Genomic DNA, 121,896 nt, shown 5'->3' with positions numbered 1-121,896 from the left:
AAAAAAAGAGATCCAGACCCATAGTTCAAAATATATGTGTTGATTAGTTTTGTTCTTTAATTCCTGGAAGAGAGAGACCAAAAGATTTGTGCTTGTGGGCATGTCCAGCATACATAGTGGTACATCCCTTTTATCACACAGCTAAGATGGCAGTTATGAGAAACCTGGTTGATTTTGGAGAGTTTTAGTGGATACCACACCATCCATGTATCACCATGTGTGAGGAAACTAATTTTGGGACTGACTGGTCGTGGAATTAGTTCTAGGCCATCTCCTCTATTTCTTTACCACAATCAGTTTCCCATAATTTCCTGAGGCTTTCTATAGTACCCATGTCTAAATATAACAATATTCCATCAATATTAGAGACCAAACTTGTATTACTGAATCAATATCTGTCAGCTAGGTACTCTAAGACAAGCAAAGGAGATAGGGCTTACTTTTTCTTTTTAGCTTGTGCAAAGGATCCAGCTCACGTTAATAATGCAGTTTTTAAACAGATTGGAATATTTAATTCTCTCTGTATTTATTTTGTGAGTATCGTACGCAATCCGGTTTAATCTGAGGTTAGAATGTTAAGTGGCATCTGATGCATTTCTTATGCAGCAGAAGCTTCCGGGAAGAGCCACAGGTCAGGGAAAGCGCTCGTGCTTTGCATTCACAAGGCGCAATACTCTGCTCTCAGCGATGCTGTCAAAAAGGGTCGTAAGAGAGGGAACAGATGAGATGCTCATAGAGCCCGGATAACCTGGACAGTGAGAACCAGTGGTTAATTACAAGGTCGCTTCACGCGTTCGTATTTAATGAGAAAAAGAGGGCAGCCTTTAAAGTGGCAAGGGCAATACTTAGCCAGATGCAACGGAAGATGGGCTCCTGCGCTTCTTCAAATTAACCTATAACAAAATTCAGCAGGTGTTCAGCTTCTTTTACCTCTGGAGCCATTTGCCGCGTGCTTTAAACCAGCTTGCTACGTGCGCGCATGGGTATGATTTCACAGTGCCAAGTGGAGCGAGAGAGAAGGCGAATAACATGGTCAGGAGGGAAATGCATAAGGAAGCGCGACTGCGAGAATGAAAGCAGGAAATGGGTTTAAGAAGGAACAGGTTTGCATTTCTTTGAGGAGCGGGGCTCGCCCTCCCAGCCCTTTCTTTTACTTTTCTCTTTCTCCCCTCCGCCCCAGTCAATTGCCGCGGGAGACGAAAACCGCGGGGAACCAGATCCATTGGAATCCGTGATCCAGAAGAAAGATGCTTAAAGTTTCAGAGGGAAGCCAGAGGAGGAGGAGGGCGAAAGAGACGCCGAGAGAAGTCAGCTGACCGCTTTGGCTTCACGTGACGTCGCAGTGAACATGGCTGCGCCCAGGCACAGGCCGCTTTGGTTCGCTCTCGCTTGCTGGGCTGTGTGGCTCCGCGCCGCCGTGTGCTTGGAGGGAGGCCAAGGCACTTGTGGCTGCAGCAGCGCCAGCCGGGCGAGCGGCGAAGAAGCAGCCGCGAGAAAGTACTCCATGGAGGCGAATGTCGCCCATCAGCCAAGAGGCGGGCCGGAAAGCCCGCAATCGAAAGAGGAGGGCAGGCAGGTAGGTGGGTGGGTCAAGCGAAAGCGGTCGAAGGATAGCTGTGGGGAGAAGAAGGGGGCGGTACAGATGGTGGCACCGCAGAGACCAGATTAGGAGCACGGCGAAGTTTGGTGAACTTGTTCCAGTGGACTCTGCGGATGGCATTTGATCCGAACCAATGGCTTCAAGCTATAAGAAAGGAGAGTACCACGGAACAACTTTCTGACTGTTCAGAAGAGGTGGTGGGCTTCCTTGGTGACTGGATGGCCATCTGTCATGTATGATCTAACTGAGATTCCTACATTGCAGGAGGTTGGGCTACATGACCCAATCAGAGTCCTTTCCAACTCTACAATATGATCCTAATAGGACCTCAGGCAAGGTTACCCAGGAGGTATCCTTAAAAGTGCTGTGTGAACAAGTGTGGCTGTGTGCTTAAGTCTAAGGCATCTTATAGCCTTCCTCTGTGTGTACCCTTGAGTACCCCCCGGAAAAAACCCACTGGCCTTTCTCAGCCTGGTGTCATCCAGATAATTAGGGCTACAATTTGCATCATCTCTTCCTGCCTGCCAGGCTGACTGAGGAGCTCTAGGGAAGTGGCTGGGCAAAGGCAAAATCACTCAGACCTGTGCCTAGAAAGCACGACGAGTGGAAAACCTCTTGGACCTATGCTCTCTAGGCATGGGGCAAACAGAAATGTGGATAAGCCCTTATTGTGGAGGTAGCCATAGGTTTTCCTCTTCAGCTAACGTATCACATGAGAGCTGGGTTGATCAAAATACCATTTCACCAACTGCCTTTCTTTAGTTTGTTGTGAAGAGGCCACATTTTCTCATTAATAAAGTTAAGTATCTTTTTCTCCTGTGACAACACCCACACCCACAACATCTTGTGGACTTTTTGTTATTTCTATCAATAATATCACCATTCTATACCTCAGAAAGCAGAAATGGAATGATTTGTACAAGTTCTTTTTCGCAGCTCATGAGGATCCTAGGAGCTTGATCGCTTCACAGATTTGATCTGGTCTGGAATTTAGATTCTCCTGTTCATTGTTGGGTATAGCCATGCCTGCCCAACTGCACTGGCTGTCAGTTAATTTCTGAGCCCAATTCAAAATGCTGTTTTTGACCTATAAAGCCTTAAATGGCTCAGGACTGCAATACCTCAAGGACTGCCACTCTCCAGATGAACCAACCAGAACCGGTGATCATCATCTGAGGCCCTTCTTTACACAAGAGGTCCAAAGGGTGGAAATATAAAAATGGGCCTTTTCTTTGGTGGCTCCCCACTTGTGCAATTCTCTCCCTCAGGGAGGCTTGTCTGGCACCTTCATTACATATCTTTAGGCACTAGGTGAAAACATTTCTCTTTAATCAGGCCTTATAATACTTACAATAATAGTAATAATGCCTAACAACTCATTGATTTGAAACAGGAGCACCATTAATGTGATGGCATTCAAAGATCTCAGGCAAATCACTTTCTCAGCCCTCAATGGGTATTATTTATTTTATTTATTAATTAAATTTATATACACTCTTCATCACATGATCTTGGGGTGTTTCACAGAATAAAATACAACATAAAAACACAAGTAAATAATTAAAGCAAAAACAATAAAATAATACTCCCCTTCCCACAGACACCTTTAAAAGGCTGTAGAATATTAATCAGTCCAAGGCCTGGTTGAAGAGGAACGTTTTCACCTGGAGCCTAAAATATATATAATGAAGGCGCCAGCAAACCTCCCTGGGGAGAGCATTCCACAAACAGGGAGCCATTGCAGAAAAGCCCTGTTCTTGCGTTGCCATCCTCCAGACCTCATGTGGAGGAGGCACAGGAAGAAGGGCCTCAGATGATGAATGCAGAGTCCAGGACTCTGAAACTGAGGATTGCAAATGGGATTCCTTCATTCAGGCAGAACATGCATGCAGTCCAGTGTTGGAATGCTCAGATCCTTAAAAATATGTTAGCCCACACATAAGATATGAAACTGTCTTCAGATCTGCACACAGCTACCCTAGAGTTTGATGCTGTTGCTGTCTTGACCACTGAATTTCGAACTGTCTAGTAGAATAAAGGTCTGGTTGCATGGTACTAAGTGCAGCTTGATAAAGAGTCTATCCCAATGAAAAGATATATGATTGTGTTGTTAATTTTAATGGGAAGACGTGGCATGACTGGGCGTGGGATGACCACCGTCAGTGCTAAATAGAACTCACTTCTGAGAATGCTTGTACAGTTCTGCCAGTCTTTTTTGGGTTGGTTGTAAGGTAATTAGATTTCCAGCTTTCTTTTAGGATTCTGGAAGGAGCATGGTAAATCTAAGGTTATTGGCATGATTGTATTTTGTGTGGGTATGATTTTAAGCAAGTTTCTAGAAGACCATATGATTGCAAAAGAAGTGAAATTGAATCCCAGGACTCGTTCACACAACATTGGCAAAGAAAGAGTCCTGACATTGATGTCTCCTCATGATGTCTGAACGTGGCATCTGGATAGGTGTGTTGCCCTAGCTTTTCCCAAGTCTCCATGGTTGAAGTCATTGAAGTGCTTCCTAAGACCATTAAATCAAGATAGGAAGCATACCTTTAAGTCAGTGGGTGTCCTATTCTTGGGGCTTCTGGCAATTTGAAGATACCTTCTTACTTCTTACTATATTATATAATCAGTCTTCTAGCCTGCAGCTGCTTTTTTGCATATAGTAGGTGTCTTTGGGAGGGCGTGTGCCAACTGCAGTATTGACAGTGGGTAGTTATCTAGGAGCTGGTGGGCAGTTTCTGCTAGAGGCAGGATGTATTACATAGCACACATGTACAATACAGTCATAAATTGCAGGGTTCACTCTGCATCTTATTTGCAGAGCCTTCAAATACTTAAAAGGCTTCCAGGCAGAAGAGGTATAAGTGCTTGCCTTATTACCTTACAATTGCTCATCTTTGCATTACTGAGGAGAATACAATGCGCAGCAGTTCTGAATTTACTTAAGGAAGAGCAATTCAAGTGAAGAAACTTAAGTAGGGCTTTGGAATCTATTTCCTTAAAGGGTTTCAAGAACAGTTTGGTAGTGCTTCTTGAAGATGCTCCCCATCCCAATAATTGCTAATTGGCAGACCATGCAATGGTTTTTCTGCCTGTGGTGGCAATTGTAATGCACTATGCGAGATGCTATATGATTTTTAATAGTATTTTCTTGCTTCTTTTATTTCTTATTGTAAAGGTATTTTATTTTATTTATTATTGTAAAGGTAAAGGACCCCTGGACAGTAAAGTCCAGTTGAATTTGACTATGGGGTGTGGCACTCATCTCCGCTTTCAGGCTGAGGTAGCCAGTGTTTGTCCGCAGACAGCTTTTCTGGGTCATGGTGCACAGAACACCGGAACACCATATTGAGTGCCACAGTGCACAGAAACACTGTTTACTTTCCTGCCGCAGCAGTACCTATTAATCTACTTGCATTGGTTTGCTTTCGAATGCTAGGTTAGCAGGAGCTGGGACAAGGCAATGGGAGCTCACCCTGTCGCATGGATTCGAACTGCTCACCTTATGATTGGCAAGCCCAAGAGGCCCGGTGGTTTAGACCACAGCGCCACCCGCGTCCCGGTATATTTATATACCTTTATATTTTATTGTATTACAGTTTGAATTCCGTGAACATTTAATATGGTTTATGTGCCATCTCCCATCTTTAACTAGAAATCCACAGACAAGCTGTGGACCAGCTGAATGAAGTTTGTGGACCATTGGTGGACCACAGCTTAGGGGCCCCGGTATAGGGCAAAGGCCTTCTTCCTACTACCTATCAGGTCATTTCCAATGTCATGCTTCTGTAAAATCAATAGAACTAATTTGAAGCAACTGCAAAGTTACTAGCTTGAAAGACCTTATAAACCACACTGTGGTCTGGTTTAAGTGGTTTGCAAATTATCTTCAGGAAAGATGGCATGGAATTGTGCAGTCAGTGTTTCTAGTGGTTAATTTTAGTGGTAAGCAAAATAAAACCCGGGCACTCCATGAACCTTCTAGATTTTGTTATCTTCTGTATCCGAGATTTTAGGACAGCTCATACTCATGTGCTGTCCTAATATCTCGGATACAGATAGTGGGGTGTGTTTCTGAATGTACTGAAAACTTTTTTCAAATTGAAGTACAGAGTTGACACAGTGAAAAGACACTTGATCAGCAAACCAGCAATCTCAGGTTGTCAGCAAAAGCCCAGCTGCTGCCTTTGCTCTGCTGAAGGAGCAAGCGCCTGTTCTGGCAGGGCTCTGGCGCAGCATGGAGGACTGTTTTGGGTGATGCGATACAGAATGTTGCGTATGCCTGCCAATGCCTTTTGCTGAATAGGAATTGGATCTGCAAAGCTACTGGTGGATGGATCTTGTGTGCTGTTGGAGTTATTAGAATCGGGGGGTTGACGCCATGCAAGAGGATGAATTGTGTAATTGGGCAGTATATTTGATGCTTTGCTCAGCTCTGCCAATTCTGTCCTGATTAATTTGAGCGGCTTTGTGGCAAGCACTTTACAAGCATGCCCCTTCATGTCATTACTCTTTGCTGAATGCCCCTGGCTGTTTCTTTTGTTGCACAGCAGCATTTTGATAAATGCTTCCCAGAACTGCACACAACCTCTCATACTGAACTTGCAGTCTCAGTTGTTGGTTGTTCCATAATTCTAAGTTACAGCAATAAGTGCTAGTGGTCCAGGACTGCAGGAGCAGCCAGTCTTCATCTCTCAACGTTTTATCATTCATTGTCTGGAAATGACTAGAGCAGAACTGATGGCCGGGAATCTCTCTCTGGTCTTCCTTTTCCCAATAGAGTATGGTGAGTACAGCTATCTTTGCTGCTGTTCCTGGGACCTAGAAGTTTTCATATTCTGAGTAGGTGACGCCAGAAACTTCTATAAATGGCGAAGCTAAGGAGCTGGGGCCACTCATACCCACCCCATATACAGTGGTACCTCGGGTTAAGTACTTAATTCATTCTAGAGGTCCGTTCTTAAGCTGAAACTGTTCTTAACCTGAAGCACTACTTTAACTAATGGGGCCTCCTGCTGCCGCCGCGCCGCCGGAGCACAATTTCTGTTCTCATCCTGAAGCAAAGTTCTTAACCTGAAGCACTATTTCTGGGTTAGCGGAGTCTGTAACCTGAAGCGTATGTAACCTGAGGTACCACTGTAGCTGCAGCAAGTGCAGGAGGCTTTGCCACCACATATTTGCTTAGGGGAGGAATGGGGAACCTGTAGCCCTCCGGAGGATGTTGGACTGCAACTCCCATGAAGCCCAGTTGACATGGCCAATAGCTAGGGATGATGGGAGTTGTAGTCACTGGTTTAGGGAAATATGTAGCTGATTCCTTATTAAAGACGCAACAAAGTACACAAGTATACTTCATAATAATACTCAAGGGTGTTTTTATGTTACATAATACTGGATAGAAACAACATTTTAAGTCAGTGTGGTGCTGTGATCTGAGTGTTTTGTTTATTCATATATTGCATTTCTATCCTGCTTTTCCTCTAAGGAGCTTGAGGCAGCGTACATGGTTTTGTCCATCCTCTTCTCCTCAAGTTTTATCCTTGTGAAAAACCCTGTGAAGATAGTACTTGTTCCAGGGTCACTTTGTGAGATACATTGCGTTGGCTCCCCATGTTGTGTCTTGGTTGTGGGAGACGCAGGTTCAAATCTCCTCGTGGCCTTTTACTGTGTGACTTAGACAAGTCACTGTCTATTGGATTACCCTATTTTTAAAGGAGTACACTATGAGGTGAATGGAGGGTGAATTGCAAAGCACTGTTGTGTCTTTGAGCTACCATTATTTATCTCGCTAACCTTTCCTCGTGACTTTAGAACAACTTTGGCTTGAGCAAAAGCAATTTTCCATTTGCAAAGAGCTTTGCAAACTCAGCACATTCTGGCATTGTGCCAGGAGGATATTAATTAATTGGATGTCTCAACTCCTAAAACTCATTTTTACTGAGAAAAATATGATTTGTGAACATAATCCTCCCCTACATCCCCCCCATTTGTACATTAGATATTTGCATGTTGGCTGATACATTGAGCACAAATATCGTTTGTTTGCTAGGAAAAAAAATAAAAGTCAGATGCTATAAAATAAAAAGCGATCTTTCCCTTCATTCCAGGTCTTTCAGACATTGGCAGCAAACCTTAGAATGCCAAGGACAACCTAAAAGGAAAATAATTTCACCATTAAGAAGTTTAAAGACTCCAAGTTCTTCTGTGAAGGACTAATATATGAAACTGCATGCTTGCATCCTTTGCTTCTGTGCTGATAACACTTCCAGTTTTTTATCCTGTGTGTTGGAATGTGTCTGAAATTTTGAACTAGAGCTTATTCTAGTAACTTATCTTTGTGGTATGGTTGCTGTTCCCTCATATTTGGCTTCCATGATTGCCCTCCTCAGGCACCCTCCTCACATTTATTTATTTATTTATTTATTTATTTATTTATTCATTCATTCATTCATTCATTCATTCATTCATTCACTTACTCACTCACTCACTCACTCACTTACTCACAGGGCAGTTTACAGCATAAATCACTTGTTAAACCAACAGTCAGTTTGGAGACAAGCGTGCAAAGCTCTGACCGTTCCACGTGTTGGAGGTTGAATTTCTGAAGCGAGAAAACATGTGCACTCAAGGAACGTCCCTGCAAAATTTAGAAACTTGGTCTTCCAACTTATTTATTTAATCAATTTGTATACTGCCTTCCAAGAGAGAAAAAAAAAACCATTCCCAAACTATACCTGCTCCAGCTGTTGTGTTTTACATGCAGGTAGAATATCTTAAGTGTGCTAAGTCATTAGTAACACCTGTAGGTCTATATCATGTGTCATCCAAATTTTTGTTGATGTTTAGTTTGTGGTTTATTCTGTCAAAATGAAAGGTGGTATATAAATTATTATGATAAATAAATAAATATTGTTGGCACTGCCCCTGCACCCGAAGCTTTGATAAAAGAAACTTCTCTTTCTGCGCCTTCTAAAAATTGGACTCTTGTATGGTTTTCCTCTTGTATGGTTTTCCGGGACGCGGGTGGCGCTGTGGGTTAAACCACGGAGCCTAGGACTTGCCAATCAGAAGGTTGGTAGTTCGAATCCCCGCGACGGGGTGAGCTCCCATTGCTCGGTCCCTCCTCCTGCCAACCTAGCAGTTCGAAAGCACGTCAAAGTGCAAGTAGATAAATAGGTACCGCTCCAGCAGGAAGGTAAACGGCGTTTCCGTGCGTTGCTCTAGTTCGCCAGAAGCGTCTTAGTCATGCTGGCCACATGACCCGGAAGCTGTACGCCGGCTCCCTTGGCCAATAAAGCGAGATGAGCACCGCAACCCCAGAGTCGGCATGACTGGACCTAATGGTCAGGGGTCCCTTTACCTTTACCTATGGTTTTCCAGCCTCGGAATGATTGGTGGCTGCATTGGAAATGGCTGACTGACATGCCAATAAATTGGCATCCTGCAGTCATTCATTCCCAAGTATCCGTCCCCTTTACATTGCTCATAAAATTCATTTATTTATAAAAAAAGTATTTCTATACCACTGTGTCATTAAAATATATCACAGCAGTTTACAACAGTACAAAACCATACAGTGAAAAACATGAAAAGTTAAAAACAAGTTAAAATGGAAAAAAAAACTAAAAGCAAATCAGTAAGCCATTGTGGGGGATTACTTATAATCACCTGCATAGGCCTGCTGGAATAGAAAAATTTTCAGCAGGCATTCAACAGTTGACACTTGTTGTTATGACATAAGGCTGGGAAGGGGAGGGGAAGGATGATCAGTGAAATGTCCAGAATGCATCTCTAATGAATTGTTAATATATTCACGTTAACACTAAGTCAGGGTCAATTCTTGTGATGTTGTTAGATCATAGTTCTCATTATACCTGACCATTGGCTTTGCTGGGAACGATGATGATGATGATAATTTATACCCTGCCCATCTGGCTGGGTTTCCCCAGGCACTCTGGGCGGTTCCCAACAGAATATTAATAATAATAAAGCGATAAAACACCAAACATTAAAAACTTCCCTAAACAGGGCTGCCTTCAGATGTCTTCTAAAAGTCAGATAGTTGTTTATTTTCTTGACATTTGATGAGAGGGCGTTCCACAGACGGGTGCCACTACCTAGAAGGCTCTCTCTGCCTGGTTCCCTGTAACCTTACTTCTCGCAGTGAGAGAGCCGCCAGAAGGTCCTCGATGCTGGACCTCAGTGTCTGGGCTAAATGATGGGGGTGGACACGCTCCTTCAGGTATACTGGAGTCAAACAACTAGAGTCAAACAACAGTGAGATGATGGATTGGCTACCCCTGCTCTGGGCCGTAAAGTGTGTTATTGCACCACCCTGTTCAGAAGCTGTGAACAGCGTTTCTGCTCTGCACGAGCAAGTAAACAAACCATAAACAGTTTATCTCAGTGTAACGTCTGAATCCAGGGTCCGTGGTCTATTCCATCCTTAACAAGCCTCAACCATGTATTCAACAGCAAGCCATGATTTCAGGCCGCCCAGCGATCATATTTCATTGGAGCAAAACAAAACCTGGTCTGAGGTTCATCTGTCGTACTATGCTTCATGGCTTGTTGCCTTACTCATGTGATGGGAGAAGCAAAATGGGTATGTGTGCTACACAAGCAGCTGATCTTACCTGCCCCCCTCACCTGACATCACTATGATGCCAGATGTGTGACAGGTGGGTGTCATTTGGGGACCTGGCAAACCAAGGGGGAGAGGCCTAAAGGGCCATATCTGGCCTGCAAGTAGACCCCCCACCCCACTATATAACATAAACAAGTTTGAATTCTGCTGGAGACTGAAAACCAACACTGATGTTAAATAGCAATACAAATTGGACTCCCTTGGGATGTTGTCGACTCGCCTTTCTTGGAGGTTTTTAAGCAGAGGTTGGTTGGCCATTTGTCATGGATTCTTTAGTAGAGATTCTTGCCTTGCAAGGGGTTGGACTAGGTGACTCTCGGGGTCCCTTCCAGCTCTACAGTCGTGTGATTCTTTGAAATGAAGAGCATGCACCTTAGGAGCTATATTTCCTTTACAGCTAAGGCTGAAAATAATCCACGCAGGTACATAATTAAAGGTATGCTGAAATTTAGCTTCAAGGACAATACTGAGAGGCTGTTGTTTTTGTTTTTGTTTTAAACTGTGCATTGACGGGTGAGAATCTGCCTCCATACGTCAGTGTGGGATGATTCAGTCGCGGAAGCATAAAAGAAGGGTTTTTGTTCTTCTGCCTTTAATTTTTGAAATGCTCCTGTTCTTGTGTGTGCTCCAGAGATAACCGAGGGGTGAGCTATTAATCTGTGATTTCTGAGCCAACTTGGAACAGCTACCTTAGCAGTAGTGAGTCAGCAAGAAATGGGAAGATAGGCAGAGCTGCAGTTCATACCTTCGTCAGAGTCTTGCATTTTATTTAGATCAAAAGAAACTCGCACACACAAATAATTGCGCCCCGCCAAGCAATAAACCAAGGAAGACAGAACACAGAACTCCTCAGCTGATGGGTTCTGTTGATGATGATCACAAGGCATTTAGGCAACTGCTGTGCTTGAGAGATGCAGGAGGTATTGCTAATATTAAATCCAGCCCAAGCTTAGGAAATAAACAGAATTCTGTTGAAAGCATGCGTGTCTCTTTTTCTTTAGGGAACTTCCCAGTTCTGGGTGCGCTGCTAACTTTCGTGCCCATTTTGTATTTGGCTTGATTATAAAGAAATCTAATGGAGCTAAATCTCTGTGCTGGGAAATGTTCTACCTGTTGGATTTTTGCCTGCTAGGTGGTTGTGTCCAGGCACAGGAGGGATATAGAAAGAAATAGAAAATAAAAAGATGATCCAGTCTTAGAGCACAACAGTTTGGAGGTTTATTTGAATATAGACTGCAGTTTTTGTTCACTGACAGCCTTCTTGCTTGAGACTTACAATAAACCAAATATATTAGTGCTGTTTTGAAAGGTCCAGTCTACCATCTTGATTCAAGATGGCATCCAAATGTTATTCAGAAATAGACTTTCTGCCTCCCTGCAGTCAGGATAGTCTGTATTATTTTGTCTTCATTTGTTCTTCAAACTTCATCTCAGTCTTCTTTGAAGCACACCTTTATATATACCCCCATTGTCATTTACCTCTTTTGCATTCAGTGTCTACTGATTCCCCACCCCGCTCTGTTTTGCCTGTGTAATACAGTAAAGCTTCAGATATCCCCACTATCAACAACCTGAAGCTCCCCCAGCCCCTTTAAGTAACTTAAATCCATTGATTTCAATGGGTCTACTGTGAGAAGCACTAACATTGACGATTACCCAGTATGACCTCAGTGTAAAGTTGTTGGTCAATGGCACGCCGGCGACCATACAAGTACAGCAGTTGCTTCTTTCCACATCCAGCATGGAAGGAAAATGAGGAGCTTTGCTGGTATGTACTTTCCTGAAACAGCCGCCTTCATTTTGCAGATGGCCTCTATTCCAGCCGGAGTTTTCACGATGGGAACTGATGAGCCTGCTATACAACAAGATGGAGAGTCACCTGCCAGACGAGTCCACATTGACCATTTCTTCATGGATCGCTATGAAGTCAGCAATGCAGAATTTGAGAAGTTTGTGAATGCCACTGGCTACCTCACAGAGGTAGGGAACAGAAATGTTTGGGGGGCTTTTTCACAGCAACTTTGCAGGAAAACAGTAACTTACAAAGCGATCGTATGTGATGGATTAAGATAAAATAAAATAAATAATATAATACTGGCGACTTCCCACTTAAGAGGGGGTTATGTTCTGGGCCCCTGTGCACATAAGCAAAATGTGTGGAAGTGGGGAGCCTCGTCAGAGCAGGGAACAAGGGCAATTTAAGAGGCATCAGAAATAACTTTTTCTTTTATACTGTACCTTTGCCTCCCGATCACCAGAAAGGGCAGGGAACAGCCCTTCTGATCCTGCTGCAATACAGTTTCCTGCCCAACAGCTGTTGAGCAGGGTAGCGCTGCAGCAGTGAGAGGTCCCGTGCGCCATTTTGGGAGCCCATAGGTTCTTTTTAAAAAGCCTTTCAAATACTTATTTCTGGACTTTAGGCTCACTGACGTTCTTTTCAGGCTCTGAGGAGAGACTCCTCATGTGCCTTGAGGACTTTCCAGCTCTTTCTCGCCATTTCCAGGATTGCTTGCTTGACTGATTTTCTGGTGCCACAAGTATACGTGATAGCCGCTGACTTCTGGTCCTGCCCTGAGAAGATGCACTCTACTTAATAATAATATAAAATGTTTTTGCATAGTGAACCGTTTTCCATGGATTTGCTGGTCTTCAAATCCCACCTTAAATGACAAGTTCATTAGATGCTTCTGATCAGGTTGCTTTCTTTCAGCTTCTCCCTTACTTAATAATATCTCTGATATGAGCATGATTGTATCCCTCAAGTTTCATTTCAGCTTTTAAAAATAAACTTCTAAATGATAATAATAATTGAATCTGAAATATTATAAAATAGTATTCCCAATCAATGGAAGTAGAAATGTTTGCTGCAGCTGCCGTCTGCTCTTCTAATCAGAACCAACAGTTGTTGTTTTTTATTGTTATTATTAATAATTATTACTACTATTATTTCCTATTATTTCTATACTGACCTTCATTTAAGGATCACAGGGTAGTTTACAACAGAAAAACACAAAAATGCATACCATAGTAATAAATAAAAACAATACCCTCCCTCCACACAGTTTAAAAGGCCATAGATTGTTTAATTAGCCCAAGGCCTAAGAGAAGAGGAATGTTTTTGCCTGGTACAAAAGTGCCAGGGCCAAGCCTCCCTGGGGAGAGTGTTCGAGGAGCAGGAAGCCACCGCAGAAAAGGCCCGTTCTCATGTTGCCAGCCTTCAGACCTCTTGTGGAGGAGACATACAAAGAAGGGCCTCAGAAGATGATCTCGGGGTCCGAGTCACTTTATATCTTAACAATGGCTTTAGGAAGTTCCTGGGTGTATCAGTGCCAACTTCTGTGGTGTTAAGCTCCCTTCTTTTGGCTGAGATGGATTTAAAGGGAGGTTTAGACCACAGTTTAGTTCACTGGGTAGGGTTTATTTCGTAGTCTATGAGGGAGAAAAATAGCTTTAGGAACGATCATGACCTTGAGCAGAGCGATCTTGTCATCTCCCTGTGAGTCTGCCGCATGGCGTATTACTTCCTTTAACAACAAAATCTGAATTGCTGTTAGGGAGGATTAAGTAAAGGCCATTGTGCGCTTAATTGTCTGATTTGATGCTTTCTTCTTTTGGCATTTTGGAAATGAAAACACTGGTGCTGCAAGCATGCAAATCCAATTGACTTAGAGTTGCCTCTTCTTCTCTCCCCCTCCCCCTTTCTTCTTCTCAGGCAGAAAGATTTGGAGATTCCTTTGTATTTGAAGGTGTGTTGAGTGAACAAGTGAAGACTGGAATTCATCAAGCTGTAAGTTACATACTTTCCTAGCTATTGTGTTTTGGCCTGATAATTCAAGGCTGTGAACATTTTATAGTAATAATACTAATAAGTCTGTTGTAATCAAAGTATGTGGGGACCTGCAAAGATGTGTTAGATTTCAGTACAGGAAACATTATCATAATTATTTTCAAGGATTATTAGTTCACGTTAATTTTGTCCATTGTATTCCTCAAACTCCTTGGGAGAAGAGCAAATACAAGTATAAAGGAAAAAGTATATCAGAAGTAAATGAGGTTGCGGCTGGGTTTTCTCTCCTTTCTAGCTCAGCCTACACTCCAAGTAGAACCCTGACAGAGACACATGCCCGACTCTCCCTCCTGGTCGATCGTTCGGGAGCTTCAAAAGCTTTCTTCAGCCTGAACATCACAGCGACTGATGCCAACAGACATCGGCACACTTAGGGATCCGCCGAGTTTGCGCATCATGCGTAACAGACCTCAGCAACTCAGCATTTTGGCTAATCTACTTTATTTACATATAAACACGCACAGAGTACTGCAACATGGCTCCCTCTTTCTCTAGCATCAGACAGCAAAAACAAAACAAAGGACAATAGTCCCACTTCACGGAACACAGTAACACAAACATCCTGTCTCCGTCACTTCCCACTCTGGAGTCAAAACCTATACCGTCATGTGATAGACAACAATCCCATGACTGCAATCATGGAGCAGGAATTCTAACAGTGGCTGGGTTTTCTCTCCTTTCTAGGGGTTGATGCAGTGACCCATGCAAACAGAGCTGTGCCTTTCCTTGTAAGCAGTAATATGAGTCATAGAATTGTAGAGTTGGAAGGGATTCCAAGGGTCATCTAGTCCAACCCCCTGTGATGTAATTGTTGTCATCTCTGTCCATCTATCTTTCACTGCAAATTAGTTGGTTGACACCTACAAGGTGCTTTTGGGGAGCTCCTAGAAAGGAAATGTAGCTCAGTGGTAGAGGAACAGCTTTGCGTGCAAAATTATTGATCGTTTTACTCATAGAAATTACTCAAAGTGATCTACAAACACAATAGAAATACTGATACCAATTAGAAAAGACACAATGAATAATAACTTTTTAAAAAAGAAAACCAGCTATATAAATGAGGTCTAAAAGAGGCTACAAATACTTAAAAACACTTAAAGTTAAGGGCCAAAAACCCAGGTAAAAAAGAATTTTTTTTTTGCTTGGTGCCTAAAGGTGGTGCCGGGGAGAACATTCCAGAAGTAAGGAGCTGCCATTGAAAGGGCACTTTTTTTTTTTAGCCAGCCTCCAGACCTCCCATGAAGGAGGCTTATGGAAACGGGCCTCAGATGACGATTGCAGGGTCCGGATCTGTTCATGTGGGGAAAGATGGATCTTGGTATCCTGAGCTGCACAATGCTGTAGCAGTCGGTGTGGTGGAGCCACCCTCCTGACAACAGCATCGCTGTAGACTGTCCTGGGGCAGTGGTGAAGTTGGGGTTGCATTGGACTGACTCCACTGAAGTGTACATGCCTCCTCCATGTTGCTGCTGTCTCTTCCCAACACTGTCTGGGTAATCCACAGCGACATCAGTGAACCCAGCTGTTGCTACTATCAGGAAGCCAACTTCCAATCATAGAATCATAGAGTTGGAAGGGACCCAGAGGGTCATCTTAGTCCCACCCCCTGCAATGCAGGAATCTCAACACATGGACCCTCCCCTATCCAGTTTGAAACTATACCAGCACTGCTTATCTTTGCAAATGCGCTAGCAGTGTTATTGCTGCCCCACTATATAGCCCATGCACTCACACATCCCTATAGGCCAGCATCTACAAACGCGTGATGTGGGAATGGGCTGTGATACTGAAAACTAAGGGTAGCATTCGACTAAATTGTTGCAAGGAATAGAACTAAAAAAAAAAAAAAAAAAGGTAAAGGACCCCTGACAGTTATGTCCAGTCGCGAACTACTCTGGGGTTGCGGCGCTCATCTCGCTTTACAGGCCGAGGGAGCTGACGTTTGTCCGCTCCGCAGACAGTTTTTCCGGGTCATGTGGCCAGCATGACTAAGCCGCTTCTGGCGAAACCAGAGCAGCGCATGGAAACACCATTTACCTTCCTGCTGGAGTGGTACCTATTTATCTACTTGCACTTTGATGTGCTTTTAAACTGCTAGGTTGGCAGGAGCAGGGACCTAGCAACAGGAGCTCACCCCATCGCGGGGATTTGAACCGCCAACCTTCCTATCGGCAAGCCCTAGGCTCAGTGGTTTAGACCACAGCGCCACCCACGTCCCGAGGAATAGAACTAGCAATTTCCCCCCTCTCTTTCCCCAACCCCATGTGAAGCCACTGCTGCCCACAAATCACCTCCAGAGGGTTGTAGGAACTCCTGGAATAGATTTAGTTGGGGGGGGGGGGGAGATTGCTCCGTTGTGCAAGGAGAAATCCCTACACTGGTGAATGAGCTGTTTAATGCTACCACCTTGGTTGTGGACTGCCTTTCACTGGAGGTTTTTAAACAGAGGTTGGATGGCCATCCACCTGTCATTCTTTAGCTGTGATTCCTGCATTGCAGGGGGTTGGACTAGATGGCCCTTGGGGTTCCTTCCAGCTCTACATTTCTATGAATAAAACCCTAAAATTCAAGGTGGTGGTGATTATACCTATATTACAAAAACAAAACCTTGCTAGGTGACTTGAAGGCTTACAGAGCAGATAAGCTGTTCAGAGTCAGGATAAGTGACTTGCAGTGCTATACAGATGTTTTCCCTCTGTTTTGCTTCTGCTTTTCATCTGAGAAATACAGTTTGCTGAGAGGGGCAAGAACACATCAATTTCCCCTTAAACACATGTAGGGGGCCTCTTGTGGGCTTTCAGTTGCATTTTGGCTGGCTGTTCGGGGAGAGCGCCAGGTGACTTAGTGTTTTTGTACCTTAATCAGTTTAGTTTTCGCAGAAGTGATTCATCTTACCATGCTCCCACTGTGCTCTCAAAGGAAAATATTATGCATTGGATAAATAATAGCACACACTGGAGCACATTGTGTGCAGAGCTTCTAGGTGCAATTAGACCTCGCCGGGTTTATTCTTTGTCGCTGAAGAAAGTGGAAGCTGTGAAGAAAAGGGGAGAGAGGAAACTTAACAAATCTGTTAAGCCACAGTTTAAGAAACCAATGGAGTGTTGACTCTGACCCGATACATGCGGCAAAACAAAACTCCCTCACCTCCCTCAACTCTTCTGCTGTTGACGAACTTTGAGGTGATGTGCTTGCTGCTTGTAGGGCAAGATAGATGGCCTATTTTAAATTCAGCTAGAAGGATCTTGTTCAGCAGCCTCCATGGTTTTTTTTTTGGGGGGGGGGGTTGCATCCTTTGAAGATGAAGGATTCTGATAAATGATGAATGGCAAAGGATTCTGTGATTGCCAGACTCTGCTCCTGTTCATGGGATGGAGGGGAATTGGGCAAGTCTGACAGACATATGGTAAAGCTGGGAAGTGTGTGTGTGTTCCAGGAATGCTTAGTTTTAAGTGTCAAGCTCTGGTTTTCAGAAGCCTGAAGAGGCGTCACTGCTTCCAAATGGGGCTCTGGAGCTTAAATCTGTTGTGAGTCCAAGCTCAGTTATTTCCCATCACCCCGGTCATTGGTCATGCTTGCTGAGGCTGATGGGAGTTGTAGTTCAGCAACCTCTGGCAGGTCAAAGGGTCCCTACGCCTGCACTACAACATGCTGACTCTCAGCATCACACAGGCACATAATAGGGGAGGGCTGCATAGACTCAAGGTTATGGATTTGTATCTAGAGCACAATTTTAGTTTTTCAAAATGGCATGGCCTGTTGAACCCAAAACTGATTATTACTACAAAGGCCAGCACTTCAAGGTCTGCTGTTTTGTACTGGCTAGGCAGGGGTGATAGTGACATTTGCCTTTTGACAACAAAATGATCCCTTCAAAGGCAGGCAGGGAATGCATGTCTCTCTAAAAATATTTGCCCTGCCATATTGTTTCCCCCCTCAAGAACTGTCAATTTTGGCAGGGAAGTAGAAATGCTGTAATTAATGCGCCCCCCCCCAGCATTTGTTTGCATGTCTTAAAAAACAAACACATGTGAAATACCAGCACCAAACCTTGCAATAAACATTGGGAGATTGTCCATCTCTCCCTTAGAGAGCTATTCAGGAAACAACCATTTTAATATTCTGTTTGCTGAACTGTGCCTCCACATTTTACTGTACTACCCTGAGTCAAATGGCAGAATGCCTTTTTTTTTTATTTTTAAAGCAGCTATTCTGTATGTCACGGTCCTTGGCCTAACTCAACAAGCATTGTCCCTGATGCTTGCAATTGGAAGTGAGTTGGAACTGGCTCATGGCCCAAAGTGTTAAAACGCTGTTGCCTCTTTCCAGCGATTTCCCCTATTTGGTTAGAGTAACTTTTAGAGGACTGTCCTTTGCCTTGTTTTTCAATATGTATTATTAGGACATCCTGGCATGCAGAACATCATCTGGGTAGGCATGGAAAAATGATATTATTCTGATGACTTTGGCCAGCAGCCTAGTGATGCAGGGACTTGCTTTTCTTGTGGTTTGGCATTCTTAACCTGTTATTTAACTGTTCACCCCAAAGTGTTTCCCTTTTCAAGTCTGTAGGCTGGAATGGAGAATACAAAAGCAACATCTGGAGGAATATTTGCTGCTTGTTGTCTTTTTCTTTTTAAATATCCTTACATTTAAAGCATTAAATACAATGCAGTTTTGTTGCTAATTTTCTAAACTTCGAGCTCTCAGTTGTATGTAATTTAATACTGCGCGTGCACCCCCCCTCCCTTAGGTATAAGTTGGATGGTGCTGACAAGGCCAGGGCTGAGGAATTCATACAATTGACATTCAGGCTTTATGATCACAGTCATTGACGCCATCTAAGGAACTAACAAGGGTCATACCTAAAAATATTGATTTGCACAGGCGTTAGGAAAGGCAAGTCAACTTTGCATCAGGTTCCCAGTCCAAGGATGCAAAGTTGGATCCAAAAAGCAGGCAAGATTAATTTGTTTGGCACTGGATAATCAGTGGAAAAATTGCAGAGCACAAGAATACAGACCAATAAGGATCAAAGGGAGGATAGTTTGACATGTTTGTTTTTATTCTTCTAAGTAGCTGGTTACGACAGCAGGTTATCAAAACTTTATAAAATGTGGCCCCCTTAGATCTTCTGATCTTTACTCTAGCCTAGAAACCTGCCTGTCATATCCCCTGGGCTGCTGCTTCCCTACATGCTGGGTTTTTGTATACACTTCTCCATGATGGCTTTTGCATGGCCTTTTTTAATGCTGTTTGTCCTGCAGTACTTCCAAACCAACTCAGCACCAACCCATTATATGGTGTCATTGTATGCCTTTGCATGGGAAGTCCTGTTGCGCAGAAGAAGACCTACCACTGGGAAGATGAACTAGTTGCATATCAACCAATAACGGGGCATGGGGTAATATGTGTCTTGTTTCTCCATTGCAGTATTTGAACTAGAGGTCTGGGGAGCATGTGTGTATTGGTTTGTGTGACTGTAACTTTTTCATCTTTACCTTTTTTTTTGATGAACAATGTTCTATAAAATCTCTTGGAAATATCTCATCCGCATAGGTTAGCGGAACCTGAGGAGGCCCTCTTTTCTTTTTGTCTTGAGCAACTCTTCCCTCTTGGTATTATTTGCGTTGTGGTATCTCTGTATGGTCGGTGGCTGCTGTTTTCAAATTTAACGCAATTCTGTTGCTATGGAGGCAGAACGTTGAACAGAAGTAGGTCAATTCAGTACAGAGTCTGATGTGCTTGGGAAGCAGAGAAGCTTAGCTGGAGAGAAATGTGGATCAGGTGAGCACCAAAGGTGTCTCGCCTTGTGGTCAGTCTGTTTGGAAGAGCACATGTACCTATATTTAAGCTCATATCTTTCTGATCGGGGCTGTCAAATACGCTGAAGTGGACAGGGAACGTGCCGTGAGACAGGTGGGCTGATTGTCTTGTTTACTTTGCATGGGTAGAAAAATAAATCGGGCCTGAAATCCTAAGAAGACTCGTTGTTGCCTTAGTTGACAGAGGTGGGGTTGAGCAATGGGAATTGTGCAGGCTGTCTCCGTTCCGGCTTCTGGAAGAGGAAAACTGAAAATAAAATAGCTGCCACATCGGTTGTTGCCCATAGAGTGACAGGGAAGCTTTGTCGGGTATGTGGGATGATGATAATGTGCAAGCTGATCCCATTTACTTTGGGGTCAGAGACAGAATTGAGGTTGGCAGTGAAAAGGACAGGCAGGTACTTATTGAGGTGTCATCCTACAGATGAGACTTGGATAATTGTATTGCCTGTTGCAGAGCCTGTTCCTGAGTAGAGAAAATGCTATGTTTGTCACTTCACAGGAAATGAAGACACACTCTTCAGGAGCAAAGGGTTGCAGCCTGAGGATGAGATCAAATATGGTGTAAAAATGGTATCTGCTCACCAAAGGAGCTTCTACCTTCCTCTCCCTGGCCCCCCCCAGCATTCTTCCCAAATTTTCTCCGTAGTGTTAGAGGACAAGCGGGCAGACATGACTGGAGGTTGCCCTGAGTCAGTGATGCTAAAGCCAGCTGGGTAGTGCTCATGGCAACAGTTTCTCCCCATGCCCGCACCATTTTTAGTACATTTTAAAAAAACCATATTATTGCCCAGAAGGATGAATGCTTTCCCACTGTACTAAAGAAGCTTAATGCTGAACATAACACCAACAAAGCTACCTGTCTCCCTCTCCAGTAATTTTCCTATCATTTTAGATTCCTTTCCCATTCTTTTTTTATTTGAAAGCTGTGCACCCCACCCGCTTTCATGGGTAAACATCTTGGGATGTTCCTTCGTCTGAGAGAATTCTGGTCTTCTATCCTTTCTCTTCCCTGCTCCTACTAGGAGGCTGACAGCTGCATTGTACAACATGTACAGTTTGGGCATTGTCCTTAAGGGTGCTACCCTAAGGTTACACCGCAGTGTCTCATCTTCCAGCTAATGAGGAGGCGAACAGTGGTGTGTTCTGACAAGCTGGATTTCTGACACATGCAGCGAGGGTGGGAAATATTTTTCAACTCACAAACCCATCTGGGCAACCCATCTAGGGCCAAATGCTGGTTGTGGGTAGAGCCAGAGGCAAAAGCAGACAGAGCAGACATGTGAATTTTACCTTTTCCGTAGTAGGCTAGTTTCTACCCACACTCATGCATCCTTCTCTGTCCTCCAGAACAAGAGGCATTGTCAGAGTTCATGGGTGCATTCCATCCAGGCACAAATGCCCAAGGAGGCTCCAACAGAGGTCCAGTGAGAAGTGTGGCTAGGGAGTCCCAAGAGCCTGGAGGGCTATATTTGAGCCCTGGGCCTGAGGTTCCCCATCCCTCGCCTAGAGCTACCATCTGGCCTATGGACTCACTATTTCGGGAAGATACGAGAACCAGGCAGTCTTTCCCCCTAGATTGTGGGGCTCCCAACCATTATAACCTCTGTTTTATCCAGCTTTGGTTTGCTCATCTTCAGTCGCTCCACAACAGCCTGAACCAACGCTGCTGCTCTTGAATTTGAAGATAATGAAAGTGTGAGCAGATAACACAGAATATATTTAAAGCCTATTCAGCGCACTTTTAAAGCTCATGACTCCCCCCACCCCTGGCAAAACAATTTTGGGAACCATAGTTCATTAAGGGTGCTGGAAATGGTAATTCTGGGGGGGGGCACATAATTCTTGGTATGCTCCAAGTGTATGGTTAATGAACTTCAAATGGAGCAGGGGGGAAGGCCCTCTCAACCACTTGATCTAGGGAGTGGTTTTCTTAGCAGCAGCGTCTAGTTCTGCAGCTTGGGAAGAAAGCACCTCTTTGTATGAAAGAGGTTGATTTGATATAATTAGCCATAAGACAAGCCCTGCTGGATCACACCAAAAGCCCTTTTTAGCCTCTCTTCTTGTTTCCTGCAGCAGCCAGCCAGATGCCTTTAGGAAGCCCACAAGCAAACGTGTGGTTTCACTGTCTTCTCCGTGCACTGTTTCTGCATCCATTGATATCAGCAACCAAAAACTGAGTCATATAATTTCCAGGGTCACTTCTGGTTTGCTTCAACTGCAAAATCTAAGTTTGGATCACTTGTGAGAGGTTTTTTTTTTTTAATACACAAAAATTGCCAAAACATGTCACATTAATCAAAAGTCCAGCTTTCATTCTTCTTTTTGTCGATTGTGCTACTTCTGATAGGTAACATTCAATACAATAAATTTCGTGAGAGAATACAATAGAATGCACTTCAATTTAGTTAACTGAGCTTTTGGGAAATAACTAAAGGTAAGGCACTAAAGCTTCCTAACAAACAGGACAAACAGAATGTCCACATTCGTTTTCTTTTATTAAAAAGTGGCATTTTAATGGATTTGTTTTCTACAGTTAGGCACGTCCAGCATTAGAGTATCAGACCTCATTTTATTGGCTTTATTTTCAGTAAATGGTCTTTGGTTTTGATGTCAAAGTGAAAAGACTTAAGTAGCTGTTTGGATATTATCTCCGCACTCTACCCTGGGTTCATGCATTTACCAACATGTATGAATCTTATATTGAATCAGAACAAATGCATGAGCTGAGAAAGCCTACATTTATTTGATAAACTAAAAAGGTTTGATATCCATTCTTGAGAGAGACCACAGTTTAGACAGTCACTTCTGCAAGGGAGTGCATGCATGGGTGTGTGTGTGTGTGTGTGTGTGTGTGTTTGTGTGTGCATGCCTAATTTGTGATGTCACTATGCATAAGATGGCAGTTTTGGGTGGGAGGGAGAAGAATGCTCAATCCTTAAATGCACTTCCCTTGGATTTCCAAACATTAGCTGCTATGTATTACATGGGTGCTATTGTGAGTTAAAGGGTGGTAAACAAAGCAACGATGTCTCTTTAAATGGACATTTTCCTCTTCAAATCTGGAACCATTTCCAGTTTTAGAACACGCAGTCTTGCCAACCTAAGGGAATTAGAAGTATTTTCATGATTTTGTAAATAACCACTCTGTAAACAGTCAGCTTCAAAACAAATGTACCCCAGCGATGTTCCATAATTCTTTTAATGCAACAGCATGACAGTATTGCATTAGTAAGAATCGAAATTATCAAAGTAAACAGGTTAGCAAAGGTACAATAAAGGGACCAAAACGTTTTGTTTTGTTTTTTTGTAATTTATAAGCCCTACCTCTGGCAGAGTAAAGCTTGAACATGCAGCTGTGGCAAGTATCCCAAGATCTGTAGGGAAAAAATAGATTTACTATTGATGATTTATATGACATATTTTAAGTTAGCAAACCGCTATGGAATGTTCTTGCAGGGTTTTTTGCCCCATGTTTTCCCAAGAACTTTGGCTACTACCATACTTATTTTGTAGGTGGACAACAGAGAGAGTAAAAGGATCCACTCCCTCTCCAGCCAACATTGCATTGGCAGCAAACCCAGTTTGCTGCCAATCACCTGCCTCCCTGACTAGCATCTCTGTAGGAGACTGGTGTTTGTAGACATGTTTTGCTGCATGCACACTTTTACACCAAAGATGTATTAATTCACACATGAAAAGGTCCATACTTTGGTGGCCTCAGCACCGAGACCAATAGCTCAGTTGCTAGAGCAACATGACTCCTTCATTAAGCTTTTAGGTGCCGTCTCCTCAGCTGTAGGCTCCAACCTGTGGGTTTCTCATTCTTGCAGCTGTTGGGAGCAAGCTGCAGTCCTGATTCTAACTGAAAGAGCAGGAACTCTCCTTGTACAGGACGATGGAGCTTTTTTATCAGATTAAGTATTGCGTTGCACAAGCAACAGTCTCTCCATTAGTACATTCCATCATCACAAATGTTTCATTGAGAGGAAAGAGGTTTTGAGACCTTTCACAGTAAGCAAAGGCTGTGTGGAACCTGGCCCACAAAAGAATTAAAGATCTTGTTCTGAGACATAACCTGGCTTGTTTGAGTGCAGATTAAAGTGTGCTTTGTTATAAGCTCGATATACACACACTTCTGTCAGCCACAGCCAGCTTGCCCAATGGGCAGGAATGATGGGAATTGGCTGGGCATAACGTTTGGAGGGTGCCACATTGGCTACCCCTGGCTTAGGTGTTTAGGGAATATGCCTCTATTTCATAGAAGAATCATAGAAGAGTAGAGTTGGAAGGAATCCTGGGGGTCATCTAGTCCAACCTCCTACAATACAGGAATCTCAATTAAGGTAAAGGACCCCTGGACGGTTAAGTCCAGTCAAAGGCGACTATGGGGTGCAGCGCTTTTCTCGCTTTTCAGGCCAAGGGAGTTGGCATTTGTCCACAGACAGCTTTCTGGGTCATGTGGCCAGCATGACTGAACCACTTCTGACGCAACGGGACACTGTGACAGAAGCCAGAGTGCACTGAAACGCCGTTTACCTTCCCGCCACAGTGGTACCTATTTATCTACTTGCACTGGTGTGCTTTCAAACTGCTAGGTTGGCAGAACTGGCACAGAGCAACCGGAGCTCACCACCACCACATGGATTCGAACCGCTGACTTTCCGATCAGCAAGCCCAAGAGGCTCAGTGGTTTTAGACCACAGCACCACCTGCATCCCTAGGAATCTCAGTTATAGCATCCATGACAGATGTTATTGTAAGTTGTTTCAAACTGAGCTTAATATTGCATTTTATTGTTGTAGCCCATGCTGAGACAATAGGACAAAGGGTGGGAAGTAAATAAATGGATACGTAATCACACAAACACATACACACCACTGTCTACCCATCATTCCTATTTGGGTGCACTTCTTTTTCCTGGAAGGAGTTTCAAACCCTAAATGAGATTTGGGAGTGGGGGTAAGACACTGAGGAAACAAATTGTGACTTTTCTTCTCCCCGCCCCCCCCCCAAAATTCCCTCTACCCCAAGCGTGTATTGCATTTGGCTTTGAATTGAAGTATTTGGTATGCAGCTGCCAGCTTTAGGCATTATGTAACTTCAGAAAATAAACTGCCTTTACGGAAAAGTGAGATTGCTATGTTTCAACATTTTAAAGGAAGCTTGGCCGTGACCTGATGACTTGGCAAGGCTAATAATGCCTTGTCGACAGAACACAGATTTCTTTGCGAGCGCAGTGATGGAGCTAATCTATGGTCATGATGGTGTGGGTTTTGTAAGCTGATCACATGCACAAGAATGCAAAACGATTGATTGGAGGTTTCTGCCTGTGAAATACATCACACCATATCTCTGCATTTGCAATTATGCAAGCATTTCCCTCCGAGATCTTGAGCCTGTGCTTGTTAATGGATCAGGACTCGGTCACAATCATATGCCAAAACCCGAACAGAGGCAGGGTTTAATTTGAGCCAGGGCAAAGTAGCAGGACCTGTTTCAGTGCCAGGTTTCAGCTGTGGGGTCTACATGAAGGAGTAAGAGAATGCAACTGAGTATGGATAAGTTCCTTTGTCTCACCACTCAGTAGTCACACCCAGTCTCTGAAAATCTGGGGTAAAGAGAGAAGACCACTAAATCAGAAAGCATGACCCTGAGGTAGACCAGAACCCTCCTCTATACTTCGGTATCTACCCTTACTTTCCTTTTGAACTTGGTACCCTGAACCCAAGTGGAGAATCCAAAGCACACGTCAAAACTTATTGCAACCCCATAGCATCTCTGCAAAGCACCATCTGTGCTCCAGTTTCCCTATTAATGCCCTATCACAGAATCCCATCATATGCCTTTCCCCCCAATTCTGGGACCTTGTTCTTTGTGTTTCCCGGCTTCTTTTGTAGTCTTCCACCTATTTCTTTCAAAATTGACGTGCCACTTCTCCCACTGTGCTGTCACCATGTTGCTGTCTGATGCTCCCACTGCTGTTAAAACAGGTTGATGATAAACGCTGGCTCTACTTGGGTCAGAGTGGGTCTGTTGGAAGTCTCTGTTGTAACTGCACATTGATGTCGGTTTTTCCTGGAAAGCTTCTTTCACTGCTAAATCTTGAGAAAGAGCCAGGCTTGGTGGTCTGATTCTCACTTGGGGTATGAGAGATCTTCAGGGCAGGTGTGGTTCTCCAGAGTCTGCATATCAAAAGTGGGTGTAGCCAAAGTGTAATTATGGGAGTGGCAAAAGCTGCAGTTCTGAATGCTGTCTTCCAGAGGTTTCCAATTATTTTAAATAATGTCTTTATCATTCATTCATTATTAAATGTTTTTTATCATGTATTCATTATTAAACAGAGGTTTTCTCCCCATTTTTTTAAATGACAAATTTTGAATGGGGTTTGGGAGTGTCACAAAAAATTTTTTTGGGTCATAGAATCCCAGTAGGGGACCTGCAGAAGCAGTAAGTTTTCTTACAAAATTAAAAACATAATGGCACGTGGTGGGAGACTTGAAGGCCACAAAACCTGGTTTGGCTTCACAGTATCACATGTATCAACCTTTCTCAATCCCCAGATGTTGGACTACAACTTCCATCATCCCTAGCTAGCAGGACCAGAGTCAGGGATGATGGGAGTTGTAGTCCAGCATCTGGAGGCCCAAGGTTGAGAAAGGCTTTTATATTATTGTTATTATTATTATTATTATTATTAGACATTGAGGGGACCAGGCACAAAGTTTGGGGGTTGGGGGGACAGATATAGCCTGTGAGACGTGCGTTAACTACCCCTGCTTTAGAGCCATTGTTAGTCAGCACTAGACTACACAGCCCAGCTCTTAAGTTTATATAAGGCCAGGGTGGGAAACCTGGGGCCCTTCAGATGTTCTCAGATTCCAACTCCCATCAGCCCTTTCTAGAATAGCCAGTGCTCATGGATGTTAGGAGCTGGAGTCTGACAGCACCTGAAGGGCCACAGCTTCCCACCCCTGCCTTAAATGACATCATTCCTGACCCTACAAGACATCATCATATAAACCTACAGGGCCAAGATTTTTGTTATTGCTGCAGGAAAATAAAAAAAAAATCTATCTGCTTATTAACCAGATTGCAATTGTTATTTTGTGACTGAATGATTAGGGCAAATACAGAAAGGGCAACATCCAAAACTACTCAAAAAGTACCAAAGGCAGAAAGTGTTTAGGTGTGGAATACATTATCTTTGGAGCAGAGGATTGCGTCTGTTGATCTATAGAGCCCTTCTACAGAGAGTCAAACACAGTGAAGTCCATGTTTTTCTCTCTAGTCAATACTCCCTACATCTGTGTTTCTGCCCCAACCCTTTCCCTTTCCGACGTATTGCTGCTTCTGTTGTAGAACACATTTCCTTTGATCCGAAGCATGAGAATGCAAGGTATTAGGAAAGCGATTAATCCCCTTAGTTGCAAGAGAAGGATTGTGGTATTAAATGATCTGGGGCTCTTATATCTCTTACCTCATTAGTACAAAGGCTAATTAGATTTATAACAATTAGAAGCTTTACAGCATTCTGAGAATTTTTTGGGAAGGATGTAAGATTTAGGCAGCTCACTCTTATTTTGAACAGAGCAGCTTGAAGCATACTTAGAGAATGCCGGAAAATAATTGACTTAATAGGCACTTGGAAGTTTTCATTCTGAGGTTGCGACATTGTTTCGGCAGAGACACTGTCCTGTGAATTGTGGACGTACCTCACATCGGAACTTGGCTTACCTGCAATGGGTGACTGTCATTTTCTCTTTACAGTGGTACCTCAGGTTATATATGCTTCAGGTTACATACGCTTCAGGTTACGGACTCCGCAAACCCAGAAATAGTGCTTCAGGTTAAGAACTTTGCTTCAGGATGAGAACAGAAATCGTGCTCCGGCGGCGCAGCGGCAGCAGCAGGAGGCCTCATTAGCTAAAGTGGTGCTTCAGGTTAAGAAGAGTTTCAGGTTAAGATCGGACCTCCGGAACGAATTAAGTACTTAACCTGAGGTACCACTGTATTGCAGTGCAGAGTATGAATTGGATCTCATCACAGCATCCCCACATGTAAAAAAGCATGGATAGCCAATGTGGAATTTTCTAGGTGTTGTTAGAAAACAACTCCCATCACCCCCTGCCATTTGTGCACCTGCACTTTTCAAATTTTATTTAAGGAAAAGCAAGATCTTGAGTAGCATAGGTTGAGTAGCAACAAGAAGCCCAGCAACCAGGGAGTTAACATGCTCCCTCCCCCTGTTTCTGCTTTCTTCTCAGTTTTAGAAACATAATACGGGCAAAAGCAATAGAGATTAAAGCTCTAATCCTTGTTGATGACTGAAAAACCTGAAGCTTTTACAATGGTGGAATACCTAAAACTTTAAACTGGGACGTTGTGATGTTTACACACAAGTTGGGGGCGGGGAAGGTTAGTAAGAAATCCCTAGGCAGGGCTTTATGGATATTCTGAGCCCTTGCAACTGGAATTAGGTTGGATGACGTATACTCAGCCATGTTCTTGGGACTGCTGCTGGAAGCGTTCCAAATGGGAGAAAACGTTCGTGGTGTAGCATGTCAGACAGAGGAAGGCGGAAAAGAAACCCAAAGGTGATCAACGGAATAGGATAATGGAACATAGGAAGCTGTTTTATGCGAGGCCACGCAATAGTCTAACATCAAAGTACGGTTTTATGATCCTGGCTTGTTCCAAAGCTAGTAACCATAGTTTCCTTGTTTGGACGAAACAGGAAACTATGGTTAATTAGAGACTTCCTGGACAAATCACAGCTTCCACAAAGTAATTGTGCTTACTCGAAAGTTGTTTCATGTACACTTATCTGAAACGGACCATTAACTGCCACTAAGTTAAAAATGTGCACCAGTCATTTCCTACCCCTCTTTTTACTGCCAATGATAACTTCCTTATTGAATGACCTCTGATAGGCTGCCAACACTTTCTTTGCCTGTTTTGTTTTAGGTGGCCGTTGCTCCTTGGTGGCTGCCTGTTAAAGGAGCTAACTGGAAGCACCCTGAGGGTCCCGATTCTAATATCTCAAACAGGTGAGCCTCAGATAGGTATTGGGTTTCAGCTGCGGTATTTAAGGCTGCTTCTCACTGGATATTTTGAATTAAGGATTACATTTCAGCAATTATGAAAGCCACATTATTTCTAATGCAGCTTTTAAAAGAGAGGTAGAGGGCTTTGCTCTGTCCTTTAAAAGGAAGAGCAGCAGTTTTTGAAAGCCATTTGTACCCATAATTGATGTAGGGTGCATATACTTTGCTCATCGACATCTGTGCCCAGATACTGAACACTTAGTGAGAAAGGGCCCTTAAGTACATCATCTTCCTGTGAGTAATGTGATCCCTAGGGTATTTGGTTTCCTGCTATTTGACCTATCAATTTCCTTTCAGGTTTCCATGTTTTCTTCCATTTTCCTCCCGTGAACATTGGTAGAAGCGTTTTTTTGCTTAAAAAAAAACAAATAATAATAATAAACATAAACAAAACATTTCATTGTATGTTATTAAGACCTTCTTTGAAAAATGGCACCATGGTGCCATGGCTAGTGAACAGCATTAACCTATTGATACGCATTGCTTTATAGATGCACAAGGCAAGGAATTATGAGTACCATAGGATCTGTGAACCTATTTTCTGTTTATAGCCTTCTCATGTTCTTTACAGAGTATTTCAAGAGGACATGCAGGGTTTCTTTTCATTTCCCCCCAATAAAGCTACCATGTTGTACCAGGGAGCACTGTAATATGGTGAAGTATTCTGGTGTGCTATAAAAACAGCAGACCATGGGCTTTCCAGACCTTCTGGACCACAATTCCCATCAGCCCTGGTGTGATGGTTGGGGCTGATGAGATTTGTAGCCAGAAACATCTGGAGAATGCCAAACTGGGAAAGGCTGCAAAAAATACCGGTACTTAAAAATGCATACAACTTCAGATAAAAACAGGACATTTAAAAACAAACCGTAAGAGAAACTTTTATATTCTGATTTTATTCTGTGAACCTGAGACCTGCTGGTATAGGGCGGTATATAAATTCATTCAATCAATAAAATAAAATAAAATAAAAAGGCCACTCCTAATCCCCAGCACCAAGAACACATATTTGAGATTTTTTTGGGCTGTTTGTAGAATATGTTAAAAGTTGTGTCACAGCTGTTTGGGTTCTTCATATTTGCTACTTTGAATGGTCTGCTTTTGCTCTATTATCTGAAGTTGTATGTATTTTTATATTAGTTTTTGCTTGTCAATTTTAATGTGAGCTGTTAAGCTGCCTCACAGGTACATTTTCTGTTAGACTATTTTATTAGGTTAAATCAAGTATGTAACGAATCTCATTTATATTGTCAAAATACAAAAAGCCAAGGGAGCTGGAAGTGGCTTCTGCAAGGCAGGAGAAGAGGGATGGAAGAGCAGAAAATGACCTAAAAGGCCTCAAACATTCATGGAAAGCTTTGTTCTACTTCATTTATTATCAAAATTTATGCCTTCCCTCCTCGCTGCACCCCTTTCCATTATTATTATGTGTAACCACAATGTGCACCCTTTATTTTTCTTACCTTAATCGCTTTGCGGAATGCTACAACAAATGAAGTGGCCTTGAGTCTGTCATTAGCATGCATTAATCAGATTCTCCCCCTCAGGGCTGGCAAAACTTGGCGTATTCTTCAAATCCTTTAAGACAAGAACCACATCACTGTAATATCATCTGATGCTTGCTCCTCAGGACAATTCCGTCACTTGCTCTCCGATGGGACAGAATGAGAATGAACTGACATCAAAAATAGTTACACCAGTTGCCAGGAGATAATTAATTAAAAAAAAAAAGAGGTCAAAATTAGTGCTAAATAACAGTTCTAGAAAGCTGCTCCCTTTCTTCCTACTGCATTCTGGAAGTTTGTCATCCTGACCTAGGACAGGTCAAAGGCATGCTATTCCAGAATAGTATTCTATAATAAGAAGGCAGTGTAAGACACTTTCTTATTATAGAGCAGTATTCTATGATACTTTCCTTTGTAGGTTTTATAAAAACCTGAAAAAAGAAGAAGCCAAATACAGATGAATAAAATGGGTTGCTGAATTTGTGACGTGTAGAGAGTGTTGTTTGCTAAGGGAGATTCAGACAAACTGTTTCGGCAAGATCATTATCTTATTGGGACTGCAGGAGTGAAAGCTCACAACATGTAGTCTGCATGTGAGGGAGGTGTGTGTGTGTGTGCGTTGGAGAAGGGAGAATCAGAGGGGAGAGATGAGTGAGCATTGCTAAATGCACTTTGGTTACTGTTGGTTGGTCCTGTGGCATGCGCACACGTCATTGCTCTCTGTGAATCAAGTTAGCGGTGCAACTCTCTGGCTTGGATTGGACGTAATGTTCCTGCTTTTCTTCTTGAAGAAAACAAAATGTATTAAGCTAGAAGTGGGTGTCAGAATGCCGCACATACTCCCTCTGCCCCCTCTGTGGTTTAATGTCTGTTTACTAAACCAGGATCTCAAACCACAATTTGACCATTGCTAAACAGGACTAAACAGGATATTATTAAACCACAAATCTCCATTTCGGACATCATGTAGAGCTGCAGATCAACCAGATTTGGGCCAACGTGAGAGCACAAATGAAGGAAGTCAGATGAGGGATGACAGGGGGAGTGTGCACTTCTATTTCCTGGCTTAATTAACTATGGTTTTATTAAGCTAGGTATATTCAACCCAAAATAAATTTTTCAATATCCCATTCTTTTTTCTTTTTTTTAAGCAACTTTGGATAATGATGAGCATTCAACAAAGATTGCTTAGAACTCATCAGAGTATTGTTTGCCATATCGTTTTAGACATTCTGTTGTGCACACAAAATGAAAGTGGTTCCCAAAGGTCTGAATAACACTTCAAAAAAGTGCCACATATTGATCTTTAGGTACCTGATCTCCTTTGTATTTGAGTGACTCCGCTTTGCTCATATATACGCAAAAATCAGTTTTGTTACTTCCCTTGCCATTTCCACCTTCCACGCTTTTCTGAGCCATTGCTTCACTTTCTTTTTTCCTCCAGTCATCTTTGTATGTTCGTGTTGTGTTCTGTCGTTCTACCCACTTGAGCCTAATAAGGGGAAATACTAGCAATAGGCAGGTTGCATTTGTTTAATATGCTTCGGTGGGCTTGTACATTTTTGTGTCAAGCAGTTCCATGGTTTGGTGTGACGTTCTTAGTGTTTCACCGTGTAGGACCTGTGCTGAGGTTAGTTAGCCCCTCTGATGCCCTTGACCACACCATTTTGTTTTTTGTTTTATTTGTCTTTCAGGATGGATCATCCAGTTCTTCATGTTTCTTGGAATGACGCTGTGGCATTTTGCAGTTGGGCAGGAAAACGACTACCAACGGAGGCTGAATGGGAATATAGCTGTCGAGGGGGCCTTGAGAATAGGTTCTTTACTTTTGATCCTTTCCTTTTTGCAAGTGGAAGCAAAAACAACAAAGAAAGCCCTTTCCTATACAGTAGTACCTCGGGTTACATACGCTTCAGGTTACAGACTCAGAAATATTACCTCAGGTTAAGAACTTTGCTTCAGGATGAGAACAGAAATCATGCAGCAGCGGCGCAGCGGCAGCAGGAGGCCCCATTAGCTAAAGTGGTGCTTCAGGTTAAGAACAGTTTCAGGTTAAGAACGGACCTCCAGAACGAATTAAGTACGTAACCAGAGATACCACTGTATATGCTTCCCTAAGTTGATCCTATATATTCCCCTCGGATTTTAAGTCTTGCTAGTCTCACCTTCCAAATAGACAACATGCAGCCCCCTAATAACTTAAATTGTTTAAGTTTAAATATGAGTCCTACAAATCTTGTAACTAACAAAGACTCCCCCTACCCATCACCTTGTGATAAGGGACTTTTTATTATTCTAGCTGCTGGAAAACCTGGATGGGGAGAAGTAGTTGCCATACTAGAAATGGCCTATTCTATTTGATGGTAAACAGCTATATGCAGAAGCATCATCATAATAGAATTTTAATAAATACACATGGGGATCTGTGAAAAGGTGGGAGGAAAGGAATTGGATTGGATTGTCATTCAAGGCCCAGTCCCTTCCCATATTCCTTTAAACTGTGAAGGGACTTCCTCATACATGCTTTAACATTTCCTAATGCCAGGGAGTGGTTAAATTCTGCCGTTTATGTTGCACGGTGGAAATTGTGACCCACAAGGCATGATGTATAAATCTCCAAATTTAATCCCATTATTGCTTCTGTTTCTTAAAGCCATTTTGTGTTTAAATCAGAAGGATAATACAGTGTCCCCTTTTTGTAAACAAGAGCGCAGCCTTAATCTCCTGTTCATATGACTTACATTCTGCTTTGTATATCCTGTTCATCTGGACCCCCAGGATGTTAACTATGTGAGAGTTCCAGATTCCCAGTTCTTGTTCCTTTTCAGAGATACGTTTTGGGCAATAGGATCAACAGTGTTGCTTTTTGATATGTTAAAATGTTGACCTGCAAAAACTGTCACATAGGTAGAAAATGTTGGGTACATGTTTTTGACCTACTTCTTATGGATTAAAAACACTTATCTCTGTGCGTCATTGGGAGCTATAAAACTATCATTGAAATTCATAGCCACTCTTTTCTCTCATTTTTGAACCTTCTCTCATCTCCAAGCCAGAAGCAGCCTACTGTTGCCCTGAATAACACTTGCCTGTGCTTTTTCCAACAGACTTTTCCCCTGGGGAAACAAGCTTCACCCAAGTGGTCGGCACTATGCTAATATCTGGCAGGGAGAATTCCCTACAAGCAACACTGGGGAAGATGGATACCAGGGAACTGCACCCGTAAGTGTGGTGGATGAAATAAACTGGAAGCATCAGTGCAAAGGTGTATAAACTTGGGAGATCATGGGAAACATAAATCAATTTCAGGCAAAGGCACAGAGTGCAATTTGGCCCTTTTCTCTCTTTTGCTGCTGAAAAGCTGAGGAACAAATTCTTTCCCATGACATCTATCCCACCTGAAAATGGGGAAAAGTCACTTTGTAGTGACTTTTCCATTTAAAAAATGGCCACATAACCACACTAATCCTTAGTGTGAATGCGGGAAGAGACAAAACCGGAACAAGATGAGAAGCAGGAAGTTGGTAGTCCCTTCCCTTCCCTTCCCTTCCCTTCCCTTACCTTACCTTACCTTACCTTACCTTACCTTCCTTTTAGTGTAGAAAAGGCATGTATTCAAGATGTAGGCCACTTGGCTCTATGAACTGATGACTGAAGCCTCATTCCTATTACATTGCAAATGAAGTTACTAACCGGTTTGTTGATGAGAAACATCGGGCTGTCTGCTTGCCCTATGCAGGGTGTCATTTTTCTTGCTACAAATCATTCCCTGGTCACAAATGTCAGGATCAGCAAGTAGACGATTGACAACTTAACAATTGTTCTTGTAAATGCAATGAGAACAAGTTGTTTCAATCTGTGATGGTGATTTATGCCCATTGTCGCTTAGTAAGAAAAAATGTCAAGGATTTTGTAATTCGATTGTTTTGCTCTTACATTGCCAAACCCACGCCTAGACATCAGTCCGCACCTGAATGGTGTCCTTGTTCATGACCCTGCATATTTCCTTTCTGCTTTTCTGCTGCTAACCTTCTGCCAAGGCCCAATCTGGAAATGTTGGTTTTTAGATACGCAGTTGGCAGGAAAGCAGGTAGACAGCCTGGAACTGGTGCAGTGATTGGACCAAGATTGGCTCTCATGCTTTCATTTGATGGCAGTGAGGCTGGCTCAGGATCCAGCAGATCCCAGGCTGGTTCAGTCCACGTTTAGGTCTTTCCTCTCACTGCGATATCTGGTTTTCAGTATCACAATATATCACCAGCTAAACATCACAATATACTGATATATCAAGGTATCTGAAATAAGATGAAACTTTGTAGAGGCGAACATGGTAATGTCCTGGGAACTCCTCCTAAGTTACGCGTCTAAATCACCACACACAGATGAAATCATCACCTTCATCAGCAGGCAAGCCAAAATGCATCCAAACAGGATTTGGGTTTGGGGCTTGGACCAAATATATATTCAGGTCCAGGACAATCCAGAATACAGTGGTGAGTCATAGTGAATGCAAATAATCTGGGAAAATATTGAACAACAGCAAAAATCTAAATTTGATGTATATAATTATATGAAAATTAACTCAACGATCGTATGCTTCAACTAAACCATTAAAGATTTATGGATAATATATTAATGTTCTTTGCAGTTTCAGGGGCAAATTTAAAATTTACAGAAGTAGTAGATTTAGTAAAAATATTACTTTAACATGAATATGATTTTCTACTAATTTAAGAGTAATTTCAGTGATTTACTAGCGTCTCCTTCCCCACTCAGAGGGTGAACTGCAGTTCTACGCATGAGTAAGCCCCACTCAGCTCAACTAAACTTACTTCTACTTTCCTGGGAGTAAGCCCCATTCAATTCAGTAGAGCTTGCTTCTGAGCAGACACACATTTACTTGCACTGCTTAAAGATAAACACCCACCCTCCCCATCATTCTCACCTCACAACAACCTTCCAATCTCCCATTTCAGCACAAGGCAGCAACTGTTAAATCTTGCCTCCTCCATTCCCCCCACCCACAGAGGGCCCCCCCAAAGCCCCATCCCACCAATCTCTCTCTTTTTATCAAAGGAAAGGAGGAAGGGCAAGCAAGCAATGAGATAATATTTTTGTTAACTTCCTTTTTTATATGAGGGAAGCTATTTAAGGCGAACCAACAATGTCTTACACAGCAGCTTGGTTTTTTGTTCTTGCTTTTACACGGGGGAAAGCGGCTCCATCAAAGCCTCTGATGGTAGTAAAAGGCTTCAGGGAGGGCAGAGAAAGGCTTCTCTCTCACTCTCGCACACATAGACAGAAGGGGAGAAGGGAATATACAGAGCCTTAAATAACAGGGCAACTTGGTTTCTTGTCCTTTTACACAGGAGTGGTGGGAAGGGGCAGGAAAGGCATCAGGGAGGGGAGACGCTTAGCACATGCACTCACACACGAACACAGGCAGAAGGGGAGACGGGAGTAAAGAAAAAGAGTTAAGTAACAGGGCAAGAAGGACGCGGGTGGCGCTGTGGGTTAAACCACAGAGCCTAGGATTTGCCGATCAGAAGGTCGGCGGTTCGAATCCCCACGATGGGGTGAGCTCCCGTCGCTCGGTCCCTGCTCCTGCCCACCTAGCAGTTCGAAAGCACATCAAAGTGCAAGTAGATAAATAGGTACTGCTCGGGCAGGAAGGTAAATGGCATCTCCGTACGCTGCTCTGGTTCACCAGAAGCGGGTTAGTCATGCTGGCCACATGACCTGGAAGCTGTACACCGGCTCCCTTGGCCAATAAAGCGAGATGAGCTCCGCAACCCCAGAGTTGGACACGACTGGACCTAATGGTCAGGGTTCCCTTTACCTATAACAGGGCAATGTTTTTTGTTTTTACTCTGAAGAAAGCAACCCCAGTTTCTTCTTTCACGGGGGTAAGGAAGAGGCAAAGGCTCAGACCAGCATCTTTGTAAACCATACCTACAGACCTGTCACGCAGGCTACTAGCCTGCTGCACCAGGGCTTGCTGCAAAATCGAAAGAAGTATATTGTGAGGGTGGATAAGTTCTGCTGCTGGCTGGCTGCTGCTTTCCCAGCTCCTTTCATAATCATCACGTGCTTTTGCAGAGGCAGCGGAGCTGAGCTGGGGCTCATTGCAGAATCGAAAAGTGACGGCTGCCATGCCTGCTCTTGTGAGTCGCTCGCTGCAGGAGGCAGAGGAAGCACTAAGAAGCACTGGCCGGCTGTACAGTTTTTCTCAAAATTGCACTGTTTGCCAGATAATATTTTATGAAACCGTTATCGTGCTGTGGACTGCATAACCGATTTTGAACGATATATTGAAAAATTGCCCAGGTCTAGAGGAGAGATTGCCCACACATTTGGCAAGTAGAAGAGAGAGTTCTGCACCAGCAGAGTGCCACTGGTGCCACTGGGCAGGCAGCAACCGATAAGATGCCAGTAAAGCCCAGTAGGGCTAGCTGGAGGGACAGCTTTCCCCAGTCACCCCACCTTGCCCAGCGGATGGTGGGTTTGGATAGCTCTGCCCATTAATGACCAGTGCCATATATACAGAAAGGTGAAATGGCCAGTGAGCTTCTGGATCTGGGGAGAAATAAAATGAAAGGTGGAAAATAAAAACAACAATATTGTATTGGCTTGTGTACCTCTCAGTTCTCCAATACCCTTTGTTCTTTTTCTTTTCTTTTCTTGGCAGGTAACATCATTCCCTCCTAATGGTTATGGCTTGTACAACATTGTGGGAAATGCCTGGGAGTGGACCTCGGATTGGTGGGGTGTTAGGCATTCTGCAGATGAAACATACAATCCGGTGAGCATTTTGTTACTGATAAGCATATCAGAAGGCACTCATCTGTTGCTTTGCTCCTTTTCTGATTATATCTCTGCATGTGACAGTGCAGGTCCTGCTCCGGTGTAAAGCCTTGTAAAACAGTGCTGGATTGTAAACAGACACGTGCCATGTAACAGTTCCATGTCTGTAACTAAAGGTGGAATGGAAAATTCCCAACAGGTTGCACCTAATACAATGGCTGTGTCTACACTAGGAGCCCCAGGATCTTTTCCACAGCCACCCAGTCCATATGTAATTTGCTTTGGGACCCAACTCAAGGTGCTAGAATTGACCTTTAAAGCCTTTTATTAATTTACATTCGTAGCCCTGAGGTTGTGGAATGGTTTACCAAAAGGAGGCTCACTTCCCTCTTATTTTTTAGAAACCTGCTGCAGTCAAATAACAATCATACATGTGCCTTCTTTTTAAAGATTGTGCGCGCGCGCACACACACACACACATACACACACACAAACACCCCTTTATCACTTGTCTGTCTGCTTTTATGTTTGAGTTGGCACAAAACGGGTCTGTTGAATTGTCCTATCTTTGCAGCCTTAGGTTTGAGTGTCTCTAGGTGATTTCTTTTCAGTGAGACAGATTGTTAGCCTAATACTCTGATTGACAATCTCAGCCAGCATGGCCAATGGTCATAGGTGATGGGTGGGAGGTGTCGTTTCTAAGGCAGTGGTGGGGAACCTGTGGTCCTCAAAAGGTTGTTTGAGAACCACAGGTTCCCCATCACTGCCTTAGAAAATGAGTCAGCACCCATCAGTTAAAGACCAGTGGTACCACAGATAGTGAGAAAAGGACCAGGGAAACAAGCATTCAGATCCTTGCCCACCTGCATGCTGGACTGGATGACCTTGGCATACATTTCATTGTCTCTGTCTCTCTCTCTCTGCCTAATCTACCTTCTATGGTGGTTTTGAGGACAAAGGGCACTTTTTGTATGCTTAGTTATAAGCAGCTTCACAAACCTTGGATGGGAAATGTGGTATAAATACCAGCCTGCTGTCTGTACTCCTGCATGAAATCTCTGACGGAATTAAAATTTGACAGATGACTATCTAGGGTGTAAAGCTTTCAGCAGTGAAGGTGTTGGAAAAACTGTTCCGAGTGCAGCACATCCTTGTCATGTTTCACCTCTAGAGATTATGGTGTGTTAAGAAGTCAGCAGGCTCAAATATAGCTGCATAGAAGGTCACACAGGGACTCCTATACATCTGGAGTGGGTAGCCTTTTTCAACCTCAAGGCCACATTCTTTGCTGGGCAAGTTTCCCAGGGCCACATGCCAATGGTGGGTAGCAAGGGCAAACCAGGAGGGCAGGGAAGTGTCTACACAAACCCACATCTGTATTGAGCAAAAGTAGCCAAGGTGTTGCCATCCAAATATTGTTGGACTACAACTATGGACTACAGCTGTGCTGGCTGAGGCTGATAGGAGTTGGAGTCCAACAAAATCTAGGGGGTACCACCTTGGCAGCCCCCGATGTAGAGAGTCTCCCATTCTTCCTTTGTACTGTTTTGTTTGATATGCAGACATTGGATTGAAATATATATGCAGGCTCATATTATTCAACATGGCTGTTGCATTAGACGCCTATCTTTGTTGTTGATACACCCGTGTCCTATTAATGCTATGGAATTCTCTGAAAGAAGCACCATTTTTGAATACTTTTGAAGATCCTCATCACCTCAACTTGGGTTTGTGGCTGCTTTACCTCCCTGCAGCTCTGAGCTGCATTGTTTGCCTGAGCCCAGTGTTGGGGTGGAACACCAGCGGAGCAGTAGCTAGGAAAGCAGGTGGCCTCCAAACGTGGATTCCCATCAGCCCTCCTCCAGCATGGCCAGTGGTCAAGGATGATAGGATTTGTAGTCTACCAACATTTGAAGGGCACCCCACCTTGGCTAGTCCTGCAGTAAAGAGTGGATGTGGCAGCTGTCTGGGTTTATTTCCTTCTTGCAAAGGTGTTACACTGCAGAGATGTTTTCCAAAGTGAATGATAGTCCAGCCTGGAGACAAAGCAGAGAACAAGCATCTGTAGAAGCATCCAAGGGGAAAAGAATGTTGAAACAGCTGTATAGAACACATCCCTTATTCCTGATGTGTTTCAGAGTCAACTCTCTTTTCTCCCCCAGGGTTAAGGTTTTAACAAGTTCACTCATGAAAACAGTCTAAATCCCCACAGACAGGAGCCTTATATGCTTGTTTGAATTTGAGGCAGTTAGAATCTGCTTATCTCTGAAAATATATCTGAAGTTGCCAGCCTGTTTCATTTATCTGCTTAAGAGCGGTTTTGAAGAAATTTGCAGATTCTAGACACGTTGACTTAACCAAACATAAAAAAATGAAAACTTTGGGCTGTGTGAGATGGACTAGCTGATTTTCCAGTTATCTCTCATGAGTGAATTTTTCATTTGTCAAGAGCTGCTCTGGAAACACATTGGGGATGGAGGGCGGCATCCCTCCTCACCCTTCCTGTCATGGGGGGGTCTGTCTGTCCTTGGGGTTTTTGTTTCCTCTGAGGGTGAGTTTTAAAAACTCTACATTGCCCTCATGCCCTGCACATAGTCTTCCCAAGAGCCATCTGGTTGGCCTCTGTGGGAAACAGGATGCAAAATTAGATAGGCTTTATCTAGCTGAGCTGGTGCTCAAAATGGGCTTTTTCTTGCAAAGGAACAGGAGCCTGTCGTGCCATGTTCCTCTTCAACGTGTGAAGATTCTGCAGATCTGCTAACTTGGAACAGGAACTTTTAATTAGCCACTGATTCGGAAAGCGCAAGCAAAGCTTGATGCTCAGACCTACAAAACACTATTGCCGTAAAGTAGTAAACACAAATTCTCCGGGTGGCCTAAATAATCAAGAATTCTTCATTACTCTAATTAAGATTTCCATCAGGCCGCTTCTTTGTTTTTGTAAGGCTTTCTGTTTTCATGCTGAGGTCAAGGCATCAGAGCTTGAGGAATGGAAGAAGTTGGGCTCTTGAGCACCATCTTGAACAGTAGCTTTTTCTGTCTTTTTTCTCTTTTCATTTTGGTGCAAGACCAGGAGCACACAGCTGTGTAAATACAGGAATATCTTTCCAAATTTAATGCACATCTCCCACTTTCAAAGACTTTCTTCTTTTTATTTTTCTTCCTAACATCCCCCTTGTGATTCCTTCTGCTTCCCACCACCACCCCATGCTGGTTTTCTCCTCATGACACTAGGCCAGTAGGCAGCCCTGGAGTATGGTATTAGAGCAAGGCCTAGGATTAGGGCCTTTGGCTAGAGCAACATCTCTCTCACTTTCTGCTGTGGAGGAGATTTGCATACTTATTTTTATTTTTTTTGTCCAAGTTATCAGTTTAGGACAGGTTGAAGGAGCCAATTATGTTTAGCCTTGAAGAGATTACTATTAATGAGAGATAAGATAGTTGTTGTCAAATACTGAGCTGTGACCTAGATGATGCAGCAAATTATGTTTTCTGCTGCTCTAGAGGGTAGGACCCTGAATAAATGAGTTCACATGATGAGAAAGGATAACTTTTGACTGAACATTTGGAACAACTCTTAATGGCACAAGCTGCTTGGCAATGACGCAGACTGCCTCAGAAGGTGGTGCAATCTTCTTTGTTTCAGTTAGTTTTTCAAGTAGAGGCTGAATGGCCACCTATGAGAGATTCCATAGTCTCCTCCTCCTCCTCCTCCTCCTCTTCTTCAGCAATCACTCATAGCCGAGTAAGATTGTCTTCCATAAACATGGTTTTAACAATGAGTCCGTAAGTGACTGCAGAGGCCAATTCTGTTTTTTTTTATAAGATATTTATTAAGATTTTTTAAAGTATTACAATAAAAATGAAAAAAATAACAAAAATACAAAATAAAAATAGTTAAAAACACACAGATTTTCCATTGCTTATTTTCCTTTAGCTTGTTTCCCGGACCTCCTCATACCTCCCTTTTTTGTATTCCACTTCAAATTGTTGGTTCAGCAAATCCTTACCATTAGATTTTTACCTATTTATAACCCTTTTTTCATATTCTCTTAAAGCATTACAGCTGGAAACCACTTAATTTCTATCCAACATCATTCTAACTTTCATTAATTTTACAATATTTCTGTAGATAGTCTTTGAATTTCTTCCAATCTTCTTCCACCGACACTTCTCCCTGGTCTCGGATTCTGCTAGTCATTTCTGCCAATCCCATATAGTCCATCACCTTCGTCTGCCATTCTTCCAAAGTGGGTAGATCTTGTGTCTTCCAATACTTTGCAATGAGTATTCTTGCTGCTGTTGTAGCGTACATAAAAAAAGTTCTGTCCTTCTTTGGCACCAATTGGCCGACAGTGCCCAGAAGAAAGGCCTCTGGTTTCTTCAGGAAGGTATATTTAAATACCTTTTTCATTTCATTATAGATCATTTCCCAGAAAGCCTTAATCCTTGGGCACGTCCACCAAAGGTGAAAGAATGTACCTTCAGTTTCTTTACATTTCCAACATTTATTATCGGGCAAATGATAGATTTTTGCAAGCTTGACTGGGGTCCTGTACGACCTATATATCACCTTCATAATATTCTCTCTTAAGGCATTGCATGCCGTAAACTTCATACCTGTGGTCCATAACTGTTCCCAGTCAGCAAACATAATGTTATGTCCAACATCTTGTGCCCATTTAATCATAGCAGATTTCACCGTTTCATCCTGAGTATTCCATTTCAACAGCAAGTTATACATCTTTGACAAAATCTTAGTTTTGGGTTCTAACAGTTCTGTTTCTAATTTTGATTTTTCCACCTGGAAGCCAATTTTCTTGTCCAAATTATATGCCTCCATTATCTGATAATAATGAAGCCAATCTCGCACTTTGTTTTTTAGTTTTTCAAAACTCTGCAGTTTCAGTCTATCCCCCTCTTGTTCCAAAATTTCCCAATATTTCGGCCATTTGGCCTCCATATTGAGCCTTTTCTGGGCTTTTGCTTCCATTGGTGACAGCCACCTTGGGGTTTTATTTTCCAATAAGTCCTTATATCTTATCCAAACGTTAAACAATGCTTTCCTGACGATATGGTTTTTAAATACTTTATGCGCTTTGACCTTGTCATACCACAGATATGTATGCCATCCAAACACATTGTTAAAACCTTCTAAGTCCAAAATGTCTGTGTTTTCCAGAAGCAGCCATTCTTTCAAACAGCAAAAGGCTGCTGATTCATAGTAAAGTTTAAAGTCTGGCAGGGCAAATCCACCCCTTTCCTTTGCATCAGTTAATATCTTAAATTTTATTCTGGGCTTCTTGCCCTGCCAGACAAATCTAGAAATATCTCTCTGCCACTTCTTGAAACAGTCCATCTTGCCCACAATTTGCAATGTTTGAAACAAAAACAGCATTCTAGGCAATACATTCATTTTTATCACAGCAATATGACCCAACAGTGAAAGCTTCAAGTTCGACCAAATTTCTAAGTCTTTTTTCACTTCCGTCCAACATTTTTCATAATTATCTTTAAATAAGTTCCCATTTTTGGGAAAAATGCAGAGGCCAATTCTGGACCCACACATCCTTCCACAGTGGGGACATTGGTTCCCAGGTGGGAGTTGATCATGGTGTGAATTTGCCAAGTGTGCCTTCCTCTTAGCATGTTTCTCATTTGTGTTCTGAGTTTGAGTGTCTTCAAAGTCCATGACAACTTCCTTGGCAGGGAGTGGACTAGACCAGTGGTTCCAAATGCCAACAGAACTTTCAGATTTTCAGCTTTGATTCCCCTTCTCCAGGTTTTCTGAACACTCTCTCTTTCTCTCCCTCTCTTTCCCCATCCCTTGCAAATGAGACGCAGCAATTTCTTTAGAAGGGAGCCATGGTACTAACTCTGAAGGGCTGCCTCCACTGTAGTAACTTTAGCTCTCATTGGGATCATACAGTTGCAGAACCTCACAGGGGTTGCATCTGTCACTTTACCAGGGAGGAGGAAGAGGGAGAAGGGGATAGACGGACGGACAGATGTATGTGGATGCCTGTGCAAGGAAAACCCATTCACTTCTCTTTCCTGCTCCTCATACCCACTGATACAGAAGCAGTGAGAGCCACTCTACTTGACACACACACAGCCAACCAGTTGCCCCATTCTCCTTTTCAAACGATGGGTCAGCTGTTCCCCCCAGGCAGTTGGGGCACCCTTGCCCAACTCTGAGCCACCCATTTTCCCCCTGAGGGGAAGGACAACAGGAAACACAGCTGGCAGTCTCAATGGGATAGCCTTTATCTCTTCCCCTTGAGGGGAAAATGAGCTGAGAAGTGCTAGTTGCAAAGCTTTGCAGACCCCCTGGGATAGCTCCAAGGACCCTAGGTTATTTCTTTAGGAATTTAGTATTTTGACATGGCATTGTTTCAGTATCTGGTGTTTCCTGATCATGCTTGCTAACAGAGTTGTGAATGAAACAGCATGGCTTCTTTGAATTATCAGTAGCAAACCAAGCCATTTTCCCTGATAGTTCCAGTGGAGTGAGGGCTGGTTAACAGTACCGTTGTATGTGAGAAAAAGGAAGGACTTGAATGACTGTCTCCTCCTGTTTTGTCAACTATAACTTATCAGCTTGCAGAGAAGCAGCCAAGCATGAATGTGATAAATGAACCCTGCTTCTTAATCTAGAGATGGCTTTTAATTCCAGCCCTTTTCAGCTCTTGGAAATGCATGGTTGCTGGGCAGAACTGTACGCAGTTCAGCACCGAAAGGCTAAATTAGCTTTGTGGCGCCACAGCGAGTTAGAGCTCTCCATTTTTATACGTGGACAGTTACAGATTGGTGTTTTGAAATGCATTTTGGATTGTTTCATAAGTGTTAGCAGATGGGGGACAGTTTAAATGTTTAAAGAAGCACTTGTAAAACAAGCTTTTATGGGTGCTGTAATGAGACTTGCTTTCCCTTGAATCTGTCTTTGCATATTCCACCTCAACCAGTTTCCAGGCTTAGTAGGGACCTTTCCTGGTCCATGGAGGGAAGCAGGCTTCCAGGTTGAGTACAGTGGTACCTCGGGTTAAGAACTTAATTCGTTCTGGAGGTCCGTTTTTAACCTGAAACTGCTCTTGACCTGAGGTACCACTTTAGCTAATGGGGCCTCCCGCTGCCACTGCGCCACCGCTGCACGATTTCTGTTCTCATCCTGAAGCAAAGTTCTTAACCCGAGGTACTATTTCTGGGTTAGTGGAGTCTGTAACCTGAAGCGTATGTAACCTGAAGCGTGTGTAACCCGAGGTACCATTGTACCACCTTCTGGCCCGAAGACTTTCCCCTCAGTTTTCCTTCTTGAGTCTAGGCCTCAGGGATGGACCTAGGTTCTGAATGGAAGGGATACAATGCCCACAGAAACCAGGGCTGTGTGTACGCCATACATTTAAAGCGCATTTTCAGCACACACCTTTCCTCCAAAGAATCCTGGGAACTGTAGTTTATGCCTCACAGAGCTAAAATTCCCAGCCTCCTTAATAGACGAAGTTCTCAGATTCTTTGAGAGAGTTTTAATTGTGCTTTAAATACATGGTGTGCTCACAGACAAGATGCACTGTGACCAGCAAAGACGCCGAGCAGATGCAGGGCTGTAGTCTGCCAACAAGGGCCACAGCCTGCCTAATTTCTGTAGAAAACATACTTATTGGGCTTCTTACCCACCCACCCACCCTGGCTTTGTTTCCCCTAGACCAGGCTTCAGCTTGATACCTCCCCTCCCCCCAATCTATTTTGGGCTCCAACTCTCAGCAGTGCTGCTTAGACTCTCTGTGTGGAATTATCTTTAGAAAACTCTTTCTGTGGCTCTGTACTGCTTCCATTTTGTCTCTAGGCTCACTGTTGGGTGCTCCTAGGGTTCAGCCAGGGGTAGCTGATGTGGTACCCTCAAGATGTTGTTGGGCTCCAGATCCCACCAGGCCTAGGCCATCTGGCCAATGGTCAGGGATGATCGGAGTTGCAGTCCAACAATTTCTGAAGAGCACCCTGTTGAGAGCCAGTGTGGTGTAGTGGTTAAGAGTGGTAGATGCGTAATCTGGGGAACCGGGTTTGCGTCTCTGCTCCTCCACATGCAGCTGCTGGGTGACCTTGGGCTAGTCACAGTTCTCTGAAGTCTCTCAGCCTCATTCACCTCACAGAGTGTTTGTTGTGGGGGAGGAAGGGAAAGGAGAATGTTAGCCACTTTGAGACTCCTTTGGGTAGTGATAAAGTGGGATATCAAATCCAAACTCTTCTTCTTCTTCTTCTTCTTCTTGACTAACTCTAGGCCAGACAGATAAAGCTGCACTCCCCTGCCTCAAGATTCTACATGGGAAAAGCAGAAGAAACCTCCCCAGTCCTGTAGAATCCCAGTGGTGAATTGGCTACTATCCATAGTGGCTGTGCAGTCCCTCCACTGACAGAGGCAGTGTTTCGATGAATGCCAGTCGCTGGGAGCCACAAGTGGGTAGAGGGCTGTTACACTCAGGTCCTGCTTGCAAGCATCCTTGGGGATTCTGGTTAGCCATTGTGAGAAAAGGATGCTGGACTAGATGGACCATTGGCCTGAGCCAGCCACCTCCTCTTATGTTCTTAATGGGATCCCTCCCTCAAAGCAAGCCAACCAGAGTGCCAGGCATCTGTCCACCCAACCACCCTTTGAATTGTGGGTAAAGTTATTCCCAAGAGGGGGAATAATTCCCGTATAGCCTTGCTATATATTCTGGGGAGCTTTCCCTCTTGGATGATGTATGCTTATTGCCACCTGAGTCTTGAATCAGTTTCTGGGTTACCAGAAGGAGGAATAAAATTCTATCAATAAAATATAAAATAAAATTCTACCTTTCTTTTGTCTCTTCCTACAATAGCCAACATCTGTCTATCCCTAAATCTGCAACAGATGACCTAATTGATTTGCCTGCCTTGGTTACTGCATCCCTCTTTCCCTGGCCTTCCTTGTTCTCATCTCTGCTGCCACAATTAGCCATCATTCATTGGTTTCCTTCACTCGGTGCACTTCCACACAGCAATTTTGTTTTGGGCTTGGCGTAGCACATGCATGCAAGTTTTGTGCAACATCCATGAAGCACTGTCCTCATCGACGTGCCATTTCACATCATTCCCCATTTAGTCCAGGTTTACCATTTCCATAAAAAAAAGAGTTTGGATTTGATATCCCGCTTTATCGCTACCCGAAGGAGTCTCAAAGTGGCTAACATTCTCCTTTCCCTTCCTCCCCCACAACAAACACTCTGTGAGGTGAGTGGGGCCAAGAGACTTCAGAGAAGTGTGACTAGCCCAAGGTCACCCAGCAGCTGCATGTGGAGGAGCGGGGAATCGAACCCAGTTCACCAGATTATGAGTCTACCGCTCTTAACCACTACACCACACTGGCTCTCCAGTGAAGAAAATCTGAATTGAAAATAAAGCGAAACTACACCCCCCCCCCTAAATTGGACAGGAGAGTGGGATGACATTTTCAGTCTCCTCCTCCTCCTTTTTCTTTAATAAATTATACCTCACTTTTCACCAAAAATAAAATAACCCAGTCCAGAGTAAATAGCCTGTGGAATTTTTCAATCCAGCTTTCCTTTCTGGGATAAATTCTTTGTGTTTACTCAACAAAACTCTTCCTTCATTTTCCTTACCCACCCAATCTTTTGTTTCTTATCTTTTTACTCTTTCTTCATCCAAGAATCTTTCTAACTCTTAAAAGTGTTTCAACTCAACTTAGGTATCTATTTTCAGCTCTTCCTTTAGAGCGCACCTTATCTCCCCACCCCCAATTTAGTCTCTCCATAGTTCTTTTCTCCCAGGATTATTGCAGAGCCGTACTGTACTTGTAACGTGTGTGTTAACTTCTGTCCCTCCAGTGTTGGTCTCCCTCCTCTGAGCTAAATTGTAAGCCACTTTCAGGCAGGGAACTATTTTTAAGTCTGTGCTTGTACAGCGGCAAGCTGGCACTTAATAATTGGAAGTAATTAATAACAGTGCATGCATATAATCAGAAGGTCTTCGGGAGGTGTCAAATAGGGCCCTTAGTTTGTCTCTTTCAAATCAGCCAGGCTGATTTTCAGGCTTTCGTTATGACTGAAGGCAAACAAGCAGCAAGATGCAAGCACAAGTAAATATTAGCTTTTCATGACCTTAACCTGCATATAAACTTAGGTGGGAACTTGACTCAGTGCTTGTTGTAACAATAATATACTACCTATATGGCACGCTGGGGCCTCTATATAGGACCAGTCCAGTGGTGGGGGTTCCTGCTGGATCTGTTGGATCACATTGCAGTTCTGAAGCAGTCCTGCTTCCGAGTCTTCACTGATTTCTAGTTTTGGTGGAAATTTTAGTAAATATTGTAAAAAAAAAAAATCCGCATAAAAGAATAACAAAGGAAAAAAATCTCTCTTTTTTAAAAAGGAAAGGCCAATTCAGTTCAAGGATTGTTTATCTAAACGACTCTGTCAGGGTTCCTTGCAAATTATATATCAGAAACAGCTTGTTTACTCAGGTTCCTTTTAACCACAGGCAGATCATCCTGATATGAATGACTGAATGACTGATATATGAAGCCCATCTGTCGCCGCAATTTAAATAAAAACCAGCAGAAAAACAAATACATTCTGTATTCAGGCCACTACTTTTGTGACCTTGCAGATAACCTAACTGCATGTGTTGTAACTGGACTACATGTCCCATCACTCTTGACTGCTGGCCATGCTGACTGGGGCTGATGGGGGTTGTAGTCGAACAACGTCTGAAGAGTACCACGTTGGCTACCCCTCTGGGTGAACTATGGTATAATGGATAGCAAGTGAAAGGAACAGTCAGGGTGACAGGAGATCCAGCAATACAGCTACATAGACAAGCCTGCCCTTAATAGGCTTGCAACATGCCATCTTCATAGCTCATGCTTTGGCTTGTTTAAAGCAAGCTCCGGCAAGTTTTTAAGCCACGATTTATGGTCCCATTTCTAACGATTTATGGTCCCATTTCTAACGATGAGCCAGATTTTGTGGAAATGGAAATGAAACTTTGCTGCAGTCATTCTCCTGGCCGTGCAGGAAGAGGAGAGGGAAAGCGTGAGAATGAGAGGCTAGCAGCAGCTCCTCCCATTAAACCATGATGCAGTATTACATGCAAATGTCGCCAAAGACACTAGAGGACCTGCAAGTGTTATCTGGGAGAAATGGCAGTCTTTGGAAAGGGAGAGGTGTTTTTTTAAAAAATAAAAATAAAACAATAACTTTGGTTGTTTTTTTTAAATAAATCGGTTGTGGTTATTACACTCCTAAATTTAGGCAAACTTTTAAAGGCTTAGCTTAATCCTAGATTTTTCCAGAATGTGTTTTAAGATTCTGCATGGTATTTCTACACATGTATGATTGAGGGTATTTTTATTTTTAAAAGGTAAGCCATTCCAGAACCAGCCCTTAACTGTTCTTTTTAGAGTCAGGGTATGTGTGAAGAGAGAATGAGCTACAGAAGCATATTTGCGGCTAAATAAATAGAGGCCAACAAGCAGAGGGAGTGGATCTGTTAGGATTTGATATTTTCTACTTACCAGTGAATTCGCTCTACTGTAATAAATACTGTTTGTACTTGAAAGGGGATTCCATTAAGGGGATAATGTTGTGTAATGCAATAGGCAGCCTGAAGAAGGTACAGCTCAAGTGGCTCAGTAATGCGTGGCTATGTACTAATCCTATTTTGCAATAGGCAGTTTTCACTTTAATTTTTGCTTTGCTGCCAAAACTTTCTTCTCTTGCATTCTCTTCATATAATTAATAGCTTTCGAGGGGGCACTTAATCCAAACAACTCCCTGCTCATTGTATCTGTGCTTTAGTAGCAGAGGTTATCCTTTTATAATCCTGAGCACACACCATGTTTGTGAGAGATTGAGCCCTTTGTGGAATCAGAGACTGCAAAGCTTTTCATATCAGTTGCTCTTCTTCCACCAGCAAAAGACTGACTACCCTAAGATCGGGTCACATTCAGTGTTGCTGTTGATAGACATGCTTTCTGGATTTTCAGTCACACTTTTTGTTGACGGCACAGTGTTTCTACAGGGAACCCTGTTTCAGGCAGTGGGCAGGTCCTTTTCCACATTTTGTACACAGTTTGAGAGGTTATTTAAGGCAATGGAACTCCCAGAAATTATATTAGTGGAGTTAAAAGGCACAGACCCTGAGAACTACAAGTACCTCTAGAAGGATTTTTGCCTGGCTCATATATCTCAGCAGATTGTGATTGAAACCAGTAGGATGAACCTGAAACCTTTGGTGACATTAAGAGTTGTAGCCAAATGTTAGTCGGAGTAGACACATTGGAATTAAAGGACATGGCTACCTTAGGGCCATTAATTTCATTGGGTCTACTCAGTTTAGGATTGTATCCAACATACTCAAACTAGAGCCAGGGCTTTTTCGGCTGTGGCTCCAATCTGGTGGAACGCTCTGTCACAAGAGACTAGGGCCCTGCGGGATTTGACATCTTTCCGCAGGGCCTGCAAGACGGAGCTGTTCTGCCAGGCCTTTGGTCGGGGTTCAGTCTGACTCCCTCTCCCCTTTCATAAGAACTTGCATGAAAGTGGGCTCCCAATTTTTCTCACAGGCCCATATAAGTTCAGCACAAACAGTTGGGCCTGGTGAGCATTTAAGGTCCCCAACCCTAATCTGCGGGTTGCCATCTGATTGGATTTTATTCTGATCCTGATCTGATTTGAGGATGTATTTTAATTGATTGTCTGATTTTATGTTAATGTGTTATACATTTGATGTTAGCCGCTCTGAGCCCGGCTTCGGCTGGGGAGGGTGGGATATAAATAAAATTTATTATTATTATTATTATTATTATTATTATTATTATTATTATTAACTCTTTTGTAGCGAACAATGAGACTGTCTCCCAACCCTCCGCATATCCAGTGAAACAAACAAACAAATAAACTGCTGTTCTTCTGAGTGGTACAGGGGAGAAAAAGATTGGGATGTGGTAGCAGGCAGAGAATTACAAAATTTGCTTTGGTTTCTGCTTACAGTGCCAAATGAAAACAAAGGAGACCCAGATTTGAATTGTCAGTCAGCCATCAAGCTTTCTGAGTGACTTTGGGCCAGTCACAAGGAAGGAAAGATGGGATCCAAATGTCCACTGACAGAGGCATTATGCTTCTGAATACCAGTTCCTGGAAACCACAGAAGTGGGGAATGTTTTGCTCAGGTCCTGCTTGTGGACTTCCTGTAGGCATCTGATTGGCCCCTGTGAGAACAGGATGCTGGGCTAGATAGGCTACTGGTCTGATCCAGCAGGTTCTTCTTATATAAAACACACATCGGTGTATTAATTCTTGTATATAGAGCATTAGACTGAAGGTAGGCTTGAAAGTGTGTGGGCAGTATCCTTTGAAGCAAGAATGGTGTCGTGATCCTGGCATTCTGCAGGCAGTTCAGCCCAAGGATTCAGAGTGGGAAGATGGAATTGTCCTCAAGGCTAGCCCCAGGTGTGCATACCAAACCAGGAGCACCTATTCAAGATGAAACCATTGTCCCAGTATCTCTCTGTCCCCTCCTCTGACTCTTAGGACTCCAGCTCAGTCTTGGTGGAACCGCAGCATGAATCATGCTCATTCCCTGCAGTTCTGAAATCAAGGACTTCACGGATGCTGTGATTCAGCAGCATCAACAAACAAAAACAGAAGCAAGACAAGCATTGATGTTCTTTCTGACTCAAGACTTTATTTTACTTTTTGTTAAGTTTTTTTTGATAAAAAACCAACTTGATGCTCCAGCTACTTGCATGTAGCTAAAGGACCTGAATGGAGTTCCCATATAATACTAGAAACAAACATATTTTTTTCTACCTTATTTTTTCTGCATTTTAAATGCCTCTAAGTAAAAAAATGAAGAGAGAAGTATGTAGTTATTACTGCATAGATCTCTCTTTTCATTTTCATTTTTTTTTGCTTATATGCTTTTCTTGAGATTCTTTTGGTCCTCAGACCCTGGATGCATTTAGAACACATAGTAGTACTAACAATGCTAATTACTAATAATTCCAATGACATTATGAAATAACATCATACAGACCGTTTTCAACCATAAGTTTCCCAAGGTTTGTAATATTAGAAAGCTTTCTTTTACTTCTCTCTCCTTGCCATTCCCAACAACACCTTAGCATGCACTGTAGAGTATGGTTCTGTTACAGTCCTTGCCTTGCCAGCATCTTAAACCCTATCCCATTTCACCATTTTGCAAATTGTTCCTAGGGGACCCTGCTATGTAGATCAGGCCAAAGGCCCATGTGTTCCATGTGTTAGAATTCCATGTGCCCACCAGGTGCCTTTGGGAAGTCCTGAAGTTTGGCCATTAAATCCTGCCGTCCAGTCAGCGCTTCCGCTGCGCAGTTCTGCTTGGGGCTGACCTGGGCAGGAAAACAGAGTTGCAGCGGTCCTGCCGTCCGTGTGAGATAGAGGGATAAATCAAGTCCAGAGACAGTTCGTTGCTATCTCTAAAAGTGTTTATTTACACAGCAATAAATCCATCAGAACTTTCCGGCATCTCTCCGTGCTAAAAGCACACACAGTCTCTCTGCTGCTTCTTTCAGTCTAAAGTGAAACCAACTCTCACAGACAACACAGTAAGGCCCTGCGTCAGGCCACTCCCCAGATACAGGACACCAAGGAGTTTTAACCCTGTAAACTCCAAACTCCACATGAAGCATGACAGCACTCTCTGCCCTTGTGCTCCCCAGAAACAGGTCTTTAAAGGCATGCCACCTTTGATACTGGACGTAGTACACAACCATCATGGCTGGTACCCCTGAACAGCCTTACCTTCAATGTTTCCCCCCCCACCATCCCCTTTTAAAGCTGTGTAAGATACATCTTGTGGTAGAAAATTCTATAGTGTCCTGAATCTTACACCCTTCAGCTTCACTTTGATGGCTCCTGGGTTCCAGAATTATGGGAGAGGGAGGAAACTTCTGTCTGCTTTCTCTACACCATGCATAATTTTATTCACCCTCTATCCTGTCCTCACCTTACTCCCCAGCTTTTAAAATCTAAAAACTCCCAAATGTTTTAATCTTTCCTCATAGAGGAGTTCCTGCAGCCCATTGGTCATTTTTGTTGGCCCTTTTTGGTACTTTTTTCAGCACACCATTTCCCCCTCAGCTCTAAAGCACTCTTTTTACACAAAGCTGTAGGTTCCCGGCATTAGTAATTTCCTTTAGACATCACCTTTTGGCAGCTGCTGGGAAGCTGCTGTTCCCCAGGGCTGCAGAGCTTTCTGAGGGTCCCAGGAGCCAAAGCAGGAAAGGGCCAGTTGTTGTTTTGTCAGATTTCCACTGCTTAAGGATTTAGTCCTTTGTGTAGCTCTTCCCACTTCTATGTTGACTAGCAGAAGCCGAATAAACAAAAAAAATATATACAATCAGATAAGCAGAGGCTTGACAACCATATGCCAGGAGTGCTCTGATGGTGTTTCCTGCTTGGCAGGGGGTTGGACTTGATGGCCCTTGTGGTCTCTTCCAACTCTATGATTCTATGATTCTATTTACTAAAAGGTTTATATCCAGCAGTTTCTACTGAATCGATCTTCAAGATAGCAATGATTTTCTTTTTTAAAACAACAACAACCCCAAACCAAAAAACAATATAATTTTACCAGTTCCTTTAATTTGCCTTGTTTATACAGGTTGTAAAGCTCGGCTATTCTTGGAGCATCATTTGGGTTACCTTAGTACAGAATGTCAATTTTTAAAAAAATGGAATAGAGCACATAGCCTAGTCATAGCCCAAATGACAGAATTAAGGTAGCTCAAGATTAATTCCAGAATTAGTTGGTTATTACAGTTTCTGCCCAGTATGTTTTTGAGGTGAATGAGTCCTTTTAAACCTTAATTCTTAATTAATTAAACTCCACACAGGGTTTTGTTATCTACTGCCTGACCTGTAATCTTTATTAAATCACAAAATGCTAAAGTACATGCACCTGGCAAATCGCAAGGAAATGATTCTTACCCAGCTATACTCTTTGAGGAATGACGTGTTTTGTCAATTCAAAATTGGGTTGATTAGCAGCTATGCAATTGTTCCTGAATAATCTCTTTCCAGGCCTTTTATTTGGTGCCTTGGCAAGCAAGGTTGTGTTGGTAGTAGAATACTGGCTTTCCAGGGCTTTGACCATTTGTGATATCTCAGAAAGGAAGTACTTTTGAAAGCAAACAAAATTTCCCCAGAACCATGCTGTTTAAGAGCATAGGATGAGGCCTGCTGGATCAGGCGAAAGACCCATCGAGTCCAGCATAGTGGGCAACCAGGCCTATGGGAAAGGGGGACCTCAGTGCAGCAATGCTCTCCTCACTTGCAATTGCCAGAAACTACTATTCAGAGGTACGCTGCCTATGTCAGTTGAGGTATGGCATAGCCTTATCCTCTTTGAATTTGTCTAATACTCTTTCAAAGCCATCTAACTTGGTAGCCATCGCTACACCTTGTGGGAGCGAAATCCATAGTTTTAAGTATGTGCTGTGTGAAGAAGTCTGTTCTGAATCGTCCAACACTCTGCTTCATTGGATGACCCGACTTCTAGCGATACAAAAAAAGGAGAATTCACTTTCTCTGCACCATGCATAATTTTATAAACCTCTGCCCTGCCCCCTGTTACTCACCTTTTGTCCAAACTTAAAAGCTCCAGATGTGATAACCTTTCCTCGCAGGAGCATGGTTCATTTTAGTTTTCTACCATTTTCTAGCTGTACAATATCTGTTTATCTAAAAGTGGGAGCGGGGTGAGATCTATATGCTTCTCAGGTGCCGAGCGATATGCTGATAGCGGCACACATTATGGGAATATGGACTACCACCAAATAGGTGAATCTATCACAGTGGTGCATCTCTTAAATTGGCACAAATCTTAAAGCTATATGCCATAGGAGCACAGCAAGTTGGACAGAATTCTACTAATTGTTAATACGTTTTCAATCCATCATCACAATTTCTTTAGTGTCACTGAGCTCTGAGCAGCATGTTATAAACTTACCCAGGGAAACCAAAATAAAATGCTTGCTGCAGACTTGACAGAAGAAAGCAGCAATTAGACACTGATGCAGTCACTGCTACGCTTTGGCTAGAGCAATTACGCTGGACTGTCTTCTAGTCCTGAGCAATGTAATTATTTTCAAGCTTTTTCAAACCCCCCTCTCCCTCCCGCCTGCCAAGCAGCTGTAGTTTGCTTACACAAAGATTAGAACATCTCTTAATTCCTTTCTACCTCTCCATTGGGTGGTGTTTGCTCCTAGTTTTGTACAAATGATCAGTCATTGGTATTTTTCCATCCACAGAAAGGACCCCCAACCGGGACTGACCGAGTGAAGAAAGGAGGATCCTATATGTGCCACAAGGTAATGCTAAAAGGCAGTTGTCAATCTCCTGCTGTGCAATAGGCTCTTATTTTGTACGCCTGAGAATTAGTGACATAAAATGACACACAGAGAGAATTGCATCTCGTGGTGCACATCTGAAAAGAAGCACTTCTGGGTGGACAAATGGGGTGGGGAGATAAAACAATGAACTGTTAATTTGAATTCCCATTTATCTAAGCTGAGATAAAATATCAGTTGTCTCCTAATTTTAGCTTGATGGCAATTTAGCTGTCCCACTTTTGCATAGTTAAGACAGCAAGGAACTTTACAATCTTCCTTTTACTCCAGCGGCCAACCCACACAACTGCTGGCACAAGTGCTTCTTTAAATTGAGCTTCTACCGGGGCCTCTTCAAGTGCAACTGTGTTAAGGATATAAGGAGAACGATGCTGAATCGTAAACAAGGCCCATCTCACTCTCAGGGGGTGAGGAACTGGATCTGGTGGGTGAGCTAGATCCTTATCTCCCTGCCCCAGTTTGACAACTAGTTATGGCCACCTGATGTCAGTCACCTGATGTCACAAGGATGTCAGGCAACTCAGTTTCGCCTGTGCAGTAGTTGAAGGCCTCCCTCCCCCCAAAAAAACCTCTGATTGTCACGTGGATCTATGCAAGTTCTGGGCTTTGCAGGTGCCTCCAGCTGATCAGCGATGTCTGCAGCTCTTATGGCCCAGCCATGCCTGCACTTTCCTCGTACCTGATGTTACATCAGATGTAGAGCAGGTGGGTGTAGCTTGGCCAAAATGGGCTTCTAGGCTAACTGGAAAAGCCTGGCCAGCTAATTGGCCTGTGGGTTGGAGGTTCCCTACTGCTGACACATCTAAGCCAGCCCCACAGACTCATCTGGTGGATGGGCTTCTGGGGATGGCACTGCATTCCTTTCCCCCTCTTAGTCCTCAACCGCATCCCCAGAAGAAGGAGATGATGATGAAGAAGAAGATTACTTTGGCAGGTTGATTTAGAACTATGGTGATTGGAATAAGGTAAAGGTTAAGAGACCCCTGACCATTAGGTCCACTCATGGCCGACTCGGGGGTTGCGGTGCTCATCTCGTTTTATTGGCCGAGGGAGCCGGTGTACAGCTTTTGGGTCATGTGGCCAGCATGACTAAGCTGCTTCTGGCGAACCAGAGCAGCGCACGGAAACACCGTTTACCTTCCCACTGGAGTGGTACCTATTTATCTACTTGCACTTTGACGTGCTTTGGAACTCCTAGGTTGGCAGGAGCAGGGACCGAGCAACGGGAGCTCACTCCGTCGCGGGGATTCAAACTGCCGACCTTCTGATCGGCAAGTCCTAGGCTCTGTGGTTTAACCCACAGCGCCACCCGCGCCCCTTGATTGGAATAAGAGGAGTGTACTATTGAGGGAAGAAGCTATTGGTGGATTGTGTATATGTACGTGCCACCTCTCGAAGATCCCAGGACACCTGTACTTTATTTTTTAAAACATGGTCTTACAACCAGTTAGGATTCTGGCTCCTGTCACCACTACAATGCCAGGATGACAGCTGAGCGATTGGTTTTCTAATGCGGAGACTCTCAATTGCTGAGCCTGATGATAGTGTACTTTTTAGGCCTCCAAAATCAAGGATGCTAGCTGTTTTTAGATGATAGTGAACTATATTCTGCAGGAGCTATGTAATTAAACAGAGCCCTCAGCTGACCCTACAGTAGTTCACACCCAACCTTGGGTGTTGAGATGTGTTTTAACCTAAGAGGAAACCAAGAGAAAATCTTAGCTAAATGCTTAATTTCCCTTCTTTTCTTTTTAAAAATAGTACGCTTTCTGGCCTGGAAAGTTATTGCAGGTAGGAATGTAAGCCACCTCAGCCACAAAGCTAAATTTAAGATTGTGGAATCTCAATTATTTTTTATGAAGCTAACTTTTGCTAGAGCTGGACTACTCACCTTCAAAGGAAAAAAAGAGGAGAACCTATGACCCTCAAGATGATGTTGAACTCCAAACCACATCAGTCCCAGACAGCATGGTCAGGGATGATGGGCTCTGTAGTTCAGATATCATCTGAGTTGCCACAGGTTTCCCCTCCTTGCCTTATGGTGAAGAATTGAGTACAGAGACAAGACAGACAAGCAGTCTACCTTTGCAGTCTTCTCATCTTAAATATGAAAGTTTTGGGAGAAGTTGTTAAATAGATTGTGAAAAAGACTCGAGAATATAAGAGAAGCTAATGATAAAGAAATAAATCCTACATTCTTAGCAACCAGTAATTGATATGAAACACTTCTTGCACAGTGTTATAATAGGAAATGCATGCTTCTCCACCTCCATCATTTGGCTAATTCCAGTGAACCACACAGCATAATTCTTAAAAAAACAACAACAACTAAGTCACAGCTATGACCCCAATTTTATTTATTCTAATTACAAATTAATCTTACTGTGTTTATCTTTTCATTTGGGTGCTTTGAAAAGTCCTGTTTTAAAACACACTTTAAGATTCTCATCTGTAACCTATCCTCCATAGGAAGCTTACATTTCCTACTTTCAGATCACATTTTCCAGGTTTTATTTTGGGGTGAAATCAATGTCACACATTAATTAGCAGATTTGATTAAATTAACAGCGGCATTGCAGTTTTCTTTACAGATGAGTAATATGGCCCATTTTAGAGTCTACTGAAGACAGTGCAGTGCAGGAATATGATTAGGCTGCCCGTCCTGTTTGTTTCAGTGTGAAGGTAAAGCACCTGCCCAATTGTGGCGGGCTGGTTTACGGTCTCCCTTCTGCCCACCAATTCATGGAGGCCCTGGGGTCTTACAGTCCTGCAGCTGCCCCTCAGTTTGTCATGGCAGAGGCACTTAAGGGAAATAGGGGAGGTGGTCCTTGGAGGCACTGCGGGAGGCCGTTCCAGGCACAATGACAACATACCACAGCAACACAGAGATGGAAAGGGAAGTGCCCGAAATGAACTTGTAAGTGAGAAGAGGGAGCGACCACAGGCTTGAAGTGGCAGGGTGATGCAAGGACGTCAGTGCTGCCATTGCAGCAGCAGCAGTAATCTAGGGCAGGGTGTGTTGGAGAAGCAGAAGCGTCCAAAGGAGAGCACAGCAACAGTGATATTGTTGAGGGGAAGCTAGATTTTGCTGGTCAGGAAAGGAAATGACCATAATACACAGAGCTTGCCTACTGAGGTACGTGAACGGCCTACAGGTTCTGGGTACAGAAATATTAAAGCTAGAAGAAGGAATGCAGCAGTAACCTTATGGCTACAGGCCCAGCTTCGGGAATTGTGGAATGGGGAAAGGGAAATAGATTAAGCAGTGGATGACCAGGGGCAGAGGGAGTGAAGAAAACTGGGGCTGTGATGAGTTTGAGAGAAGCTTCCGGAGGGAAAGAGGATTCTCAGCATCAACAGTAGCTGAGAGGAGATATGAAATTACACTGACATGTGTCTTGTAGCTGATGGTTGTATTGTATATTCTGGCATGTCACTTTTAGCCCATCCTTGCTATATCAAATTAATTGAATCTCTACACTGACTGGCAATTTTTGAAATCCCAGCGCACAGCTGTATGGTCCACCCTTACTCTTTCTTAAATTTTCAGTCAATTAAATAAGATTCTCCTAGACACATGTCATTACCTCTCTGTTCCAGGTCATCTTAATTCAAAGTCAGTTGTTGACCCGTGAGCCGAGTTTTAATGCAGAAGGAAAATGAGTAGTCAGTGTTGATGACTGATCTCGTTTAATGGGAAAAGTCATCTTGATGTCATGCGTCCCAACAACTGCTGACTGTATCAATTTAATCAGTCACATAAGGAAATGTTTGGATTTTCTAAATGTAGTGCTGCTCAGATAGTCAAACATGAAAAACCGAAAGCAGAACCCTCTGCCTTATTCGGTAAGTTTCTGTCTTCTGCCACAAATTAATAGGGTGGCCACAGGCAAACCAAATCCAGTTATGGATTTGCCTTACAGAGTGCATCAGGTCATTATCATTAATCACTGTCATTAAGTAAACATTTTGGGCTACAGCTCAGACAGAAAGGTTGAATCTGTTTATTAAGCTATAAATCCCATTGGGGGTTACTGGCTATAGACTATGAGTGATCCAGCTGTGATCACATGTGATTATGTGCTGCAGGATTAGGCACTGGATGGCCCTTCTAATCAAGATCTCACATGGTATATTGTGATAATGTGTGTACTATTTTGAGATAAGCCTCTGTTGGCAAAAAACAAACAAACCAGTGGTCTATTATTTGTTTTATATTATTAGATTTGTATCCCACCCTTCCTCCCAAGAATCCCAGGACAGCAGGCCTAGTCTTTGCATCAAATGCAGATTGGTGTGTGGGTGGTTGTGGCAAACACATACAAGAAATGCAGGTTTATGTCTTTCTGTGAATGGTAATGGATAATTGGATTTTAAAATTTGCTATACTATCACATAGCTTCTAAATAGGATCAATAGAAAGAGTTTGGCTGTATAATAGGTGGTTGAGTTTTGCCCCATGAACTAAGGTTTTCTCCCTTGTGCAACCTGAAGCCAATGCTCGCAGCTATCTATTAAAGTCCAAATTAGTTTATTTCAGTGGATCTGTTCATGCTGAGCCAGCCTTGCAAATGCTTAAAGCGCATACCTACAGTAGGGTTACAGATACACTTACAGATGTGTTGGAAGTATTCTCAGATAAATACACTCCAACCTGTTGAAACTGCCAACTTTGTTGACTTTAATGTGTTTTAATAAATATGTAAACAAGATATTGGGATTTATTTCGAGTCAATGGTTGTATCCAATGGGTGCTTTGCACTAGTGAAAAGCATTTCGCCAGTCAATCCTACCACCTTCAGTATCATTTCCCAAACTATTCTAGAGGGTCCCCCAACTCTCAGCAGCACATCTTTTGGAGGGTTGCAGTGGATTGGAGGTGAGCAGGTAACAAATATTGAAACTGTGTGCTCTGTAAGCATGAGGGGTTTTTTTCCTGGTTCAAATCAATTTGGATGCAATTTGGAAAGTTTTCAGATAATAGGGATAACAGGCAATTGCAAAATTATGGAACAAAAATTTGTGTCCCATTAACTGTATTAGAGGGTGTGTGTGTGTGTGTGTATTACAGATAGACCCCATAACCCCAGAATCTCTACTAGGTATGTGGTTGTGGACATCAGGTATGGACACCAACAGCATTTCTCTGTTACCACTTCTCCATCTCTAAATATATCACTGTATCACACAGATACTGCTGCCTTACATATCGCCGCAGCAGATATGCTAAAGGATTACAAGGGGCTGAGATCACTATGGCAACAAAATTCCTATCATTCTCTTACAGCTGCACTTCTCAAAAGATAAGGCAGGCCTCCCCAAGGAGATTGAAACGATTGCTAGGGAGGCGCAGTCCATGACAGAATAATTTTTTTTAAAAAAGGGCAAAAAGTGTGGAGGAGGATTTTAAAAGAAGCTAAAGTGGAGAGAAAGGGACAATTCTTCTTAGAGGCTCATTCAAAGAGGGTAAAACATTGGCACCAAGACTCCTGACTACTAAAGGGGTTTCAGATCTCGTGCCAAGAGACTCATGAAAAGCAGCCCTGGCTTGACTACGTCTTCCCACAGATGCTGCTAGGCAAGGGGAATCATACACCTAGGAAAACGTTACAGGTTTGATAGTCTCCTATGGCAGAAGAAGTGAAGGGGTCCAATCTGTGACTACTTGAGAGTCAGGGTACTGGATGATCTGGAACCATTTCCAAAATAGAACCATAAAATTGTAGAGTTGGAGGATGTTCTTAAAGTCAGAAGGTATTCTTTTGCTTGTTGGAGTTGAGCTCCAGTAGTGTTTGCCTGAGTGAAAAGGCCATGAAATGTGAAACTGGTGCCAAGCCTTTACATCAGTAGTGCACAGGAGAAAACCTAACCATTTTTTTTCTCATCCTAAAGAGGCAGGCTGTCAAGACCATCCCTTTAGCAGACGGGCTAATTTATCTAGTTTATGATTTTTCGTTTCAGGCAGGCACCAATTTTTTTGGGGGGGGGGGGCTACTGCACATGTTCCTTGTTGCTGATATAGGATCTTCCCAGTACAGAGCTACTTTGCCATGTTCAGCTAATGAATTGGCACACTTTAATTGACACCCATGGTAATGCCACTATTGTCCCTCTCAGTCCTACTGCTATAGGTATCGATGCACAGCCCGAAGCCAAAACACCCCTGACAGCTCTGCTTCGAACCTGGGGTTCCGCTGCGCTGCTGACACGCTGCCTGGCTACTTAAAGTGACAAAGGCTGGCTGGCAGCTGTGGAGGACCGAAAGATCTCACCCGAGGCGAGAAGCGCTTAAGGAAGAGAAGGACTGTGGCTCAGTGAAGGATGTCTTGTTTGGAAAGATAAAAATTAAAGTGCTGAACTTTATAACACGTACCTCATTAATACTTCCACAGCCACAAATAGAACCAACAATCCTCCAATTAACCCAGGAGGGAGAGGGGGAATGACAGTTAATGAAACACCATGAGACTGTCCCCCCCACTTGGTGTGCGGTTGGTTTGGGTTTTATCTTCTAGGGATACTTACCCTATCAGACCTCCACCTCTTTCCCATACCATTTTGACCCAGGAGTCCTGGCCCAAGGATGACTTGTTATTGAGGGGATGTTACCCATCTATTGGGGAGGCTAGTATGGGATCTGGGATTTCCACAATTGAAGGGCTAGGGAGGAATGGCGGTGGGGCTAGATATCTCTATCGGCGAAGGGTTTCGAGATGCAGTGATCCTCGAACCCCTTCCAATCTACGCCCCATCCCAAGGGATGAGGGTAGGGAGAGCAAGGATTACACACCTCCGTCATTGGTGCTGTGCAATGCCAGGTCCATAGGCAACAAAACCGCCACCATGCGTGACTTTTTTGTCTCGCAGGGGATTGACCTGGCTTGCGTGACGGAGACCTGGGTACGGGAAGGCGAAGTAGTCTCCCTACATGAGATAACACCCCCAGGTTTCTCTGTCCTCCATCAATCGCAGACTGTGGGTCGGGGGGGAGGAGTAGTGTTGTTATTCCGGGAGGATTGCTCTTTCAGAGCTCTGGCATCACCGGCGATCTCCGGCATTGAATGTGTTGGTCTCGTGTGGGGCACCAAGGAGAGCTTGGCTGTCTGGCTGGTGTACCGACCACCCAGCACACCTGCAGCCACCCTGTCAGACCTGCTGGAGGTGGTGGTGGGCTGGGCCTTGGAGTTCCCAAACCTACTGGTTTTGGGAGACTTCAACGTCCATGCCGATGCCGCTCCCTCCTCACAGGCTCTGGACCTAGTGACTTCCATGGCAACACTAGGGCTCTCCCAGTTTGTTTTGGGCCCCACTCATCAAGCAGGCCACACGCTGGATCTGATCTTTGGGGCTGGCATAGATGTGATCATGCTCCCCGCTGTGGAAGTGCCATGGTCTGATCACTACGCTCTAAAAGCCAAGATTGACTTCCCGCTCCTCCCCGGCTCGGGTGGCGAACCTATTTGGGCTCGTCCGCGAAAACTGATGGATCCTGATAGATTCCGACAAGCCTTGCGGAACCCTGCTCCTCCTGGCGACTCATTAGATGACCTTGTTGAGGACTGGAATAACCGGCTCTTGGCAGCCATTGATGAGATCGCACCTAAGCGCCCTCTGCGACCCCGTCGAAACCGGGCACCTTGGTTTACTGAGGAGCTCCGGAAAATGAAGCGGGATCTCAGACGGCTAGAGCGAGTATGGTGACGGACTCGTGACGGAGCCTCAAGAACATCTTATAGGACGCTTATGAAAGCCTATGAGATGGCTATGAAAGCTGCTAAGAAATCTTACTTTGCAGCTTCTATTGCATCCGCTAGCTCTCGCCCGGCACAACTTTTTAGAATAATTAGGTCAATAACGTCCTTAGGAGGACAACCAAATTTAAGCACAAATTTGACCCACAGCTGTGAGGCATTCGCAAGCTTTTTTGCGGAGAAAGTCCTGTTGCTCTGCCGTGACCTCCCTGCCAATTTAGATACAGTGACTGAACTGGAGGCCCCTTGACTGACTTCAGGTCCAGTGTTGGACCATTTCGATCGGATACTCCCTACTGATGTGGATAGATTCCTCCAAGTTGGTAGGCCCACCACCTGCCTCCTTGATCCGTGCCCGTCTTGGCTGATTAGGGAGTGTCCAGATGTTGCGCGGAACCCCCTGGTTGAAATTATCAATTTGTTCCTTGACACGGGGACATTCCCAGGGGAACTGAAGGAAGCAGTGATGTGTCCACTCTTAAAGAAAACTTCATCAGATCCCTTAGACCTATCCAATTACCGCCCAGTTTCAAATTTTCCATACCTGGGTAAGGTAATTGAGAGAGCGGTTGCTGAACAGCTTGGTAGGTTTCTGGAGGAAACATCGGCATTAGATCCATTTCAGTCCGGTTTCCGTCCTGATTTTGGGACGGAGACGGCTCTGGTTGCCCTAACAGATGATCTCCGTAGACAACTGGATCGAGGCAGGTCAGGACTGCTGATCCTTTTAGATTTGTCAGCAGCCTTTGACATGGTCGATCATGATCTTCTGGACCACCGCCTCGCAGACGTGGGGATACAGGGCATAGCCCATAACTGGTTGTGCTCTTTTACCTCTGGTCGGGGACAGAGGGTGGCACTAAGGAGGGAAATGTGGTCGCGCCACTCCTTGGTGTGTGGAGTGCCGCAGGGCACAATTCTCTCCCCGATGCTTTTTAACATCTTTATGCGCCCCCTTGCCCAGATTATCTGGAGCTTTGGGCTGGGCTGTCACCAATATGCTGATGACACTCAGCTCTATCTGCTGATGGATGGCCACACCGACTCGGCCCCGAACACTCTGACCAGATGCTTGGAAGCTGTGGCTGGATGGTTTCGTGGGAGCCGATTGAAACTAAATCCTTCGAAGACAGAGGTCCTATGGCTAGGTCGGGATGGCATGGGGATGAGGGACCAACTCCCTTCTCTTGCGGGGCCCCAATTAGTGCCATTGCCTTCCGTTAAGAGTTTGGGTGTAATCCTTGACGCCTCCCTTTCCATGGAGGCGCAAGTTACAGCAACAGCTAAGGCAACATTTTTCCACCTTCGCCGCATCAAGCAGTTGGTCCCTTACCTTTCCTGCCCCGGCCTGGCCACAGTGATCCATGCGACGGTCATCTCCAGGCTTTACTACTGTAATTCGCTCTATGCGGGGCTGCCCTTGAAGCTGTCCCAGAAACTCCAGCGGGTACAGAATGCTGCAGCAAGGCTCCTCATGGGGTCTCTGCCATGGGAGCATATTCACCCAGTGCTTTTCAAGCTGCACTGGCTCCCGGTGGAGTACAGGGTCAGATTTAAGGTGCTGCTTTTGACCTTTAAAGCCCTTCACGGCCTAGGACCCTCGTACCTACGGGACCGCCTCTCCTGGTATGCCCCACGGAGAGCCTCAAGGTCCATAAATAACAACACCCTAGTGGTCCCAGGCCCTAAGGAAGTTAGATTGGCTTCAACCAGAGCCAGGGCCTTTTCAACTCTGGCTCCGGCCTGGTGGAACGTTCTGCCTCATGAGACCAGGGCCCTGCAGGATCTGATTTCTTTCCGCAGGGCCTGTAAGACAGAGTTGTTCTGCCTGGCCTTTGGCTTGGAGCCAATTTGATTCCCTCCCTCCCTCTCTTTCTTTTTTCTTTTCCTTCTCCTGCGATGAGGCTACATTTTAATATTTTAATGTTCCATTATTTTAATGTTTTTTATTTTTGTTTTTAAGTTGTAATCATTCATCTTGTTTTTATTATTGCTTGTAAGCCGCTCTGAGCCCAGCCTTGGCTGGGGAGGGCGGGGTATAAATAAAAAATTATTATTATTATTATTATGAACTTTCTGCTTTAATGAACCTCGGCGGGAGGGGGGAAACGGGCTGGATTTCCATTTGTATTTCCGGAAATCTAGCACTGATGTATGGAGTATTAACTTTGATTGTTTTACCTCTGAGAACTGAGAAGAATTATGGCCATGAATTGAGGGGGTTCTTAATAAGGAAAAGAAATGTTTAGAGGCAATTGGCTTCAACTTGGAGATGGATTTACAAAAGCAGGAAGTGAAATGCTGCTTTATTTCTTTTAATAATAATTCAGTGTGTGGCTTCCAAGTGGCCCCCCCAATACCAGATATGGCCTTCAGTGGCCAACTTCCTGCAATATTGGAATCAACTTTTGTTTAATTAGCCTCGTGGATTACAGTCCTAAATATGCAGGCATCAGTGTATACAGTTTGAATTAGTTGCAAATATGTTTTCATAGAGTGTGTAAAATCCTTAGAGGAGCTACAAATGACCCAAATTAGAAAAAATGTGCACAAACAATGCATTTAATGTTTCCAGTTTATCCTTGTTGCCAAATCTAAGGTACTTTCACTAAGGATTGAAACCTATATACATTTAGTTAGGAGTAACCTTGGCATTTCTGGACCAAATGTGATTGTTGGTTGAATGAAAGGGACATCTGAAGTGTTGGTGTGTGGAATGAGGAGGGGTAGGGTGAAAATCAGACACAGTGTACACTAGAGATGGGAAACCTGGACCCTCTAGGTGTCTTTGGATATTTCCTACCAAACTGCCATTGCACTTTTGCACATCACTGACTTATACTAAGGATACTCCTTTTGCAGAACAGCAAAAAGTTCTTTCTCTAGTCAATGGCCCTTTCGGGGGGGGGGGGGGAAATGCATAAAAAATAATGATAGGGAAAATGATGATGAAAATAAGTTGTGAGGCTTAAATGTGCTAATATTGAGACCTAGCTATAGAATTTTGAAACAGTTAACTAATATATTTGATGTCATTCAGTCTGAGAACTGATAAAGGTGGAAGCCAAAACATTTTGCTGTAAGAATTTAAAATTTCTGTCTTGTTTCTAGTCTAGTCACTATAAAGTGTGTGTGTGTACACACTAGTCTTCTGGTTGTAAATGGTTTTAACTTTTAACTTATTTTGGTTCTGCATTTTATATACAGGTAGTTGTAACCTAAGGAACCTTATGATGGGTAAGAAATACAATAAATCAGACATAACCAATGAAGTGCCTTCCAGATGTTTCTGGATTATAACTCCTGACATTCATGACCATTGGCCATGGGGCTGATGGGAGTTGGAGTCTTAAGTACATCTGGTGGGCACCATGTTGTTAACCCCTGAAATGCCATTACTACTTAGGGATAGAGAACCTATGGCACTTCAGCTGTTGTTGAATTCTAACTTCTGTCATGCCTGACCATTGGCTGATGGGGGTCCATCTGCTGGGCCACAAGTTCCCCACCTTTGACTTAAAATATTTCTAGTCATATGAATTAAGCATATGTTAATCCTAAGCAAGCTGGTGTGCTGTAAGCTTCTCACATTTCATGATACTGTAAAATACATGGTTTTTAAATTCATTTAATTCGAGTAGCATATTCATTTTTGCCTATGTATTCTACTATTTTCCATTCTTCTTCCAAAGAAGGATATCGTAGCTGTTTGGTGTTTTGATACAATAGAACTGGATGCCACAGAGACATTTTTACTGTAAAACCATTTAGGGTGGAGTTCTGGGTAGTAAGTGTACAGATTTTGACCTTGGCAGAATAACCAACCCAAACCATCAAAGTGACTTGTGTGTAACTGCCAGTATTAGCTTGTATATATCTGCACATGGTGTGGCCTAGTAAATAGCACAAAACTGAGACAAACTAAGTTAATCAACAGCAAACACTTGGATAGTTTTGGCCTTGGTTCCCATGTGTAAAATGGAAGAAGAATTTTCACTGGGGTGAATAAGACAAGGATGTTAAAGTGCTAGAAGGATTAACAATCACCACAGCCTCATTCTGCCTAATGGTAGGGCCAGCCCTGTATTTGTTTTGCTGACGGTGGGGCAAGTTATAGCAAAGTGCTGGAAAACTGAAGAAGAAATAGCTTTGACTATCTGGTACTGTCTAGACTACATTGTTAGCAGAGAAGCTTATTAAGGAGATAAGAGTACCATGAGCTTGTGTTGCAACAGATGACTTTTTGCAAGAGTGGCACTGCTTTATACCTCATATTAATCATCACTAAAGCCACCAGCTACCCACAATGACCTCTGCAAGGGCATCTTCAGATGCCAGTTTTCACAAAATGCACAGAATATGAAGCAAACCTTTACCACAAATACACACTGAGAAATTAGTAACACACTTCTGTATCTAATAGTCTTGTTAAGAAAAGCATTAAGAAGTTCACGCCAGCAGTTTAGCAAGGAAATTTGAACATGTCCAGCACTCATTCCTGCCGCTATAATGCTCAGGGATTTCTCCGCTATACTGGATCTCATATTGAAATCCATTGGTAATTATTTAGCTGTTTCACCCATCTTCAGCTTTCTAGCAAATACATTTAAAGGTTGACAACCCAGTCAAGATTGTTGCCTGGATCAAGCAATGCGTTTTGTTTTCCTTGTTTCTTTGGGCAAGAAAAGTGCTTCCCCTTTTTCTTCCTGGTCCTGCAATTTTCTTTTAAAAATACAAAATCAAAATAAATAAATCATGGCTTCTAATTAAACACTCTGTTCCCAGTTGTGATTCTTGCATTGGGCTAATGTTTTGCTTGCTTAGCTATTCAGCGTTTGTGGCATTTCCTGTCCTAAGTAATTGTTGTCAGTCCAGCTGTGAATTTAGCAAATTGCCCTGTGTTCTACTAGGGAAGAAGTGCCCAGCAAAGATTTGGAGACGTGGAAAGATGGAGATGGGGATTTTGTTGTTGTGTTAGATTATGTCAGAGGGAGTTGTTTTGATCATAACGGAAAGTGCTCAGCTGTTGTATCATCCCGTAGCCTTTGATTGCACAAGTTTGCTGTCTAAAGTTATCATCAAAGGCTTTCCTGTTTGTGCTGTGGCATAACACTGCAGGAGGCAAGCTGTGTTGGGAAGTGTGCCCCAGTGCAGTTCTCCAGTTATGAACCCTGATTCACGCAACAATAACTGAGAAGCAACTAGGTGGGCAGAACCTTGACTCCCATCCTTCAAGTTCATTCAGCTACACCCTGAAATCTGAGAAAACCACTTGATCCTGTGCATGCATACTCAGAAATAAGTCTCACTATGTTCAGTGGGGCTTGCTCTCAAGTATGAATAGGATTTCATGATGAAATTACAATTCCTGCTTCTCCACTGGCACAGAGTGATCCTTTGCACTACACCCCCAACCTGCAACCTGTCTCAGTTAACCCAAAACATATCTACAAGCTTAAAACCATTTCTTGGTCTTTCCTGCTGGTGTATCTAGCAATTACTTGTGTATGCCCATAAATGACTAAGCCGCTTCTGACGAACCAGAGCAGTGTGCGGAATAGCCATTTACCTTCCCGCCGGAGCAGTACCTATTTATCTACTTGGACTTTGACGTGCTTTTGAACTGCTAGGTTGGCAGGAGCTGGAACACAACAACAGGAGCTCACCCCTCCGCGGGGATTCAAACTGCCGACCTTCCAATCGGCAAGCCCTAGGTTCTGTGGTTTGGACCACAGATGTCTACAGTGTACCAGCAATAATGGCAACGATGTGGGGGGCACTACTCCTGCACTATGCAAGTAATTTCCCAGTTGTGATAGCACAGATGTGGCACAATCTGACTATTTAATATGCAAATCATTTAGGTGTAAGAGACCCTTAAACAGGGATTCTTTTCTCACCTTGGTTCCTTTGTATGCCATGATAATGCAGATTTTCTGCCTATCTTGGGTTAGCAGGAATGAACAGTGTACTTGATTGCTTCTGTTTCTCTCCTCCCCAGGTTGTGAGTGAGATGAGCAAACCAGGAAGCCTTGGCTTTGTAGTACATCCAAACCAGCATTCTTGGTTTGCTGCTCCTGAACAAGCCACCATCAGCAAACCAACAGCAAGCCATGGCTTCTTGTGACTTGTTAAGGAGCAACAATACATGATCCCTGATTTGTGTTAAGACATGGTTTCCTGGTTTTCTGATTCTTGACAGGGGACAATCAAAGCAGGTGTGTGTTTATGTGTGTTTATGCACAAGCAGAACCCAAGTCAATATAAGTATTTTGAAAGTTCCAATCTTAGATTTAATCTAAATCATATCTAATCTTAAATTTCTATGTGCCTTTTTGTGCTTAATCCCTACAATTAGTAGATTTCAAGACTATGAAGATATATATTTTTAACAGAGCAGAATATTAATTCTTCAAATAAATCTAATTTTGAAAGATAGTTGGGAAGCAGGGGTGCTGAAAGAAATGCAGTTGTCACGAAATCCTACTTTAGAACATTTATAGATAGTTCAAAGCATTGGTTTCCTGGTACTTTCTGCTGTTTAATATTCCACCAGTATGAAACAAAACAAAATGTTCCCTTCAAGCTCCTGACATATGGCTGAACAAATCTCTTGTATAGGACTAAAGCCTCTTGAATATATTTATTAACAAGTCTGAAAAGCCTTGCTCTTGGATCTACCCACTCATCTGTAAAATCAGAACACAAGTGAAATGGATGGCATCTGAACCAGTAGCTTGTGATTTCATGCCTGTAGAGCTATGCATTTGGTAAGCATGACATCTCTCTCTTGCTCTGGTGTCTGTCAGTTGCAATCTTGCTTTTAAAGAGGTATTGCTAATGGTAAGTATTGGGTGAGCAGAGGCGTGCAAGATAGCTTATTCTCTGGCATCCAGGAACTCCCAGCTCTGGTTTTACACAATGGAAACTGACTTACCCTAAGGTGAATATAGGACTGCAACCTTCATCTCTTGAAAATTTGTATGTTTAATAGAATGAAACTGTAGGTAAAGAAACCAAGTTAGTCCCTCAGCATTTGTTGATCTTACATTCAGTTTGTGGCAGCACCTGGTAGGTCAGGGCTGTTCTTCAGCCTTGGGTCTACAGATGTTGATGGACTATAACTCCCATCTTCTCTGACTAAGCTGACTAACTCTGACTAAGCTGGAAGTGGATCATGGAAGTTGTAGTCCAACATCTAGGGACCAATTAGGGGGGGACAGTCTGGTGGGGATGGAATGAACAAAGAAGAAGAAGAGTTTGGATTTGATATCCCGCCTTTCACTCCCCTTCAGGAGTCTCAAAGCGGCTAACATTCTCCTTTCCCTTCCTCCCCCACAACAAACACTCTGTGAGGTGAGTGGGGCTGAGAGACTTCAAAGAAGTGTGACTGGCCCAAGGTCACCCAGCAGCTGCATGTGGAGGAGTGGAGACGCGAACCCGGTTCCACAGATTACGAGACTACCGCTCTTAACCACTACACCACACTGGCTCTCTTCATTCACCTAGAGAATATTCTAGAAGACATTTGTCACATTTTACATCTGAGTAGTGAACTTTTTGAAAATCTCCTTGTTAAGGGTAGGTAATTCATCCTTTTTTCCGTTCTGTGGTTGTTGCTGTATCCTAAGGTTAAAACTTGCAGTCTGATACTAAGGGAACCAGGGCTAGCTTGGCCATGAGACAGACAGCCGATGTTGGGGACCACAGCGGCTTGCCATTCTTTCCCCCTGAGGTAGCCTGCTCTACACTCCCTGAGCTAACTAGCTGCCCTCAGGTCACCCAGGATCACCCAGGTCACATTAACATGCTGATCTGCTTGAATTCTGTATGTGGATTGGGTGAGGGTACCATCTGCTCCTTTGCCTCAGGCAGCAAAATATCTTGAGCTAGTCCAGCAGGGAGCAGGACTTGGCAGACTTCTGTGGCCAGTAGTGGTGCACCCTCCTGACACTTACCTGGAGACGGTTGGGCCAGCATGGTGGTAAGGTTGAGTCCATGTGGGTGAACAGGAAGGAGCAATCATTCCCCATCCCCCATATGCAGCAGTAACTCCAATAGCACCCCGAAACACACACCGCTACTGCCTGTGGCTGGTGCTGGCAGCTGTGAAGGAATGAGTCTGCCCTTAGGTTCTAACACAGGGAGGAATGTATAGCAAATCAGCTGCTGCTGTAAACCTCTCTTCGTTCTAGTCTGCTACTCTAGCTATCCCCAGCTCAACAGAGCCTATGGAAAATGGCTATGAAAGAATCATCTGAGCGGGTGAAAAAAACACCCCAAAGCCCTGACTAGGCCATTATTTTTTTGGTTGAGTGGCTAGCCGTGCTGATCTATGTCTATCCCTCTGGGTCCTCCTCCATGCATCTTAGAATTTATAAGCAATAAATGGCATTTCAATGCCATTTTTATTTTACCCCCTCAAAAAAAATAAATCTTATGGAAGATGAAAGTGTAGCACTGAGGGTTGTGGAAGGTAGGGAAGAAAATAATAATAAGATCACACTCTAGGAATAAATGAGTGGAAACATGGGCGAGGAACCAGATGTTGGAGTGCAAATCCCATAATCTATCTGTTGTCCATAAGACTGGGACTGATATTATTATTATTATTATTATTATTATTATTATTATTATTATTACCACCCTTCATCTGAGGATCGCAGGGGGGTTTACAATATAAAAACACAACAATACATATCATAGTAACAATCAAAAACCATACCCACCCCCAGTTTAAAAGGCCATAGATTGTTTAATTAGCCAAAGGCCAATAACAGTTAGAGTCTAGCAACATCTGGAGGACAACAGTTATCTAAGCATGATAAATCTTAGATCATACATGGGAAAGTGTGGAACAGTCTTGCAGCAGAGATTTGTGAGAAGGGGCTGTGATTTCGATTTTGAGGCAGTGATAAGAGAGATCGCAGCTGCTTCTCATGAATCTCAGCCACAAGATTATTCCACTATTTATTTTGTATTTTCCAAATAGATTTATTATGCTTAGAGCAAACTCTAAGGTGCCCCTATATGCAAGTCTTCCAGATGGTAGAAATAGGAGCTCCATTGCACCTCTTTAACTGTTGATTCTGACCGGTGTCCATACCAGAGAAAAGATTGCTAAAATTTTGCTTATTAGAACAAAGCCAGCTCTGCATGGCCAAATCAAAACCTGGTATTAAAGGACAGTGTAGTCAATTCTTTCATATGGTTTTTCAGTAAACTGTGTTCATTGATACGGGAAATCTTCTGCTGAGCAGGAATTAAAAAACAACAACAGCTAGATATGTATAAACAAAGTGATTTGTCATCTTTGGATACCACTAGAACTGCCCCCTGGTATACTATGTTTAAATATCAGCAGGGCCATGAAATTACTTTACTGTTTTGAAAGCTTTCAGCCCCGCTAGCTCAGATTTCATTTGATGACCTCTGCAATTTTTAGATGAAAGATACAGCTATATTCCTTACGTTTGGAAAGGAATACGGAGGTGAGGAACTCAGGAATGCATTGCACTATTTGTCTTGCTGCCCTGTAGCAGAATGGCAGCATTAAGGTGTCACAGCAAATCTCCTGTATTGGAGGCAGTAAGCTTCTGAATGACTGTTGGGAATCACAAGTGCTGTTGAGCTTAAGACCTGCTTCCCGCAGACATCTGTTTGGCCAATGGGATAACAGAAAGATGGATCAGATGGGCCTTTGAACTGATAACAACAACAACAACAACATGTTTGTTTGTTTGTTTTTTATACATATCCTAGCCACTCTGGTCGGCTTTCAACAGAACATTAAAAACAGAATAAAACTTCAAACATTAAAAACTTCCCTAAACAGGGCTGCCTTCAGATGTCTTCTAAAAGTCAGGTAGTTGTTTATCTCTTTGACATCTGATGGGAGGGCGTTCCACAGGGCGGGCGCCACCACCGAGAAAGCCCTCTGCCTGGTTCCCTGTAACTTTGCTTCTTGCAGTGAGGGAACTGCCAGAAGGCCCTCGGCGCTGGACCTCAGTGTTTGGGCAGAACGATGGGGGTGGAGATGCTCCTTCAGGTATACTGGGCCGAGGCCATTTGGGGCTTTAAAAGTCAGCACCAACACCTGGAATTGTGCTCAGAAAGAGCAGCTCTCTTTTTACACTTTTAAAAGACTGGTTCAGAAGTAAAGAAACTAGGAAAACTATGGTGGTTTAGAAGAGGCAATAGTGTATTCACATCATTGCTGAGAACTAAGCCTGGAGTAAACACCACAGAACTGCAGTTTTGTCACCGACTCTTAGCTGCTTAAAGTCAAAGCTCGTAAAGGGGGTGTTTTTGATCTCACACTTGAATATGGTGCAGAATTACAGCTGATTCTGCTGCTGCTTTCCTTCCCTGCTCATCACACTTGCTGCGTTCACCCCAACTGTAACATTATCTGTGAAGTACATGACTTCTGCACTGCTCATATCACTTCTTTGTTTGAAAGATCTCTTCTTCCTGCCAATGAAGAGATCCCAAGGCAGGTACAAACAGCACAGTCAATAAAAAAATGAAATCCAAACCACAACTACAAATGCTATATGAAACAAATTGCTTTGGCTTTGGTCCTGGCACAAAACCATTATTCATTTCAGTGGCAGTCATAGGTTACGCCCTTAAGCACAAAGCAGGTGTAGTTGAGAGAATTATTTGCAGCCAAGTTGCATTTCTCCATTGGGATGCTCCCACCTACTAAGGAGCTCCAGTTTTTCCAGAAAAGGCATCATAATCATTAGACCTGCCTAACTGTATGTTGAGGGACGCGGGTGGCACTGTGGGTTAAACCACAGAGCCTAGGGCTTGCCGATCAGAAGGTTGGCGGTTCGAATCCCTGCATAGGGGTGAGCTCCCATTGCTCGGTCCCTGCTCCTGCCAACCTAGCAGTTCAAAAGCATGAAGTGCAAGTAGGTAAATAGGTACCACTCCAGCAGGAAGGTAAATGGCGTTTCCGTGCGCTGCTCTGGTTCGCCAGAAGCGGCTTAGTCATGCTGGTCACATGACCCGGAAGCTGTACGCCGGCTCCCTCGGCCAATAAAGCGAGATGAGCGCCGCAACCCCAGAGTCGGCCACGACTGGACCTAATGGTCAGGGGTGCCTTTACTTTTACCTTTAACTGTATGTTAACTTATTTTGCTACATTGGCCTATTTTCTTTGGCATATTACACACACATTATTGGAACGTCTTCTGAGTTTCTGCACTTTGTGGGGGTGGGAGGCTATCTGAAAAGTACTTCCATAGTGCCATTCTTGATTGTGGCTGAGCAATTTGTCGGAAGATTCAGGACAGAGAGAATAAATCACGTCACACACTGCATAGTTCAGCTATGGAACTCACCCCCACAGAAGGGGACACCCAAAAACTAGGATGGCTTTTGAAAAGGATTAGAAAGAAATCATGGACAATGCTAACAATGGCTACCTCCACTATTAGCGGCGGCATGCCTCTGAACTTGGAATTGGCTTCCCACAGGCATCTGTTTGGTGACTGTGAGAACAAGACAGTAGACTACAAGGTTTGACCCAGCAGGCTCTTCCTGTGTTCTTAAAGGTATACACGTGCACCCACACACACAATTGTAATAATTATAATAATTCTGTATCAGAAATCTAAGCAGATAAAATACTTCTGAATGCCTTTATAACAACGACGCAAGCTGTGCTTGTGGATTTTGACACAAAAAGGGAAGAGGAAAAGTTTGAAGTGTTACATTGTAAGTGAGCATTCATTTTTAAAGGGGGAAGTGGTCCCTCCCTAAAAGTGGTTAATACTTGAAGTAATACAATAGACACATGTCTGTGTAGGAAATGTCTGACAGGGCACCGAATTTTAGACTGCTTACGTGGCGCCTCAAAAGGCAATGGTAGCAGTTATGTTATGATAAGATTAGCTAATCTTCATCTGTCCACTGTGACCCAGTTGGTTTCCGAAACTTGTCTCGCAAAAAAAGAAAAAAGTGTACTGGGTAAAGTAAACCTGCCACAGGCAGACCGGAAAGGAGAGCAACACCCATTATCCTCAAAGAGAACAAACTTCTCTCTTTACCCCAACATCCCCCCCCCCCATTTGTTCCTTGTTTCCTCTGTATAAGCATGGAGTTAACGACTATGGAACTTTCCTTTATTAACTGGAATGCACAGCTGATCCAGATGACATTTTGAAGAGCAGAACTCTGCTTCTGAGGAACTGTATTTTCCCAGCTAAAAAAATCTAACAATATGGAGTTGTGATGAAAATGAGATTCCTCTGCCCACCTCCACCTTCCCTTCCATCCACCGAAACATGAGGTCTTTTGCGGTAATGAAGCTGTTATGAATTGCTGGTGTGGGAGTGCTTTGCTTCAGGAGTCAGCCTGGTGGTAAAAGTGGGTGGTTGGCAAGCTCATATCCCCACCCAAGCTTTTGCAGCAGAGATGCAATCAAGGGGACAGTTCAGACTTATCTTACAAAGTCAGATAGATGCCGAGCTAGTTATGATGCTTGTCATTGCAAGGATTAGCATGGCTCTTGGCAGGTAAGGACCGTAGCTTAAGGTTACCAGATTTATTTCAATGAATCCGGGGACACAATCAATCAATCAACATGTTTTTAAAAGAGGGGAAAGGTTATTAAAAAATAGAGAAATAATGTCTTATCTTCTGTGGTCTCCTCTGTTGCGCGGCCCCAGCCTTTCTTAGAGCACTAGCCGTGCTTCCCCTCTCCCTCCCTCCTTGCACTGCAATCCCCTACAGGCTTACTTGGGAGTAAGCATTAGCAGAACCCCCTCCTCCTCCTGCTACCCTGCCCATCTTTCTGGGTGTCTCCTGTGCAGGCATCGTCCAGCAGCCACCCATCCGAGCCGTGGCACGCCCAGTTAGCGGGTCCGGGGCAGAGCCAGCAGCAAGCGAGCGGGAGGAGGCGTGCTTGGCCGGATCAGCTCTTCTCCTGCTCACCTCTCATCTGCGATGGCCAAAAACAAGCTGGCCAACAAGCTGAGCCACCGCTTGCAAGTCGAGGAGCACAATGGTGAAGCTGAGCAGCAGCCGCAGCTGCCCAAGCACTGAGGCTGAACCGGAGCCCAAGCCGATGGCCTTGGGAAGTGGTGCCGACAGCGAGCTGAGCGCCAAGTTGCAGCGGCACACCGAGCTCAACGACCCCGCCGACGGCACCCAGCACTGTGTCTTCAGCCCCTACTCAGAGTCTCCCTATGTGTCTTGTGCGCAACACATCATATGGGGACTTCCAGCGAGGCAAAATGGCGGGCAACACGGTAGTGGGCAGCTCCTGAAGCTAGCCAGAGCCAACTGGCTCTGGGCTGCTGAGGCTGCCGCTGCCACTTTCCCCGGGAACATTAGATGAAATCCGGGGACTGTCCCCGGGAAACGGGGACGTCTGGTAACCCTACCATAGCTCATAGGCAGTGCATCTGCTTTACTTGAGGAATGGCTCCAATTTCAATCCACAGCATCTCCATGTAGAGCTGAGAGATTTCCTATTTGTAACCCTGAAGAACTGCAGCCAGTCAGTGCAGACAATACAGAGCCAGGTGGAGAAAGGGCCTGACTCAGTATAATGTTCCTAACAGTTTCTGGGGAAAACAGTGGAAGAGAGCTATCATCCCAGTGTCCTGCTTGTGGGCTTCCCAGTGACATTTGTCTGTCCTTTGTGGGAACCAGAATACTAGATGAGGGAGGCCTTTGGTCTGATCCAGCAGGGCTCATGTCTTTAAGGCTTGAAACACAGATGGTTTAAACATGGGCATCATCACAGTATAATATTTTATTCATTCCTTTTTTAATGCCTTATAATAAACCGTATCTCCATCTCAGGAATAACTAGATGTGCTAACAGATGGCTATATGGATGGGGGGTGTATACAAATATATTTGTATTTTGAGTTTAATGATCTGACATGGTCATCTCTTCCTGCCTCTGTTTATGTCCCCTATCTCTTGTTAAAGTTATTTGGTGGCTGAGATCAGCCTTTAATGTATAATCTGGTAGAAGGAAGAAGTGGTAATGCAGGATACCTTCTCTGATGTTAGACATTGTTTGGAAGAACATGTAGTATTGGAAGAGGGGGCTAGCTAATTAATAATCTGCACTAGCTAGTTGGGCAAGGCACGCAGGCTAACAAGTTAGCTATCTATAAATCGGATGGTTTTTGGGCATAGTTCTGAGCTCATGCATGAACTGATGGCCAGAGGGTCGTGCAAAAACTGAAGGCTACCTGGGGGTCACTTTGCCACGTCTTGAGGGCTTCCCAGTGGCAGATTGAAGTGCTTGCTTGGTAATGTTTGCTGTTTAGAATAAAATCTTTAATCTTCTCACTCACTTGTGTTTGTATTGCTTCTGAATCTCATTTAAAGAAGCTCCTTGCATTTAGCAAGACAGGGGCACATTCAGCTTGTTGCTGCTTCCAAGTCAGACTGAAAAATCCACATAAGAGGAAAACAGGCCCCTTGGCTTTTACTGAAGGCAGGCTTGAATGATCACAGAAATAAGGCTTCATATATATATATATGGGACGAGACTGAATATTACACTTCCTAAAAATAACTGTGCAGCAGTGCTATTGCTTACAGTGATTTCCTTTCTCTGCTTAGTGAGCCGAAATTGAAGGGGTGGGAAACCATTTTTGAGCATAATAATATACATTCTTGTGTATTCAACACCAGTATCAGGGTATTTGTTCTACTGGTATGCAAGGTTGGGGCACTGATTGACACATTTCCATTCTGGGAAAGGAATGTGAGATTCAAAGAAGGCAAGAAAATGGCCAAGACAGAAGCAGAGCTCTGCCTCCAGTCCCCACTGAATGAGTTATTAGAATAATCACTAGGTATAATTTATGTTGACTTGTCTGCAACAGAGACAAGAAAAAGCAAGGGCAGTATGTGTTTCTGAAAACAGGATTGCAGAAGTGCAACAAAGAGAGCAAGATGGAATGGTGGGAAGACTCAGAAAATGTGATCAGTGGAGAATATCTGTTGAGGACAGTTAAACAAGTCAGTAAAAAAGGGCAGGGGGAAAAGTTGATGAGCAAGATGGTGAGTGGAAAGGAGAGTCATATATTGTGCCAGTTTATTGGGTAGAATTATTTCCTATTCTTTACTGAATGGCTGCACATTCTCACTTGTTTATGTTCAGAGTTGCTTTTGTTGCCTAAATAAAATAAAATACCTGGCTCATATACTTGATGCCTTCTGGTCCGGATGCATAATAAATCTCAACCCACATCCATGCTTTTATCAGCAAAGTAAAGGATATTTAAAGGAGGTAGTGATAGAGGTAACTTACTTTAGATATTATGATGGGTGTGAACTCAGTGGACTGCCTATTAGACAGTCATTTGAGATACCAAGTCACCTCTAGGGAAAAGGGCCTGGTGATAACCCCAGGCAGATTACAAAGGTATATGAGAGAGCAGCTTCTGTTAAGCGGTTAATAGTATACACAGACTGTTTCATATTTATATATATATATATTGATAGATTTTAGGTCTGATGAGGAATCTAGTCACACTGGCATTCATTTGTTATGTCCCTAATGTTTTAACCACAGGGGTTGGAAACCTGTGGTCATCCATATATTGCTGGACTCATAAGCCCCAGCGAGCATGGTCAATGTTCAGGGTTCATGGGAGTTGCATTCCAGCAACCTATGGAGGGCCATGCATTATCCTTTTATGACTAGAACAAGGTATAGAAGGGGAATAACTTATTGCTGTACAATCCAAGACCAGAAAATTGCTGGTTATACGTATGTACTGCTGATCACATGTACACAAAAGCAAGTTTCAATGAAATCATCACGTCCCATTTCTAGGTTTGGGTTCTGGATATAAATATGGTGAGTCATTCATTCCACAGTAATATATTTTGAAAGTTCATTAAGTCCCCAAAGGATTATTTCAGGAAGAGAGGCCCTGATCCAGCTCTGGCTGAGTGCAATTAGTCAAATGTGACAGCTAGTAGTGGCCTGGGAAGTCACATGTTCCATGTGCATCAAAAGGTATATCCAGCCACTTCAATCAGCATTGCAATGTTAGATAGGGAAACACACCTCCATCATCTACCTGTGTGGAATGCTGATTCCATGCACTGCTCCCTCATACCAGAATAGGGCATTAGTATTTTTGCAATGTAATTGATATATATACAGCATTACATGCTACTGGTTCTATTCTCAGAGTGTTTCTACAGCACGGCTTCTTAGGTCATCTTTGTGGAATAATGAACTATCATAAGGCAAAAAATTTGCACATAATTTGGCCCCACAGTAACAGGGTTTCTTAGATGCTTCCACTTGCTGCAGCTCTTCTTGATCTTTCTCAGGCGAGGAATTATGGTATCTACCTGAATAATCATATGAAAGTTCTTCATTGGCACAAATATCACGGTTGGCAAAAAGTGCCAATTTAGGTACCATTGAGTCTACTCGGACAGGGACCATAAAGAGGTTTGGTTCACAGGAATGGTTCAGGAACCTACCAACGTTACCAATGTAAGTGGGATCCACAAACGTCTCCATTATCTGTCCATCGCAGAAGTGTTCTCTTACTGCTATAATGTAATTTGAATCGCTTGATGTCTGCGATTGTATCCTTCTACATGCTTCTCCGAAGTTGAGTATTTCCCCAGCGTATTCACAAACGAATCTTCCTTTGGGTATAAACTCCAGATTGCGGAGTCCCCATCCTTTCTTGGCAGTCTTGAAGACTTCAAGCCGGAATTGCAAGCCCCTTTGAATCACCCTGTTTTGGCACAACTCTCCACAGTGGCACATAGTGTTGCATTCAAAAACAGGCTTCGAAAAATCTAGTTCATTTCCTTCACAGCTAATGCACTGATTGTTATAGTTTTCCCCATAATGAAGGCAGGAACACGTGGAGGCAAGACAGGAAGAGGAGTGACAGCTGCAGCCATTAAGGGAGACTTCAGATGGGTCTGGTCCTCCTTCCTCTCCAGCTACATGATCTGGGCTGTACTGCAAAAGAAAACGGATCATTGTGTAGTGTCTTCTACATTAAAAAAAACAAATCAGCCATAGTATATGATACAAATAGTGCATACTCCTGTACTCCTGTACTACTACTGAGAAGAAAGCACCACTGAGCTCAACAGGACTTACTTTTGGGTAAATACATATACAGCTGAATTCTCCATTCAAGGTTGTCAGTATGTTTGCTGAAATACACATCAACATATGAAATGTAAACATCCTGATGTTTACAAGCATACACAACTAAATGCTTTTCTGCATTTGCGTTTTTGATTTTGCCTTGCTCCCTAGAGGATATCTGCAGAGATCTATTTTTACAACGCAGGTGCTAGTCCACATGGAATGGCTGAGGATGCACTAATAATTTAATTCCCTTAAAGTAGCTCATTAGCCAAAGCAAGGATAAAATTATACTGCCAAGCCCATACAAATCTCATGCTTCTAATTTTATCTGAAGGGACCATGATTCAGCGTGTTTGGGATGGCAAATGGATCCTTTAAGAACATTAGTAGAATGTGAAATAAAGTTTGCTTTATTGCATGACAGAATACAGAAAGGAGATGGTTGAAGTACATGCTGATTTATCACAGCTTCGCTAGTTTCATTTCCCAGAAGGTGGAAGAAGCAACAAGGGGATAATCTAGCTTGGACCTGGTGCTCACCAACAGGGAGGAGTTGATTGACAAAGTGTAAGTACTGGGAACTTTGGGAGGAAGTGATCATATCCTATTAGGTTCATTTTCAGAGACAAAGGAAAGCTGAGTGTAGTTTGGGTAGCTAATGCCACAGAAGACAGAATCGGGATTCACTATGACCTTAACAGTTCAGAGAACTGGGCCATCGTTTCCCCATCCCTGAAATAGATGGCACATATTCTGGAAGGGATTGTGTTGATGTTGAAAAGTAAAATATTTCCGTAATCCAAATTTAAATTTGTAATGATTTTTCACTACAAATTGACTGGGAGGAATAAATTTCTGATGTATCATGTCTATTCCAAAATTTAAGATTATGTAATTTCAAACTATATTTCAATGAGAAAACATTTCAAAAGTTCACCCACTTTTTGTAGCATCTCATGTTGACGACTGATGTAAGAATACTTTTATTTGGTACACAGTGTACACACGTATTGGAAAAACATGTCATTGCAACCCTTTTTAAATCAATTTATAATAAGGTCTGCATTCATACAAACAACACATCTAATATTAACAAACTTTAAAATCAAACAGCAACAGGAAATCTAAACATTTGCCTGTGAATTACGTTTTCAAAGAACACTAATAATTTAAGCAATAAGATGGAACGGTTTTGCCAAAGATAAGAGTGACATCTCATGGATGTAGCTGCTAGTGCAGGGTCATTTAGCACTCACTGGAGGAAGCAAAGGAAACCTGCCTGCTTTTCCACGTAATGATGGGCTGGTGTCTGGAAGGGTTCCAGTGGCTTTAGCATCTGCACAAGAGCTGGAAATTGAACTGGAGGTAATAGCAGTGCAAATACCTTCAACTTTTGAACTCCTGCCTTAACAGGAGGATTAAAGTGATAGGAGACCTGCCAGAAGACTTCTATACTTTCAAAAGACAGGGGAGATTGCAATACAGTGGTACCTCAGGTTAAGAACTTAATTCGTTCCGGAGGTCCGTTCTTAACCTAAAACTGATCTTAACCTGAGGTACCACTTTAGCTAATGGGGCCTCCTGCTGCCGCCGCGCCACCACTGCGCAATCTCTGTTCTCATCCTGAAGCAAAGTTCTTAACCCGAGGTACTATTTCTGGGTTAGCGAAGTCTGTAACCTGAAGTGTCTGTAACCCGAGGTACCACTGTACCAAAGTGAATTAAACGTACATCACTCAGCCCTACTTAGAATCACAGAATGGCAGAGTTGGAAGGGACTACGAAGGTCAAGTCCAACTCTCTGCTATGCAGGAATCTTTCTAACTGGGACCAACTGGATAGCTCAGTTAAGAGTGTGGTGTTGATAACACCAAGGTTGCAGGTTCTATTCCCATATGGGACAGCTGCATCTTCCTGCATTGCAGGTGGTTGAGCTAGATGATTCTCAGGGTCCCTTCCAACTTTACCATTCTATGATTCTATAAGTTAATATGTTTAGGACTAAGGTGGAATAGTATTCCAAGTAAAACAAATTTTGACTTCACACTTGACATTAGAGAGGCCACAGGAAGTGGACACCTTGCTGAAAGAAGGTCTGGGTCTGCTCGGGGCCTGAGTGGAAAGCCAAGCAGTGCCCTCCCCCCCCCCCCACAAATATACACTGCCTTGAGTTCCATGGTGAAAGAAAAGCAAGTTATAAATGTGCTACCTAAATATATGTGTGGTGAAGTAGTTCGAGCACTTGACTAGGACTTGGAAGATCAAGGTTCAAAGCCCTGCTCACCTGCAAAGTTCCCTGGGTGATCTCTCTGTCTCTGCCTAACTCACTTTGCAGGTTATAGGTAGTAGCCGTGTTGGTCTGCCATAGTCGAAACAAACAAACAAAAAATTCCTTCCAGTAGCACCTTAGAGACCAACTAAGTTTGTTATTGGTACGAGCTTTCGTGTGCATGCACACTTCTGTTTCAGTGTATCTGAAGAAGTGTGCATGCACACGAAAGCTCATACCAATAACAAACTTAGTTGGTCTCTAAGGTGCTACTGGAAGGAATTATTATTATTATTTTGTTTCACGTTGCAAGGTTGTTGTGGGGGATTAAATGGGGAGGGTGGGTAGGAGAGCACAAGAGCCACGTGTGCCACCTGGTGCTCCTTTGGAGCTGGGGGAAAAGAGGGCATGCAAATGCAATAAACCGATTAAATGAAATTGCACGGAACTATTCTTGCAGCGATGGGTGATATATTACGTGGACTTCAGTCCCAAACATTGCAGGTACAACACCCGTACATGCGCAGCCCATTCCTATGCAACACTTCCGAGTACATCTGTGTAAGTGAATAATAATAATCAGTGCTTTTTTCGGGGGGGGAGCATACTCCTAAACATTTTTTTTAGAAAAAAAGCACTAATAATAATAATAATAATAATAATAATAATATACAACCCCCCTTTTCTCCAAAGGAACTCAGTGTGGCATACACAGCTCGGCCACCCTCATCCTTTAATCCCCTGTGAACTGTCTCCCCGAAGGAACAGCAGTTAGAAGGACCAGCGGTTCTCCACCTCTGTATTGAGAGACCTGTGGAAATTCTCCTTACCAGACGTAAGTGGCAGACCCGGAAAGAACTACAATTCCCAGCGACCTTTGCGAGAGAGAGACACGGCCGCCGTCCCCCACCAGCTTTCGCACAGCTGCTGAAACTGGCTTCGCCCTCTCGGTCCCCCGCCCTTCCGTTTCAACGGCCGCCCTCTCACCTGGAACGCTGGCGGCGCCTCCAGCCGCGGCCACACAGCCACGGGGAAGTTCTCCAGCCCTCCACTAACGTCCATGCTTCGCCTCTGAGGGTCAACCCGAAGAGCCAATACGGCCGGGGCTTTTTTTTTTTTTTAAAAAAACCCTACTCTTTTCCCCGCCCTGCTCTCTTAGGATTGGTCAGCTCTGCGCAAGGCTTCGTTCAATGAAAGGCCAAACCACCAATGAACGACAAGCTGGAGATGGACGCCGGAAGCGTCGCTGGAAGAAAGAGTCAAAGACTTGAGTTGAGAGTCGCGCATGGAATATCGCTTGCGGGCTAAGTTGCAGGAAGGCATTCTACTTAGTTATTTTGTAAAATGTGCACACCGCTTGATTGTAAAACAAAACAAAAACAAACGCTCAAAGCGGGTTTGCAAAAGATAAAACGATAAAAGAACATTAAAAAGTCATAGCTGTATTTTAAAACATTACAAAGTAGCAATAAAACTGCTGTCACATTTGCTAAGCAGGGTTGATTTCAAATTGGATGGGTGACTGCGTGTTGAGATGCCTGCACTGCAGGGGGCTGGACTAATGACCCTCGGGACCCCTTTTCAATTCTACATTTCTGTGATTCTACAATTAAAATTACATTGCCTTTCTAAGAATGTTTTCTGCAGGTGCTGAGAAGAGTACAGTGAAGGCATTTGAGAGCTTTTGTTGTTGTTGTTGTTTAGTCGTTTAGTCGTGTCCGACTCTTCGTGACCCCATGGACCAGAGCAAGCCAGGCACTTCTGTCTTCCACTGCCTCCCGCAGTTTGGTCAGACTCATGTTTGTAGTTTCGAAGACACTGTCCAACCATCTCATCCTCTGTCGTCCCCTTCTCCTTCTGCCCTCCATCTTTCCCAACATCAGGGTCTTTTTCAGGGAGTCTTCTCTTCTCATGAGGTGGCCAAAGTAGAAAACTCTGCGTGTGTGTAGGAAAACACCATACTTTTTAAGCATAGCAGCAAACCAAAAGAACCCAACCAACCAAAAGAAAAGGTGTTTTTAAACAAGCAAACAAATTTTAAAGTGGAGGAATAAGGCATCTTCAGAAAAGTCTGCTAACCACTTGGGTCTGCATGTTTTGAACTTAGGCTGGGAGGAGAGAACAAGGTCACATTTTTCCTGTGGTGCAAATTGAGAGGCCGTGTGTAGGATTTGTGGTGGTCGTTTTTGTGTGTGTGTGGGAAAAACAAAGCAGCCACAGCCAAACCTTGTAAACTTACTGGATTACTTACTTGGCTATATTAGGGCTATTGTGGCAGCAAAGCATCCAGACGAAGCTCCAAGCTATGTACCCATTCCTTCAAAGGGAGTATAACCCCATCAAGAGCAAGCAACCTCCCATCCGATCTGGGGTACCATGGGCCTGGAGAGCATTCCCCAAGCATCACCCTCTGGAAACTACCATACAAATTTTGTAGTGAGCCTAAACAAAAAAAGTGTGCTGGCTGGTTTAAATCTAAATTAAAGATAAAGAAATATGAGAAGGCAGAGGGGGGGGCCTTGAAAGGAGCACCTAGACAGCAGACTGAACAGGCGCACGGGCTGCCTACTCAAAGTCTTCTACACTATGGCAATATACATTGTATTTCTATTAAAATTATAGCAATTATTTTTTAACTTTGCATCTATATATATTAGCATGTTTTGGTGTGAAAATACTTGCCTTTTTTTGGTGATGTATCAAATTCCTTCCTTCCGGCAATGGTGAGTGGTTACTCACCTGTACAGGCGATAGAGACTGCATAGACCATGAAAAGATGTTGGAGAAGACAAGAGGGGGAGGAATGACAGGAAATAATTGTTTTACTAGTTTTTGATGCCTCAGCTATTACAATTAGGTTTCAAAGTTTCATTTTCTTGCTCCCAGCACAGCTAGATGTGTGTTCTCTCTAACAGCTAAATTAATGCAGAACATTAATTCAGTTGCAAAGCCAATCCCAGTCAACCCTTTAGCTCCATTAATTATTTTCTAGCTCACAAAGTATCTGAAAGTATACTTAATAGCTGCTCATTTTATAAACTTCTGTGTAGTCCCTCTGCTGTGAAATGTTGCAGAGCCATTGGGCTGTCAGCGTGCCCCTCTTTTGAAAGGCCAAGCTCATTATCTGTAGGTCACAGCTGGCTTCTCCTGATCTGAGAAGCAAAAAGGAAGTCAAAGATCACTTCCAAGGCATTCACTAGCATTAGGGCTTTCCTGCTGTTTACTAATGAGACGGGCAGCCCTAATGAACAAAACTAGAGCTGGAACAACAATCAAATTAATGGAATATAGCAAAGTCAAATAAGTCAGTATGTCACTTGACTTTTCTTTGTCCAAAGGCAAAAGCAATGATAGTTAGGGTAACCACTCCCAACTAGCCCCTAAACCAACTAGGTGTCCCCATTGCAGCCCAAGACTATTGGTTGCCTCATTTTGCTTAAAGCAAACACTCACAACACAACAGTCTTAACACTTGATGGAGAAGAATGTCTGCCTCTTGTGAGAAACTCGTCCCAGTTGTAACTGAGGGCAATCATATCAGATTATCTATGCAATTTATAATTCAGTTTGGCTTATGTAAGCAGCAGAAGACCATTGTTGTAGATCACGTTAGAGGACTCTGCAGCTGAAAAAGCATCCAAAAGTAATTCTAGTGTTGTCTGGTCCAATAATATAGCATTGTTATGGGGAAATAATTGGCACTGGGGGTTATTTCAGGGTTTGTTCCCTTTGCTTCATTTTTGATGGTGCATTGCTGGTGGCAAGTAGTCATTTCAACTTGAGGGTCTGCCTAGGAGAAAGACAGGTGTGCATGCCAAGGCCCAATGGAGGCATCATTTTCCAAGATGGGTTGTAGTTTCTTGAGAATACATTGGAGAAATTTCAGGTGAGAACTGCAGATAGTATGGTGAGTTTTTTTTGTTACTTTCCCTGAGGGTTCTTCCCCAAGGCCACAGTTTCGTTTTTGTGAATCCATTCATTCACATTGCTTAATAGACACTGAATATTTAAGAATGTCTGACATAAGATAGAATCCCTGCCCAAGAAATTGGAGCAAACACATTGCATAATGAAGTTTAGCTGAAAGACTGGGCAGTCTGCTCTGGAGGAAAGCTGGAATCACATAGGCCTATGTGGAGAAATCATTTTTACAAAAATTATATTTCCTGTGGTAAGGATTTTGCTTCAATGAAAGCAATATGGCTAACTGGACCGAACAATATCCCCCTCACATATGCAAACAAACCTCACTGTAGCCAACTAAAGACAACTAACCAAGCACTCTCCCCCCATCCCTCTCACTGTCAAGGAAGTGTAATAAGTGACTAGAAAGAGAACCTACTCAGTTGACGCAGACACAAAACCCCACACATACACCATATAAAAGAATATGTTTCACTACCCCACTCCTTCTCCCCACTCTCTTCTTCCCCCAAATGTTGTGTTTTTCTCAACTGGATTTCCTTCTTTTAACATAACACTCAACAACCTTGAATTCTGCAAGTTGCTATTTCCATAGTAACAGTATATCTCGAATTTTCACTGTAATACCAGCGAAGCATTTACTACTGTACTTAGAATGGTTCAGTAGTCCAGACAAGTCTGACTAATGGGAGATGCATGAATTATTGAAATTCACTGTTGTTGGTTTTTTTTGGGGGGGGAGTGAAAATCCTGTGTAACATCACAAAAGTAGTCCATAACACCAGGCTTAAAAAAAACCCTAAGCTTAGTGGTTTCTCAATCATAAATAAGCGTAATTTCTTAATTGTATTTAAACATTAAGAATTATTAGGGAAATCTTAGACATGTCTGTTCAGAAGTAAATCCAATCGAGGTATATAGGACTTACACCTTTAATCACAACAATAGCAAGAATGCAAAAACAATCCCATCAAATCCAATCAAAGTCAAGTCCTTCTTCTATATTTTGTCCAGTTATCTAATTTCTTTGAATACTACTTCCCAGATTGTGGCCACCTTATCACAGGTCCACCACATGTGATACAAACCAAACATCACACACCTCCTCCAACAAACTATTCTCTAATAAATAATCTAATCTCATTATGGACACCAGATTTTCCAAGGCTGTTAGGGAGAAACCCTTTAGGGGCTCCCTGAATGACTCTTCTTCCTCACTGTCAGGTGAATAAGATAAATGTGGAGAGTACAAGCAAGTCTAAGAGCCTTGATACCAGCCTTGCTGGACCTCTTCTGGGTTATTCTAGTATTAGATAAAGTTCACGACAAAGAAGTAGATAACTAATTTTGTCTGGAAATTTTAAGCACAACCTATAGATCTATAGGTCTGTGTACTCCTAATGCACTGTTCTAGAGCTGACGTTCTGTGTCCTGGTGTCTCATTTTTGTAGAAACTGCCAGTTATGCTTTTCAGTTTTTAATTTATTTGCCTTATGTGAAATGATAACATTTCTCTTGGGCTGATGTTGAATATTATCTTGTTATCAGCCCTTCATGCAGGACTAAATAAATAAATAAAATGCTTGCCTGCCTTCTCCCCCACTCCCATATCAGCTCTGATTGATTTGTTTCTTTGTTTAGTGATGAATGTGGTACATTATATCAGACTGCTGTAGGAGATCTACAAGATACAGTATCTGATTTCCAAATTCCTTAGCTGATTAGACCCAACTGAAGAAAGTGAAGTAAGTTATGGATAGATAGCGTCTTATAGCTCCATGCTAATTTCGGCAGGACCGTAATACATATTTTTAATAGTACGGTTTAGCAAAATTAGCAAGTTACAAGTTAAGCTATTAGGAAGAAGTGGCTTGTAAAAGACACCCACCAAAGGGACGTTTCTGGAATGAAACCAGATGTTATGCTTGGCAGCGTAGTTTGCTTGTATACTGTACAGTGGTACCTCGGGTTACATACGCTTCAGGTTACAGACTCCGCTAACCCAGAAATAGTGCTTCAGGTTAAGAACTTTGCTTCAGGATGAGAACAGAAATCGTGCTCTGGTGGCGCGGCGGCAGCAGGAGGCCCCATTAGCTAAAGTGGTTCTTCAGGTTAAGAACAGTTTCAGGTTAAGAACGGACCTCTGGAACGAATTAAGTGCTTAACCCAAGGTACTACTGTACTATATGTTTAATACTATCATAGAAAAGGAAAAGCTTATTAAAACACATTCATTTTAACAGATTTTAATATTGCATTTTTAAATTATTACAACCTGCCATGGGATCTCACAATGAAGGGTAGGTAAGAAATCTAATAACAATAATACCAGTAGTGAATGTTGGATGGGGTGGTGGCATCCAGCTGGCCTCCCCACAGCGTAGTCGCTGCTATTTATGGGGAGGGAGGGTGGGAGGAGCAACAGGGAGAACAGTGCTGTGCAAACACACTGGCAGGAGTGCCAGGAAGTCATAGAACCATAGAATTGCAGAGTTGGGGGAGTTTCCGGAGGGTCATCTAGTCCAATCCCCTGCAATGCAGGAATCTCAACTAAACCGTCCATGACAGATGGCCATCCAACTTCCGCTTAAAAACCTCCAAGGAAGGAGAGTGCACCACCTTCTGAGGGAGTTTGTTCCACTGTCAAACAGCTTTTACCATCATTACTTTTTCCATGACATTTAATTGGAATTTCCATTCTTGTAACTTGAAGCCATTGCTTTGGGTCCTACCCCTCCCCGCCCCCAAGAGCATCTGTTACATCTTCCAGGTAACAGCTCTTAATATATTTGAAGATAGCTATTGTATCTCCTCTCAGTCTCCTCTTTTCCAGGCCAAGCTCCTTCAACCATTCCTTGTAAGGTTTGGTTTCCAGATCCTTTATCATCTTACCCTCCTTTGCACAAGTTCCAGCTTGTCAATATACTTCTTAAATTGTGGCTCCCAGTACTCCAGGTGGGTTCTGACCAAAGCAGAATAGAATGGGACTGTGACTTTCCTTGATCTGAATACTAGACTTCTGATGATGCAGCCTGGAATAGCATTCACTTTTTTTTTGCTGCTGCATCACTCTGTTGGTTCATGTTAAATTTGTGGTCCACTAAGACCTCTGGATCCTTTTCACAAGTATAACTGTGTCCCTCATCTTATATTTGTGCACCAGGTTCTTCCTGCCTAAGTGCAGAACCTTACATTTGTCCATTTGAAAGTCATGTTGTTAGTTTTTGCCCATCTCTGAAGGTAATCTTGAATCCCACTTCTGTCTTCTGCGGCATTAGCTACCCCTCCCAGTTTAGTGTCATCTGCAAATTTGCTGAGCATTCCCTCAATTCCCTCATCCAAGTCATTTATAATGGCTTGAACAAGAATGGGCCAAGGACATGTCACTGTTTACCGGGACAACGAGGAACCATTAGTGACCACTCTAAGGTGAAGTAAACATTGCTACTCCACTCTGTCACCTAGTAGAAAATGGATAATTTGCAACTCATTAAAATTCTGGTTACAATAGCAAGCTTTTCAGCTTCACAAACTGATTTAGGGCATTGCTACAGTATACAATTCATGAACACTCTCTTTTAAAAACCTTTTAAGAGTGAAATTGATAAGCTAGTGATTGTCTATCTGATCATTTTCAGTACTCTACTGAGGGTATAGGGTCAGGACTGTGGAGCCATAAGGTTTCTTTTTGTTTTGTTCCCTCCCCCCCAAAGGAAAGTTTACCCTTCCTTGCACCTGTTACACCAATACAGTGGTAAATGTAGCATTGCTGGACAGGTCTGCTGCTAATATGGTGGCAGCTTGTTAAAAATATTTGTTCGTACACAGCTTTCGTTTTCTGTAATCCCATTCATCTCCATGTTTGTCATCAGCTTTTGTAGGTAATGGCCATTTTAATCATCTCCTTTATCCATCCCTATAGTTCTCATTTTTACATCTGTGCCAAGCAGAAGTTCAATTTCTTCCAGTCCAAAGGCCTCTAGCACTGCAGTATCAGCAAAATAAAAAGAAACCATAATAAACCTCCCAACCTCTCTTGCTATCTAAACACTTGACCAAGAGATGGCAGTAAAGCCATGTTCGTTACAAGAAACTGATTAACTTCCTGGATGGTTCACAACCACCTCCTTTGACTGCTTCATTCTTGGCATGGCTCTTCCAAGATCAAGTTAGTTATGTTTTGCCAACATTCTTTTGCAATATTTTGCCTGTTGTCACAAAATTATGGCTTCTTTTCTTTTCCCACACCTTACCATTTCTTAGCTCATTTGCCTCCTCTTCCTTATTATTTGTTTCTCTTTTGTTCTACTAATGAAAATCTGAAATACCCTGCTGTTTCATTTGAGCCAAGGCGTATCAGAACACCACAGAACATACTTGCAAATAAATAAATACAATAAAATGTTTAATGACTTTTTCTGTCTATGAGTTGGAATGCTTTGTTCTTTTAATTTAGAGAAAAGGGTGTTTTGGATAATGAAAAGTTAAATTGATTTTGGACTGGAAGTGGGAAGGAAAACTGCATGCAACAGGAAGCGAAGTGTTCCTCACATTTTTAAAGTTTTTGTGTTTCGATTTTGGCAATGGATGTGTAGGTATAATCAGTGCATGAATTCAAAAACTTCTCATGTGGCATGGCTTAATTTCTAACTAAGAGGCATGCAGCCAATCTTGTCTGCAAATCATACTTGGACCTCTTTTCCCCTGCCCATAGATGTGAAGAAGATAATTGATGTTTTTAATGAGGAGACAATGGCACACTGCATGTGCTGTTGTTGCTGTTGTTGTTATTTATTAACTTAACTTTTTTCAGATTAGCAACTTTACTTTAAAAATGCAAACTTAAAAAACGAGACACAAAATACCAGGTTTTTGGGGTTTTTTTGTTTTTTGTTTACCAGGCATATTATTAATTTTTATCCTGCCTTTTTTCTAGACTGGGACTCAATGTGTCTTACAACAAATTGTAACAAAGATAAAATGCAAAATGCAAAAACATAAAATATTAAAGAAAAACACAAAAGATTAAAAAGTAATTAAACTGAAATAGAATTAAAATATAAAAAGATCTATTAAAGTACAGATAATAAAAACAGCACAGCACTATAAAAGTGTACACAAAGATATAGATAATGAAAATTGACTGTATTGTTAAGCAGATAATGAGTTAATCTGTTTTAGATTAATACTTCTTCATCTTCCTGTCCTGGAGAATGAGACATTGCTCACCAGGTGTTCTGGACTTAAAATTCCTCAATCACATCATTTTCATAGAATCATAGAATCATAGAATCATAGAGTTGGAAGAGACCACAAGGGCCATCGAGTCCAACCCCCTGCCAAGCAGGAAACACCATCAGAGCACTCCTGACATATGGTTGTCAAGCCTCTGCTTAAAGACCTCCAAAGAAGGAGACTCCACCACACTCCTTGGCAGCAAATTCCACTGTCAAACAGCTCTTACTGTCAGGAAGTTCTTCCTAATGTTTAGATGGAATCTTCTTTCTTGTAGTTTGGATCCATTGCTTCGTGTCCGCTTCTCTGGAGCAGCAGAAAACAACCTTTCTCCCTCCTCTATGTGTCATCCTTTTATATATTTGAACATGGCTATCATATCACCCCTTAACCTCCTCTTCTCCAGGCTAAACATGCCCAGCTCCCTTAGCCGTTCCTCATAAGGCATCGTTTCCAGGCCTTTGACCATTTTGGTTGCCCTCCCCTGGACACGTTCCAGTTTGTCAGTGTCCTTCTTGAACTGTGGTGCCCAGAACTGGACACAGTACTCCAGGTGAGGTCTGACCAGAGCAGAATACAGTGGCACTATTACTTCCCTTGATCTAGATGCTATACTCCTATTGATGCAGCCCAGAATTGCATTGTCTTTTTTAGCTGCCGCGTCACACTGTTGGCTCATGTCAAGTTTGTGGTCAACCAAGACTCCTAGATCCTTTTCACATGTAGTGCTCTCAAGCCAGGTGTCACCCATTTTAATTAACTGATGAATCCAATTCTTGTTCAACATGCAAAATTATGAACAAGGGAAGAAGAAAGGCTGGAAATCAACAGGATGGAAAAAATAAGAACGAGAAATAAGTAAAGAGGCAGAAAGCCAACAAAAGAACCACAAGAGTCGTCAAGAAGCCAAAACAGGAGATTTTTCTTGCAGAGAAGACAACCCACACCAAGCTGACTAGAGTCAGGACGGATCTGGAGGGCTGAGGGCAGGATGGGTCCTCTTCCTTGCTTGTGTGCCACAAAAGCAGCCCCTTACCCCCACAGACCTCTCTTCACAAAAGAGGTGGCGAGCAGAGCTTGGACAGAGAAAGAGCTATGAAACAAAAATAGACACAGGCAGAAGGAAGAGGCTGGAATGGATCTGCATCTTCTGCCTGTCTCTGGAAGAGACCTGGAAGCTGATCTGAAATATAAGCTGCCTTTAAGCTGCTTTGAAACATGAGTTGCTATGTTTTTCTAAGGTTTCCTTACACCTAAATAGTCAATTAGTTACTTCTGTGTTTTATTTTCTTTTGAAAACAATGTCCCATTTCCGAATCTCTGTTCTGATTATCAAATAAATGTACTTAATCGGACTCTTGAGACTCTGGAGAGTCCCATGGACTGCAAGAAGATCAAACCTCTCCATTCTGAAGGAAATCAGCCCTGAGTGCTCACTGGAAGGACAGATCCTGAAGCTGAGACTCCAATACTTTGGACACCTCATGAGAAGAGAAGACTCCCTGGAAAAGACCCTGATGTTGGGAAAGATGCAGGGCACAAGGAGAAGGGGACGACAGAGGACAAGATGGTTGGACAGTGTTCTCGAAGCTACCAGCATGAATTTGACTAAACTGCGGGAGGCAGTGGAAGACAGGAGTGCCTGGCGTGCTCTGGTCCATGGGGTCACGAAGAGTCGGGCACGACTAAACGACTAAACAACAATCGGACTCTAGAGGTGCCCTAGTTGTTTATCTAGGCTGAATTGGCTCCCCACCACTACCTCTTGGTGTTCCTACCAGCGTGGTTTCACAGATTTTTGAAGCAAGCCCTGCAAAAAAAAAAAAGCCTCTTTCTGCTTTAAAAATGTAAACTGTATGTGCATTTGGGCAGAGAGTTAAAATAACAGATGGTGACTACTCCACCTCAAGGGTGGAGGGTGCTTGGACCTATTTGTCATATATGGAATTAAAAACTCTTCACTGAGGTTTGCGTATGCATGAAGCGCTACTATAGTGCCTTCTTTCAATTGGAGATATTACCTCTTTTTACAAAAAATGGGGGGGGGGTGGGGAATCTTCAAAGGCTCCCTTAACAGCTAGGCAGCTTCTTGACACTCACTTTGTGGTGACCTTCAATATAGACTTTAAAATTAACCATCACCCTTGCACTGTCTTCCCTCTGTTCCTCTAAAAATGGGCTTTGGGACCCGGCCCAGGGAACTTTGAGGCAAAGTATAGTCATAACAAATGGATCTGTCAAGCAGCAGTTTGCATTCATGAATACACTCACAAATGCAAACTTAAAAGAAGACATCAGGAAATGCCACAGAAAGTATGTTTTTAGGTTATTGCCAAATTTATTTTATTTTTTGAATATTTTAAATAGTAGTTTTTAATTGTTTACACTGATAATTTTCTTGTTTTATTCTCTTTGTAAACCACAATCAAGTGGTGTATAAGTTTTATGAAATTTTTAAAAAACCCACAAATTTATTTTGGGGTCAAATGAACCACATTGGGCTTTCAGGAAAGAATCAGAAGTCCCTACGATGATTGCTGAGAAAATTTTCTACAACACATTTGATAGTATGCAGGAGGTTCGAATGTGTTAATTGCAGCTAGTTGGACTTCTGTTTCGGGGCCCATACATTATTCTAGTATTTAACATGCTCACTGCTCTTAAAACCTGGAGCTGGAGTTTGTGGCCTCCAAAACAATGTTTGCAGTTTCCTGCAGTCTCCAAAACAAACTGTGCCTCATTATGCCTTGCCTTCCTGAACATGCTCCTTTGATGTTCATCATTATAGGTCTGCCCAAATGTCAGTGACATCAACAAACATTTTTGCGGCTCGTCTCATTTCATGAATGCATTTATTAGCAACTTTTATTAATAGCCACACATACATTATCATATTTTCTCTCCCTTCCACTTTTTATCCTTTTCTTTTTTGAAGTCATTTCTTATGTTTCCATCCTGGTGTTCCTCCAGGGACCTTGCAGTGGCACAGCTAAGTTTATTTCACTTGATCTTTGTAACTAAGCACACTAAGGGATGGCAATCCATGCCATACGCGCACACGGCTTTCAGACTGCTTTGTGCGGCAGATAAATGGGAGGGCATGGACATTACTGTGTGACTTGGGGACTTTATGTGTGAAGCCAGACAGACATGGCTCTGATTCAGTAGCTGCCCATGCGGGAGTTCCCCTCCGGACACCAACATCACTGCAGCTTACTCGGACAGGGCAAGGCAGTGGTGATGTTCAGGCTGCTCCACACACTGGTGGAGATAATCTGGTGCTCCCACCAGTATGGCTGGGCATCTTCAACCATGCCTCTGTTCTATCCTGCCATAGCCCCATCCCAGTAAGTGGCAGCCCCAGCACTGTCAGAAGGCCAGCTCTGTAGCCCTGCCATAGAGCTGCTTCTGGTCTGATTCATGGAATTTCTTGCATCCCAAGAAACGTGGGGAGGGATTGAATTTTTGTCACCCTTTTGTACACCCCCCTGGAATTTTCTGACAAACGGCAGCTATTCTTTTAAATAAATGAAAAATAGAGAAGCGGGCTGCTCCAACTACGAAGCTCTTGTCTAGAATATCACCACATGTTCATGACTGAGGGAAGGTACACCCACCTTCTCCTCTTTCAGGTAAAGAGAATTGATGACTGTGTGGACCAGCCAATTGACTTGCCCAATGTCACTCAGGCTGCAATCCTATATACACCTACCCAGGGGTAAATCCCATTGAACTCAGGGATTGCTTTTGAGTAGAAACGAGGAAGATTACAGTGTTAAGTGAGCTTCATGAGTCACTGGGAGTTAGGACATGTCATCGATCTATCTATCATCTATCTATCTATATCATCTATCTATCTATCTATCTATCTATCATCTATCTATCTATCATCTATCTATCTATCTATCTATCTATCTATTTATCTATCTATCTAATCTATCACCTATCTATCTATCATCTATCTATCTATCTATCTATCTATCTATCTATCTCCAAACAGAACATTAGCCTCTGCACTGCACTGGCTTCCTGACAGAGCAGAAATTTGTAAATATGCCAAAAGGTGTCTCCACAGTCGAATGCTATTACCTTGACATGTGTCAACAACAAGGTCAGGATGTACTTAGTTTATAAGATATAATGCTAAAAAAAACAAACCACATGATCATGAAAAAGAATTGGACAAGCATTTCTAGGCTAAAGAAGCTATGCCTGCTGTAGAGAATTTCCAGATTTTTATTGGCCAGGTAAGCATCAAATAGGGACGCGGGTGGCACTGTGGTCTAAACCACCGAGCCTCTTGGGCTTGCCGATCAGAAGGTCGGTGGTTCGAATCCCCACGACGGGGTGAGCTCCCGTTGCTCGGTCCCAGCTCCTGCCAACCTAGCAGTTCGAAAGCACGCCAAAAAAAGTGCAAGTAGATATATAGGTACCGCTTTGGTGGGAAGGTAAACAGCGTTTCCATGTGCTGCTCTGGTTTCGACAGAAGCGGCTTAGCCATGCTGGCCACATGACCTGGAAAAAACTGTCTGCAAACAAATGTCGGGTCCCTCGACCAGTAAAGTGAGATGAACACCGCAACCCCAGAGTTGTTCACGACTGGACTTAACTGTCAGGGGTCCCTTTACCTTTAAGCATCAAATAGGACTAAGCATCAGATTAAAATAGACCTCTTATTTAGATTGATTAGCAGCTGTTTTGGCAGTTCTTGTTGCTGCTTGAAGACTTTCATATTCACTTTTACATTTAGATTCAGCATGTTTCTTTGCTACAATATTTATCAAGCAATAGGTCTGCCTTATTCACAAAATGTAAGTGGTGCTTACACCGTGAGATCTGCTTCGTTTTCAAGGTTCTGGAAAATATGGATGCTTATTCCTTCTGGAAAACTAATAAACATCATTATACATAACTAGAAGCCATTGCATCCTATTAAATTCAACTCAAACATAATATAAACCAATTTTCCAGCCTAGTGGGTCAGAGTGGAGTCACTCTCCTTTGGGTACACAGATATTCATAAGGTAATTGCCACAAAACACAGCTATACATGGAGTGTGTATTCCAGGATACTAGGAATTGTGGTCAGACCACAAATCTGTGGCTAGCATTTTATCCAGCTTTCTCCTCCCGCTGCTTTGTGTACCATTTACTGGTTATGTTCCTTATTTTCTCACTAGTTACATGATGATCAGCTGCTGCAAATGGGTGTGGAAATGTAGGCCAGGGACAAGTGCAGAGTCACTGGTTTTATTTTCTTGAGCCCAAATCCTAGAAAATGCTCCTGCTTTCCTCAAGTCTTGGACTTGAATTTTCTGGCCAGGCAGGGAGTTCATTGTCACAGTCAAACCTTTGTTTCTATGGTCACATCCACATCATACTGTAGTTTGTTGAGGGTGCTGGGAACTGTAACACTATGAGGTAAACTAGAGTTTCCAGGAGCCTTTGGGTGAAGCCATGACTGTTAAAGTGGTATAAACATGCTAATGGTGCGAGCAAAGTCCCTTTTTATGGATGACAATTATTGCCCTGCTTGATCATGACAGTTTCTGTTTCCTTCTTAGCGTATGGATTGTCATTATTATTTGTCATTGCTGCAGTTTATTTTTAATAGTGCTGTTGTGCCATTCTGGGCAGTGTGTGCTGCAGAACCAACCAAAATGTGTGAGTAGCTTCGCTTGAGTTGAGGGCCAATTGGCTGCTGGATAATTTTTGATTTAGAGGCATGGAATGTGCAACTGTAGATGACCTCTGTTTCCACGGAATGATTTGTTTGACTACGCAAAAAAACATTGAAGTAGAGCCCATTGGCTGCAATTATCACATCAAGGGAATAATTCACAAACTTGTTCTCAGAAAGCTCTTTCAGTATAACAGGCCCTTAATATAATCTTGGTATTTCCCACTGCAAAAGACTATCATGCCCTTAATAACCACGAAGAGGGAAAAGAGCATAAGCACAGGACAGATAAAAGATAATGACATCTCCGTCTCTGTTACAAAGGTGAGGCCAGGACATTGGGATTGAATTGGGGACTTTGACGCAGAGCAGTAAGCCAAACAAGGATAGCAGAGTGTGCTCATAAACCACCCCCACCCTCTCATCTTTTTGTTAGAATAGAGACTGGTCTTTTATTCTGCAAGGATAGTACCACGTCTAGGTGTCTATGTGCCTGATGTGACTGCAATAGTAGAGAATATTGTTAACCCCAATTTCCCCCAAGCAGTAGCAAGATTCAAGGGGGTTCCATAGTTGTGTTGCCGTTGGGAAAATCAAGGCACAGGGGAGGCTAGTGTAGTTAAGAAATTTGGTTTATTGTACACATATTTACACCTGGAGTCTTCAACGGAGGGGGTGCAGAACATCATACCCCTCAACCATCCCAATTTGACTAGGACATCCCAGAACTGCACAAGCCATCCCAGCTTTTGCTGGGATCCTGGAATGTCCCATTTTTTGGCCCTGCGCTCTTGCATGAGTCAGCTGGCTCCCATGAGAGTGTGGGACCCAAAGACACACTTTTTGGGTGCCACACTCTTGGTTTGAGCCTTCCCGTGCACTGCCTCCTCCTCCTCTTCCTCCTCTGTGTCACGTGCCAAACAGTGCCGGCTTCTGGAACTTTGGCTTAAAACAAAACAAACTAAGGGCGCAGGAGTTGCTGCGGCCCTCATGTGCATGAGTGTGTGGTGGGTGGAGGCGGCTGGCGAGAGACTGTTGGGGTGGAGAGGTGAAGTGGCAGCACCAGTGCACAAAGGTGGGGCCCATCAGTGGGATGGGGGGGGGGAGTGGTGAGCTCTGAGGGAAGGAAGGGGCCTGGGTGAGAGGAGGCAGAGCCTCTATCGAAGTGTCTGGTGTGAAGGGGGGGCGGTCACTGAGGGATGGATGTATCTGTGGAAGGAGCAGGGAGGCGTTGGGAGAGGGCATGATTTCAAGTGTGTTGAATTCAGGGTAAGGTTCCGAATTTCATCAGAAGGATTTTGGAGGGTATGGAATATTATACCCCAAAGTGTCTCTCATTAGAGACAAACAGGTCCAGTTGGTGTGTGTGTGTGTGTGCTGGGCACCTTTTAAAGTTAAATAGAGGAGAGACTTAAAAGTGATTTGCTTCCCTCCTTATGCTTTGTGGACAACAGTTTCCCTGTGAAAATGGAATGCGCAGTGTAGGTGCCCCTAGGAAAGTAACCTATCCAATTTCAGAAGAACAGGGCAGGAGCTAGGGAGATGTGGTGATTTTTTTTTTTAACATCTTCAGGCCACAAATGGCATCATAAAGTGAGTGCCAAGCTTATTTGACAAAAGTGGATGTGTGGTTATGTGACAAAGGCAGAAGGCTTTGAATGCCTAGCATTTTCCAAACAAGCACTGCTAACAGAACCAGGAAAGAGCACGGAACAAACAAGAACAAGAGGACATGAACTCAGCACCCCCTTTTTCCAAAGCACTGGTAAAATCATCTCCTTTGTTTAGAAGCTGGATCTATCAGTCACAAAACAGGTCTCCCTCCCTGGAATGTTTACTCATATGTTGAGTTGTGGAGAAATGTTTTTCCTGCCTGCAAACAACAACATCTGAAGAAGTTCAGAGGTCTCCACTTTGTTTGGGGGAGGTTCAGATAGATCTCACTTGGACAACCTTGACTCTGTCAGAAGTGGCTCAGCTTTCATTCTTCATCCAGGATTCATCTGCATCTTATGCACACCCCTAATAGTGAATGCATGTGGAGCTTCGAATGGCCACTTGGGTAATGGACCATAATGGATGTACACAGAGAAAAAGGGCAACACTTCCAAGGGCAGGGGAAGTAAATTTCAATTCTGATTGTAGCTTACATAAAGAGGAAGTGCAATGATTGCAGAGTGCTAGGAGTCACCCCTATCGAAGCATCTTTTCTTTCTGTAGACAGTAAATTGTGTGGCTGACTTTCATTGTTTGGCTTTGAACTGAGATGAAACCAATTTATTGTCTCTGTGTAGGTGTCTCCTTGTTATCTCAGAGTGTTTTGCTGTTGTGTTCTCGTTCTCTCTCTCTCTCTCTCTCTCTCTCTCTCTCTCTCTCTCTCATCTCCTCATTCTTTCTCTCTGAATGTTCATTGTTCATTCTCTGTTCTTTACCATCTGCTTTCTCTCTGAGTGTGTGTTTCACCATTGCACTCTCTCACCTCTCATTGCTTGCTTGGTGTATTCTAGAGTTTTCTCTTTCCATCTTTCTCCAGTACTACTCTGTATGGTATGGACTTTACCAGTCTTGGCAATTTGATATCCGCTTTATTGCGGTGGTCTGGAACCAAGCCCGCAATATCTCCAAGGTATGCCTGTAGTATAAACAGGATTTTCTGTATGAGCGACAAAAAATTTGGGATAGGGTAGGCGGGCGATTTGGGTAGACTGCTGAACTTACCCCAAGTGCTCAGTTTCTCTCTAAAAAACGACAAACCTTCCACTCCTAAGCATTTTTGCTCTTCAGTGAGTTCATTGAGTCCAGCAGGGCTTACTCCAAACTAAAAATGCATAGCATTGCAGCAGTGAAGCTTGCAGAATATACAGTTTTACTCAGAAGTAGCCAGTAGGAAAAAATAGTATTGAAAAGTTTATTAAAGATTTACATATTATTGCCCCTTCTCTGCTTCAGTGTTGCTCTTGACCTGCAATAGAATATGACAGGGCTTGAAAAATGAATAGGGACTGAGTTGTAAGTGGCAAGAACAATATGTGACTGCATAATGTGTTACAGCTGCTTTTTTTGGTGCGTGAGTTAATCTGTGCCTTAACTCTTCTCTTAAACTGATTCTTTTAAGAAAACAAACTTCAGAATTGCATTGGCATTTGAACAGCACAGCATTTTTCAGCAGTATCAAGCCAGAGGTTTATCTGTTCATGTGAGTAGGCTGGTTATATGGCTATTACAGAGCTGCTATGAGGCTTCTTTTATCTTTGTCAGTCTTTTGCTATATATCTTGCATCCAAATTGTAAAAGAAATGAAAATAAATCCTCAGAGGGGTTGTGAAGTACAACTAACACCATGCGGAGAAGGTGAAAGGCGGCATTTCGATGGTTAAATATTCCATTGTCATGTTTTATAGTTTAATGAATTGAAAAACCCAAATACCTTATTGGTGTTTTTCCCTCTCAGACAAATATTTTGATTAGTCATTTGCTTTGTCTTTCCAACTGCTCACCTTATCATTGTATTTCACAGAATCCTGCTTATGGAGCTTGCAATTAGTGATACTTTTTATATATTTCCCCAGAGTCTTCTGAGAAAGGGCTACAAATTTGTTGTTTCAGCCGTAGTCATCAAACTTTATTTTCTAGATGAGAAATGTGGTCCAGTGATCCTCTATGCTAAAGTAGCTTTTAAGGATTTTTGACAAGCTCTGCAAGATAATAATAGTTCCCAGTTAAATTCTTCTTCAGCAACATCTAGAGGGTCAACTGTTCCCCACACCTGGCCTAGACCATCACCTAATGCAGTGTTTCCCAAACAACTGGGTCTCCAGTTGTTTTTGTACTACAACTCCCATCATCCTTAGCTAGTAGGACCAGTGGTCAGGGATGATGGGAATTGTAGTTCAAAAACAGACTGCTTCAGCAGTTGATGCAAGTTCTTAGAATGGTTGAGAAGCAACAGCTACACTAGTGTTACAAAACAATGCCAATGCAGTTTTTTAGTACTGGGACATAAGCTATAGGTTTTGTTTACTCTGATACTTATGCTAATATAATAAATGGCCCTAATATTTGATTATCAGAAGCAACCCAACTCATACAGACTGCAAAGGGAAAGAAAACAACTGACTCTGGAGTCAATTTATTTTCCTTGAAGGCTGATTTGTTTACCTTAAACTTTACAAGCTAATTTTTGGCAGTTACATTTATGGTAGATATCCACACATATCCTATTCTTAGGAATGGTTCTTTACACCCTAGCTGCTCTGCAAGCTTACATTTGGCAGACTCTGGCTTTGAGGTCATCCTATGCTCACATAGGAGTGCTCAAATTAGGTGTGGTTTGCGTTTTTAAAATGGCTTGTTTCTTAGGCTAGGCTACAGAAAACCCATCCCAAGTCTTTGGCAGTTAAGATGTATAGGAGCGTCTTGTTGCTTAGCCCAGCTGATACACACTGATGGGTGAATTAATTCATACCCTAACATTTTTCCAAAGCTGATAAAAAAACATTTTGGCCACCAATGTGAAATCTCATGGCAATGAAGTTCATAAGTTGATAATTAAACACAGAGAGCTACTTGTTACTGAGATGATCTAGTATGTAGTTTTACTGTTTTAGATGATTTTCTGCAGTTCTGTTAGCACTGCACCCTTGGATCTACTGTGAGGAAGGGAGGGCTATAAATAAGTTTAATAAAATAATTTTATATTTGAAGACTCCGATCCTAAACACACCTACTATGGCGTAAGCCCCATTGAACAATGTGGGACTTACATTTGAGTGGACTGTGCTGCAGAAGAATGGATTTTCTGAATTTCCTAAATCAGAGGACTAAAGGTACCACAATACACATGAAAGTTGAAGGACTGACAGCAGCCGGTAAGACAGACACATTCCAAGCAGCTGCTGTCCACCATTTTGTTATTTTCCATGCTTGGTTTCTAAGCAACAGTCCCTGTGCTCCCTCTACAAGGAAAAGTAACAGAAGGGCCCATATGCTATTGTGGTTGTGATGTGAACAAACAAGAGACAAATTTGTGATAATGAAGTGTGTTGTCAATTCTATCTGGCAAAGATAGGTAGTACCAAAATGAAAGCCCAGAAAAGAGACAGTAGCCAAACTAAAGAGAGAGAGAGAAAAAAAAGAATTTTCCAAATCCTACACTTGATGGCTGTCCTTGTAGAAGCTGTGGATCGCTATTACAACACTCATTTTACATACCCATGAAAAAGAGGACATGTCCTGGAAAAGGAGGCAACTCTATAGACGAAAACTGCCATTGAAATGTATTAACTTTTGTGGACCAAGTTAAGTGGTGAAATGCTAAATGTAAACTCATGACTTGAATTGTTCCTGCGCTTTTCACTTCTATACATTAGCAAGTGAAACTCTTCATGGCATGGAAATAAGCACAATCACCTGCTAATTTGTGAAGCTCTAGCTGCTGCTTAAGGAGGAGAAGCTGCAGAATCCTCTAATGTGATATATAGCAATGCTCTTCTCCTGTTTTTATATGCTAAACTGAATTATAAATTATGCAGCTAATATGATATGGTTGCACTTTATCCAATGCACATGGGCCCAGATCATGCAGCTAATTTTTTCTAGATAAAATCCAGCTGCATTATCTGGGCCTATATGCACTGGATTTCACATGCTTATGTTCCAGCATGAATGTATATTTATGGCAGAGGGGGGCTATAAAATATACACTCTGCTTCCCAGTCTTCACCATGTTTAGGGGAACGATCAATTTGTCCAGTAGAGCTAGCTTGTAGCTTGTATACAGATGATGCTGAGATATTACTACTAGCCCTTTAAATCTTTATTCCTGAAGTTCTTAGGGATATGGATTTACATGGGAACAGGTTTGACTATGAGCAGGGGCAGCCCATCTGAGGCAAAACAGAAAGGAACTTCCCTTACTTGGGTTGTGCGGCGCTGTGAAGTGGCAGTGGCAGGTCCCAGCAAGATCTCTTTGAGGATCACCAGAGCACCTTCCCAAAGGCGTGCTGGTGATTTCCTCCAGGGACACGCAGAGTGAAGCATCTTCGCCCCGCGTGTCTCTTTCACAAGGTAAGGTGGCTGGTGGTGGCTGGGGGATGGACTGGGGGGGGGCCCTGCCTGGACTGTGGGTGGGGAGCATTGTGTGTGTGATGTCATACATGTGCAACGGGGGCCCTCAATGTTGGGCACAACTCGGCACGCCTGATGTCTGATGATTTCCTATCACTGGCAGCTTAATGCTCTTTTCCACTCTAAATAAATCTATGTAGTCTTTTTCCCTAAACAAGTAATTTTACTAGATTTGAAATAAGTCATTTTTTAAATGAACCGCTAAGAGTAATCACACACAATATGAAAATCAAGTCATAATTCAAGTTCATGATCGTTGCTACATCCAACAGGAAAATATTGCAATGCTGCCTATATTTTAAAGTTACATTATACATGCAATGCAGTTTTTGTAAGGTTCTTCAGGACTTATGAATACATTATTTGGCATGTTCCATGGCTTTATCACATAAATGCTGACCTCTGAGTGTCATGTTAGGCAGTGTAATCCTCAAAGCATTTGAGCTAGCAAAAATCCTACTGAAGTTCCTGGGAACTTTTTTCAGTATGAGATGCTTTGAAGGTGACTCATTTCAGAGGGTTCCTAGGCACTCATCATCTTTTGAAAGTCTGTCTGTTTAAGCCAATCTCCAAGTACATCAGAGGCTTACTTAGAAAAGTAATTCATCTCCATATTCAAAATCATATTGTGCATGGTTGAAAACAGCATTTTAGAAGGAATTCTCCAAAATTGTTTCAAGTGAAACTTCACAAGAGCTCATTTCACTTTGAGAAAAATGCATACGCAACCAGCAAATCAAGCTTGCCTTGAACAGAATGTTTTAGATAAGGAGAACCCCCTTTAAAATTGCCTGAATGTGGGAAAATGTGCCACAGGAATCAATCAGTTTCTCTTCATCTGAATTATTTTCTGCAATTTTGAAGACCATAGATTAACAAAGACTTGAATGGTTTTGGTTTGTGTGTGTGCTAAAAACAGAGAAAGGAAAGCAAACAGGCATATGGTTCATTGGGGGAGGGGGCACATTTTATTGCAGTAATTTCCTGTGGTGATTTTCATATGAATTATTGAACCATTACATCTGTGTGCCATGAAAAACTATAATTTGAGATTACAAAAGGATTTGGCACTGATTTTTCTAAATGCGGAGGAATTTTGCTTAAAACGTATTTAAGGATTTCAAGGATATTTGATGAGGCTGGCAAAGGTTCTCGGTTCCTTTGCTGCTGTTGTTTGTATATCCCTAGTTTTAACCAAAAGGTAGTGGAAATATTGAGATTTAAGATGCCTTTTCTGTAACAACTAGTCTATTAGGCATTTTAGTATGCAGGCTAGCTCTCTGCTCATAGAGCAAGATTATTCCAAGTATACTCTCTTTCAAATGTGCCATCTCCCATTGACATGATTGAACATAATGACATCCCCTGTGATATAATCGGTAGACCAAGACTCCTTGATGCAACGATAAGGATGCTATTATGATTTAGCATTTCATTGACCCTCAGAATGAGGATTCCTCTAACATTTATGCCTATTATTGCCCATTGAATCAATGTTCTCCAGATGGGATGCAGAGAGACCCTGCCAGGCACTATTAACATTCCCTTTGAATTTATTTTTCTCATTCTTACTGATGCACACATTTCCTTTATGGAAAGTTGCTCGAACAACTGATGAGATGTGGATTTTGCAAGCGCATGTTTCAATTGTGTTGACATCATTTTAAAATAATTATACTGGTGGCTTTTAAAAGGCCATTAAGAATGCTCACATCGTCTCTGAATTATCCTTAAGGACTGGGCTAACAAAACAACACACTGTGTCCTAGCTAACCTATACCTTTAATATCCTTAATTCAAATAATAATCATTGTAGTCTTCATACACGTATTATAGATTTTTCAATAATGTCCGCATACTTCTTCTTCTTCTTCTTTTTTTTGAAGAGTGATCAAAGATACTGATGAGGCCATACCCTTCCAATTGGTTTCTGGAATGAAATGTGCCCTTTCATTTATAATATCCTACAGCTAAAAATAGGAAGGACAAAATGGACCATGGTTGATCTAACGATGCACCAGACAGTGGATTTGAAACTGTGCATCCAGCATACATCTATCCACTGAAGTCTGCATGTAACAGAGACTCCTTCCCCCTAATCCCTGCCTGTCCCTACTCTTCCTTACTGCTCGTGGTAGATGTTGTGGCAGATGTCCAGCCCATAAAGACAGTGGCTCTGACTTGAGAGTAAGGAAGAAATCTTTATTGTGCCAGAGAAGAGATATAGGCTCAGCAGCAAGTAATGAATCACAGAAACTGCTATGGTCAAGCTAGATGACAGGAACGACAAGGCTAGCCACTCTAGAAGCAGTGGCCCAAGTTTAAGGAGTCAAGGAGGTCAGACCTGCATAGAAGTAAAGGAGTCATCCCAATGAGGTAGCATCCCCTCCCACCATGTTTTTAAACCAGTGCAAGGAGCACTCACTTGTGAGACATTCACTGCATTGGAGAGAATACATCTGCTCCTAATGATAGGAGTGCCACAGGCTACTGGACCCTTCTGTGCCTCCCCTTCTGAATCCCCTTTCTTCCCGTGGTGGGCTGATCCCCATTCTGTTGCTATGCTCCTGTCCCTGGGCAGGAAGAAGGGAGATGAGAGCCCTCCTTCCCTGGCCAGGGCAGCCTGATTCAAGAAGGGTGAAGCACCTGCTTGCTCCAGTCTCTGTTCCCCAGTATCACCCCACCCCACAATCCTCCTGTTCCTCTTCTTGTCAGTCTCAGCCTGCCTGCCACTCATCTCCTTAATCCAATGGTACCTCAGAACTCAGGACAGTAGCAAGCACAGAAAAAGTATCAGTTATGTAATTCACATAGTAGGAATCATGCTATGTCAGCACACACATTTTTGGGTGGCTAGTTGCCCATGCTTCCAGTTTATGGTGCATCTACAATGAGTTGAGGGTTTGTAAAGCTGCCATTCTTATCTGCTTCTAGGCTGAATAAGAGGAGAATGAAATGATAAACCTGTGTCTGGGGTACAGACAGTCCTATCATTAGGCTACATGAGACAGCTGCCTCAGGGAGCATATGCTGGGAGACAAGGAGTGGGCTGAGCTGTGTGTGCCATAAGGCCTGCCCTGCATCCACTAAGCTAGCCTGCTGCCTTCAGGTGCAGCAGATGACAATGGTCTGCCACCAGTGCTGAGTTGCTGGTCTGACTGTTTGGTGGCCAGTAGCAATCTGTCAAGCTCTGCGCATTTATGTGCAGAGGACGGTCCTTACAAGGCCTCTAAGAATCTCTCTCTCTCTCTCTCTCTCTCTCTCTCTCTCTCTCTCTCTCATCTATCATCATTATCTATCTGTCATCTATCTATCTATCTATCATCTATCTATCTATCTATCTATCTCATCTATTTATATCTATCTATCATTTATCTATCTCTATCATCTGTCTGTCTGTCTCTCTGTCTCTCTGTGTGTGTATGTGACAGAAAGATCTGAGAAATAAGTTGTAGGACTTCAGCCTGTAAAAGCTCCTTCTCTAGCAGCAGACTCATTATTTGAATCCTGCCCTATATCTTCAGTTCACGCAAAGGAACTCAGGATAACCAGTGATGTGAAAGACCTTTGCCTGGAGAGCTACTGCTGGTCACAGCAGACAGTACTGAGTTGGATGGACAAATAGTCTGACCTGGTACAAATCAGCTTCTTATTTCATACATTCGTTTATTACATTTATATCCTGCCGTTCTGCCAGGAGCAGTATCCATGGTGTGTCCCTTACCATTTCATCCTTGAAATGACTCTGTGAGGTAGGCTGAGACAAAAGGTCACCCAGGAAGTTGCATGCCTGAATGGGAATTTGAATTTGGCTCCCCGAAGTCCTAGTTCAGCACTCTAACCACTAGTCCTCAAATTCTTAATGCCTTAATAAGTCTGTTACTTACTGTGCAATCCTATGCATGTTTACTTGGGTGCAAGTGGTTGGCCCAAGGCTTCATAGCTTGGTGGGAATTTGAACCTGAACTTCTCTTGCCTTCACTGCACATCCTAACCACTACACCCCCTTGTGTTTCAATAGAAAGAGAGTCCTGCTGTTTTGCACACGATCTCCTGAAGTTTGAGTTACTACATGTGGAAAATCCTCCTGAAATATGCGCGTGCATGGAAGAACATCTTCTGCTGATAATGCTTTGCAGCATACATGTTAGTTCCTGGAGAGCTGAAATAGCCAGCAGCTCAGCACGGCAACTTTAAGTTCTGCTGCATAGCAAGGGGGTGAAGAGAATTGTGCTAAGCTAGCACTGTTCTCTCCCTGCTTCTCTGTGACAGCCGACAGCTGCTTGTGCCTCTGCGAATTTGCACACCACCGTCTTGAGTGCTTTCCTCCGCACCAATGCTTGTGGAAGAAGGTGACAGAAGAACGAAGTGACAGATGTTATTAAAAGCAGTGGCAGAGCATGACTGTGAGAGGACAGTGAAAACCCACACTGACACTAGCACTGAATGACGAGATTACACAAAAGAGAAAGGGATATGCTGTGTACCTGTGAAAAGAGATTTCTTAGCTCAAAAGGGATATACTTTTGCCCAGAGAGTCACTGGAAGGGAAATTCTTCCATTGCTTGCCACACAAAGCATCTCCTGTGCTGCAAATCTGAAGGTAGTTTGTGTTCTGGATGATAATGTCACACAAGCCTGATAAGGGGGAAATAGGAAGAATGCAGAAGAATTTGGCAACCTGAAGAAATCTCAAGGAGCACAATCTGTTGTGTTTTCCCTTGGAGAGGCTGTGCATTTTTAATGAGTGTTATGTACTGGGTTGAATAGGATCCAAAATGCAGCAGTCTGATTGGTCCTAGAACAATAGGATCCAAAATGCAGCAGTCTGACTGGTCCTAGAACAATAGGATTCAGAATGCAGCAATCTGATTGGTCCTAGAACAATGCAGCAGTATGATTGGTCTGCAGGAGCCACCCAATCCGGCTCCAGATTCAAGTGAATCCACAACCTGATTGGCCTACAGGAGAATTCTGGAATTAGCCAATCACGTGCAGCCCATTGTGTAAATAATGTATATAAAGCAGATACTTTGGGCGAACTTTCATTCCTCCTCCCACTCTGAGCTGAATAAAGAGCATGAAATCCACTCTCGACTCTGAGTATATTTCAATGGGCAAAAGGAATTATTTTCTTTTCCCAAACACACCACAACCACCCTTTTGATTTTTTATTGGGTACAACTGCACAAGGATTTGGGAGGATAATGCATTAATTGGAGGTCTTTTATAGCACATCCAGGCTCGCGCTCTCTCTGTCTGTCTGTCTCTTTCTCTCTCTGTGTGTGTACGCTCCCACACTTTCAGAATAAAAAATTTGCTTGTGCCACATTGAATTTTTTATTGATAAGAAATACATTGCAAAGGGACGCGGGTGGCGCTGTGGTCTAAACCACAGAGCCTAGGACTTGCCGATCAGAAGGTCGGCTGTTCAAATCCCCGGGATGGGGTGAGCTCCCGTTGCTCGGTCCCTGCTCCTGCCAACCTAGCAGTTCGAAAGCACGTCAAAGTGCAAATAGATAAATAGGTACTGCTCCAGCGGGAAGGTAAACGGCGTTTCCGTGCGCTGCTCTGGTTCTCCAGAAGCGGCTTAGTCAAGCTGGCCACATGACCTGGAAGCTGTACGCCGGCTCCCTCGGCCAATAAAGTGAGATGAGCGCCGCAACCCCAGAGTCGGCCACGACTGGACCTGATGGTCAGGGGTCCCTTTACCTTTTTACATTGGAAAACAGAAAGAAACAACTCCTAGCAGTGTTTGATTTATAACATAGAACACTATAGTATGATTATGGGACAGCCAGAAAGCACAAAACAATGCAGCTACATAAGAACCAGAATCATTCCCCCCACACTTGATGCTCTTGCTCTCATATTGAAAAGATCCATATACTGCCCCCCCAAAAAATAAAAAATGAAACCATACTATACCATACTACACTGAAATGTTTAAATGCTTCTTTGATTGTCCTAAAATCTACCTGCCACGCTTGCCACCCTCTCCTGCCACACCCTTTGAGAACCACTGCTTTCGAAGTCATATTGGGTTTTTCTGATTGGCACAGAGCGATTTGCTTTAGGAAAGTCAAAGGAGGCATAGTTCTAAGTCCCCATTTCTCTCTTCACATTACACTTATCCCCCTACTCTTCAACTTGGCTTTCACACCAATCATTGCCACTTAAAAAGACGACTTTTAAAATGTTGGTGTTCAAAGGCCCCGTGCTGGGACAAGTACGGATGAAAGGTAAAGTAGTTTTAGAGGCAAAAGTTTTATGGATGATACATGTGCATATTTATTTGACAAACAGTTACAGGAGCACCTTGGGGCACACTCCACACATTCAGAAGCAAGCAGCAGGACAGAACACAGCTTGACTTGCAATGCTAACATCTTGTTGCCTGATTTAGTCCTCTTAGTAGTCATACCGATGATATGGACCTCTTTGCTGGTCATCATTGAGGAGGATACTAGTTTTAGGCAAGCTTTTCCGAAGTTCCAGTCCACACATGTCTTTGGACCCAACAGCACAAGAAAGCAATGGAAAACATATACATAGGCAATTAACCCTTCAGCAATTAAGGACATATTTGACTGTGCCCTGGTTTGCACGCAATGCTAAACCAAATCTTGGTTTGGCACGAATGAGGGAACACTCAGGTTCCTGGAGCAAAGATTGCAGTGGTGGCACTCCTTCAGTCCTGTTGCCGTGGCATTACCCAAGGCTAAGCCATGCTTTGACTTGCATTACATGCAAACTGTGGCCTGCATATGCCAACTCAGAGGCAAATATATTATCCTCTCCAAACTCTGCCCCACCCCCCGGCTAACTTTATCTGAACTGAGACAAGCTGTTCAATGCATACAATACTTTTCCCACAGGAAAATCATTTGGTCTGCAACATTACCACCAGTGCTTGATCAGTCTAGAGTCTTGTCTATACTGGTGGCTCTTGAAGGGATCAAAATTGATGTGTCCCACCTATGAGAAGAGTGGAACAGGGAATCTGAATGTCCCACATAACACAGGAGGTGGTCCTTGATACTTCCAGCCATTAAGCTATTAATGTAAAGATGCATCTATCCAGCAAAAAGGAGAAGGCTTCACAACAAATTGTTAGCATTCTCCCTGAAGCAATGGCAATGTGGAGTAGGGCTGGGACTCTCTCTTCTACATGATGTGGTGCTGTCCAGTAATAAGACCTTTCTGGAATGAGAGGTCAGCAAAGATTCTGCCCCCAAGTAGTGATAAGGCTGGATTTTAGTTATGATCAGTCCTTTCTGTAGAACTTCTAGAATACTGAAAATGAGAAAAGAACAGCTGGAAAATATGGCAAGAGGCGTTTGGAAGCAGACTTCTGAAAGATTGTCCCCCTAACTCCAACAGCTGATCACACAAGATGAAAAGCATAGCCAGGAGGACTTTTGTTAGCCGGCTGTCAGCATCCTAGCTATTAGTACAGCAAGTGCAGTGGAGCTGCCCCATCTTCAATTTCATTTAAGACAGCCATATAGTTAACAGAATTTAATAACAGTAATACTAGCAATAGCAATTTAATAATAATCATTCTTAGTAATAGCTCTTCAGAGCTGAGAGCTCATTCTGCAGAATTGTGGTTTACGGTCTGCTTAAACCACCATGATAAAAGGGGGTTAAAAATGAATGAAAAAGAATGGGCTTGGGAAATGAACTGGACTAATGGGGCAGGTGGTGTCTTGAGAGCCAGTGTGGACTTAGTCTTAAGCACAGGTGGACAAGCTGAAGCCCAGAAGACAAATGTGGTCTGCAACTTCATTTTATGCAGCCCATTCTTCCATCCCTTCAGAGTTCTTTCTTTCCTGTTTCTGCTTTATGTTTCCTTGCTTTTTTAAAACGATCCCCTTCTGTGTAGTTTCAGAACAATTGGAAGGAAGACCTAACCCCCTCCCCCTGCAAACCCTGGTTGTAATGTTTTGGGAATAGAAAGGAAGGAATTGCTATCCAAAATAGTCACTGTACACCAATACAGTCTGGTATATATCTGTTATACTAGACAAATATAGGACTAGGAATTCTAATTGGAGCTGGCCATCATGTAAACCGAAACAGAGCAGTTTATACTCCAGAGCAGTTAATCCAGAGATCTTTGGCCTTTGGTTCCATGCAACAGATGATATCCCCTGCCCCCCAAGAGGAATCCAACCCTTAATAGAAAAAGTTGTCTTCATCTAGATCCTTGCTCAGCTGGGAAAAGCTCCATATATGCTTCCAGGTATTCTGTTTAGTGTGGGATAACCAGCCTCATATAACCAACATGTTTAAGTTTAATTAATGCACGAAGGGGTTAACACCATAGAGTAAGCTGTCCTGTCAGGCTTAGCTAGGTCACTTCCTCTCACCCTGAGAGGATGGTAATCAAGCCTATTGTTCACCCCTCATAGAAGTTCAGCATGTGAGGAGGTCTGAGCTGGTAGCTGCCACTCAAGCCACTCTTGAGTTTCTACGCCAATAATTTAGGAACTTTCATCACTGTAACTAAGCCAAGTTTTGCTGTCTGTGCAACTTTTCTGACTGATGTTTAACTCACCAAACATGTGGTCATTTTCCATGTTGGGGGAAGAGGGAGGTGTGTTTCCCCCCCCCCCCCCGAAAAGGCACTAACAGCCTATATTTCCAAGCTTTACTTTCCTGCATATTTTTTGATTTAAAAGTTCTGCTGGGCTTCTCTCACCAAAGAGTACTTGCCCCAAACTTGTATCTTGGTATCCAGGAATTCTCCTTTTATAGACCCTTATTTTTCCTTGAAGCCAACATTTAGTCAGTGAAGTGGGGGGAGAGAATGAAGCAGTGATGTCCAAGGGGTGTTTATGTGTGCCAGAATGTCTCTGACTGGGTTAAAATATATGCAACGTCACCCAAGCTAATTCATGTTTGGTGAAACAATCAAGAATGAACTCACCACTCAATATCTTCTTAATTCATACCTCCAGGAGGCTTTGTCTCCATTTGATACTATTTGCATTTTTAAAAATCCTGTGTGCTATAGTATAGTTTAGTCCCTGGATAGGTCACTAGTGATGGATTTGTTAACATGACATACCTTTCAATGGGCTTTGTGCTTAGTTGCAACACTTCCCACTCTACAAGGGGGCATCTCACCTGTCAGCCACATATAATTGTTTCTAGGTAACATCTGCTGGAAGTGCTCTGGTATGTCTTCTGGCTAAGCATTAGACTGGCTTGGGGAATGAGAATTTTAGTATGGCTAAGCCCTTCTGTGATACAGTGACCCCAAGAAGTTAAGAGTTCTTAGAAGCTCTGTTATCTCTCTTTCTCAATGTTGTTGTGCTAAGCTGGATATGATTAGTTTTCAGAGACTCAGGATTTCTCAGGTGGCAGATATTCCAGCCTTCTGACAGACAATGTAAAGCGATTCTCTTTTTAGTCTATGCCAGCCTCTTGACAGTGCTGGGATACCCAAAGATAGAGTGCCATTGGCAATGCATCATTCTTGTTTCCCCTGTGCTTTCCAACTGTTTTCATCAGCTGTGCAATGTAGTTTTCTTCCTCTAGATGATTAGTATCCCACTGTTTCTTCTGTTAATTGTTGAGTTCAGTTAGACTTTTTAAAAAAATAATCCTGATGAGGATTCATATTTCGTTTTCTGAAATTATTGAGGTCCTTAAAGAGCCATTCTGTTAATGACAGACTAAACAACTTTGCCTACTCATAGGAAATGTTGGAAATACTAATATTACAAAATACTTGTCTGTTACACTGTAATGTGCAAGTTAAAAGGTAACCTCCCAATATTCAGGGGAGAAAAGCTGTCCTAATTCCAAACCTGTTTGTTTAATATGAAGTTTCTGCAGTTCAGAATTCTATTCCATTTCTCCAGCCAATCTCAACTTGGACCATACAAATAATAGTAATCCCTGGCCCGCCCCCTGCAACCTGGACTGAATATACAGACTCTGGGTCAAAATAGGCATGATGTTATTTGCAAGAATGCAGTTTATGTGCACCCTTTTTTTGTAACGAGAATAGCAGCTGCAAAGGAGTCTCAGCTGCTTCAGAATGTTTGTGTTGATGTGGAGAGTTTAACTCTTTCTCTCACTGTCATGTTTTGGTCCCAATGAAAAATGGCCTCTCCAAAGTTAATGGCAACAATGGTGGCTTTCTTTGAAATCCAAATAGCAGCTTCAGAGGGGTGATTTTTGTCAGGACAGTGGCAGACATAGAAAGAGTTAATCTGTCCTGCAAGAGCATTGCAGCCGTTTTGGGGGCTGTGATCTCACCCCCAAAAGCATGACTTGCAGGGAGTGCAGCCCCAGAAAATGGCACCCTGGTTATTCATTGTGACTTGTTGGAAGGCATGCTTTTCTTTGGTTCTGAAAGATCAGTACTATAGATATTTGGATGCCCAGGATGCCCAGCTTCTGTTTCTCAATTCTGACATGTCAGATTGTGCACTTCCTATTACATGTAGAGTTTCTTCATCCAGATAGACTAAAGGAGTTCCTCAACAATGATCCTGAGCATTTGCAGAGTGATTTTCTTTTGCAAAAGGGAAAAATGCATATCTGTCTAGATATGCCCTGGAACCCAGGATCATATGTATCAATAAGCTCAATAGGGGTGGGGGGATATTTCTGCATGGAAGAAAACTTTGGTCAAGAGACTCTTGTGCATGACGTAAGTAGCCCAGAATGTCTGTCCTGAGGGCAGAAATGTTCATCTGTCTGGAGTGTGTGAGAAGCAGAAATGCTAACAAGGCCTTAATTGAGCTAAGACAACGCACCAGTGTGAAAAAGATAGATTTGTTGCTGCATATGGCTAACACTGCTGGCACCTTCATTAGACTTCCTATATTCCAATAAGGCTTGAGATCACATTAATCCCCCCAAACACTGGAAAACTTTTTTTTGCAGGTGTTGAATTTGTGGCCTGTCATTTATCCATACAGAACCAATAGTAGTGTATACGTGTGTGTGTGTGTGTGTAGAAAGGAGCCAATCAGTGAACAGGAAAAGGTTTGTGGGATGTTGGAGAAGAGAGAGTAGTGGCTCCATTTTTTTCTATACAAGCAGCTTTAGCTATTGTTGTTCTAATGTTTCTTCTCTGGAATACACACACAGAGTAAACTTTGCTTTCAGATTGCATTCTTGCTGCTTGGAATAATTTTACGCTTGGTTAAGTTTTTTTTCTGTGCTGAGTTTTCAACATCCTTTTTGTACAGCTCTTGAGTTTTCTATTTTTAAACATTTGATTTTAGTTTCTTTTCCTGGATTAATCATCTGCCTGTATTTCCTGCATCCCATATCCTGGACACCAGACTGATCATTTGCAGCTTTTCTCTTGCTGATGCTTCAGATTTGGAGGAATTCATATGAATGCACAAAGCTTCTTTATGCTGAGTCTGTTAGAATTCCTGCTCCATGATTGCAGTCATGGGATTTTTGTCTATCACATAACGGTGTGACGGTGTGACGGAGACAGGATGTTTGTGTTACTGTGTTCCGTGAAGTGGGACTATTGTCCTTTGTTCTTTTCTCTCTTTGCTGTCTGATGCTAGAGAGAGAGGGAGCCATGTTGCAGTGCTCTGTGTGTATTTATATGTAAATAAAGTAGATGAGCCAAAATGCTGAGTTGCTGAGGTCTGTTACGCAAGCTGCGAAGACTCTGCAGATCCCTAAGTGTGCCGGTGTCTGTTGGCATCGGTCGCTGTGATGTTTGGGCTGAAGAAAGCTTTTGAAGCTCCCAAACGAACAACCAGGAGGCAGAGAACATGCCAGTCGGGCATGTGTCTCTACCAGGGTCCTACTCGAGTGTAGGATGAGCTCCTAACAGAGTCTACCTAGCCCAGTATTGTCAGTGCTGATTGGCGCTTGCGTCTCCAAGGTCTCACCCCCCCCCGCTAGCTGCATATGATTCTTAGTTGGCAGGGGTAGAACTGCTTACCTGACCTCCTGTCACCTCCAGTGTTGTGGCATACCAGGAATGTGAGTTGGTAGTGAAGTCGCTGCAGTTCAAATGCACCAGGGGAGCTAATCTGGCACTCCAGTCTCACTCCTCCTCCTGTAGCGATGGTGGTAACAGGAGGTCAGGTAGGGAGCGTCGCCTCTCCCATCAAAACTGTAAGCTAGAGTTGCCAGATGTGGGTGTTCTGCTAAACGTTCAACATACAGATATTGTTAATAATCATCACAAGAGAAGCTTGTATACATCTGATGAATTTCTTATATGTTCAGATCAGGGGGAACTGCCATAAAATGTTGAAGTGGAATGATATCCTCTTCAGGATTTCAGCCAAGCCATTTCCTCCCCATCCACAATCAATTTTCTGCTCCCCAATTGTCGACACCCTCAGTTTTCACTGGGTTGTTTTGGATCTCATCTTGCAAGTCTGAGCATCAGAAACAGAGGGAATATGACATAATAATTTCCCCTAAATCCTTCTTAATATTGACTTTTAGAGGGACAAGATTCCATGTTCCTGAAATTACTTTGCCTCATGGGAAATGTTTAAGTTTGGGACTTTTGTCCTGGTTGCACCTTTGGTCCAAATGAGATGGAAGTGTTGCCCAGAGTTTTCAGAGAAAGTATTCTGAATTTCCTTTGCCGTTTCCCCCTTCTCTCTGTCAGCAATCACTTGAGCTCTTATTGTGTTACCACAGGCAGGACTTGTCTTTGCTGTATATGATACCCATTTTATTAGTGGATTCTTTTGCCAGCAAAAGACTTGAATCGTGTCTGGACATCTAAGCCAAATAACCTCATTCCATTCTTATAGGAACCCTCAAAACAACTTGTTTCACTACAGCAAATTTCTTGCAAGCTTTACATCTGAATTTACTGGTTCTCGCAGTTCATTATGGCTTCCCTCCTTCACCTTGACATGATGCATGATAGCCTTTGTGTAAGGGGCTCAATGCCCAACTCAACGCTGAACATCAATCAATCAATCAATCAATCAATCAATCAAGTAGCTTGTGAGTCTGGTGGTGTTTAATGGCTTCTTTCAGGCTGGATGCCTGAAAAAAAGACAGAGCACCACATCAATGAATAATACCCAACATTGATCTTTTTTAAATGACAAACTATATATTTGGTGTCATCAACAATCTGTATAGAAGCGATCCAACTTGATTAAACTTGAGAAAGACCTGACCAGCAAATATATTTTCTTCTTCTTAAAAGAAGGATTAGAAAGATATTCAATTCCAAACGCTACACTGAAAATACACAAAGAGCCAGACATTCACAGCTAATATGCCCCTCTAGGTTGCTCACTAAAATATTTTTTATCTTTTATTAATATGTACAATTGATAGATATGTAGTACTGAGTCTGCAAAATTCTGATTCAGAATCACATATATGCTGGATAACAAAAGCAACTGGAACTTCCTTTTTAGCTGCTCCCCTGTTTTCGTATTAATTTGTGTTTTAGTCATTCATTTATGAAGCCATGGAAGCTGGATAAGTAGGTTAAAAAAAATCAGAATTTACAATATTCCAGTAACAAACAGCCAGTGGTTTGTATTTCTGGCAGTGCAAGGTGAAAAACAGTATGAAGGAATCTGCGATGCATTCCACTTTCTGCACTCCATTAGACTGTCAGTGCGGAGATTCCTCTTAATGATTAAGTCACTAACCTCTAGAAAATCAATGCTACCTTACAATCTGCTCTCTAACCTCTTGGTACCAAGAACTAGAGTAGTTTGGTTGCCCAGTGTGCTAATGCATTATTTATAGGTCATTGCCTAGCAGAGAAGAAGGGGTGGGGGGTGGGAAGAGTCCTGCCAGTGCAAAAGGGGTTAAACATTTTCTTGCCCAGATGAATACAGTAGTCATTAATTGCATAGAAGTCACCAAGGTCACACTTCTCCTTGCATGTCAATGCTAATTTCCAATAGACTCAGCCAGCCTTGTCTTGGACTGTGGGGAATTTAAGAGAGAGGCAGATACATGCTGGTTATAGAACAAAGGCACCTATATACAGACGCTGCTTTGGGTGTGTGTGTGTGTGTGTGTGTGATGATGTGGGGAGGAACTTAAGGAACCAAAAAGTGCTGGCTTCAAATGCTGAAAGACACAATGCAGTCAAAAGAAGGGTGTTGCAGCTCAGATCAAATCAGAATTGCCAAGCATTCAGAGTTACCTTTTCACTCCCAGTACGGCTGTCAAACAAGGCTAAATTAAAGTTGATAGGGGCACCAAGGCAGCAATAATTTTGAGGGTCCCCTGGAGTACAGATACACAGAGGAATGCTCACTCCAGTTAAAGGAACCTTATTTCTCCTCCTTTCACTTCCTCTCTGCTGTCAACAGAATGAGCACAGGTGTACTTAACTCTGCTGTAAAGAACACTCTCTTTAAAGAAAGAGAGCAACTCGGATGCTCCAGGAATAGCACAGAAAATTGGAGAGGAGGGCAAGGCAGAGTGTTCTACTTGGACTTAGGTGAACGGCGTTCAAACCTCAGCTTGACCGTGGCTCTGCTGTGGTGACCTCTCCAACTGCAGCTCCTTGCCTGCAAAATGGACGCCATCACCATCGTAGTTGAAAACAGACCCTCCAGGACGTTGTTACTATTTCTATCAGATTGTTACTTTTAATGTTTTATGATGTATTATGCTTTTATATGTGTTGAAAGCCACCCAGAGTGACTGTGGCAACCCAGCCAGATAAATGGAGTATAAATAAAAAATGGTTGTTGTTGTTGAACTCCCATCAGCCTCAGGAATCAGTGGTCAGGGATGGGAGAATTTGTAGTCCAGCGATATCTGAAAGCACGCAGGATTCCTCTCCCCAAAGTAAAACTTAGTTAAAACGATGGATTTGGCTCACACTGAATATGGTGATGGCCACCGACTTAGATGGCTTTAAGAGGGGGTGGTACAAATTCTTGGGGAATAAAGCTATCCATGACTAGTTGTTATAAGTGCCTCTGAATAACATGTTGCATAGGACAGTTAGGAGAAGACTATCTGCAGCCTACTTCTGTAGGCATTGGGTTGGATGCCCATAGCCTCCAACATTTCTCCGATGAAAATAGGGACACCCCATTTTACTATTTATACCCCACTCTGGGCAGTTCCCAACAGGTATAAAAAATATAATAAAACATCAAACATTAAAAAAACCTCCCTATACTGGATTGCCTTCAGATGGCTCAGGGATTGGATAACTCCATACCCCCCAACATTTCTCCAATGAAAATAGGGACATCCTAAGGAAAAGTGGGACATTCCAGGATCAAATCAGAAACTGGGACGGCTTCTCTAAATCAGGGATGCCCCTGGAAAATAGGGACACTTGGAGGGTCTGGGGTGCTTGGCTAGATAGGCATTTGGTCTGCTTAAGCAGGACTCATATTATGTTACAGTATTAAGAAAAAACCCCCTCAGTCTAGAGGTCATCATTTATGCTTGCAGGCACCCCCAAAATTTCAGATACAGAGCAAAGCTTTTGATTTCCCTCACTACTTTTGAATATCAGTCCCCTGTGTTGCACTGCAAGCCACTTTTGCAATTCCATTGGGTTTTCAAAGCAGTGTTTGTTTGTTTTTGCTGATAGAGGCATCAGTTAGGGAAGAGAGTCAAGGACCTCATGAGGTACACAGAATGAAGTTCACAGCATTCTAAGTAACAGCAAAATGCAATGAATTATGGATGTTCTTCTGTATGGTTAATTTGCCCCTGATTAGGGAGAAGTTTTGATTTGTCTAAGCTATAAACAAACTATAACATTTGGTTGGATGCCTTTTAAATGATTATTTGATTTATCCAACTAAAGGTTCAAACTCCACAACTCAGGAGAGAATTTTATCTTTCTATAGATATTTTAAACCAAGGCTTTATGGGGTGAAATCCTGATGGATTTTCTTTTAGGGTTTGTGCCAGCCCCTGCTACCGCAGAGGAAGACAATTATTTGCTGCCACTATGGTAGATATACCAGCAGAGCACCCCATTTGGTTTTCCTTGTACATTTACCAGGACTGTGCATGGCTCCCAAGCTTTGCCTTGTATCTCTCTCTCTGTTTCCATGCACACAAACACGTTTTGAAATCCAGTCACTATGTGCTTTCTCTGCTTTAATCTGTGTTTCAGTTTCTGAGCTGATCTGTGTAAAATGAAGCTCTGTGATCTCCAGTTACTACAACATGGAACCTAAAAATGTCTATAACTTCCCTCCTTTTTGGCTAAAATAGATGAACTTCACAGGAAGAGGAGCCCTCCCAGAATGGATTAAGCTTGTCAAATTGCAGACAAATAGGTCTAGTGGTTTTTTGTATGTGAGAGAGTGATTTCTCCATATTCCCTTATAAGCAGAGTGGATGCGAGGGTTTCTTTCTTTCTTACCTTAAAATAATTAAGAGTTGACTGAGTGGTGTGCATTCTTGCCTTGTGCATTTTTTAAAATGGTGGCTTTACACTCTCTTTCTTATGGTTTTTTGTGCCCTCTGACAGGCTTTAAAAGGTAAAGGGAGCCCTGACCATTAGGTCCAGTCGTGACTGACTCTGGGATTACGGTGCTCATCTCGCTTTATTGGCAGAGGGAGCCGGCGTACAGCTTCCGGGTCATGTGGCCAGCATGACTAAGCCGCTTCTGGCGAACCAGAGCAGCACATGGAAACGCCGTTTACCTTCCCGCCGGAGCGGTACCTATTTATCTACTTGCACTTTGATGTGCTTTCGAACTGCTAGGTTGGCTGGAGCAGGGACCGAGCAATGGGAGCTCACCCCGTGGTGGGGATTCGAACCACTGACCTTCTGATCGGCAAGTCCTAGGCTCTGTGGCTTAACCCACAGCGCCACCCGCGTCCCCTGACAGGCTTTACAGACCTCTTAATATGCCTTTACATGTCTCCTAATCAAGGCTTTTTTTTCCCCAGCCGGAACTCAGCCCTGGCACCACTTAGGTGGGTGCCATTGCCATTATAAGAGAACAAGGGAGGTGTTCATGGTGAGTTCTGGAACCACTTTTTCTAGAAAAATAGCACTGCTCCTAATACATGTTTACATGTCTATAAGAGACTTAACAATGTGAGGATGTGTAAAATGCTGCCTGCAGAGTTCTGAAGAGCCCCAGGTTGGTTTGTTGCTCTGCTTTAAAAACAACAACATACAATTAAAAAAAGAACTTAAGTGAACAAATAGACAAATAGCAGTTCGTATTTCAGTGATGGATATTGATCTCATCCACTATTGGAAAAGCTCTCTAAAATGATATATATTCTTGGCCTGCTTTGGACATACGCATCTCAGCTAAATAAGCAAAGATATGAACTAGCCTTTTGGCACCATGTACTGCCCTTTCCCTTCTCCTTTCTTGGCTCACCATAATCAACAAATGGAAAGATCTAGAAAGCCATGGCAATTTGTGCTACAAAGTACAAACATGTATAGCCACAATTAAGCAGGTAATTTGCCAAGCTAAACTACCAATTTAAACGTTAGAAGACTTCTAACCATAGTTAGAATTCACCATAGTTTCATTTCAACCAGGAAACCATAGCTTCCTACTATGTTTCAACCAGGAAACTATGGTTACTAGGTTTGGAGCAAAATGAAGCTTATTCTGCACCTGGTAACCACAGTTTTCCAAACTGCATATATAGAAAAAGTATAGTTAATGGAAGACTTCATTGTAGGTTCATTGTAGCATGGTATCTCACTTCATATCTCAGCTTTTTTATGCCTCCCCAACCCTGCCCACATCAATAGTTCTATACATAATGCCTGCTGGAATTACGGCTTTCTAGAGTGGCGCTCACAAAAATCCCCTCATGTGTTGAAAACTTATATGAGGGACTTGTAGATAATTCTAGCTATAGGTAAAGGTAAAGGGACCCCTGACCATTAGGTCCAGTCATGACCGACTCTGGGGTTGTAGCGCTCATCTCACTTTATTGGCTGAGGGAGCCGGCGTACAGCTTTCAGGTCGTGTGGCCAGCATGACTAAGATGCTTCTGGCGAACCAGAGCAGCGCACGGAAACGTCGTTTACCTTTCCGCTGGACCTATTTATCTACTTGCACTTTTTGATGTGCTTTCGAACTGCTAGGTTGGCAGGAGCAGGGACCGAGCAACGGGAGCTCACCCCATTGCGGGTATTCGAACCGCCGACCTTCTGATCGGCAAGTCCTAGGCTCTGTGGTTTAACCCACAGCACCACCCTTGTCCCAATTCTAGCTATACCCTGGAACAATCAGTGGTAGGGGGAATCCTTCTTGGTCCAATATTTTCCAGTGCATGGAAGAGCCCTTGTGTGTGTTTGGCTGCTTCACATGGCTCCTGAACATGCAGGAGATAAAGCTGGTCTTCGTCTCTTTGTTGGAGGCAGGACTGACTGGTTTGATCCCACAAAAATGTGTGGAGGCTTATGTGAACTCCCATCTAGGCAGTCATACTCCCAGTAGACAGTTCAGATAGAAATCTGATGCGTGGGTGGGTGTTTCTCAAGAGACATACAGTACAACCCTGAGTAAAGTGACAAAAAAGGATTTAATTTTAGATAGATTTCTAACATTGAATGGAGTTGATACACATTGCTGAAACATTGCCCAGCTGTTTATTGTATCGACTTTAATCCACCATGCATTTCCCCCCAGAAATGGTCCCAATATTGAGAAGCAGGCAATATCATGGGATCGAAAAAACATGCTGCCTAACACCCCTGCTTAATATTTATTTCGGGTGGTGGTGGGGAATACAGGATCCAACTAACCCCGCACGCTAGTGGAAGTCACTGCAAAGGTTCTCGCTGTGCAAAGGGGCTTCCTCTTCCTGCACCTTTTCTAAAACCGCTCCAGAAGGTCAGGAGAAACTCCTAGAAAAGCATGCAAGAGGGGAGGGATTGTGCCATCTGACAAGCTGAAATGCTTTGTGCTGACAGAACAATCAGAAGCGTGTGGGGTTGAATTCCTCCCACAGCCCCTTTCTCCCAATGCAAATTTTCTTCATTTGAACAAAAAGCCTGGTGCTGCCTGAATGCTATTAGTAGCCGCAAGGTCTCCACTGGTACACAGTAAAATGTGCTGTCTCAGCA

The 121,896-nt window shown here is 43.1% G+C and overlaps 2 protein-coding genes and 1 long non-coding RNA gene across 5 annotated transcripts; 2 read left to right on the top strand and 1 right to left on the bottom strand.

The window, feature by feature from the left end:
• Window positions 1–706: 706 nt before the first annotated feature.
• On the top strand, window positions 707–75,093 carry SUMF1 (sulfatase modifying factor 1). 3 transcript variants are annotated; one of them, XM_083602183.1, is made up of 9 exons: window positions 1,311–1,576; window positions 12,054–12,227; window positions 13,960–14,034; window positions 28,887–28,969; window positions 32,226–32,348; window positions 33,639–33,753; window positions 37,220–37,333; window positions 54,665–54,724; window positions 74,620–75,093. In XM_083602183.1, the coding sequence occupies exons 1-9, from the start codon at window positions 1,349–1,351 to the stop codon at window positions 74,653–74,655; spliced, it is 1,008 nt and encodes a 335-aa protein (XP_083458309.1). In that variant the 5' UTR covers window positions 1,311–1,348; the 3' UTR covers window positions 74,656–75,093. The 3 variants fall into 3 exon arrangements, with proteins under 3 accessions (XP_083458310.1, XP_083458309.1, XP_083458308.1); XM_083602182.1 differs by lacking the exon at window positions 74,620–75,093 and adding an exon at window positions 60,881–61,119 and having other exon boundaries at window positions 1,314–1,576; XM_083602184.1 differs by lacking the exons at window positions 33,639–33,753; window positions 37,220–37,333; window positions 54,665–54,724; window positions 74,620–75,093 and adding an exon at window positions 32,651–33,630 and having other exon boundaries at window positions 707–1,576; window positions 32,226–32,431.
• A 1,177-nt stretch (window positions 75,094–76,270) lies between these two features.
• On the bottom strand, window positions 76,271–83,039 carry LOC310757159 (histone-lysine N-methyltransferase SETMAR). The gene is made up of 2 exons (XM_083602380.1): window positions 82,889–83,039; window positions 76,271–79,495 (listed from the first exon to the last, which is right to left on the bottom strand). Exons 1-2 carry the CDS (start codon window positions 82,961–82,963, stop codon window positions 78,695–78,697), a joined length of 876 nt encoding a protein of 291 aa, XP_083458506.1. The 5' UTR covers window positions 82,964–83,039; the 3' UTR covers window positions 76,271–78,694.
• Window positions 80,081–84,150, top strand: LOC310757389. The gene is made up of 4 exons (XR_014545141.1): window positions 80,081–80,200; window positions 82,595–82,736; window positions 83,061–83,590; window positions 83,831–84,150. It is a non-coding gene; the product is annotated as an uncharacterized lncRNA (long non-coding RNA).
• The last annotated feature ends 37,746 nt before the right edge of the window (window positions 84,151–121,896 follow it).

The sequence above is a fragment of the Podarcis filfolensis genome, assembly GCF_964270895.1.
Source record: "Podarcis filfolensis genome assembly, chromosome: 2".
In the NCBI taxonomy this organism is placed as follows: Eukaryota; Metazoa; Chordata; class Lepidosauria; order Squamata; family Lacertidae; genus Podarcis; species Podarcis filfolensis.
The sequence above is the reverse complement of the archived record's forward strand: the minus strand, read 5'-3'. Positions and strand labels throughout refer to the sequence as shown.

Coding starts and splice junctions, on each gene's coding strand:
- SUMF1 (XM_083602182.1), top strand. CDS start 1,349: ATGGCTGCGCCCAGGCACAGGCCGCTTTGGTTCGCTCTCGCTTGCTGG. Junction 14,035..28,886: donor AGACTGGAATTCATCAAGCT/GTAAGTTACATA, acceptor GTTTTGTTTTAG/GTGGCCGTTGCTCCTTGGTG. Junction 33,754..37,219: donor GATACCAGGGAACTGCACCC/GTAAGTGTGGTG, acceptor TTTTCTTGGCAG/GTAACATCATTCCCTCCTAA.
- LOC310757159 (XM_083602380.1), bottom strand. CDS start 82,963: ATGGACGTTAGTGGAGGGCTGGAGAACTTCCCCGTGGCTGTGTGGCCG. Junction 79,496..82,888: donor AGGCGCCGCCAGCGTTCCAG/GTGAGAGGGCGG, acceptor TTTCTTTTGCAG/TACAGCCCAGATCATGTAGC.